Here is a 144,179-nt window from a genome sequence, read left to right as displayed (position 1 = left end):
GGAAAATGGAACCTTGGCATCAACACAACAATTATGCAACCCCAACAACAATGGCTTTTTGGTGTTTTCTTGTGGTTGTTTTTATGAGTTCTGTTGCAATTGAATATAGCCATGAACCACCATAACATTCACAAAATTTGATGAAGAGGCCGTGATATCGATCCTACCTGTTGATTTGAGGGGCTTCACAGGCAACTGGAGGCAATTTGGCATGGTTTTGGGCCTTTTTGGGTGTGCGTCGCGCTCCAAACCCCAGTGCACCACGGCCGTTATGTGTGCCGCGCCCATATAGATTTTACACTGTGGGGTGGCTCTCTGTGAGTTGTGCTCTGTGTGTGCACCGCGGCCCTCTGTGTGTGCACCGCGCTCCTGAAAACGACTCTCACTCACTCTTAAACCCATGCTTTGCTCTCATAATCACTTTGCAACGTCTCTCTATGACATTGATTTGCACAATGACCCTGTTTTCTTGTGGGAACTTGTATATAAAGACCTTGGAGTCATGGGTCTAATTTTTTCTTTTTCAAAATCCATTTTGATAATGTTTCGTTTTGGCTTTTTTCATTGATTTAATGTAACACTGAATTTCAATTTTCCCTTTGAATTTTTAGCTCAAATGATGAAATTTTTCAGCACTCTTTGCAGGGATTGCATGATAGGGCATTTGGCCACGAAAACCATGACTGCAGCCGGATAAATCAACTGACGACTTTTTTGAAAATTTTATCACAAATGACACTATTTGACTTTTCTTCAAAACAGAGTTTTGAAGAACAGTCGAAATTTGTCCACATAATGATGAAACTCTCTGAATCATAACTTTGTAAGGGCCTCACTCTGGCCTGCATGGATTTATTGGACATGGTTGAAGACCAAATTGATTAATCCCTAGACCTAATTATCGAAAATAACTTTTGTCCACTAAAGGACCAGACCTTGATTGTCATGGACTTTAGTGATCATTGACAAAAGACCTAAGCCAACACGAGCCAGAAATGAGGAGAGATGACTAACATGACCTTTTCTGTCAGATTATGGCATGCTCCTAGCAGAATGCAGTTGGGTGAATGGAGCGGGACTCCTAAAAATGAAATGCATAAAGAGTTTTGATCTCTCACGGAGGACTGACCAGACTGACTCTAACATTGGCTCCAATGGGGGATGGTAGCTCCTTGGAGGTGCCAAGAACAATAGATCTCTGGAAGAGCTAGACAGTGCCTTTATTCATTGGGCTATGAAGTCATTTTTTCGACAAACAACATGAGACTCTGACTCATTTATGAAACTAAAATGACAAAAAAATTGACTCAAACTTGACGTTGAAATGACTTGAAGAGTAACTTGAAAAACTCAAACCAAACTGAAATAAAATGGTATTTACAGTGACAGTGGAAGCAGCGTTAATAACTCAGAAATGGAACTGCTTGAGCAGCCGACCATTGATCGGACCTCCTGGACAATCTTCCCCGTTCACTTCCTTCAGAAGAAAGGCATTCTGACCCCGATATGTTGCAATCTTGAAATGACCTTTCCAAATATTCTCGAACTTACCGTGCTTACCTTTCTCCTCATTCTTTGCATCCCACTTCAGCACCACATCATCCAACTGAAATTTATCCGCCTTTGCTTTTCTGTCATAAATTTTCTTGATCTTCTCCTACAATTTCGATGTGTTCTTGAAAACTTCTTCTCTGGTCTGCTATAAGTGGACCATTTGATTCAACCTTGTCTGCATGGGATCTTATTCATTGCCGGCCCCCTGAAGAAGTTTGACTAGTGGGGCAGCGAGAGAGGTAGGAAATACTGTATCAACTCCATAAACAAGCTCAAATGGTGACGTACCAACGGATTTCTTCTGACTGACCCGATCTGCCCAAAGTGCATTGACCAACCTCTTATGCCAGCTCTTCTTATTTATTTCCAGCAGTTCCTTGATGATGTTTATGAATGATTTGTTCGAGGACTCCACAAATCCATTGCCTTGTGGATGATAGGCAGTTGAGTGACCCAAAATGATGCGATATTTATGACAAAACTCTACCATCCTTTTTGATTTGAAAGCTGCTGCGTTATGAGTGATTAACTTATTTGGGCAACCAAAGCGAGATAAGATGTTATTTTCAAGGAATGAAATGATTACCACATCAGTAGCTTGTCTGGTGGGAATTTCCTTGATCCATTTCGTGAAATAATCTGTCACTATGAGGATCCATCTATGCTGACCAAAAGAAGCGGGATGAATTTCACCAATGAAATCCAAGCCCCATTGCTGGAAAGGAGCACTCAACTTAATACACTTAAGTGGAAAAGGCTGTAACTTCTGCTTTCCTTCGAAAATATGACACTTATGACAACGCTTGACCATCTTATATACATCAACGAACAATGTTGGTCAATAGTACCCTACTCTCAGAATTTTATTTGCTGTTGACTTCGAAAAAAGGTGACCACCACAATCTCCTTGGTGGCAGTCCTCCATGACCTTCTTTGCTTCCTTTTCCACCAAGCAATTTAACAGAACGCCACCGGGATCTTTCTAATACAGTGCAAAATTAAGAATGGGATCTTTCAAACCAGGATTGTTATGTGCTATTAGGGTTTCTCTTCAACTAATGCGTTTAATTCTAAACAGCTAGTGCACATGCTTATGGGTTTTGGTGTCAAATCCTTTGTAGACACGTACCCCTTACCGAGGTAACAATGACCTAAATGATAAAGCTCCCTTCGTATGAATAGTGGGGATGGTGTTTCACTTTATTGAAGATCATAACCATTTACCCAAACCCTAATACTATTCTTGTGAATGGCTTCAGGTCTAATTGCCACTTTGGCAAAGCTACTTATCCCGCATGTAATATTGTGTTCAGCCATGCAGGTGGCAGCTGGCCATGGTTGAAAGTATAACTTGTCCTTGGACCTTATATCAATGATAAGATATAATTCCAACATCAGTATTGTCATTGTAGGGTTATCCCTATAATGTTTGCAACTCTCTCATTTGTAGTTAATTATTTGTTCATTTGTACTGCATCCATAACCCAAGGTTCATTACAGTTTGCTAATTGATAATGTGATTTTTGGGTCTCGCTACTACAAGTCAAAATACTACAGCGATGTTCTCCCTGCCAATCCTCTGCATACATGCCTTCCCTGGGGTCAATGGTTCATCTCATCTCATTTCCTATAGCTTCACATAACACACAAATTTTTATGGTTGTAGCTTATTCCTAGTCATTTTCCCATCATAGGCATTAATATACATTCTCAGATATGATTTGTGGCTTCTTTTCTCTTGTTTTCTCAAGCTATCTTTTCCGTTGTCTTAGTTTGCACATATTTTCCATGGATTACGAGCTCTGTTCTTTTGGCAAAGCTCTGCATTCTTGCTAGCTCAGACAACAAATGTTAGGAACATGACTCCTCGAACCATTGGCCTCATTTTCTGGAGTCAAATGCAAAATACCACAAGTAATTTCCAGCATCCTTTGTTCTTGGTTTGGCTCTGTATTAAATTTTGTAACATTTCGTGGGGTTCAACGCATATAGTTTTTTCTTCCTTTCATATCATTCCTCTGTCGTAAAGTGAGATGAAGCCTAGAGTTTTTGTCCTCACCTATTACCTTTTAAGGTATCACTATCTGGAGGTGTATTTAGTTTGATGTAACCCCTTCCACCTCCATCCCCTTTACAAGTAGGGATAGACTCGTTAATCTCTATTTTCTTAAATTTTTTTCCTCATCTAGCAATTTCGTAATCTAAATGGGCTCTTTAAGATTTATCTTCCTTCTGTGTTATGCTCTTAACCTGCAAAATGATACCCAAATACAGAATATGCGAAGAAAAGATACCCAGAACACATAATAGCAATGATTTTATTATTCAGAGAGTAATGTTCATGTTTAGTCAATTTAGTGTTGTCTAAATTGCTATCATAAATTGTCAACCAGGAGCTCGTAAGCTGATGAAGTGAAGGTGTACTATATGTACTTAAGCAACCTCTTAGATCTTTTTGTCGTTTGGGGGTGTTGTTTGTGGTTAAGTTTAACTTCCTAAGATGGAGTGATGATTTTATAAACAGATGAGTGATAGTGTGTGTAAGGTGATTTCTAAATGAGTGAGTGTGTGTTACTGGTGGTTTCTAACTACCTTCTAAATTTGCAAAGAAAATGATTGAAATAAATAAATAACTTGAAATGAACTGAAAGCAAAGAACCACTTTCTAATGGCACTAGACACTATTCATGCTGCTGCAAATAAAAAAGAAAACCACTTTAAAAACCAATGATAATGTTTATCTCTTCCTAACTCTCTGCTTCCAACATATGGTACTATGTAAAACACGATTAGGAAGTAGTTAGAGATGAGTTTAAAAAGTGATAAAGCTCTAAATGACGAATTATAACACCACTGTGCCTTTCTCCAGCATTCTGCTTCCAACATACATTGTTATGTGTAACAAGCAAAGAAAGAGTTAGTGATATAAGCCAAAAGCTACTCAAAGCAAGCTGTAATTTATTAGTAATATGATCTCTTAAAGATGAACAATTTATGATAAGGAGACCATCAATGTGTTAGCATACAGCTTGAGGAACTAAGCTAGAAGTAAGCTAGAAAATCAAAGTAAAGGCAGCAACTACGAATATGTCAACTGAAAATACCATCAGATATAAAGCAAATACACAAAGACAAAAACAATCCCGGGTTAAAAACCTGCAAAAGAACAATACTGATCAGTTTAAAATAAATGCTGGAAATGAAATGACATGAGATCAAATGGTACACTATTATACATGATGAAAGAAATAGAAATTGCTGAAAGCAGGAAAATGAAATCAGACACTATGTACACGGGCTGTCATAGATGGGGGTCCTCCATCCACGCAACCAACTTAAAAGATCAGCGACGAAAAGGTGAACAGAACATTCTTCTTTTTATAAAACCAGCATGTCAAAATACAGTGAAAAGTGCTGTAGGAACAGCCTTCGAAAAAAGAGTTTTTATAACAGAATCAGCGCAACAATTACAATATTCAAAAAGCTAATCTATAAGCGTTGGCACACGCTTTATTTATAAGCATAGAGGCAACTACCCTCTGCGTGAACTAAGCAACTACAACCTAACTTATTAACTACGCAGCAACACGCAGTCTTAACTAATTAACTTGTGCAGCAAACACGCAGGCAACTCCGTGCACTTTTGAGGGAAACGGTCATCATGGGAGACAAATCTATGTTTGGATCCGGTCTTTAGCTGTCTTCGTGGCGTGGAGGAGGTGCCAGCTATAGTTCCGTGTCCCAACTGCTCACGGCTCCCGTGCCACCGTTTAGAACTTGACCGTTTGACCGAGGGAATACCTGCGTTGACCAAGGGCATACGTGACTGGTTTGGCTCAACCAATAGCATATGATCCATGTGTACATCCAACCCAACATTCCCATGTGGCTCGTTCCTTGAGAAGACACGTGGAGTATATCAAACAACAAAAAGGCTGCGGAATCTCTGAACAACTGCGGAATTGCTGAACAGCTGCGGAATTGCTGAATAGCTGTGGAAACTCTGTTTATATGTCAAAAATCTAAACCAACAGTAAAACATAAGCAATGTTAACCAACTATGCTTAAAGACATCAAATGTAATGATCTGGGTAAGTTTATGCGGAAAATAGAGCAAAAGAGAGGGATAAGTGAGGAAAAGCTGTAGGTAATGATGGATAATCAAGTGCAAGTTAGAGGCTCTACAGTTCACTTGCCTCTTCGAGGGGGCAACCTCCAATAGAGCAGAGCTCGATTACAAAATAAGAAACGATGCTCCTCACATGGAGTCTCTATCCTTTATATATGACTCATACATAGAATACCACGGGCCAATACTGTGGATTTTGTTAATACCATCTATCTAATACTACAACCCATTTGCAACTAACTGTGGCTCCGTCATTAATTGCAGATTAACCACTTACAATTATTAATATGGGCTTTATTGACTCTTGACTATGATGTGATCCCATTACATAAATAAGGGGGTTAGGGTGGGACCCTAACATGCCCTCCCCCTTAAGACTAGCCTTGTCCTCAAGGCTGAAGCTGCGGAAACTGCTGAAGAATAGTGGCTGGTTCCCAAGTTGCATCTTCTGGAGAGGTGTCTTTCCATTTGACGAGGACTTCCTTAATCATGCGGCCACACAGTTGCTTGTTTTGTGTGTCTAGGACCTGTTCGGGTTGAAGCGAGATGGACCCTTCTTCATCCAATTCAGGTACATTGGTCTGAATTCTGAAATTGTTCCCAATCACTTTCTTGAGGCATGAGACATGGAAAACTGGATGGATTTTTGCAGTAGGTGGCAAGGCAAACTTGTAGAACACTTCTCCAATGTGCTGAAGTACTTGATATGGTCCGTAGAATTTGGGAGAGAGTTTCTGACACCGCTTGTCTTTGAGTGATGTTTGCTTATATGGTTGGAGACGTAAAAAGACCTAATCCCCTTCTTGAAATTGGCGCTCTGAGCGATGTTGGTCTACCTGTTGCTTCATGCGGTTCTGAGCTTGATGAAGATTCTCTGGAATATGGGTGAGCATGGTTGCGCGGTGTTGTAGGAGTTGATCCACTGCTTATACTTTTGAGCATCCCTTGAGATACGAAGTAGGTGAAGGCGGGAGTTGACCATATACTGCTTCATAGGGAGTCATTTTGGTGGTGGCATGATAGTTGGTGTTATACCACCATTCAGCGAGAGGTAGCAACTGTACCCAAAGGTGTTGCTTTTCTGAAGTGAAACAGCTAAGGTAGGTTTCTAGACATTTTTTGATGGCTTCGATTTGACCATCTGTTTGCGGATGATAGGAAGTACTGAGTTTTAGTTGAGTGCCTTGTATTCTAAAGAGTTCCTGCCAAAAGTTACTGGTGAATATCGGGTCACGGTCGGACACAATAGAAGTGGGCATGCCATGCAATTTGAAGATATGATCCATGAAAGATTGAGCAACCAAAGTTGGTGTAAACGGGTGGGGTAGGGCGCAGAAATGAGCATACTTCGACAGTCGGTCCACAACCACCATGATGACTGACTTGTTCCCTGACTTTGGAAGACCTGTAATGAAATCCATAGAAACCTCCGTCCAAATTGATGTCGGAATGGGCAATGGTTGTAATGTGCCTGGTGTGTTGACGGTTTCCCCTTTGTGGCATTGAAAGACATCACATTCTGCTACGAAATTAAGGGTGTCCTTTTTCATGCCTTTCCAAAAAAATGATCTTCTAGTGCGAGCATATGTCTTCTGAAAGCCCGAATGTCCTGCAATGGGAGATGAGTGCAATTCTGCCAAAATACGACTTTTGAGGGTGGATGTTGGTGATATTATGACTCTGTCCTTGTAGCGAAGAATATCATCCTGCCATGAGTAGCCCTTGGTGGAATTTGGATCTACCTGCAATTGAGAAATGAGTTGGGAGAGCCCGGGGTGTGAAAGCCATTCCCTGCGAGCCTCTTCAATCCATTCTGGAATGGGGAGGGAAATTGCTAGCAGAGTACTTTCTGCCTCAAATTGGCGAGATAATGCATCTGCTACACTATTGTCTTTCCATTTCTTGTAAATGATCTCATAATCATATCCCAGCATTTTGGCTAGCCATTTATTTTGTTGTGGAGAGGATAGGCGTTGCTCCAAAAAATATTTAAGACTGTGATGATCTATGCGGATTTGGAAACGTCGCCCCAATAAGTAAGGTCACCAGGTCTCGACTCCATGTAAGATGGCCATCATTTCCTTCTCGTAGGTAGATTGGCCCAGATTCCTCCCACTGAGTTGTTGGCTTGTGAAGGCCAACGGTCGCCCTTCCTGCGTTAAGACCGCCCCAATACCTGTACCCGAAGCATCACATTCAATAGAGAAAGATTTGGTGAAGTGAGGTAGTGCTAAGATTGGAGTGGAACACATGGCATCTTTTAGAGCTTTAAAGGCCTGTTGTGCTTCCTCATTCAAGAAGAATGAATTTTTCTTTAGGAGTTGGGTGAGGGGCTTCGCTATGCGACCATAGTTGCGGACAAATTTACGATAATAGCCTGTGAGACCCAAAAATTCTCTCAAGCTCTTCAAGGTCTTAGGTTGAGGCCATTCCTGCATTGCCTGGATCTTTTTGGGGTCCACCTTGACACCTTCACACCCCACAATGTGGCCCAAATACTCTACCTCTGCCATGCCAAACAAACACTTGGACATCTTGACAAATAATTTATGTTTGCATAGCAGTTGCAAGAGTAGATCTACATGCTGAAGATGTGCGGCCCAAGTGCAACTATAGATGAGGATGCCATCGAAGAAGACAAGGACAAATTTCTTGAGATATGGTTTGAGAATGTGGTTCATAAGGCTCTGAAGAGTAGAGGGGGCATTACAAAGACCAAATGGCATGACTAGGAATTCATAATGGCCTTCATGAGTTCGGAAAGTAGTCTTGGGGATGTCGACTTCCTTCATGCGAATTTCGTGGTAGCCTGAGCGAAGATCCAACTTAGAGAAGAATTGAGCCCCATTGAGTTCACCCAGCAAATCATCACCCACCGGGATGGGAAATTTATCTTTGACTGTCAACTTATTGAGGGCCTTGAAGTTGGGACACGTCCGCCACTCCCCATCTTTCTTGAGCACCATGACCACTGGGGATGAATAAGGACTAATGCTGGGACGAATGACACCTGCTTCCAAAATTTCCTTGATTTTTTCTATTTCATTCTTTTGGGTGAACGGATATCTGTATGGGCACACATTTGGGGATTGGGCCCCTGGAACCAAGGTGATTCTATGATCATGTTCCCCTCGCGAGGGTGGAAGCTCCTGAGGCTTGTCAAAGACAAGTAGATGGTTATTTTAAATTTGTTGCATCTCAGGATGAATTGGCAGAGGCTTGGTTTCGACTGCCTAGATGGCATTAAATTGAGCTACAACTCCATGATTGCCCTTTTTGAACAATTTTTCCATCCTATGCGAGCTGATGATAGAGGGGGCTCCCGCCTAGAGTCCATGGAGGGTATGTGTGTAGTTGTTCTGCTTAAAACTCATATATAACTCCTGGAAATCCATTGTGATTGGCCCAAGGGTGCGGAGTCATTCAGCGTTGAGGACAATGGCCCAACCCCCCATGTGTATGGCAAACATGTGAGTTTCCAACTGACAATCCCCCATTTGAAGTTTGACATTTTCACAACGGCCTTCACATTTCATTGTACCTCCATCCGCAATTTAAACTTGGAAGTTAGAAACTGCTCATACAAAACAATGCACTGCCTCTGCGACTTTTTGATGGATGAAATTATGTGTACTTCCACTATCAATCAAGACTACTACTGGGAGATGTTTAATAAAACCTCTGATTTTGAGAGTTTGAGGGGAAGAAATCCCTGCCAAAGCATGCAACGAAATAACTAGTTCGTCGGAGGCATTGTCCTTTTGGTTGTCTTCTTCTAGCGGCTCATGTTCCTCGAGTGGTGGATCTTCCTCTGTTGAGCTATAGTGAGTGGCATCAATTTGAAAAAAATTGGGCTCCTTGTGTTTATGACCTGGGGAGTATTTTTCATCACAGTAGTAACATAGGCCTTGCTTTCTTCTTTCGGTCATTTTCGCAGGTGACACCTTTTGGACCTTAAGTGTTTGAGTCATGTTGTGAGCCTGTGGGGGGCAACCTTTAGCGGAGAAATTTGGGCGACTGTATTGGGCTGCTAATGCACGTTCTACGTTACGAGCTACCTTGCAAGCCTCCGTCCATGTGGGAGGGTGGTGCAGTAGGAATTGGGCTTTGATAGCTTCTTTAAGACCGCTGATAAAAAATTCTGTGTACAACACATCTGAGAGACCCCAAGTGCGGAAGGCTAAGGCTTCAAAAGCTGTAATATATTTTTCCACTGTACCAGTTTGTCGGAGCTTAGTAAGACGACCCAAAAAGATGATTCCTGGTCAAAGCGGTCTTGAAGAGCTTTGGTGAATTTGGTCCAAGTCTTAAAAGGTCCAGTGCAACGTTGATTCCATTCCCACCATTGCCACCTTTCATTGTCCAAGTACATGCTCCCCAACATAAGCTGAGTCTCATCATCGAAGATGCGATTTAGTTTGAAATACTACTCCATTTGTGCTATCCATGCCGACGAGTGAGAACCATAAAATTTATGCATATCCAACTTGGGAGGTCACTGACTGGGTTGTGGTGGGTGTGCCAGACGTGAGGAGAGTGGCTAGACTCACCCTCATTGTGTTCATTGCCATTATACGCCTCCTCGTGGGCTTGCTCCTTGCCCTTCGGGCCTATTTTCTCGACCATGCTACATAGTCCGGTAAGCTGAATGTGGAGGTTTTGCAATGATTCTTCAAGTTTGTCCATCCTTTCATTGGCCATCGTTTGAGCTCTAGTTTCTACCATACACCAACCAGATTTTTTTAAAATTGGGACCGCCTAATTTTTTTTTTCACTAATAAGTGAATGGTATCACCGTGCTCAGCTTGTTGTCCTGATTCTGATGGGCTAGATCACCAATAAGCGCCCCAAAATATCTGACTTTTTTTTTTTTTTTTTTTTTTTTTTACTGAAAACTCCTAACAGAGTTTTACTCCTTCCTTATCAATACTACAGTGGCCAAATCCTCAAAATGTGAATGCGGCCAAAAGTCCTGCAAAAATTATACCCCGGTATAGGAACCCTTCACAACGACTCCGATCTGGTGGATCTGAGAGATCTGAATGGTGGATCTGATAGCTCTGGGCGGCAGAACAGACTGCTTCTGCAGATCTGATGGATCTAATAGATCGGAATGGATTATCTGCGAACTCGTGACTACGGAACTGATGTCTGCTGCTGCTGCACCCCTTTGCACAAGCGGATCTGGAAGAGATGATGTGTGATCCCCCGATAGAAAAGGGAACTATGGTCTTGAGGAGTGTCAGGTTCTACAGATTGCAATATACATAAGGGTCTCGCAGTAGTACTCGGCCCAATGTTTCAAGGCTCTAACTAAGGAGGATCGACCGTACCCTTAGCCGTACAACCCGACTACCCTATCGTACGGGCGAGTAATCTCTCCGAGTGCTGTTCTCGGTGTACTGTAGCCGCGAGACGGCCGATGGTTTATCTATGGTTAGGTTTCAAGGGAGCCTAGGGGGCTTCTGATATACCCAGAGGGTACGTGGAAGACAGTCTGTGCATGGTTCTGTCTAATGCACTACTACTCAAAGGGGTACCCACAGGGGTTACAAGGGAGTCCAACATACATGACCACCTCTTGTATTTCTTGCGTGCATGCCTCCCCAAATCCACAAGTTTATGCGCTCAACGACAGATCTCGTGGTTTAAAGACGCCGGAACACGTCTCTAGCCAAAAAAAAAAATTGCTAAGAAATGGAGATCCCACCGGCCCTGGAAAGTGCTCTGATACCACTTGTTATGCTCTTAACCTGCAAAATGATACCCAAATACAGAATATGCGAAGAAAAGATACCCAAAACACAGAATAGAAATGATTTTATTATTCAGAGAGTAATGTTCACTTGCCTCTTCGAGGGGGAAACCTCCAATAGAGCAGAGCTCGATTACAAAATAAGACACAATGCTCCTCGTAGGGAGTCTCTATCCTTTATATATGACTCATACATGCAATACCACGGGCCAATACCGTGGGTTGTATTAATACCATCTATCTAATACTACAACCCATTTGCAACTAACTGTGGTTTCGTCATTAATTGCGGATTAACCACTTACAATTATTAATATGGGCTTTATTGACTCTTGACTATGACGTGATCCCATTACATAAATAAGGGGGTTAGGGTGGGACCCTAACATTCGGCATTGCTAATGTTGAACCCTCTGATGTTATAGGCACGTTTTAACCCTCTTACTAGAGTTTGTCTTCACTCTCAACCTACAGGTCTCTTTTAATGCTTATATGCCTACTTTGTGCTTCGAAGTTGGTTTAATTTCCTCACAACTTTCATCATTATTGCATACTAATGGGGTGTGTTTTTGTGCATGGATGCTTTGGGTGAATTACTCATCCATGCTTCCCTCATGTGTACAACTTGGAAATGAATTTTATTTAGTTACTGAGTCCTCTATTGGTGTCAATCTCTTTGCTGGAGACTAAGAGTTCTATTTTAATTACACCCAACTCTTATTTTATTCTTGTTTCTTCAGGATGGCTTTACGAATGACACTAAATAGGTATGGCACATTTTGTTTTTACTTCAGCATCCTGTCGCATGGGTTTCTATACCTATCAAAAAGCCTTATAGGGTGTATATCATTTTTATATTTATAATCACTATGATATGGTAATGGCCTGCTACAAGCATTTAAATTCCTCTTGTTCAGAAAGGTTGTGATGTAATATTTCCTCTATGGTTTTTACATATATTATGTAATCGTATCGTGTTTTTGGTTCCTCTCCTTGTATTTTACCTCCCCATTCGATACATATTAATGAGGATATTTGTGCTGAAGCTCTAAATTATTTCATGGAAACTTCTATATATGCATGTTCGTTTTGATCGTCAAGTAATAAGAAAAACTTACTCGTTTTCTATCATGGTTTTTGATAAACCTATCATGACTTCTCTCATTATTTCCTAATAAGGCTAGTTGGTTTATATATTCTTTCAATTAGCGTGTCTGTACATGAATGGCTACATATTATAATTTTTCTGGCTTTGTGGTCAAATTATGTTATTAATGACAATTCTCTTCATGTAGAGCTATAGATGTTCCCCTAATTCTGTTGAGCAATACATCTATGTTAAGTACTAGATTATTGACTCGGGTGATAATCTATTGTATATTTAATAAAGAGATTAATTTTAGTAGAGTTCCTATATAGCATTACTCTACTCCTCTCCTCTCTAATAATATATCCAATTCTTGGCCTCTCGCACCATAGTAGTTATATGCTACAAGAATTACGTCTTCTCGGTGTTCAAAGGAAACATTAATTGATGATGCATGTATCTAGACCTCATATTTTCTTTTCAATTTTCCTTATCCAATTCCTTATTGGTCTCATCCTATATGTGATCCTTTTTTGCACACTAACACCATCATTTTTATACCTTTTTGATCCACTTTGATACAATGATTTAACTACCAAAATGATAAAGTATTACATATATATATTTTTAAAGTTTTATCTTATTCTATATTTTTAATTCCCTTTTCTTGATAAGTGAAAAAATATGTTATTAACAATTAAACCTAGCCAATAAGATAACACCATACATATTTATACCATTTATCGTGAGTGAATGATCATTACTAATAGTATAAAGAAACATTACAAGTACCACAAAAAGGAACATTATCAAATGGAGATGATATTATGAGGTTGTGCAATGTGATCCAAGTGACAACGAGTTTACTCGCCATGGCTTTGTGAATGATAATAGCCTAAGGGAACTTGATTCACAGTTAGAAAATTACCTTGTACTTTCACTAGTATTCGTGACATTTTTTGGCTTTGAATGAGAATAAATAGTGCTACCAACCAAAAATAGAGATCTTATCATCATTAAAAGTTATGCTTATATTAAAGAGTAGATTAATTTTGCTTTTGAGCCCTTTTTATATTGAGAATTTAATAACTTTGTAGAATTTTAATTTTATTTCAATTATTAATTATTATAAAGATGGTAGGGTTTTTTATTATAAAGAAAGGAAAATGACTCTATTAGTACATTACATTTGCAGGTGCTCCAGGGAATGAGGCAAGGCAAGTGATAATGAAAAAATAGTAAGAGTGCACACATTTCTATTTCAGTTACTCATTATATTTATTTTATTTTATTTAAGTAGCCCTCTTGGAAATGGTTGAGAAATGGTATAAAACTTACCTTACACGAATTTATTATTTTATTCTTAACATGAAGAAGGATGGGTGGTTTGGTGTGCCTCCAAGAAACATTAACCGCCGAGAAAAAATGTAGTGATGGAGACTGCTCTACACCTTCAACCTATGAAGTGGATCATAATAGTTCATTACTTAAATTAGATTCATTGGATATGAAGCCTCCACAGGAACTAGATCACCACCAATTTGGATACCCATTATAGCAATTCTAGGGCTGCAAATAGGAGATGGAGCCAACTCGAATTGTGAAAGCTAGTAGTAGAGAAGATAATTTTGCAGGTCACCAATAGATTGAGAATTGGCCTATATCATGATGTCACGAACTGAGTCAATTTTCCATCTTTTGTAAAAACTTCATGAAGACAAAATTTCCAATCAATTGTATATATAAACGTATATACATTATTACAATTCTTTGCTATCAACGAAGCCAATTCCAATTATACAAGGGTCTTGAAATTGTGCTTTAACAACTCGATATGAATTTAATCTACACCATTTGAAGCTTTGAATTTATATGTTAGAGTGTAAATCCTCTTGTAGGATGGAGAAATCTAGAACATTTTTCTTTTGCCTCATACTATGTATTAAAATGAAGTTCCAACTCAGGATGCTGCATGTTAAAATGACATGAGTGCATTTTCAGAAAATATTAGTCTCTTACCTTATTATTTTCAATGTTTCTTTGGAGAATTGTTTTTTCATCTATATTTAAAATTACTTTGTCATTAGCTTTAGAAATAATGGATTTACTTATTTTTTATTCTGTTGGTATCCATAAAAAACAGAGATTTAAGGTAATTAAAATCACTATTTTGGAACTTTAAATGTTGAAGCCACCATAAAAGAACATTTAAAATGACTTTATTTATTTATTTTTTAAATAATTTTTTATATTGTCTCTAAAGAGACAAAAATGAAAATGTCTCTACAAAGACAAATGAAATTGTCTCTAGATAGACAGATAAAATTATCTGTTAATAGACAATCATTCTTGTCTTTATGGAGACAATAATAATATGTGTTCTATGTTGTCTTTATAGATACAATTTTTTAAGACAATAGTTTTGAGACACACCCACTTAAAGAAATATTTAAGACAATACACAAGTTTCTTTTTGTCTTAAGCTAATGCAATTGATTGAAATATTGTCTTAAACCCCGCCACATGTAGTAGTGCAAGCCTATTGTGGCACCTCCAAGAGATTGAGAATAGGAAGGAAGCTAACAAACAATTAAGAAATTGTAAGACAACTTAAATGAAGATTTAACATTGATGGAGTAACTAATTTGTTTAGTGAGATTTTTCAAGTGATTCAGCAAAACCTTATTTATTCTACAAAGAGTTTCACCAACACAAAACAATAGAGATGGTTACGATTACTATAAAACAAAATATAACATGGATAATTGAAAATGACTTGATTAACATGCAAGCTAGACTAGAATAACTAACAAAAATAATCAATAGGAAGGAACTCTTTATTTTACTATCAATAGACAAAATATTAAGTGATCTTTAAAAGATAGAAAAAAGAAGATAAGGTTCAGCAAAGTAAGCCTTCTCCAACCCTTTAGAGAAGGGTCCCTCTTGGTTTTTTTTGTTATTTCTTTCCAAGTCAAGAAGTTCACAAGATCCTTCAATGGTGAAAATCATTGGAGAGTTAGGAGAACTCTTACCAAAAGGTAGGCAAAGACAACAATCCTCTTACTTCTCTCACCCAATGCTAACCCATGATATTGTATTTTTAGATTCTTTTGTAGCTTCATTAAATCTATCTCCAAGTGTGAATGAAGCTTAAACTTGTAGATAACTCCCATGTATAAAGGGACCTTTGTGGTACCAATGGACTACCTATTAATCTTCTTGGGCTCTAAATTCCCTAATTCAAGTTTCACCTTGAATCTAGATGAGATTTGGACATTTATTACACAAAACATTGGTGAGATCTCATTTCAGTTCCATATGTGCAACTATTGAAGGAATGTTCATGATGAAAACATCATGCAAAATCCTCACTGTGAGTTTGCATAAATGATGCAAGATCCACTTTTGTATAATTTTTCCATTCCTTTTAATGTGCTAATTTAATTTCCATAAATAGCTTTTGTCATGCTATGATAATGAGGTTCTTGAAAATTACTTGTGTCACATTATGATAGATTTTCAAGTGATAATAAACATCAATAAAATCTATCATCATTTAAACAAAATAATTTTCCTTGCAATAGTTATTATGTCATTTTATTATTTTTTACCAAAAATACAATCTCTCACTCTTATTATTTGTTTCTTTTTTCATATAATTTTATTAATTTTGTTACTACAGTAAACGTCCATAATTATTTATACTCTCATATTTTCATACCCCTAATGAATAAAATTATTACTCTAAATTATCTCTCATTTAGTTTCATCCCCACTGGACCTTCCATTCTCTGATCAAGCTACAATGCTAAGAACCTAAAGTGTCTCTCAACATTGGTACATGCTATATGTGTGAGCAAACATGATCACAAAGGCGTCGAGGTTCTACCACTTATTCAAACTATCAAAAATGTTGTAACACTAATGCCATAATCAAGGTTTGACAAAAATGTAACATTAAACGCATTATAGATGAAAAATTAAGGAGGTCAAAAATTGCATTAATAACGTAACATGTCAGACTTTTTAATTTCATTGGAGTTCTCTGCATCATGTGACACCAATGGAATATGTAAATCTCCACATTTTATAAAAGGCCCACAAAAGAGTATGATATGCATGGTATATACCCTTCTATGTTTCTTTATTAATTAAAAAAAAGGAATTTGCCTAATGATTAAATTGAAATGACTTATCACCGTTCTGCTGTACTGGCCGTTGATATTGAATTCATAAACATTATTTTTATCGCAGGTGTTTATAATGCGATTTTTTTGAGATTTCAGTGACGGAATCGAGGTTAAATCTTGATTTGTTGCATTTAAAATGGTTTTTTAACTGCATATTTGGATTTAGCACGCTTTTATTGTGCAGAAACTAACTATCAAACTTGTCATTCCAATAAATTCCTGCCGACCCCAAAAACCCCAAAAAAAAAAAACTTTAAAAAATAAGGTTATAGATAACTGCATTTTTATCTCATTTAAAATTAAATTTTATTATCAAAAAAACCTATCATAAATCGGCTCTCCACATCAATGAATGACACAGCGCGACTTTCCGGAATTGTACTTTTAGCAATACTATGAATATTCACTGGGATGAAAATATTGCTATCTAATTTAGTCAGTTCTACCCAAGATTTGAATGCAACATCTGGTGATTGTCAGCGGAGTCACACATATTTTTCTGAACAAATCTAAATCCTGTTCCAATTAAATGGCACTCCGCGAAGTATCAGATATTGTGTATGATCCAGTCCGTTTGCATCCAAACGGAGCCTTGTTCGATCGTATTGACCTGGAAGACATATTGGACAGTGATAACGATAACAGACCTGGATATAACCTAGAGACTGGCTGGCCTTTCCACACACACGATATTCAACCCCAACCCGAAATAAGAATGCAAATGCGACAACGTGTGGCCGTTGGCGAAGAGACTTTTGTACGTCAAAACATGTTATTAGCTTCGTCCGTGATAGAAGACTACCCTTTTGAGATATTGGACGACAGCCATATGACTGATTACCTCAATTCATTGTGTCACTGGATTGATAACTGTATTAGATTACCGCGAGATTTGAAAATTCTGTGGAAAAATTTAAATCTCCTTCGTCTGAATTGCCAGTATAGCGACGCAAACAGAAGACTGTTTCGTTCTGTGAAAGGATTCGTCAAATTGATTCATACGCTATTATGGCATTTCCCTAGAGCTGAACTGCTGAGCACAGATGCTGGAAGGGAACACAGGGATACCGTGAACATCTGTAGGGAGATACTTAAGCTTGCGGAGATTACAGACTTCAGTGAAGAGGACGGGATTTCTATTACGGCCATTCGGTCGTCCGCCGAGAGGTTGTGTGACGTAATGTTGACTGTTTTGAAAGCCGGACGTACCATTTATTTTGTCGGCCAATACAAGAAAGACGTGCGTAGAACAGTGCGCATCATGGAAGCCATGGTTAAAAATCCACAGTTTTATAATTATCCACAGTTACATAATTATCCACAGTTACCTCGCTTCGACGTTTTCTTAGATAGTTCGATATATTACATCTTGAATGATCCAACCACGCCTAGTGTCGACCTCATCCGCTGTGCAGATATTGTCTATACGTATTGTAGCGAGGCATTTGATCCGTTGGGTGCTGGCCCTGCATTGTGCAAAGCATTGAAAGTTCTGATTGACCGTTTCTTGGATAGTAATAGTAATCGGTATGGGGTTATTGTTGATGAAGAATACAGTGATCGATCAGCCGCGCTAGAAAAGGTTTTGAAGATTTTGTGTCAGCTCTGTGCCAAATATGGTGCCCAGTTTGTTAGCATTATAGTGTGGCCGTGCTACCGAACGGTGGTACTCTGTTCGAATCTAATTCTGAACTATGCACTCTTGCATCCAGAAGAGGGGGAGGGTTCATTCAGTGGCAAACACATGCTGTATGCTATGATTATGAATAAATACATCTTTGAAAGCACTGCCGCGCAGGGTGGTGGTGTGTCGATCGACGACATCAAGGTTGTGTTCGATTTTGCTATGAGCTCTTTGCCTGGTCGTTACCTCTTCAACGGCCGTCCAAGGCTGAAGGAGTTGACAGACCAAGTGGTCAAGAGCATGCTAAATTTCCAACCCTGTCAATTCCTGCTTCAATTCTGGAATGAGAGGTACTCTAGTCTCTTTTAGATTTCGAACCCTTTTGAACCTGGTCACCTCACGATGAAAAGCATACTCTTAACCATAAAGTTTATTCAAATTATAAATAACACAAATAAATGTTTGTATTTTATCTGAAAATGTTTTCTTGATTCTTTCTTTACGCAAGTTTCTTACAATTTATTTGATTGTTGATAATTATTTATTAATGCAAAAATGTTTAGTTTTGAGAAACAAATAGTTATATTTCTTTTTTTTTGTAAGCTGGGGGACTCATACATGGTACTCGCCTGCCTCGGCAGGATTTGAACCTGGGTGGGGGTGCTACAGCGCACCGCCCTCACCATTACATCGTACACCGAAGTGCAACAAATAGTTATATTTCAGAATTATTGTACAAATTATTTTCCAAATATTTCAGTTGAGCCTAACTTGAAGATCTTGGACCATTTTTTCTATTTTTCCTTTTTTGGAGGCCACTACAATATTTATGTCTGTCTATCTTATATATTTCATTTCAAGACAATGAAAAGATTTTGGACTATTTTCTCAATTGTTTTAGGTAATTACAATATTTATGTATTTATGTAGGTACATTTTCTATAAAATTTAATCATGAAAAACTAATTAAAATAAACATGATACTCAATATGTGTTGATGTTCCATTCCACATCATCATATAGAATGTAATGATGTATTCTCAAGAAAATGAGAAAATGTAAAGTGTGAATGTCCAAAAGCAATATATGGAATATAAAAAGTCATTTAGTATTTAGTTATATATGGACAAAATGTTTTTAGGAAAAGTCCAAAGGTGATTTAGAACTAAGGGCATATTAAAAGTCCAAAAACTGTAATATAATTATTTAATGATACACATAATAATTAAAAATATATAGTTAAAATATAACGAAAATAAAATTACTAGAATAAAATCTATTTATAAAAATGTTTTATTTTATGAAAATACTTTAATAAATATGTTTATTTAAATGTAGTCACTTTTAATTGTAGAATGAAAATAAAATTATAATTTTATATTATATTTAATAAGAATTATATAAAATTAATTAAATAAGTATTGATTTATTTTAGTTCATATCATTTAAGTGGAAATTATATTTTAATAAAAATTGCAAACTGATATGGAAAATAGAAATTGTGATCTAGGAGTAAGACTTTCATAGGGTAGGGTGCACATTTACATTTTTTCTCCTACTTATTAAAGCAACATAGAACACATCAATAATGGTTTGCATTTTGATAAATATATTTATTTCCATGGTGTTCCTCTCCAATTTTATACTTATTTACAGTGTTAGGATCCATTATTCTTTTTTTTTTGCCAATATTTGCTTAATGATAATGTGAAATAAATATGTTATTTATGCTAGTATTGAGCTATTTTGAAAGATTTTTATTTTGATTGGTTTTCCTATAAAGCTTAACAATGAAAATCACTTCACAAATATACAAAATTGATGGACATAAATATTGCAACTCCATTTTGTGTGTGGAGGAAATGGCCCAAAAAGTATAATAAAAATTTCAAATTATATTGACAACTCGCTCCAATTTTTTTGTGTCAAGAAAATAACCCCAAAACACAATAAAGCCTTCAAATTATATTCAAATAATTTTTACATTAGTCATTAATTATCAACAAAATTGAGAGAATATTTTTTACAATAATTTTAAAATACAATCTATTTTTCCAAACTAAACATTATTGTATTAGTCAATAATTATCAACAATCAAATGAATTGGGAGAACATCGGGGACCAATCAAATATTTTCAAATAATACAAACATTTATTAGAGTGGGCTCTCTCTCTCCGCACATGTTTTGGTTTATGTAGATATATCTAGTAATGTTGAGAATCTTGTGCTCTTCTTTAATAATTATGCCTATCAGTGTTTTAGAATTTGTTAATAGTAAGTAGATGCTAATTTTAACGTTAAAATAATATTTTAAATTTTTTTTATTAATATTTTTAAATTAAGAAATTAGTCTGTTATATAAAACAATGTAATACATAGTGAGTTATAGTTTATTACTTTTGTCATATTTGTCATTGATAAGTGATAAAAATATATTTAATTTTTTTTTTATTTGTAAATTAAAAATGTTGAAACCCTTTAGAAGATTTAGGAGGAAGATCTTGTTATTTAACATTATATTTAGTAAATAATATAATATTTATAATGATAAAGTAAAAAAATTATGTTTATTAAACTATAGGGAAATAACCCCCAACTACCAACATGTAATGATCTACACCATTCCATCTAGACCATTGAAAAATTTAAGGCCCTTGGATTAATAGTTAAGGAAAAAAACCCTAATAGTTAAGTTATAATGGTTATTCTCTATTGCAATTTAGACATTCAACTTCAATTTGAGACATTCAACTTCAATTTGAGGATGCAGGGTAAGGAAAGCCAAATCCTTCATTCGTGCAATATTTTCTCCTTATGTGCGGATGCTTTGCAACTTCTACAATGCTTAACAAGGCACTGGGGGGAGATTTGGTTGTTTCTCATTACACTAATTTTGCTCTAGCTGCAAAATTTTTCAATGAAGATTCACAAAGCCAATATCACCAATGGAATTTCTGCTTGCACTGCATAGTGGCAGACCTTACCAGCAAAGGAGGAGAACTTGCCAAATTGCACCTGTGTAACTCCAGGTTGGTTTATGAACCTGTTTTGGAAACAACTTTCTTTGTTTGCCCTTCTGGGCCTATTGGGGTTTGCTAAACTCGAAAATGGTTTTCTTCTGCATTAAGCATTATGGGTTCTTTTTCGTTGGGGTTTGCTAAACTCGAAAATGGTTTTCTTCTGCATTAAGCATTATGGGTTCTTTTTAGTTGCATGCTGGTAATGCAACCTTGAGGGATTTTAAGGAAATGGCCACTACCTTCCTCCATCTGAGTCTTTTTTCCTTTATTTTTCTTTTCATTATAGTTCTTTTCATTACGGTCACACAATGCGTTAAAGGTTTGCGCCATCATGCTACAGATGGGAAGAACAACTACGGGAAAGGGCTTCCTTAATTTCTTAACCTTCTACTATTTATACTATTTATGCAGCTGGCTCTTTGTGAGGTTTTAGAATTTATGATGTTTCGCAGTTATTGCTTGTTTTGTTTTTAGGGTGGCTATACATAAACTTGGCTACAATTTTTTTCCTTATTTTCAAATGTGTTCCAACCACGAACCTTCTCGTTGTCTACTTTTAATTGGGATGTACTAAGCCATGGGGAAGAATGAACCCTTTTTTGTTATCCAAATTATAATGGAAGGACTAACCCCTCTCGAGGGTTTTTGATAAGTTATTCCGCTTAATGTACAGGGACTCGGGGGCGAATTGGGTGTTTTTTATTGCATTTGGTTTTCTGTGCTGGGATGCAAAATTCTTCAAAGAATGTTCACAAAGGGAATCTCACTAATGGAATCTCTGCTTGTAGGTTGAGCAACTGCATAGCAAGAGACCTTGCCAGCGAAGGAGGAGAACTTGCCAAATTGACAACCCGTCCCGCTGTAGGTTGGTTTTCAAACATTCAACTTTAGTTTGAGGATGCACCGTAAGGAAATCCAAATCTTTGTTCATACAATATTATTTCCTTATGCGCAATGGTTTTCAACTTCTGCAACACTTAACATGGGCTCGGGGGCAATTTTGGCTGTTTTTCATTGCATTGATTTTGCTCGCCAGGGTGCAAAATTCTTCGAAGGAGATTCACAAAGGGAATCTCAGCAATGGAATTTCAGCTTGTATGCTGAGTGATTTCATAGCAACAAACCTTACCAACGAAGGAGGAGAACTTGCCAAATTGACAACCAGTGTAGCTCCACATTGGTTTCTGAACCTATTTTGAAAAAAACTTGCTTTGTTTGCCCTTCTGGTCTTGTTGGAGTTTTCTAGTCTTGAAGAGGGTTCTCTTATGCATCAATTATTATGGGTTCTTTTTCTTTGCATGCTGACTTTCTTGTACTGTAGTCTTGAGGGCTTTCAAGGAAATGTCCACAACCTTCCTCCATTTGAGTCCTTTTTCCTTTATTCTTATTTTCATTACAGTCACACAGTGCTTTAAAACTTTGCACTGTCCTACTGAAAATGGGAAGAACAGTTATGGGAAAGGGCTTCCTTAATTTCTGGACCTTCTATTGTTTATATTGTTTATGCAGCTTGATCTTTCTAAGATTTAGAATTTATGAAGTTTGGAAATTACTTCTAGTTTTGTTTTTCCACCGGCTGTACATAAACTGGGCCACCTAAATTATAATGGAAAGAATAACCCCTTTCTAGGCTTTTTGATGAGTTATTCAGCTTAATGTAGAAGCACTCTGCCAGAATTTGGGTGTTTTTCATTGCATTGTAGAGGCACTCACCATAAATTTTGTTTCCTCAAATCTGCGCAGAAATAACTTGTAGAGTAATTATTACACATAAACTCCACTACAACTTTTTTTTCCCTCTTTTAAGTTGTGTTCCAACTATATAAAATTCAGCTAACTTTAATTTGTGACTCCTCGTAGTTAATGATGAAATTATGTAAGAGAAAAAAATGACTTCTGCTTCTTTCACTTAAAGTGCATTCATAAATCTGCAATGATCCAGAACTACTCTCTTTCTTTTTAATGTAACTTAACATATTTAGCTGTGAGCTTCTATTATTGTTTCAGACTTTTAACTTGTAAATTAATTTGTTGTTTATTATAGTGAGTAAAATGTTACCTCTTTCCATAAGTTTTGTTTCCTTAGATATGTACGAAAATAACTTGTAGAGTAATTATTATTGTTTTTCCTCATTCTCTACTCTTCATATGAATCAATTAAAATGGGTGGACGTCGTAAAGGCTTACAGCCAATGCACACAACTGAAATCTGCAATGCGTTATACTGGCCATCGATGAAATTAACATAAACTTAATCTTAACTCAAGATTTGACATATGTGTCTTGCTGTGCTTGCAAGCTAGGAGGGTTTTTCTGGAAAGGTCTTAAATAAGCTAGTTATACAGTGTCTTGAGAAATCTTAATCGAGCTCTGTTTTAGAGCAAAAGAGACCATACTTCAATGACAAAAATGTGTCACCTGTGAGATAGTCTTATACCAAATTTATTTTAAATTAATATAAATTTATTTTAAAATAATATAAATTATGTTAGTGGGTTGGTTCAAAATATATGTTAGTCTTGTTGACACCTAATCCGAAACGAATGAGGTGAAGCTGGACAGTCATCTAGAAGATGAACTGATCCGTTGTGTATATGTATAAATAAATAATTGTCTAATGAATAAGTCAGTCATTTCTGTCTTGTGCTCATTAATTGTTGGAGTTACCTTGGCCTGACATGGTATCAGAGCTCAGGTCCCAGTCCCTTAAATTAGCTGTAACTCCTGCCTCTGCCTCTGCGCTCTATGGCCTGAATACGCTGCCTCTGTCATGCGTTTCATTCAGCCAATTCGCTGCCCCTCTCTGCGCTGCCTCTGACATACCTGCTCTGACATATCTGCCCCTCTCTGCGCTGCCTCTGATAATGCATCTGTGCATCCCATTCATTCTGAAACAGACCAAGCATTCCAGGAATACTGGCAGCTTGTAATGGCCTCGGCTTTACTGCCTTTGGTGTATTTACAGGAACCAAGTCATCTGTTGAAAGTGATTCTCCAGTGACAGGACATGTACCATATTCCGTAATGTGTTTTTCCACCAGCCTTTTCTCGAACAGCCACCCCGAACGCTTTGAAACCACGGGTTCTTCCGGCGTCGCTGAGGAAATTGCACAAAACATGGCTGGTGCGATATGTGTCTAGAGCTTGTCCGAAGTCCCTGAGAGTCAATTCTTTAGACTCCTGAACCTGTGTCTGGCATCCCTCTCGGCCACTCAGCCCCTTGCTTCAACTATTTTCTAGAAGATGAACTCTGCGTTCCATATACATTTCTTTTTACATTGTCAACTCTACATATTTCTGAATATTTAATGGCTTCAACGCAATACAGTGGCATGTAAATTGACTTCCATACACAAAATAGGAAAAGTTTCTTGAGAGGTGTACAAATCTCGGAGGTGCCTGGAAAGAGGCTTGAAGCAAGTGGAAAAGTTATGGAATTGAGCGTCTTCATAGAATGTGGGTTGTGTTATTGCAGAAGTGAGGAAAGTTAAAAACTGAGTGTATTTTACAGTATTTTTGAATGCGCTGTTTTTTATTACGCTCCTATTCAAGCCATCTGAGTTTTTGAATGCGCTGTTTTTTATTACGCTCCTATTCAAGTCATTTTCTTGTGTCACCGTGGAACTGCTTTTGTAATATAAAGAGAACCCGGTAACGCTCATGTCGAGAATCTGTGGAGGTTGAAGGAACGGCAGAAGCTTAAGCTTGTAATGGTGACTACTTTTTTTTTGATATTGAAGACTGAAGACTGCATCTTATTGCTACTGCGTTTTTTATTGTATTGAAGACTGCTTTCTATTAATGACTGCGTTTTTTTTGGAACTGCTCCTATACAAGCCATTTTCCATTAAAGACTGACATCAAAGACTGTGTATGGTGGTTCGATGAGCGTGGATTATTTCTGCATTAAAAAAAATGAGATCATGTTAGTTATGCTATATTAATTGTGTTTTCAAGGGGTTATATAAGCAGTTTTCGAAAGAATTCAGAGCAGAACATTTGCACAGTTTGTTTTATGCTGTATTGAAGCACAAAGTGTTATAATATTTCAATAAAATTCTGATGCCTTCTGTCACACATTAGAGGGATTTGTAGCAGAAGTCTTGTTGTGGCATAAGATTTTTTCCAGCAGAAGTTTTTTATCAACAGAAGTTTTTTTTTTAGCAGAGATATTTTTACAGAATGCATTCAATCATTTCTATGGTCGGAATAGTTCTCACTGGAAAGGAGAACTATTCTGAATAGTCCCGGATGGTAAAACACACCCTTATCTACAATGAGCTGTGGAAAGGAGTGTGTGTCGGAGAAGAAGACAAAGACCCTGTGCAGCCCACATCAGACAAAGAACTCGCCATTTGGGAAAACAAGAACAACAAAGCCTTTGCATTGATCGTAGCATCTGTAAATGAGGATGTAAGTCGTCATATTTCATCCTATTCCACTGCCTTTGAAGCTTTAAAAAAGCTGAAAGAACTCTATGATACACATTCTGCACTTGAAGTTGTTCAGCTCATGATTAAACTCTTCACTCTTGAACTAAAAAATAATGATCCTCTTACTCTTGCATCTGAAATAAAGTCTATAGTGCATGATATTAAATCCACTAAGGTTGAGCTGGATATCTCTCTTATTGCCTTTCTCAAAGCACTCTATCCTAGCTACTCTAACTATCTTGAGTCTTTACAAGCAAATGAAAATCTTGAAGATATAACCTTTGACACTCTTGTGAAAAAGTTTGCTGAAAGAGAGAAAGCCTTTGGAAAGAAAGCAATCCCTGAATCTTCTGAAGAGACTGTTTGCCTTGCTCATAAAGAAAAGCATCCTGCTCAAGATTCTACAAGAGGAAGAGGTGGACGAAGAGGAAGAGGAAGATACTTCAGAGGCAGGGGTGCAGACATCCTCAAGCAGAAAAGGCAGATCTGCATTGCATTCGCTGCAAACGAAATGGATCACATGATGCTTCTACATGCAAGCTACCATGGGACAAGGTTGAGCAGAGAAGAAATCAGCAGAAAGGTAAAACTGATGACACAGACAAAGGTAAAGCACCTGAATCCGCTCACTATATTGAGGCACAATGTAACATTGGAGTAAATGAAGGTCTGTTTAATGCTTCACTTGCTTCTTCAAAAAATGACTGGTTGCTTGATTCAGGAGCAACCTGTCATATGACTCATAGGAAAGATTTCTTTGAAGATTTCACTGACAATGTTGATGGAGCAGTATACTTTGCAGATCAGTCAAAAATCAAGCCATCAGGGCTTGGCACAATCAGGCTTAAACTGCCTGGTCTTCCAGACTTTCTTCTGGATCATGTTCTATATCTCCCACAGCTGAAGAGAAACTTGTTGTCCCTGGTCCACATCCGCCAGCAAGGTCACTCCATTCACATGTTTGATGGCAAGCTTGAGGTAAGAAAGGCATCTGACCACTCACTTGTCATGAGGGGTATAGAAGAAGAAAGACTTCTTAAACTGCAAGGAACCTCTGCTCATGCACAACATTTCTCATATATTTCTCATCATGAAGAAGGTGCACTTCCATCAAGTTTATTATGGCATGCTAGATTTGGACATTTAAACTATGATAGTCTCTGCTTATTGAAGAAAAATGGTGTTGCTGGTTTGTCTACAATTCCTAGAAAACATAAACAATGTGATGCTTGCATTCTAGGAAAGCATAGCAAACATTCTTTTCATGATTCACATTCAAGAGCACATAGGAAGCTTGAACTTATTCATTCAGATTTATGTGGTCCAATGCCTGTTCCTTCTGCAAATGGAAATAAATATATCATGACATTTATTGATGATTACACCAGAATGTGTTGGGTTTACTTATTGAAGAACAAATCTGATGCTTTTCAAACATTCAAGAATTTTCATAAGTGGATTGAAAATGATGCACAATCTCATATTGGGTCTATTCGCACTGATAATGGAAAAGAATATACATCAAATGAATTTGAACACTATCTTCGCCAACATGGGATTAAACATCAAACAACTGTGCCTTATAATCCTCAACAGAATGGTGTAGCTGAAAGAATTAACAAAACAATTTTGAATATAGTACAATCCATGCTTTTCTTCAAAAATGTAGAGACAATGTTTTGGGCTGATGCTGTTCTATGTGCTGCATATATAAAGAATAGATTTCCATCTAGTGCTATAAGAAACAAGACTCCTTATGAATTGTGGTATGGACATGTTCCTTCGGTAAAACATCTCAGGATATTTGGTTCCACCTGTTATGCTTTCATACCAAAGGTACATAGAAACAAACTTGGTGCTAGAAGTCGTAAGTGTATCTTCCTGGCGTATTCAAACACATCTAAAGCATACCGCCTTTATGATGAAGTAAATAAAAAGTTTGTTTTATCTAGAGATGTCATTTTTCTTGAATCATCCAAATCTGACAGTGTTGTTGAGCGGCAACTTGATCGCTTGGATAGATTCACAAAACCGAAATCATTTCAAGAGTTTGATAATCAGATTCCACATCTTGAAGGGGGGATTCCTATACTAGATCAACATGTGGAATCTCCTTCTGAAGAACAATCTCCCCTGCATGACACTCCAACAACGGATGATGCTTTAAGTGATGTAATTGATAGAATTGGGAGACTTAATCTTGATTCAGTCCCAACTCAATCAACAAAACAGCCTGGACCATCTCAGAAAGGTCCTCCAAAGTGGCTGACAAAGACACTTAAAAGTGTTCATCCTGATGAAATTGGAAAAACAGGAACCAGAAATACAAACCGACAAGATGGAGGTGATGTAGATAACTCTAATTCACCTGTTGATATGGATATTACTTATGATTGTGAATTGAACTTATCTACAGATTTTGAACCAACTTCCTTCAAAGAAGCTGCTTCTCATGATGAATGGAAAGAAGCGATGCAGAAGGAGTATGATGCCCTCATAAAGAATGGCACTTGGAAGCTGGTTGATCCTCCATTTGGAACCAAACCAATTGGCTGCAAGTGGGTCTACAAGAACAAGTACAAAGCTGATGGCTCACTTGACAAGCACAAAGCTAGGCTTGTGGAAAAAGGTTTTGCACATAAGGAAGGGGTCGATTATGAGGAAACTTTTGCTCCCACAGCAAAATGGGCCACCATCCGGACACTCTTTGCACTAGCTGCTCAGAACGGTTGGAAAGTCCATCAAATGGATGTAAAAACTGCATTCTTGAATGGAGATCTAAAAGAGAATGTTTTTATGTCACAGCCTGAAGGATTTGCTGTGAAAGGACATGAACACAAAGTATGCAAACTTGTGAAGTCCTTGTATGGCCTCAAACAAGCACCACGAGCCTGGTATGAAAAACTAACTGAGCATCTTCTGAAACTCAACTTCAATCATTTTGATCTTGATGATGCAACTTTATTTGTCAAGAAAGCTGGCAAAACAGTTGTATATCTTGTGGTATATGTAGATGATGTTTTAATGACAGGGAACAATGAAAGTTATATTGCATCCATAAAGAAAGAATTAGGAATTTTTTTTGAAATGACTGATTTGGGCTATGTTCATTACTATCTCGGCATTAAAGTAACCCAACATCCAAAGTCCATATTTCTTTCTCAAAAGAAATACATTGGAGATTTGTTATACAGATTTGGCATGACAGAGTGCAATCCCCTTTCTACTCCAATGGAACAAAACTTGAAGCTCACATCTACTGAAGGAATGGAATTTGAGGATGCAACAAAGTATAGACAACTTGTAGGAAGTCTCATCTACCTCACTACTACCAGACCAGACATTTCATTTGCTGTTGGAATCCTCTCCAAGTTTATGCAAAAGCCTTGTGAGGGACATTGGTCTGCTGCAAAAAGAGTTCTAAGGTACTTGAAGGGAACTCAAGACCTTGGAATCAAGTATACAGAGGTGGACGACTTCAACTTGATTGGATACTCTGATTCAGACTTTGATGGAGACAAAGAAACTGGGGTATCTACTTTAGGATATGCTATGAGTCTTGGATCGGGAGCTGTCTCCTGGAGATCACGCAAACAATCAGTACCAGCAGATTCCACAACAGAAGAAGAATATGTGGCAGCAGCTGAAGCAACGAAAGAAATTGTGTGGCTCAGGAAAATTCTTGAAGATTTGCAGGTAAAACAAATACAATCAACTCCACTCATGATTGATAACACCTCTGCAATAAAATTGGCCAAGAACCCAAAGTTCCATGATCGTACTAAGCACATAAACACTAAATATCATCTGATCCGACATCATGTTGAGGCCAAAACAATCCATCTCCGTCATTGTTCCACAAACGAGCAAATTGTAGACATCTTCACCAAAGCGCTTGGAAGAGAAAAGCTTGAAAGATTCAGAACAATGCTTGGACTCACCAACATCCCTTCAGATTAAGGGGGGGAATGTTGACACCTAATCCGAAACAGATGAGGTGAAGCTGGACAGTCATCTAGAAGATGAACTGATCCGTTGTGTATATGTATAAATAAATAATTGTCTAATGAATAAGTCAGTCATTTCTGTCTTGCGCTCATTAATTGCTGGAGTTACCCTAGCCTGACAAGTCTATTGGTTCTTTAGAGGGCATATCCAGAAGCAATTCCATGGTGAAACAATTGAATCCAAATCTGTTATTTTGCCACCTAAATTGTAACATAATTTGTGGTTTGGGCAAATCTGGGCAGGCGAGAGGCCACAATGTGTGTCGATAAGGCAAACAAATGTTCTTTAAATGAAATATTTGAATATTTATTTTGTAACCTAAGAAGAAAAGGCTGAGTAAAATTTATTTATTTTGTAATGTATAAAAAGAAACATTTGATGATGGAACTTGATAGAGGTTTAAAAAAAAGTTTATCTTAATATTTATATGTTACTTTTTAAAATATTTTTGCTTAAAAATACATGAGTTAAATCACAATATTCAGCTACCATGAAATCTTGCTGCCCAAAACCTTGATCAATAAATTAAAATAGACCCACCTATATGCCTAATGAATTGTCTTTTGCACAATTAAACTAAATTCAACTAAAAGTGCACAGGTAACATAGCCAGTTAACTCTTCGAGTAGATTCATAGAGTTTAGTGTGTTTAGCACTTTCAACACCTAACATGTCTTGTACCTGTATCTGCATATATTCAGAGTGTCTTGAATATCTCATCATGGCTGCAAAATTATGGTATGAAAATATATAAATCTGAAGAAGTTTGTTTTCTCTTTTCAATTGTTCTTGAAGCAATAGCTTTTAAAAAATTGTTTTTCCTAGACTCTGGAAATTGCAAAATTCAATATTATTCTTTCATATTTGGTATTCCAATCGAAATCTATTACCCATTGAGGCGATTTGTTTATTGAGTTTTACTTGATCATCATTTTAATTGAACAAGATATGTGACCTTGGATTTTATATCTATCTTTCTGTCAGAAACCCGTTTGGAGATTACAAGGGAACTTTCTACGAGGGCATGGTGGGGTCTAGCTGCACAGATAAAGTCAACATGTTCCAAGGATCTATCAATTTTTTATCTTGTTTTTTTTTTCACTTGAAATAATTAATTCTATTTTTATTTACTAGAAATTATAAAAACTATATATTTTCTACCAGGGAATGATTAGTATTTCTTTCTTGGTCTTGTGGGCTACACAATAATCTTGATGGACCTGCATTTTTGATAACATCATTAATAATGAAAAATTGTTAGACTGTATACACTAAAAGGACAAGAAAAACGAGCCAATAAGCTAAATTTCGTTTTTGTTTAAGTTATTATATTCATGAGTTTGCAATGAAGAAGAACTATTCTATTCCTTTTTAATGCAAGTTAACATGATTTAGCTATCAGTGTCTAATATTGAGTGAGGGGAAGGGGTCCGAAAGGGTAAAACACACGCCTAGCCTAGAAAATTGTCAAGTTGTATCAAGAAACTAAGTTTTGTGTGAAAATGAGGAATTTGGGGGATTTGAGTGATGGGAAGTGTTTAATAAGTTACATTAAGGATAGGGGAAGGTGTCTGAACATTAGTATACAAGTTTTGATAATGATTTGATCATCCAAGAGAAATTACCTTCAAAACCCTAGGAGAGGGAAATGAACCTTACCTAGGCACAACTGAAGCATGAAAAAGGTGTAAAATGACCCATTAGACTCTGACATGATGATGGAAACCCTTTGAATGATGGTACACTCAACTGAATGGTGACATGGACCAACATTTGGACAACTTTGAAAGGAGCGAAAACAAACCCTAGACCTAATACCTAGTGACCAAATTTTGCTTTGGGACTCACTCAAATGATGAAATTTGACCTTGACACTTTTAAATCATTTTGTAAGATCATGTTTGATCACTAGAGGAAGGCTGCAAAGACTCACACTAACATTGGCTCCAATGGAGATGTTAGCTCCTTGGAGGTACCAAGAACGACAGATCTTTGGGAGAGCAGACAAGTGCCTTCATCCATTAGGCAATGGAGTAAAAAACCCAAGCTGAAATGCATGACTGAAAACTGACTACTTAATGACACAAACTAACCCTCACTCAACTAAAAACTGACTCAATACTTAAACACAACCAACAAGCTGGAAATGATGCTCAAAGTAGAGCTTATTTATCAAAACATACTCTAACAGTTTCATTCATCACCTCATCAACTGAAATAAAACAACCAATTCAACCAAGTAAATATTCCTACTGTTGTTTGAATTCTCTACAAGTGCTTGCTTATGAACAACAAGAGAGAACTGCTAAAAGGAAAATATCATGAAAACTTGTGAATAGATCCATTGAATACTATGGATTCTCTATCCGCCTCCAAAAACACTATATAAGGATCTTGAAGTTCATGCACACTAGGACTTAGCTCATCCAATGGATTACTTCTCTTCTCCTCATACCATGAATGCAAACTTTGATCTAAGCTTTGTAACGAGAATCCTGCTGAAAATGACAAAGAAATTGGCTGCCATATCAAGTTTGTATCAATACTTTTGTTAAGCTCACAGACAGGAGAAGGACTTTGACTCAGATATCATCCAACACATGAGCTATTGGATTGTGAAAAACTTGAAAAGATTGTTGCAACCCATTTTCTATTATTTCTAATGAGATTACATGATTTCCTATAGGATGCTCATTTGAAGATATACTATGCAGTTTTCCCTTCAGAAACTAAAATGATTCAAAATAAAATTGTACAGAACCATCTTGCATCATTTGATCAGATGTTCTAGCTTCCAAGTCTTCATTTGCAACTTGACAATCAATGGCATTCGAGGGCTGCGAATCTGGATATGAGAAGTCTTGAATAAGGTTTTCATTGCCCTCAAGATGATCCAAACCAAGACTTGTTGATAGTTGATTTTTGATTGCATGAATGTTTTCTCTAATGAACTGAAATGAAGCAAAACAAAAAGGCAAAGATCCTTCACTTACTTCAAAATTTGATACACTTTCCTCATCATTTCGATATCTAATATGTGATGGCTGAACATTGTATTAGAGCTACTAAAAAGTGATCTTCTTCCTCCCACAAACTAGATGCTTATTTGTCTGCAAGATTAGCTTCTATTTGGGGAACATACTCATCATCATACTGATTAAACTAAGGAAAATCATGTGTATAAAAGACATCATCAAGCATACATGTCATACCAACAGATCTCTCTTCTCCAAGATGATCTATAAAACAATAATTATCAGATATATGACATCTAGGATAAGAAAGAAAATGTTTTGGAGTAGCCATTTTTTCTTCTTCAATCAGCGAGCGATGGGCTTGAACGTTATACTCATTCCTTGTGGTGATCCTTTACATCATCTCTTGGACTGCACTTGCCAAAATGTCAAGCTTTATCTCTAGAGATTTCGATTACTCAGGATCTATGTTTTTCATCTCTTCTTCCTTCAAATTTGCCCTTCAGATCAAAAAATGATCCTCTACATCTACTGCACAAGTTTGTATCTCTTCAAGTGTTGCAAGATTCTTTTCTCTTAGTTGAAACTCAATTTTCGGATAAAAGGCACCCGAGTAGTGCAAGAGAGTGCATCCAGGAGGAAGTCTTATATTAACTGGCATTGAAAAATAGACTTGATTAAATCTAGAAAAAAACTATTGTACTGTCTCCCCTGGCCATCTTTTCAGCTGGTTATACTCTTCTATAATCAAGAAAGGGTTCTGTATAGGTATGTGTGCAGAAGATATTGATTAAATTTGATGATGTTTTGTTGGCTCAAATGGAAAGGGCAGATTTGGGTTCGGGGAATGAGGCTTAGTTTTGCAGAGATCTCTATGGGGCAAGGTAGGCAAATGATTTGGTACTTCAAATTGAGTGAGATGGAGAGCTTTAGATAGGCGCAGAGCTGAATAGAGAAAGAAAGTCTCATGGATCATCTTCAAACAGCTGAAAACATAAATAACTAAACAAACCTTAGGTAGAGCACTGCAATTTCAATGTATTCTACCTTTATCCTTGTTTGATTTAGTTAAGATGAATAGAGAGAGATGATGACATACATAAAGCACATGTAAACATTCAATTACAGAAGGAAACACAATACGAAATCAATTTGCCACAAGAATCCCATAAAGTGCTGCAAACCCTCGTCTATTCCTTTGCCAAACTGCTGAAATGAGTATACAATAGAGCTCCAAGCTTTCCCAAAAGTCCAACCTTTGCTAATAACTGAAAAACAAGTAGATATAGGCAATAAACAAATCATCCTAGCCTTTAGGGGTCAATCTCATAAGTTTAGGAGCTATTCCAACAAAATCTAAACTGAGAACTAAAATTTAGGCAGTGGAACACCTTACCTCTAAAAACTAGGGAACTGATTCATTTAGTTGCAAACTACCTTTATATGGATGAATCTACCTCTATGAGTGAAAATTTAGCATAATTACATCAGAATTTATCAAGTCACATTAAATTACATCATGAATTTGGCTATTAGAAAGATAAAAGTCGAACTGTGAAGAAAGTAGGCGAAAAACAGAGTTTTTTAGCCAAAATGAGCAAATTTCCTCCTATGCGTCGCAGTGATTTTCCTATGCATAGCACCTTTTTGAAGCTGATTTTGGAGGCTTTCCCTTGCACCAAATTTTCTCCAAGTGGGCTTGTTGGAAAGTTATGCCTGTCTACTTTCCAGAACAAGTGGAAATTTTGAATGTGGCCTCCATTTTCCCCTCCAATATTGATTTCTCCCTAAATTGCTTCCCGTGTGTCCAAGAAGGGGTAGAAAGGTCATTTTTGAGGTGCTTTCGACCTTTTTGGAAGTTCAAAACTTGACAAAATTTCTTGCCCATTTGTGGGCATTCATATTTTTCAATGCCAAATCCAAAAATAATGATTTTTCCTCAAAAGGAGGTCTCTATCAAAAGCGCGTGCCAAGTGGCGCGACGAATCAGGCGGAAAACCCTGTTTTTCAAGCCAAAAATTTCAAATTTGTAAAAAGTGTCCCAAATTTCTTGAAATTTGGGCTGAGTGTCCTGCATTAAGTGCTGCATTGGGCCGAGCAAGCCTCAGATAGGATCTGAGGTCTATCTTCCTCTTTTCGCTTCCTCGATGCTTTCTTCAACTTGGAATTCAAAACCGTGATTCTTGCTTTGCACACCTTGTTTCTTGCCAAGTAGTGGTAGGCCATTTTCCTCAACATATTTTTCTCTCTGTTGGCCTTCTCCAACATCTTTTCCAATTGCATGTTTATCACCTCGAGCCAAGATTCACGATCAACTTGAATTTCCCTTTCAAGTGTTGTCAATTTGGTTTTCCTCCTCTTGGCACATTGCTAGTTTTTCTTTATGTTTTTGAGCTGCATGGATGAGTGGGATTGGTGGGGGGAGGATTTGATGCTAGCTATAGTTTTTTTTTGAGAATGAAAGGGTTTAGGGAATAACATTTAGGGGTTAGGGATACTTTATTAGGGTTTGGGATAGTGGGATTAAGGATTTAGGGTTGGTAGTTTAGGGATATGGGGAATAGGGAGTGGGTAGATGAGAATGTAAAGAGAGGGAGAAAATCAATGAGGGAATGAAGGAGTGAGGGAGTGAGAAATTTCTAGGAGTAGGATTAGCAACAAGAAATACAATTTATATATCCTACGCAATTGTTTTTGACAAGAAATGCAAGGAGGTAGGGTTTTGATGTTTTCTCATTAAATCACCACAAACACCAAGGTAAACTCATTCACTGGCCATGGAGAAATGTTAAATTACTTGAATCAATGAGGATGCCACAAACCCAATGCACCACGACCTCCCAATGTGTTTCACCTGTTCACAATTTACACTGCAGAGCATTGCCCAATGCGTCGTGGCCTTTCAATGCGCCGCGCCCCAAACCCAATGCGTTGAGATTTTTGCAGGGGACTTCTGGAGGCCTTACATGTGTCCAAATTGGGCATGGGATAGCTTGTTGGAAATATTATTAAATCCACTTTCCAATGAAACTATAATTTTTCAATTTGGAGTTCATTTATCCTGTCAAAAATGAAATCTCACGAGACTCATAAAAATGTACAAAATGAGGCTTCCTAAAGGCAGAGTGGTGTTGCAGTTAATGTTTGTAGGTCTTCCTTAACCCCAAATTGAGCTCATGATAGCTCATTGGAAATATATTTGTGTCTAGTTATTATTTGATGCATCAAGAAAGTCATTAGGCCAACCGATCTAGGCGAGATCTTTATTTTCCCAAGGTCACTTCACAAGTGCATCAATTCTCCTGAGGCAACTGTATTTTTGACATTTCTGTAAAACCATGACACCAGTGTAAAAAGAGAAGGAGGTTTGTATTCCTTAGTATATTGTGGAAAAAAATTCTCTCAGTTTTCTGAAATTCATCTTTTCTTGCTTAGAAACATCATTGGAGTAAAACCTATCATGATGTGTGGAATAGGGGATTTGTCGAAATGAAGTGAGATGAAGGGGATAAGGGCCTTCTAAATTCTTGAGAAAATTTTGGGAAGTAGGGAGGGATGCTAGGAAGTAGGAGAAAGTGGAATTTCAAAGATTGAGTAAGGGGAAGGGGTGCAAAGGGGAAAAACACGGGCCTAGGCTAGAAAATTATCATGTTGTAGCATGAAACTAGGGTTTGTGCGAAAATGAGGAATTTGGGGGATATCATTGATGAGAAGCATTTAATAAGGTACATTAAGGATATGGGAAGGTGTATGAACATCAGGATACAATTTTTGCTGATGATTTGACCATCCAAGAGATATTACCTTCAAAACCCTAGGAGAGGGAAATGAACCTTACCTCGGCACAACTAAAGCATGAACAAGGTGTAAAATGACCTATTGGAACCTGACATGATGATGAAAACCCTTTGAATGATGGTGCACTCAGCTGAATGGTGACATGGACCGACATTTGGACAACTTTGAAAGGAGTGAAAACAAACCCTAGACCTAATATCTAGTGAACAAATTTTGCTTGAAGACTCACTGAAATGATGAAATTTGACCTTCAAACCTTAAAATCATTTTGTAAGAACATGTTTGATCACTAGAGGAAGGCTACAAAGACTGACACTAACATTGTCTCCAATGGGGATGGTAGCTCCTTGGAGGTGCAAAGAACAACAAATCTTTGGGAGAGAAGACAAGTGCCTTCATCCATTGGGAAATGGAGTCAAAAAATCAAGCTGAAATGCATGACTGAAAACTGACAACTTGATGACACAAACTGACTCTCACTTAACTAAAAACTGATGTGATACTTAAACACAACTGACAAGCTTGAAATGACACTCAAAGTAGAGCTTATTCATCAAAACCTACTCTAACAGTTCCATTCATCACCTGATCAAGTGAAATGAAACAACTAATGCAACCAAGTAAGTATTCTCGCTGCTGTTTGAATTCTCTGTAAGTGCTTGCTTATGAACAACAAGAGGGAACTACTGAAAGGAAACTCCCATGAAAACTTGTGAATAGATCTGTTGAATACTATGGATTATCTATTCGCCTCCAAAAACACTATATAAGGATATTGAAGTTCATGCACACTTGGACTTAGCTCATCTAAATGGATTAATTATCTTCTCCTCATACCATGAATGCAAACTTTGATTTGAGCTTTGTGACGAGACTCCTCCTGAAGATTACAAAGACACCGGCTGCCAGATCAAGTTTGTATCAATACTTTTGTCAAGCTCATAGATAGGAGAAGGACTTTAACTGTAGACGTCATCCAACACATCAACTATTGGATTGTGAAAAATTTAAAAAGATTGCTACAACCCATTTTCTATTGTTTCCGATGAGATTACATGATTTCCTACAGGATGCTCACTTAAAGATATACTATGCATTTTTCCGTTCAAAAACTGAAATGATTTAAAACAAAATGGTACGAAATCATCTTGTATCATTCTATCATATGTTCCAGCTTCCAAGTCTTCATTTGCAACTTGAAAATCAATGGCATTTAGGGGTTGCAAATTTGGATATGAGAAGTCTTGAACAAGGTTTTCATTGCCCTGAATATGGTCCAAATCAAGATTTGTCGATAGTTGATTTCTACTTTTATGAATGTTGTCTTTGATGAACTGAAAAGAAGCAAAAAAAAGGCAAATATCCTTCACTTACTTCAAAATTTGCTACACTTTCCTTGTAATTTCCATAGCTTATATGTGATGGCTAAGCATTGTATTTGAGCTGTTGAAAGTGAACTTCTTCCTCCCACAAACTAGCTACTGATTTGTCTGCAAGATTAGCTTCTATTTGGAGAACATAATCATCATCATACTCATCAAACTGAGGCAAATCATTAGTATAAAAGACATCATCAAGCATACATGTCATATCAAAAAATCTCTCTTCTCCAAGATGATTTATAAAAAATCATTATCATATCTATGACATCTGGGATAAGAAAGAAAATATTTTGGAGCAACCATCTGTTCTTCTTCAATCAGCGAGCGATGGCCTTGAACACTATACTCATTCCTTGTGGTGATCCTTTGCATCATCTCTTCCACTGTACTTAACAAAATGTCAAGCTTTACCTCTAGAGATGTCGATTCCTCTGGATCTATGTTTTTCATCTCTTCTTCCTTTAACTTTGGCCTTTAGATCAACAAATGAGCCTCTACATCTACTACACTCTTTTGCATCTCTTCAAGGGTTGCAAGATTCTTTTCTCTTAGCTGAAACTCCATTTCCAAGGTAGTGCAAGAGAGCGGATCAAGGAGGAGGTCTTATATTAACCCGCATTTAAAAGTAGATTTAATTAAATCTGCAAGAAAATTGTTGTACTGTCTCCCTTGACTGTCTTTTCAGCTGGTTATACTATTCTATAATCAATAAATGGTTCTATCTAACCACCCACCTATCGAGGAAAATTTTGACGAACTGCTGGAAATCTGAGATGCTTGCATCAGGTAGGGTTTTGAACCAACTCTTGACTTTGCCTTTCAAAGAAAGAGCAAAACTCTTTATACTGACATCTTCTTCATCAGCTTTAAAAAGGTCAAGGAAATACTTAAAATTTATTACATGTCTCTCAGTAGTGATGTTGTCGTGTTCACCATTAAATATTGGTAGATATAGGTCATGATTTTTAGGGAAAGCATGGGATATAGGAGGTAAAATTAGAGGTTTTTATTGATCTGGAATTTTACAAGGTATAGGAGTATGCATAAAAGGTGTACAATCAGTCTTAGTCTCTTGAGGCTCATTAGTTTGAAGATGGTCATCACAAGCTTCAGAAAAATGGTATTAATCAAGCTCAAAGGCATGAAATTCCTTGGTATTCACAGGCTTCAAAGAGAAGCAATGAAATGTAGGCTGAGGATATTTTCTCAAATACAATATACTTTGCAAAATCTTCTTGATGTTTTTAGAAAAGGAGAAGAAATAATTTACAACAAATAAAAAAATGCCTTGGATGGAATTCCTTTCATGTTTCTACTCGTCAGGTTCATCCTCTAGTGGATTCTTTGGATCTGATCTCGAAAATGATTTGGAATTGCTAGGTGAATTATTTCAACCTTTTCGATATCTGATCATTTTTCACCATCAACAATCAGATCTAACTTGATATGTATTGGGGAAATTTGCAAGTTATATGTGCAACTTATAAGACTAGACTGGAGATTGACTGAAGCAACTTTTATCTACTTTTGCACTCGCAAAGCAATGTGAAGTTTTAAGGATACCCGGATAACTTCAGGCTCCGTATGTAGTCTATAAAACAATGAACACTAACAAACAAATAAGCTTTGTCCCTAGTATGGTTTCCATTATGTTAGCACCTAAATATACCTCAAGTTGAGAAAGGCAAAATCTAGGGTAACATCAAACCACGCTTAATGTGGTAGCTAGCCCTACCAGGTCGAGAGAGGGCTCTCTCCTTGTCAATCTCAAAAAAATATGATCAATAGAGGTTGAGATGACTAATGTGAAGACTGATTTTAGGCTAGGTATGTGTGTAGAAGAGTTTGATTAAATTTGATGATGTTTTGTTGGCTTGAATGGAAAGGGCAAATTTGGGTTTGGGGAATGAGGTTCAGTTTTGCAGAGATCTCTATGGGGCAAAGTAGGAAAATGATTTTCTACTTAAAATTGAGTGAGATGGAGAGCTTTCGACTGGTGAGGAGTTGAAGAGGGCAAAAGAGACTCAGGGATACTCTTCAAACAGATGAAAACATAAATAACTAAATAAACCCTAGGTAGAGCAGTGCAATTTCAATGTATTCTACCTTTATCCTTGTTTGATTTAGTTAAGATGAATAGAGAGAGATGATGACATACATAAAACACATGTAGACTTGAAATTATAGAATAAAACACATACCAAATCAATTTGCCATACGAATCCCATAAAGTGCTTCAAACCTTGGTCTATTCCTTTGCCAAACTGCTGAAATGAGTATACACTAGAGCTCCAAGCTTTCCCAAAAGTCCAACCTTTGCTAATGACTTAAAAACAAGTATATATAGGAAATAAAAAAATCATCCTAGCCTTTAGGGGTTGAGCTCATAGTTTTAGGAGCTATTCCAACAAAGTCTAAACTGAGAATTAAAAAGTAGGTAGTGGTACAACTTGCCTCTAAAAACTAGGGAACTAATTCATTCAGTTGCAAACTATCTTTTCATGGATGAATCTACCTCTATGAGTGAAAATTTAGCAGAATTACATCAAAATCCATCAATTCACATTAAATTACATCATTATTTTGGCTATTAGAAAGAGAAAAGTCAAACTGTGAAGAAACTAGGTGAAAAACATAGTTTTTTGACCAAAATGAGAAAATTTCCTCTTATGCGTTGCGCTGATTTCCCTATGCGTAGCGCCTTTTTGTAGCTGATTTTGGAGGCCTTCGCATGAACCCAATTTTATGCAAGTGGGCTTGTTGGAAAGGATTACCTATCTACTTTCCAGAACAAGTGGAATTTCTAAATTTTACCTCCATTTGCCTCTCCAAAGCCGAGTTCCCCCAAAATTGCTTCATGTGCGTCCAAAAAGGGGCAGAAAGGTCATTTTTGAGGTGTTTTTGACCTTTTTGGAAGCTCAAAACTTGACAAAATTTCTTGGCCATTTGTGGGTGTTCATATTTTTCCATGAAAAATCCAAAAATTCTAAGCTTTCCTCAAAAGGAGGTCTCTAGCAAAAGTGCACGCCAATTGACATGGCGCATTAGGTAGAAAAACCTGTTCTTCAAGCCAAAAATTTCAAAATTGCAAAAAGTGTCCCAAATTTCTTGAAATTTGGTCTAAGTGTCCTCCATTAAGTTCTATGTTGGGCCAAGTAAGCCTCAGCCAAGATCTGAAGTCTATCTTTCTCTTTTCTCTTCCTAGATGCTTTCTTCAACTTGGCCTTCAAAACCCTGATTCTTTCTTTGCACACCTTGTTTCTTAGCAAGTATTGTTAGGCCATGTGGCTCAACATCTTTTTCTCTTTGTTGGCCTTCTCAAGAATCTTTTCCAAGTGCATGTTTGTCACCTCAAGCCAAGATTCACGATCAGCTTGAATTTCCCTTTCATGTGTTGTCAATTTGGTTTTCCTCCTCTTGGCAGCTTGCTGGTTTTTCTTTATGTTTTTGAGTTCCATGGATGAGTGGGACTGATGAGCGGAGGATTTGATGCTAGCTATAGGTTTTTGGGGAATGAAAGGGTTTAGGTAATAACATTTATGTATTAGGGATATTTGATTAGGTTGTGGCATAGTGGGATTAAGGATTTAGGGTTGGTAGTTTAGGGATATGGGGAATAGGGAGTGGGTAGATGAGAATGTAAAGAGAGGGAGAAAATGAATGAGGGAATGAAGGAGTGGGGGAGCACGAAATGGCTAGGAGTGGGATTAGTAGCACGAAATACAATTTATAATCCCTATGCAATTATTTTTAACAAGAAATGCAAGGAGGTAGGGTTTTGATTTTTTCTCATTAAATCACCATAAGCACCAAGGTAAACTCATTCGCTAGCCATGGAGAACTGTTAACTTACTTGAATCAATGAGGATTGAGCAAATTTATCAGTTTGGGAGGTGGATGTGGATGTAATCAGGCTTGAAGCCCTTTGCGCTAGGCCACAAACCCAATGCACCACACCCTCTCAATACGTCGCACCCGTTCAAAATTTACACTGCAGAGCGCTGCCCAATGCACCGCGCCCTTTCAATGTGCCGTGCCCCAAACTCAATGCGTCATGCTTCTTTCAGGAGACTTTTGGAGGCCTTCCTAGTGTCCAAAGTGGGTGCGGGATAGCTTGTTAGAAAGCTTATTGAGTCTGATTTCCAATTGAACTAAATTTTTTCAATTTTGGAATTCATTTTCTCTATCAAAAATCAATTCTCGCAAGACTGGTAAAAATGTGCAAAAGTAAATAAAATATTATATTTAAAAGTAAATAAAATAATATTTACATTGATAAATTAAAAAATTATGCTTATTTTAAACCAATGTATTACATTGTGTGTTATAGTTTTCAAAATTTTTTCATATGTGACATTGAGAAGTCATAAAAATATCTTTACGTATTAAGAAGATACAAATTTATTTGTAAATTAACTCTCTAAAAAAGTTTGGAGGGAGATGTTGTTATTTAATATTATATATAAAAGGAAATAAAATTATGTTTATTTTACAAAACATATTTCAATTTTCATTTTAATTTTACATTAATTGGAAATAGATAACAAGTATTATAAAAAATATGTAATTGTTTTAGTATCTAATATTGAGTTGAAATATAACATGTAAAAGTGATATTTTTTATATTAAATAATATTATGTAATTTATTTAGATTTAACTCAAAAAAAAAATTAAAGTTAAAAATATTTTAATAAATAAAATATTTCAATTTCTATATTAAATAACATAGTTTTATATAAAAAATAAATTATTCATTTTTGTTATAACTCTACAATTCTTTTCCCTATACTTGTACATATTTATCATACTGATTTGATATATATAAATTATTCAATTTTACTGACATGACTAGGATACGGGGGACTTTTAGCATTATTAATCCAATCTTCACCTATGTTCCATCACTTAATTGCACTATGTATTTAACCTTTTATCATATTAGATAACTAATCATTTGGTCATATATATATATCCCCTTGTATTCTTTAGGGTGGAATCCCCATGTGAATGTTAACTTGAGTGTGATGATATAACTTTATCATATACATGCCCACCCGCTTCCACCATTCCAACAAGGATTGTTATGTAGTATTAGGATTTCCCTTCATCTAATGCAATTAATTCTAAATAGCTCGTGCACATGCTTCTGGGTTTTGGTGTCAAATCCTTTGTAGGCACGTACCCCTTACCGAGGTGACAATCACCTGAACGATAAGGCTCCCTTCATATGAACAGTGGCATGGAGTTTCACTTCATTAACGATCATAACCATTTAACCAAACCCTAATACTATTCTTCTGAAAGGCTTCAGGTCTATTCTCCACTTTGGCAAAGCTACTTATACCGCATGTAGTATTGTGTTCAACTACGTAGGTGGCAGCTGGCCATGTATGAAACTATAAGTCATCCTTGGGACGTTATAGCAATGGTAAGATATACTTCCAACATCGGTATTTTCATTGCAGGGTTTTCCCTATATTGTTCGCAACTCTCTCATTTGTAGTTAATTGTTTCCTATTTTGTACTGTGTCAATAACCCCAAGGTTCGTTACAGTTTACTAACTGATAATGTGGTTTATGGATCTCACTACTACAAGCCAAAATACTACACGCACGTTCTGCCTACCAATCCTCTACATACATGGCTTACCTGGGGTTAAAGGTTCACCTCATCTCATTTCCTATAGTTTCACGTAACACACAAATTGTTATGGTTGTAGCTTCTTGCTGGACGTTTTCCTATCATATGCACCAATATACATTCTAAGTTATGATTTGTTGCTTCTTTTCTCTTGAGATTAATTTTAATAAAGTTCCTATATAGCATTATTTTGCTCTTCTCCTCTCTAATCATATATCCAATTCTTGGCCTCTCGCACCATAGTAGCTATACGCTATGGGAATTACATCTTCTCGGTGTTCAGAGGAAACGTTAATCGGTGATCCATATATCTAGACCTCATATTTTTTTTCCTTATCCCATTCGTTATTGGTCTCATCCTATATGTGATACCTTTTTGCACATTCACACCATCATTTGTATCATGTATCAAAGTGATGTACAAGATCATATGCCACTTGACGATAAAATAAATGGAAGATCCACACAACAGTGAGTATGACGCTCAACATTCTAGGTTAAAACTTATGTTCCTAATAGTTTTTCTCTTGTAATAGTAGAAACTACTATTATTCAGTTACCTATACTATAGTTTTATGTTCCCATATCATACCACTAAATCGCCATTAACAAATAACATGCACTCTCATAAAATAGTAATTTTTAGTGTTCAATCTAAATCTCAATTCCAATGAATAGATACCCATAGTTTCATATTACAAAATCAAGATTCGGTTCGTTTAATACTTCTAAGTACACCAACTTCCTAAATATTTATCATATAACAATACTAAAACAGCATTGGAATCGAGTGAACCAAAATGAGTTAAGTTCCACAGTAATAGTAATCTAACTAGGATAAGAGTAATCCAACCAGAATTACTACTTCTAAGTACACCAACTTCTAAATATTTCTCATATAACAATACTAAAACAACATTGGAATCAAGTGAACCAAAATGAATTAAGTTCCATAGTAATAGTAATCTAACTAGAGTAAGAGTAATCCAACGAGAATTACTGAAAGGACAACACTTGTGAGTACCAATATTTTTGCTGCCCAACTTTGAACTGCAATCTCCCAGTTCCCGTGAGTTTATCTCTTCAATAGGTGATCCCTTCAACAGGTATTTAATATTTTTCTTTCATGATAAAATTTCTTTTAGCAGTTTCCCCCTTTTCTGGACTTTTCTATCCACTTGGTCGGCATTTTCCATAAAATTTAGTCTTTCTATCCCACAATGATTTTACTTTTTATCCGAGTTTAACATATTTCTCCAACTAAGCAACTTAATGGATTTTTTTTCTAACCGGTCCATTAAATTTATCTAGAATTTTGTATAGAATTATTATTATGAAAGGATATTTCAATTTCATTTTCTAATGAGATATTTGTTTATACTTCTTTGGCAAGAATATCATTTTCCGCGCGCCTCATTCACAATACCTACATTCCATTAATTAATATAATAAAATATTCATTTACATATGTATTCTCATATTTTTCATAGATTCTCTACCATACTTCTATCATAGCTCAGTCTAACCAAAACAAGATTACAACAATTGTTATGAAACCAGCTCACAAAAGGATAGAAAAGATTGATCAACGACTTAGAATTGAGCCTCTTCGAGGGGGAAACATCCTTTACATTACATAAATAAACAATTATTAGATGATTCAAATGAAAAAACTCCTTTATATATATAGGAGTCTAAGGAGTCACAATATAACCTAGCCAACCTAACAATAATAACATAAAGCCACAAAAATAACAATAGAGTGATTCTATGGGGCATAGTAATAACAATATGGGGAAAATAGGGGCACAACAATATTAATAAGGGATAAAAATACAATAGTAATGGGGTAATCACTAGTATTATAGGGACCCAACATGCCCTTTTCCTTCAAAAAAGTGTTGTCCTCAACGCTTGAGTAGTTCTGATGCTTCTGTATAAAATTCTCATCCTCCCATCTCGAATCTTCAGCGGATAAGTTCTTCCACTTGATAGGATACTCCGAAATTGATCGATTTTGTAGCTGTCGAGTTCTTTTTTCTCTGACTGCTTCCTGTTCCAATATATTTTTTCCTTCCTCATAAAATTTTGGCAATAATGTTTTAACTAGGAACTTGTCGCCTATAACCTTCTTTAAACATGAAACATGGAAAATTGGGTGCAACCGAGAAGCTATGGGAAGCTCCAATTTGTATGCCACAGTACCAATCTTTTGCAACACCTTGTAAAAAACATAATACTTTGGTGATAATTCATTATCCTTCTTAGCTTTCTTGAGGGACATTTGCTTATATGGTTGTAGCCGTAGGAATACCCAATCACCTACATCAAAACTTCTTTCGCTGCGATGTTGATCTACCTATTGTTTCATTCTATTCTGTGCCAACACGAGGTTATCCTTTAAGAGTTGGAGGACTTGTTTTTGATGTTCAATGTGATCTTCCATTGCTTGAACCTTAGAATTTTCTCTTAAATATGATGTGATGGATGATGGCTGATATCTATAAAGTGCCTTAAATGGGGTCATTTTTGTTGTTGTCTGGAAGGAATACCACCATTTAGCTAGAGGCAACAATTTGACCCATTGTGTTTGTTTATTAGATACGAAGCAATGAAGATATCCTTCCAAAAATTTGTTTACTATCTCAGTTTGCCCATCAGATTGAGGATGATAAGATGAGGTGTGAGCTAACTGAGTACCAAGGCAAGAAAATAATTCTATCCAAAAATTTCCAGTGAAAATGGGATCTCTGTCGCTTATAATAATCTTTGGGTTTTCATGTAGCTTTTGAATTGTTTCCATAAATGTAGTAGAAACTGTACTGGCTTTAAATGGATGTGATAATGCACAAAAGTGTGCATACTTGGTAAGTTTGTCAACTACCACCATGATGACACTCTTTCCCTCAGACTCCGCTAAATCTATGATAGAATCCATTGAAACCTCCTCCCAACGTTGGCTTGGAATGGATAAAGGTTGTAATAGACCTGATGTCTTAATCGTTTCAACTTTATTTTGTTGGAAAACCAAACAGTCCACCTCAAACTTTTGAATATATGATTTAAGGCCATCCCAAAAAAATTCCTTCTTAACCCTATGGTAAGTTTTTAAAAATCCTGAGTGCCCTCCTAAGGGAGAAGTGTGCAATTCCATGAGAATCTTTTGTTTTAGTTGGGAATTATTACAAAGGTATAAGTAATCTTTGTACCATAATGAATCATTTTGCTAGCTAAATGTATCAGATATACTGAAATATTGTTGTAACCTTCCAATAAGTGCCCACACTTCTTCATCATTCTTCCATTCCTCCCTTGCTTTGTTTATCCAATCTGGTTGGATAATAGAAATGGCACACAACAATGCTTCCACATCCTCATCCTTTTTTGAGAGTGCATCTGCCACCTCATTTTGCTTCCCTTTTTTGTATATGATTTCAAAGTCATAACCCAACATCTTTGTGACCCACATTTGTTGCTCTTCAGAGGATAATTTTTGTTCTAAAAGGTATTTAAGGCTATCATGATTTGTTTTTACCTTGAAGTGTCTTCCCATTAGGTAGGGTCACCGTTTCTTAAGTGCATGGAGTATTGCCAAGCATGTGAGTTTTCAACTGACAATCGCCCATTTGAAGTTTGAAATTTTCACAGCGGCCTTCACATTTCATTGTACCTCCATCCTCAATTTAAACTTGGAAGTTAGAAACTGCTCGTACAAAACAATGCACTGCCTCTGCGACTTTTCGATGGATGAAATTATGTGTACTTCCACTATCAATCAACACTACTACTGGGCGATGTTTAATAAAACCTCTGATTTTGAGAGTTTGAGGGGAAGAAATCCCTGGCAAAGCATGCAACGAAATAACTGGTTCGTCAGAGAAATTGTCTTTTTGGTTGTCTTCTTCTAGTGGCTCATGTTCCTCCAGTGGTGGATCTTCCTCTGTTGAGCTGTAGTCAGTGGCATCAGTTTGAAAAAATTTGGGCTCCTTGCATTTATGACCTGGGGAGTATTTTTCATCACAGTAGTAACATAGGCCTTTCTTTCTTCTTTCGGCCATTTTCGCAGGTGACACCTTTTCGACCTTAAGTGTTTGAGTCGTGTTGTGAGCCCGTGGGGGGCGAACTTTAGCGAAGAAATTTGGCCGACTGTATTGGGCTGCTAATGCGCGTTCCACGTTATGAGCTACCTTACAAGCCTCCGTCCATGTGGGAGGGTGGTGCAGTAGGACTTGGGCTTTGATAGCTTCTTTAAGACTGCTGATAAAACATTCTATGTAGAACACATCTAAGAGACCCCAAGTGCGGAAGGCTAAGGCTTCAAAAGCTGTAATATATTCATGCACTGTACCAGTTTGTCGGAGCTTAGTAAGATGACACAAAAAAGATGATTCCTGGTCAAAGCGGTCTTGAAGAGATTTGGTGAATTTGGTCCAAGTCTTAAAAGGTCAAGTGCAACGTTGATGCCATTCCCACCATTGCCACCTTTCATTTTCCAAGTACATGCTCCCCAACATAAGCTGAGTCTAATCATCGAAGATGCGATTCAGTTTGAAATACTACTCCATTTGTGTTATCCATGTCGACGAGTGAGCACCGTCAAATTTATGCATATCCAACTTGGCAGGTCACTGACTGGGTTGTGGGTGGGTGTGCCAGATGTGAGGAGAGTGGCTAGACTCACCCTCATTGTGTTCATTTCCATTATATGCCTCCTCGTGGGCTTGCTCCTTGCCCTTCGGGCCTATTTCCTTGACCATGCTACATAGTCTGGTAAGCTGAATGTGGAGGTTTTGCAATGATTCTTCAATTTTTTCCATCCTTTCATTGGCCATCACTTGAGCTCTAGTTTCTACCATACACCAACCAGATTTTTTTAAAATTGGGACCGCCTAAAAAAAAATTCACTAAGAAGTGAATGGTACCACCGTGCTCAGCTCGTTGTCCTGATTCTGATGGGCTAGATCACCAATAAGCGCCTCGAAAGATCTCCTAACTCCTAACGAAGTTTTACTCCTTCCTTTTCAATACTGCAGTGGCCAAATCCTCAAAATGTCAATGCGGCCAAAAGTCCTGCGAAAATTATACCCTGGTATAGGAACCCTTCACAACGACTCCGATCTGGTGGATCTGAGGGATATGAATGGTGGATCTGATAGCTCTGGGCGGCGGAACAGACTGCTTCTACGGATCTGATGGATCTAATAGATTGGAATGGCTGATTTGCGAACTCGTGACTGCGGGACTGATGTCTATTGCTGCTGCACCCCTTTGCACAAGCGGATCTGGAAGAGATGATGTGTGATCCCCCGATAGAAATGGGAACTATGGTCTTGAGGAGTGTCAGGTGCTACAGATCGCAATATACATAAGGGTCTGGGAGTAGTACTCGGTCAAATGTTTCAGGGCTCTAACTAAGGAGGATCGACTGTACCCTTAGCCGTACAACTCGACTACCCTATCGTACGGGCAAGTAATCTCTCCAAGTGTTGTTCTCGGTGTACTGTAGCCACGAGACGGCCGACGATTTATCTATGGCGAGGTTTCAAGGGAGCCTGGGGGGCTTCCGATATACCCAAAGGGTACGTAGAAGACAGTCCGTGCACGGTTCTGTCTAATGCGCTACTACTCGAAGGGGTACCCACAGGGGTTACAAGGGAGTCCAACAGATGTGACCACCTCTTGTATTTCCTGCGTGCATGCCTCCCCAAATCCATAGGTTTATGCGCTGAACGACAGATCCCGTGGTTTAAAGTCACCGGAACACGTCTCTAGCCAATTTTTTTTTTTTTGCTAAGAAATGGAGATCCCACCGGCCCTGGAAAGTGCTCTGATACCACTTGTTATTCTCTTAACCTACAAAATGATACCCAAATACAGAATATGCGAAGAAAAGATACCCAGAACGCAGAATAGCAATGATTTTATTATTCAGAGAGTAATGTTCAGTTGCCTCTTCGAGGGGGCAACCTCCAATAGAGCAGAGCTCGATTACAAAATAAGACACGATGCTCCTCGTAGGGAGTCTCTATCCTTTATATATGACTCATACATGCAATACCACGGGCCAATACTGTGGGTTTTATTAATACCATCTATCTAATACTATATCCCATTTGCAACTAACTGTGGTTCCGTCATTAATTGCAGATTAACCACTTACAATTATTAATATGGGCTTTATTGACTCTTGACTATGACGTGATCCCATTACATAAATAAGGGGGTTAGGGTGGGACCCTAACATTCTGCATTGCTAATATTGAACCCTCTGATGTTATAGGCACGTTTTAACCCTCTTACTAGAGTTTGTCTTCACTCTCAACCTACAGGTCTCTTTTAATGCTTATATGCATACTTTGTGCTTCGAGATTGGTCTAATTTCCTCACAGCTTTCATCATTATTGCATACTAATGGGGTGTGTTTTTGTGCGTGGATGCTTTGGGTGAATGTTATAGACATTTTTGTGCCTTACAACTCCAAGCATGAAATGTCCATAAACCAAGGGCTCCTATGTCCCTAAAAGTGTTGTTATAACCCCTAATGGAACAAGGTCAACAAATTACAGCTTCTCCCAGAAGTTCTCCACCAGAAACTGCTCAAAATAAGTCAAAACAGGATCATTTCAGCTACTCCACTAGCTAAGTGCGTTGCATAGCACCTAAATCCACTCGCTAGGTGCATTGCAACGCACCTAAATTCACTATGAGAGTGCGTTGGGCAAGAAATGACAAATGGCAGTGTCATTCCGCAAGGTGGAGAGAGAATGGAAGCTTCCAAAATCTTCTCCTATGACACTTGCCTCAGTGAATTTGACCAAGGATGAGTAAGAGGCCTTCAGTCTCCAAGTGGAAGCAAGAACTGACAGAGAGAAGACACTAATCAAATCACAAGCTGACTCATCCTCCTTACACACATCTATATATGGATCCCTCATCTCAGAGATCCATAGGCTGGAATTTTGCACATTGTAAGGAATTGTTGTTGGTTTTGAGACAAACATCAGAGAATTGGGTGATCTATGCTTTGTTGGAGGTGAAGAGGGGCTTCTTTGCTGGGAGGTTGATGCTGCGTCAGGAATCATCAGTTGTAACTCCTCCTGGATCTTCTTGTTTATCAATAAAAACTATTTGAGTTTCTCCTCCATGCTTTTGTATCATTGATGCTTGTTACATTTGTATGGTTAACTTAAATCTGATCCTAAGTTGTTTATGAATATAGATCCATGTCTTTGTATAGTTTTCTTTTTCTGTGATCTTACAGGTACTTGGTGAAGCTGGGCAAGTAAGAGAGCAGGTAGCTGGAAGCTGTCAAAGAAGAGAGGAATTGAATCAAAGGATTAGCGCAAGACACAGGTCAGTCCTTTCTACTCCTCTCTATCTATAGTTCATAAAGGAAATACAAAAGTAGTTTTCTCTGTTTGTTTCTAAGGCAGCTGTCACACCTTAGTGGGATAGAGCAGTTCTAAATAGACACTTTTCCCGGTAACAAAATGGCGACTCCGCTGGGGAGATTGTCAAATTAGTTTGTTTGTGTATCTCTTGTTCTTTGTTTCATAAACTTATAAGTAGCATTCGAACTGCATTTGCCATAACAAATGCAAAGTAGACATCTGTTGCTTTAATCCATTCACTGGATCTGTTTATGATTTGAACAACTGATTCACAAACTATTTGATTGCCCTTGTGATAGCTCTTAGACCCTCTTTAGATCTACCCCTGATTGTGCATTACTGATTACTTTTACTCGGCCAAAACCCAAAGACTAAACTGCGAACTGTGACCTAGAACTCGGAGAGATTCTCGTTTCTGGCCCAGCGCAGGTACTGTGAAGAGATCCTGCGTTTCAACGCACTTCCTGAAAGGGAAATGTGTGCTGCAATGCAGTTTCTCTGTGTTACAGGTGTGCTGATCAGACAAGCCCTATGCAGTTGAGGTTCTTGAGCTTCATTCTTTCCAGTATTGTCTCTGAATTTTGCAGCCTGTGATCAGTATATGTCTGTTTAAAAACCCTTTTCCTTACTGATATTCCGCCTCATTTGTACAAAAGAATTATAGATGTTTTTGTGTGTTTGTTGAGTCGTTTACAGTTTTCCATTGCAAAAGTAGAATAATCGTATTGTCGTCCTTTGATTTAGATCTGTCGCAAGTGTCGATTTCGATCATAGGATAAAGTTTGATTGCTGTTGATGGTCGATTATACTTTTACTATTGCCTTTGGTCTGAATTTGTGAATTTCTAGTGTCGAAACGAGTATTCATTTCAAAAATCATAAAGTGTCGTAATCATCTCTATCTTTTGATTTCGAAAAGAAGCTTGTTTGTGTTTGTCGCTTGAAAGCAAATTCAGATTTGTACATCAACTTTCTTTTTAGCATCAACACTAAGAAAGTGGAAAACAAATACATGCATGTGAATTTGCATATAGACAGTCTGTTTGGCTTGATTTAGGAGAGTGCATTTACAGTGTGCTCTTTGCTCTTTGTGAAAAGATTGTGTCTTTCTTTTCCCCTAGTAGCTAGGATTTTCATTGCAGAAAAGAGATAAAAGTTTGTTTATCATCTTTAGATTTCATTTTAGGAATTACATCTACATCTCATGGTGAACCCAAAAGGCAAACTTCATAAGCAAGATCAACTTAAAATAAATTCAATGAATCTAACAACGCTTTGGAACTTAACGCACAACATTTAGAGGTCTAGGCTAGAGACGTATTCTGGCGTCGTAAAGCCTGGCAACTATTGTCCTCACTGATGGTTGGATGATTCCTCCACTTTGAGATGATAAGTGCCAGTACGGACTTGTGCTCCCACGTACCGTCGAGTATATTTTGGGAGACCCCTATAGGCTTAAATCCTTTATCCATAGGAAGCCGTGTCTGCTGCCTTATCAATCGCAATGCACTGAACACAACATTCGGGAAGATTGACTGCCGTACCGTAAAAAGTATTCTGCAGTTTTACAATTGGTTTGGTACTCCCTCTACCTAGACCTCCATATCAGTCCCTTTCATTCCTTTTCAGACTCCTTAATGGAAAAGGTCCATCTGAGCACTTGTCACTTCAGGCTCATTAAAAATCGAAGGAGACTAGAGTCATCTTTTGTTTTTTCTCGACTCTTAAAAACTGAAAAAACAAGTTGTGTCAAAGCATATAAAAGTTTATTTTAAACGGAATATTCATACCCCTTTCCTACGTTGATCTTGGGTTGAGAAAATGGAGTCTACCAACCAAGGAATTCCCCTTGGTGGAAATCCTAGTCCCTTCTCCTCTTGGGGAGATGTTGGTGCACTCCATATGGCCACATTGTCACTTCCAGGGCTGGCAATTGGTTTGCCGGTATGGCTCTTCTCAACCTGTGTCGTTCAGAACACCACTATTCCTGAACAATCGAATCAGCAACTAGACGAATCCAGAGTTACCCACCAGCCTTCTACTTCCTCTAATTCTTCCTCTCCTCCTTCCTCTTCGCTTGATGGGGCTGGTAAAGCCAAAGGTCAAGTTCCTAAGGAGAAGAAGGAAAAGAAGAACAAGAAGGAGCCAAAGGCGAATGGGGGAAAACGAGTGTCGTCTAACGAAAATCCACACATTGGACTGACCAGTCCTAAATCGCCATGTGTCATTTGCAAAGGAGACCACTTTCACAGAGATTTTCCTTGCATCCCTCGAATATTAAGGGACTGGTCTCCTCGTTTGCACAACCCGGTGTCGTCAACCTCTCATGATCATGTTGAAAGCACACCGTCGACTAGTGAAAGTGAAGCCCCAGGACAAAAAGGAAAATATAGATTTCCTTGTAAACTGTGTGAAGGCGATCATGCCGTTCACCATTGTTCCTTCTTAGATGAAGCTAAAAGAGTTTTGGATGATCGTCCGATTTCACCATTACGACTTCCTCCTGGATATAAAAAACTCTTGCCAAGTCCGTCACTAGTCGAAAATCCGGCTGACCCGCTCAGGTGGTCGGCTGAAGCACCTATCATTGAAGATAAACCATCTGGATCCATACCAAATGAAATTCAAAAGGTCGAGGCAGCAGTTGACCCGATCTTGTCTTCAGAGGTTTCATCTTCAGATGATACAATCACTTAAGAGAACAAGGATGACACCGTCCAAATTATTTTCATAAGCACAGACTTCAGCGAACATGGGGGCAGTTTACCCGTTCCTTTACCGCAGGAAGGAAGTTCGTCAGAGTCGTACTCGACCGTCTATTCGGTCCCACCTCCAAGCAACCTAGTTGTCTCCTTCGACTGGAATCAACTAGGCAGACCCCGCTTACCAGGAAGCGTACCATTCCGAATTATCGTTCAAATATATAGAATGGTTATGGTTGGTATCATCATAGATGAGGGGTCTTCTGTCAGTATCCTTTCCTCAACTGCTTGGAAATCGCTTGGTTCGCCATCGCTTTTGCCTGAGATGAGAAATCTGACAGGATTTGATAAAGGAACCAGTTGACTGTTAGGGATCCTTCCCGCTGTGCCCATAACATTGAGAAGGAAAATTGTTCACATGAACATAATGGTAGTTCAAGGACCCATAGATTACAATCTACTCCTTGGACGAGACTATATTTATTACATGAGATCCATTGTCTCATCACTCTTTAGAGTGATGTGTTTTCCGCACGAAGGAAGAGTGGTCAAGCTCGTGGACCAACTTTCATTTCCCGGATCACGGATAGCAAATAGTCATATACCATCCCTGAATGGTCTTTTCGCACAAGAAATGTCTCAATCTCTAGTTCATCCTCCCGATGAGCGCGAGTAATTCGGAGGGATATGACTGAAACCCAGGGGGCATGCACCCTGGTCTGCTTCGGCAGGAAAACTTAGGGTATAGAGTAGGTTTCCACGGGAGAATATGACTAGTCTGTACCCCCATCCGTGATTGGAAGAGGGGGTTATTCTAGAACAAGATTCTCTTGTCAAAGTTATATCAGGGATGGTCTCACTATATCATTCGTTCACCTTTGTTTATCTTGGTAGACATCGCCGAAGGAGTGTTTTGTTTGTGCCGTGAATAGAACAATCTTTGGATAACCTGTAAGAGGTAGGCCTCTCTCGGTAAAACAAATGTTTTGGCGGAAGGAAGTAGGGGTAACCTTGAAACTCTGTTTTATACCTGGGGGCACGCAAGCCTTTTGCCATGCAAGCGAAGAATGACTATTTATTTTTTAAATTTTTAGGACCTCTAACCCTTTAAACCCGTAGGATTGGTCATTTCCTAACTTGCATAAAGAAAGGATGTGGGGCAAAAATCTAAAAGTTGTCGTTTTTATATGAGACATTCTTATCATACGACTGGTTTAATTGAGCAGTGTTACCACAAGGTTCAAGCTCGTTAAAAAATAAACCCGCACCGAGCAAATGTTTCCACCCGCGTTTAAGCTCGTTAAAAAATGAACTATTCCCTGGTAAATAACCACCGTGAGTGTAGTACTTCAACCATTAAAGCCTTGGTCGTGTTTGCACCATCACCTTCACTTTTTCATTGGCCGATCATTCACCTCCATTTGATTGTTTACCCATTTTGAGGAATAGCTGCGAAGAGTGATTTCACTAGCCATCCTTGTGACACTGCCGTGATTGGAAAATTCCAAACCTTACCTGGAATCAGATGCTACCCATTTTATCACTAGTTCCTCAAAAGACGAGTCTTCTTTAATCTCTTTTCAGCTGACTCGTAAAATATGAAAAGATTGCCGAGCCATTGGCCTCTCCAGCTCGTTAAAGGGACAGGAAGTGTTATCCCTCCTCTAGATTTTAATCTTTTTGGACCTGAGGGATTATTGCACCAAAAGATCGAGCACTTGTTTTGTTCGGCTCGTTAAAACTATCGAAAATTCATCCCTTCTGTATTGTTTTATAATTTTTCGGACTTAAGGGATTAGATGACGAAAAAGGAATTTTGGAGTTACCTTTACGTACCTTTTTAGACTCTCTAAAAATGAAAAGGACCGAGTTATCTTTGTCGTTGAACTCGTTAAAAGGATTAATAGCGACAAACTTGTCTTTAGACGAGAACGAGTTTCACTATCGCTAGGCTCGTTAAAACATAGCGATGGGTTTGCCCGAAGGGAAAATTATAGAACAAGCATATGTTATCCTCCTCAAGCTTGACAAAAATAAATAGGTATTGGTGAGCATGATTGGGGAAAAATTGGGAAGAAAACTCAAAGAATCTTTATTGGTAGCAAGTTGCTCTTGAACATGACACTTCCATTCCGTGTGCGAGTCGGGTTGGGTTGTTTCATTCACCGGTCACATCGCCATCGTCACACCATACCATGCACATTTGGGGTTAATGCTACCAATCCATCACATCAGTGTCGCCGACATGTTCAAGAGAAGTCATCCAGAAAGGCCACCTGTGTCCCACCCATTACCATACATTATACTCCATTCTTTCATGATCGCCACCCTGAATCGTATATCATCAGATCGTTTTCACCTCCATCAAAATCATTTGCTCCGTTCCGTGTCATTGATGTGTGATTCATTAAGGCCCTCCTATGACGGATCACTTCTTGTCGACATCAGCTCATTATCCAAGAAGTTGGTCTAGGAACACCCCATTCAGTACTTTGAAGCCTGCATGCCTCAATGGCAAGTTTCTCACTTCCGGTGACAGGTTCACATCAATGACCTTCGAGCGAAAGATTTTGCGTGGTGTTCGACGCCAAGTCCTTTATTCATACCACGTGAATTGTACTACAGTACCTTGAGGATCATTGTCATTATCGGTGATTCCTCTCGCGCTTGTTAACAGTTTACATCATTGACTGGTAATCAAGCGATGTCTTTCCATGTTCGACTCCAGAACATTTCTCACATGGATCAACTTGTACTTCGAGTGAAGATCGGACGAGATTGAAGACCCCGAATCTAGTTTCATCCATCCGGGCTGCGATATATATTCAGGGAAATAAAGACATTAAAATGTACAGCATTGCAGCACAGATGATCATCCTACCAAAAGGATGATGGCTCTATCAGAATCATCAGTCTACAATCAGACGATTGTCTATCCTATGTACATGAAAATGAATTTATAAAGCTGAGCATGGGAATGCCCGCCTCAGCTAGATCATGAAAACAATATGAAGATAATGTATTGTATTGTATCTTATTACACGTCTCCTCCCAGCATTGAAAGAACTTCAGATCCTCATAATAAATCATTTCACCCGATTAACGGCCTCATACTTTACGGGGCAACTGTTATAGACATTTTTTTGCCTTACAACTCCAAGCATGAAATGTCCATAAAACAAGGGCTCCTAAGTCCCTAAAAGTGTTATTCTAACCCCTAAAGGAACAAGGTCAACAAATTACAGCTTCTCCCAGAAGTTCTCCACCAGAAACTACTCAAAATAAATCAAAACAGGATCATTTCAGCTGCTCCACTAGCTAAGTGCGTTGCATAGCACCTAAATCCACTGGCTAGGTCTATTGGAACGCACCTAAATGCACTGTGAGAGTGCGTTGGGCGAGAAATGACAAATGGCAGTGTCATTCTGCGAGGTGGAGAGACAATGGAAGCTTCCAGAATCTTCTCCTATGGCACTTGCCTCACTGAATTCGACCAAGGATGAGTAAGAGGCCTTCAGTCTCCAAGTGGAAGCAAGAACTGACAGAGAGAAGGCACTAATCAAATCACAAGCTCACTCATCCTCCTTACACACATCTATATATGGATCCCTCATCTCAGAGATCCAGAGGCTGGAATTTTGCACATTGTAAGGAATTGTTGTTGGTTTTGAGACAAACATCAGAGAATTGGGTGATCTATGCTTTGTTGGAGGTGAATAGGGGCTTCTTTGCTGGGAGGTTGATGATGGGTCAGGAATCATGGGTTGTAACTCCTCCTGGATCTTCTTGTTTATCAATAAAAACTATTTGAGTTTCTCCTCCATGCTTTTGTATCATTGATGCTTGTTACATTTGTATGGTTAACTTAAATCTGATCCTAAGTTGTTTATGAATATAGATCCATGTCTTTGTATAGTTTTCTTCTTCTGTGATCCTAGAGGTACTTGGTGAAGCTGGGCAAGTAAGAGAGCAGGTAGCTGGAAGCTGTCAAAGAAGAGAGGGATTGAATCAAAGGATTAGCGCAAGACACAGGTCGGTCCTTTCTATTCCTCTCTATCTATAGTTCATAAAGGAAATACAAAAGTAGTTTTCTCTGTTTGTTTCTAAGGCAACTGTCACGCCTTAGTGGGATAGAGCAGTTCTAAACAGACACTTTTCCCGGTAACAGTGAATTACTCATCCATGCTCCCCTCATGTGTACAACTTGGAAATGAATTTTATTTAGTTACCGAGTCCTCTATTGGTGTCAATCTATTTGCTGGAGACTAAGGGTTCTATTTCAGTTACACCCAACTTTTATTTTATTCTTGTTTCTTCAGGATGGCTTTACGAGTGACACTAAATAGGTATGGCACATTTTGTTTTTACTTCAGCATCCTCTCGCATGGGTTTCTATACCTATCAAAAAGCCTTATAGGGTGTATATCATTTTTATATTTATAATCACTATGATATGGTAATGGCCTCCTACAAGCATTTTAATTCCTCTTGTTCAGAAAGGCTGTGATGTAATATTTCCTCCATGGTTTTTACCTATATTATGTAATCGTATCGTGTTTTTGGTTCCTCTCCTTGTATTTTACCTCCCCATTCGATACATATTAATGAGGATATTTGTGCTGAAGCTCTGAATTATTACATGGAAACTTCTATATATGCATGTTCGTTTTGATCGTCAAGTAATAAGGAAAACTTACTCATTTTCTATCATGGTTTTTGATAAACCTATCATGAATTCTCTCATTATTTCCTAATAAGGCTAGTTGATTTATATATTCTTTCAATTAGCATGTCTATACATGAATGGCTACATATTATAATTTTCCTCGCTTTGTGGTCAAATTATGTTATTAATGACAATTCTCTTCATGTAGAGCTATAGATGTTCCCCTAATTTTGTTGAGCAATACATCTATGTTAAGTACTAGATTATTGACTCGGGTGATAATCTATTGTATATTTAATAAAGAGATTAATTTTAGTAGAGTTCCTATATAGCATTATTCTCGTCCTCTCCTCTCTAATAATATATCCAATTCTTGGCCTCTCGCACCATAGTAGTTATATGCTACAAGAATTACGTCTTCTTGGTGTTCAAAGGAAACATTAATTGATGATTCATGTATCTAGACCGCATATTTTTATTTTAATTTTCCTTATCCAATTCCTTATTGGTATCATCCTATATGTGATCCTGTTTTGCACACTAACACCATCATTTTTACCCCTTTTTGATCCACTTCGATACAGTGATTTAACTACCAAAATGATAAAGTAATATATATATATATATATATATTTTAATGTTTTATCCTATTCTATATTTTTAATTCCCTTTTCTTGATAAGTGAAAAAATATGTTCTTAACAATTAAACCTAGCCAATAAGCTAACACCATACATATTTATACCATTTATTGTGAGTGAATGATCATTACTAATAGCATAAAGAAACATTACAAGTACCACAAAAAGGAACATTATCAAATGGAGATGATATTATGAGGTTGTGCAATGTGATCCAAGTGACAACGAGTTTACTCGCCATGGCTATGTGAATGATAATAGCCTAAGGGAACTTGATTCACGGTTTGAAACTTACCTTGTACTTTCACTAGTATTTGTGACATTTTTTGGCTTTGAATGAGAATAAATAGTGCTACCAACCAAAAATAGAGATGGTATCATCATTAAAAGTTATGCTTATATTAAAGAGTAGATTGATTTTTCTTTTGAGCCATTTTTATATGGAGAATTTAATAACTTTGTAGAATTTTAATTTTATTTCAATTATTGACTATTACAAAGATGGTAGGGGTTTTTATTATAAAGAAAGGAAAATGACTCTACTATTACATTTGCAGGTGCTCCAGGGAATCAGGCAGGGCAAGGCAAGTGATAATGAAAAAATAGTAAGAGTGCACACATTTCTATTTCAGTTATGCACTATATTTATTTTATTTTATTTAAGTAAGTAGCTCTCTTGGAAATGGTATAAAACTTGCCTTACACAAATTTATTATTTTATTCTTAACATGAAGAAGGATGGGTGGTTTGGTGTGCCTCCAAGAAACAATTAACGACCGAGAAAAAATGTAGTGATAGAGACTGCTCTGCAACTTCAGCTTATGAAGTGGATCATAATAGTTCATTACTTAAATTAGATTCATTGGATATGAAGCTTCCACAGGAACTAGATCACCACCAATTTGGATACCCATTATAGCAATTCTAGGGCTGCAAATAGGAGATGGAGCCAACTCGAATTGTGAAAGCGAGTAGTAGAGAAGATAATTTTGTAGGTCACCAATAGATTGAGAATTGGCCTATATCATGATGCCACGAACTGTGTCAATTTCCATCTTTTGTAAAACCTTCATGAAGACAAAATTTCCAATCAATTGTATATATAAACGCATATACATTATTACAATTATTTGCTATCAACAAAGCCAATTCCAATTATACAAGGGTCTTGAAATTGTGCTTTAACAACTCGATATGAATTTAATCTACACCATTTAATTTGATTGAAGCTTTGAATTTATATGTTAGAGTGTAAATCCTCTTGTAGGATGGAGAAATCTAGAACATTTTTCTTTTGCCTCATACTATGTATTAAAATGAAGTTCCAACTGAGGATCCTGCATGTTCAAATGACATGAGTGCATTTTCATAAAATATTAGTCTCTTACCTTATTATTTTCAATGTTGCTTTCGAGAATTGTTTTTTCATCTATATTTAAAATTACTTTGTCATTAGCTTTAAAAATAATGGATTTACTTATTTTTTATTCTGTTGGTATCCATAAAAAACAGAGATTTAAGTTAATTAAAATCACTATTTTGGAACTTTAAATGTTGAAACCACCATAAAAGAACATTTAAAATGAATTTATTTATTTATTTTTTAAATAATTTTTTGTATTGCCTCTAAAGAGACAATAGTTTGAATTATGGACATATAGTCTCTATAGAGACAACATGTTTTTAATCTCAACTATTTTCTTTGAAAAGACAAAAATGTAATTGTCTCTAAAGAGACAAAAATGAAAATGTCTCTACAAAGACAAATGAAATTGTCTCTAGATAGACAAATGAAATTGTCTCTAGATAGACAAATAAAATTGTCTCTTAATAGACAATCATTCTTGTCTTTATGGAGACAATAATAATATGTGTTCTATATTGTCTTTATAGATACAATTTTTTAAGACAATAGTTTTGAGACATTAAATTTTGACACACCCACTTAAAGAAATATTTAAGACAATACACAAGTTTCTTTTTGTCTTAAGTTAATGCAATTGATTGAAATATTGTCTTAAACCCCCCCACATGTAGTAGTGCAAGCCTGTTGTGGCACCTCCAAGAGATTGAGAATAGAAAGGAAGCTAACAAACAATTAAGAAATTGTAAGACAACCTAAATGAAGATTTAACATTGATGCAGTAACTAATTTGTTGAGTGAGATTTTTCAAGTGATTCAGCAAAATCTTATTTATTCTACAAAGAGTTTCACCAACAAAAAACAATAGAGATGGTTAAGATTACTATAAAACAAAATATAACATGGATAATTGAAAATGACTTGATTAACATGCAAGGTAGACTAGAATAACTAACAAAAATAATCAATAGGAAGGAACTCTTTATTTTACTATCAATAGACAAAATCTTAAGTGATCTTTAAAAGATAGACAAAAGAAGATAAGGTTAAGCAAAGTAAGCCTTCTCCAACCCTTTAGAGAAGGGTCCCTCTTGGTTTTTTTTTGTTATTTCTTTCCAAGTCAAGAAATTCACAAGATCCTTCAATGGTGAAAATCATTGGAGAGTTAGGAGAACTCTTACCAAAAGGTAGGCAAAGACAACAATCCTCTTACTTCTCTCAACCAATGTTAACCCATGATATTGTATTTTTAGATTCTTTTGTAGCTTCATTAAAACTATCTCCAAGTGTGAATGAAGCTTAAACTTGTAGATAACTCCCATGTATAAAGGGACCTTTGTGGTACCAATGGACTACCTATTAATCTTCTTGGGCTCTAAATTCCCTAATTCAAGTTTCACCTTGAATCTAGATGAGATTTGCACATTTATTACACAAAACATTGGTGAGATCTCATTTCAGTTGGATATGTGCAACTATTGAAGGAATGGTCATGATGAAAACATCATGCAATATCCTCACTATGAGTTTGCATAAATGACGCAAGATCCACTTTTATATAATTTTTCCATTCCTTTTAATGTGCTAATTTAATTTCCATAAGTAACTTTTGTCATGCTATGATAATGACATTCTTGAAAATTACTTGTGTCGCATTATGATAGATTTTCAATAGTTATTATGTCATTTTATTATTTTTTACCAAAATTACAATCTCTCACTATTATTATTTGTTTCTTTTTTCATATAATTTTGTTACTCGCTCAGCAAATCAGTTTTCTACAATAAACGTCCATAATTATTTATACTCTACCTTCCATACTCTGATCAAGCTACAATGCTAAGAACCTAAAGTGTCTCTCAACATTGCTACATGCTATATGTGTGAGCAAACATGATCACAAAGGCGTCGAGGTTCTACCACTTATTCAAACTATCAAAATAATTCTTTACTATACCCATGATTAGATGTGTAATGTTGTAACACTAATGCCATAATCAAGGTTTGGCAAAAATGTAACATTAAACGCATTATAGATGAAAAATTAAGGAGGTCAAAAATTGCATTAATAACGTAACATGTCAGACTTTTTAATTTCATTGGAGTTCTCTGCATCATGTGAGACCAATGGAATATGTAAATCTCCACATTTTATAAAAGGCCCACAAAAGAGTATGATATGCATGGTATATGCCCTTCTATGTTTCTTTATTAATTAAAAAGAAAGGAATTTGCCTATCCCCATTGTGGATATAATATAATGATTAAACTGAAATGTCTTATCACCGTTCTGCCGTACTGGCTGTTGATATTGAATTCATAAACATTATTTTTATTAGTCTTTTTATTAGAGTTGTCTATAATGCGATTTTTTTTTGGAGATTTCAGTGATGGAATCCGGGGAAGAAATTGAGGTTAAATCTTGATTTGTTGCAGTTAAAATGGTTTTTTAACTACATATTTGGATTCAGCACCCTCGAAAACCTTGGGATGGTTTCATTGTGCAGAAACTCATTGTGCAGAAACTAGCTATCAAAATTAAGATTCCAATAAATTACTGCAAACCCTAAAAACCCCGAAAAGCTTTAAAAAGTCCGACAACTGCATTTTTATCTCATTTAAAAATAAATTTTATTATCAAAAAAACCTATCATAAATCGGCTCTCCACATCAATGAATGACACAGCGCGACTTTCCGGAATTGTACTTTTAGCAATACTATGAATATTCACTGGGATGAAAATATTGCTATCTAATTTAGTCAGTTCTACCCAAGATTTGAATGCAACATCTGGTGATTGTCAGCGGAGTCATACATATTTTTCTGAACAAATCTAAATCCTGTTCCAATTAAATGGCACTCCACGAAGTATCAGATATTGTGTATGATCCAGTCCGTTTGCATCCAAACGGAACCTTGTTCGATCGTATTGACCTGGAAGACATATTGGACAGTGATAACGATAACAGACCTGGATATAACCTAGAGACTGGCTGGCCTTTCCACACACACGATATTCAACCCCAACCCGAAATAAGAATGCAAATGCGACAACGTGTGGCCGTTGGCGAAGAGACTTTTGTACGTCAAAATATGTTATTAGCTTCGTCCGTGATAGAAGACTACCCTTTTGAGATATTGGACGACAGCCATATGACTGATTACCTCAATTCATTGTGTCACTGGATTGATAACTGTATCAGATTACCGCGAGATTTGAAAATTCTGTGGAAAAATTTAAATCTCCTTCGTCTGAATTGCCAGTATAGCGACGCAAACCAAAGACTGTTTCGTTCTGTGAAAGGATTCGTCAAATTGATTCATACGCTATTATGGCATTTCCCTAGAGCTGAACTGCTGAGCACAGATGCTGGAAGGGAACACAGGGATACTGTGAAAATCTGTAGGGAGATACTTAAGCTTGCGGAGATTACAGACTTCAGTGAAGAGGACGGGTTTTCTATTACGGCCATTCGGTCGTCCGCCGAGAGGTTGTGTGACGTAATGTTGACTGTTTTGAAAGCCGGACGTACCATTTATTTTGTGGGCCAATACAAGAAAGACGTGCGTAGAATAGTGCGCATCATGGAAGCCATGGTTAAAAATCCACAGTTTTATAATTATCCACAGTTACATAATTATCCACAGTTACCTCGCTTCGACATTTTCTTAGATAGTTCGATATATTACATCTTGAATGATCCAACCACGCCTAGTGTCGACCTCATCCGCTGTGCAGATATTGTCTATACGTATTGTAGCGAGGCATTTGATCCGTTGGGTGCTGGCCCCGCATTGTGCAAAGCATTGAAAGTTCTGATTGACCGTTTCTTGGATAGTAATAGTAATCGGTATGGGGTTATTGTTGATGAAGAATACAGTGATCGATCAGCCGCGCTAGAGAAGGTTTTGAAGATTTTGTGTCAGCTCTGTGCCAAATATGGTGCCCAGTTTGTTAGCATTATAGTGTGGCCGTGCTACCGAACGGTGGTACTCTGTTCGAATCTAATTCTGAACTATGCACTCTTGCATCCAGAAGAGGGGGAGGGTTCATTCAGTGGCAAACACATGCTGTATGCTATGATTATGAATAAATACATCTTTGAAAGCACTGCTGCGCAGGGTGTTGGTGTGTCGATAGACGACATCAAGGTTGTGTTCGATTTTGCTATGAGCTCTTTGCCTGGTCGTTACCTCTTCAACGGCCGTCCAAGGCTGAAGGAGTTGACAGACCAAGTGGTCAACAGCATGCTAAATTTCCCACCCTGTCAATTCCTGCTTCAATTCTGGAATGAGAGGTACTCTAGTCTCCTTTAGATTTCGAACCCTTTTGAACCTGGTCACCTCACGATGAAAAGCATACTCTTAACCATAAAGTTTATTCAAATTATAAATAACACACATAAATGTTTGTATTTTATCTGAAAATGTTTTCTTGATTCTTGCTTAAGGCAAGTTTCTTGCAATTTATTTGATTGTTGATAATTATTTATTAATGCAAAAATGTTTAGTTTTGAGAAACAAATAGTTATATTCAAAATTATTGTACAAATTATCTTCCAAATATTTCAGCTGAGCATAACTTGAACATCTTGGACGATTTTAATATCTTTCCTTTTTTTTTTGGAGGCCACTAGATTCCTTCACGATAATTGGAAGATTTTGGACTATTTTCTTAATTTTTTTTTAGGTAATTACAATATTTATGTATTTATGTTGGTATATTTTCTATAAAATTTAATTATGAAAAACCAATTAAAATAAACATGATACTCAATATGTCTAGATGTTTCATTCTACATCATGATATAGAATGTAATGATGTATTCTCAAGAAAATGAGAAAATGTATGTGTAGATGTTTCATTCTACATCATGATATAGAATGTAATGATGTATTCTCAAGAAAATGAGAAAATGTAATGTGTGAAAGTCCAAGAGCAATATATGGAATATAAAAGGTCATTTAGTTATATATGGACAAAATGCCTTTAAGAAAAGTCCAAAGGTGATTTAGAACTAAAGGCATATTAAAAGTCCAAAAACTGTAATATATTTATTTAATCATACACATAATAATTAAAAATATATAATTAAAATATAACAAAAATAAAATTACTAGAATAAAATCTATTTATAAAAATGTTTTATTTTATGAAAATACTTTAATAAATATGTTTATTTAAATGTAGTCACTTTTAATTGTAGAATGAAAATAAAATTATAAGTTTATATTATACTTAATAAGAATTATATAAAATTAATTAAATATAATTATTTACATGGTGTTCCTATCCAATTTTATACTTATTTACAGTGTTACCATCCATTATCTTTTTTTTTTTTTTGCCAATATTTGCTTAGTTATAATGTGAAATAAATATGTTATTTATGCTGGTATTGAGCTATTTTGAAAGATTTTTATTTTGATTGGTTTTCCTATAAAACTTAATAATAAAAATCACTTCACAAATATACAAAATTGATGGGCATAAATATTGCAACTCCATTATTTGTGTGGAGGAAATGGCCCAAAAAGTATAATAAAACTTTCAAATTATATTGACAACTCCCTCCCATTTTTTTGTGTTTCTCAGTATATTAATTTTGCTCTGGCTGCAAAATTTTTCAATGAAGATTCACAAAACCAATATCACCAATGGAATTTCGGCTTGCAGGCTGAGGGACTGCATAGTGGCAGACCTTACCAGCAAAGGAGGAGAACTTGCAAAATTGCACTTGTGTAACTCCAGGTTGGTTTCTGAACCTGTTTTGGAAACAACTTGCTTTGTTTGCCCTTCTGGGCCTGTTGGGGTTTGCTCAACTCTAAGATGGTTTTCTTCTACATTAATCATTATGGGTTCTTTTTGGTTGCATGTTGAGTTTCTGGTAATGTAAACTTGAGGGATTTGAAGGAAATGGCCACGACCTTCCTTCATCTGAGTCTTTTTTCCTCTATTCTTCTTTTCATTATACTTCTTTTCATTACAGTCACAGAATGGGTTAAACGTTTCCACCATCCTGCTAAAGATGGGAAGAACAACTACATGAAAGGGCTTACTTAATTTCTTAACCTTCTACTATTTATACTGTTTATGCAGCTCGCTCTTTGTGAGGTTTTAGAATTTATGATGTTTTGCAATTACTGCTTGTTTTGTTTTTCACCTGGCTATACATAAACTTGGCTACAATTTTTTTCCTTATTTTCAAATGTGTTCCAACCAGGAACCTTCGGGTTGTCTACTTTTAATTCCGATGTACTAAGCCATGGGGAAGAATGAACCCCTTTTTAGTTATCCAAATTATAATGGAAGGACTAACCCCTCTCGAGGGTTTTTGATAAGTTATTAGGCTTAATGTACAGGGACTAGGGGGCGATTTGGGTTTTTTTCATTGCATTTATTTTTCTCTGCTCGGTTGCAAAATTCTTCAAAGAATGTTCACAAAGGGAATCTCACTAATGGAATCTCTGCTTGTAGGTTGAGCCACTGAGGAGAACTTGCCAAATTGTCAACCGGTGCCGCTGTAGGTTGGTTCGGTAAGGAAATCCAAATCCTTTGTTCATACAATATTATTTCCTTATGCGCAATGGTTTTCAACTTCTGCAACACTTAACATGCGCTCGTGGGTAATTTGGCTGTTTTTCATTACATTGATTTGGCTCTGCCATGCTGCAAAATTCTTCAAAGAAGATTCACAAAGGGAATCTCAGCAATGGAATTTCAGCTTGTAGGCTGAGTGATTTCATAGTGACAAACCTTACCAACGAAGGAGGAGAACTTGCCAAATTGAAAACCATTGTAGCTCCACATTGGTTTCTGAACCTATTTTGAAAAAAACTTGCTTTGTTTGCCCTTCTGGTCTTGTTGGAGTTTTCTAGTCTTGAAGAGGGTTCTCTTATGCATCAATTATTATGGGTTTTTTTTTTGCACGCTGAGTTTCTTGTACTGCAGTCTTGAGGGCTTTCAAGGAAATGGCCACAACCTTCCTCCATTTGAGTCCTTTTTCCTTTATTCTTCTTTTCATTACAGTCACACAGTGCGTTAAAAGTTTGCACTGTCCTGCTACAAATGGGAAAAACAGTTATGGGAAAGGGCTTCCTTAATTTCTCGACCTTCTATTGTTTATGCAGCTTGATCTTTCTAAGATTTAGAATTTATGAAGTTTGGCAATTACTTCTAGTTTTGCTTTTCGCCAGGCTCTACATAAACTTGGCTACATTTTTATTTCCCTCTTTTCAAATGTGTTCTAGCCAAGAAGCTTCTCTGGCTGGGGGTTATATTGTCTTCCTTTAATTCACATCTACTAAGCCATGGGGAAGAATGAACCCATTTTTCTTGTTGTGACCTAAATTATAATGGAAGGACTAACCCCTCTCCAGGGTTTTTGATCAGTTATTCAGCTTAATGTAGAGGCACTCAGCCAGAATTTTGGTGTTTTTCATTGCATTGTAGAGGCACTCACCATAAGTTTTGTTTCCACAAATCTGTGCAGAAATAACTTGTAGAGTAATTATTACACAAACTCTACTACAACTTTTTTTTCCCTCTTTTAAGTTGTGTTCCAACTATAAGATTCAGCTAACTGTAATTTGTGACTCCTCCTCGTAGTTAGTGATGAAATCATGTAAGAGAAAAAATGACTTTTGCTTGTTTCACTTAAAGTACATTCATAACTACTCTCTTTCTTTTTAATGTAACTTAACATATTTAGCTGTGACCTTCTATTCTTGTTTTAGACTTTTAACTTGTAAATTAATTTGTTGTTTATTATAGTGAGTAAAATGTTACCTCTTTCCATAAGCTTTGTTTCCTTAGATCTGTATGAAAATAACTTGTAGAATAATTATTATTGTTTTTCCTCATTCTCTACTCTTCATATGAATCAATTAAAGTGGGTGGACGTCGTAAAGGCTTACAGCCAATGCACAAAACTGAAATCTGCAATGCGTTATACTGGCCATCTTTGAAATTAACATAAACTTCATCTTAACTCAAGATTTGACATTTGTGTCTTGATGTGCTTGCAAGCTAGGAGGGTTGTTCTCGAAAGGTCTTAAATAAGCTAGTTATACAGTGTCTTGAAAAATCTTAAAATCTTAATCGATCTCTGTTTTAGAGCAAAATTGTGTCACCTGTGAGATAGTTTTATACCAAATCTATTTTAAATTAATATAAATCTATTTTAAAATAATATAAATTATGTTAGTGTGTTGGTTCAAAATATATGTCAGTCTATTGGTTCTTTAGAAGGCATATCCAGAAGCAATTCCATGGTGAAACAATTGAATCGAAATCGGTTAATTTTGCCACCTAAATTGTAACATAATTCGTAGTTCGGGCGAATCTGGGCGGGCCGAGAGGCCACAATGTGTGTCGATACGGCAAACAAATGGTCTTTAAATTAAACATTTGAATATTTATTTTGTAACCTAAGAAGAAAAGGCTGAGTCAAATTTATTTATTTTGTAATGTATAAAAAGAAACATTTGATGGTGAAACTTTGATAGAGGTTCAAAAAAGTTTATCTTAATATTTATATGTTATTTTTTAAAATATTTTTGCATACATGAGTTAAATCACAATATTCAGCTACATGAAATCTTGCTGCCCAAAACCTTGATCAATAAATTAAAATAGACCCACCTATATGCCTAATGAATTGTCTTTTGCACAATTAAACTAAATTCAACTAAAACTGCACAGGTAACATAGCGAGTTAACTGTTCGGATAGATTCATAGAGTGTAGTGCGTTTGGCACTTTCAGCACCTAACATGTATTTACCTGTATCTGCATATATTCAGACCTGAATATCTCATCCTGGCTGCAAAATTATGGTAGGAAACATATAACTCTGAAGAAGTTTGTTTTCTCTTTGCATTCTAATGCTTATTTTCAATTGTTCTTGAAGCAATCGCTTTTAAAAAATTGTTTTTCCTAGATTCTGGAGATCGCAAAATTCAATATTATTCTTTCATATCTGGTATTCCAATCAAAATCTCTTACGCGTTGACCCGATTTGTTTATTGAGTTTTACTTAATCATCATTTTAATTGAACCAGATATGTGACCTTGGATTTTATATCTATCTTTATGTCAGAAACCCCTTTGGAGATGACAAGGCAACCTTCTACGAGGGCATGGTAGGGAGGGCATGGTGGAGTGGAGCTGCACAAAAAAGGAAAGTGAGGGAAATTTTTTCAGTAACTTTTTTGGCTCCACTAAAGTCAACCTGTTCCAAGGATGTCTCAATTTTTTATCTTGGTTTTTTTCACTTGAAATAATTAATTCTATTTTTATTTATTAAAAATTATAAAAATTATATATTCTCTACCACTGAATGATTAATATATCTCTCTTGGTCTGGTGGGCTACACAATAATCTTGACGGACCTGCATTTTTGATAACATCATTCATAATGAAAAATTGTTGGATTGTATACACTAAAAGGGTGTAAAATGACCCATTGGACTGTGACATGATGATGTAAATCCTTTGAATGATGGTACACTCAACCGAATGGTGACATGGACCAAAATTTGGACAACTTTGAAAGGAGCGAAAACAAACCCTAGACCTAATACCTAGTGACCAAATTTTGCTTGGGGACTCAATGAAATGACGAAATTTGACATTGACACTTTTAAATCATTTTGTAAGATCATGTTTGATCACTAGAGGAAGGCTGCAAAGACTGAAACTAACATTGGCTGCAATGAGGATGGTAGCTCATTGGAGGTACCAAGAACAACAGATCTTTAGGAGAGCAGACAAGTGCCTTCATCCATTGGGCAATGGAGTCAAAAACTCATGCTGAAGTGCATGACTAAAAATTGACGACTTGATGACACAAACTAACTCTCACTCAACTAAAAACTAACTCGATACTTAAACACAACCAAGAAGCTGGAAATGATGCTCAAAGTAGAGCTTATTTATCAAAACCTACTCTAACAGTTTCATTCATCCCTGATCAACTGAATTGAAACAACCAATTCAACCAAGTAAATATTCATACTGCTGTTTGAATTCTCCACAAGTGCTTTCTTATGAACAATAAGAGAGAACTACTAAAATGCAAATCCCATGAAAACTTGTGAATAGATCCATTGAATACTATGGATTCTTTATCCGCCTCCAAAAACACTATATAAGGATCTTGAAGTTCATGCACACTAGGACTTAGCTCATCCAATGGATTACTTCTCTTCTCCTCATACCATGAATGCAAACTTTGATCTAAGCTTTGTGATGAGACTCCTGCTGAAAATGAAAAAGAAACCGGCTGCCAGATCAAGTTTGTATCAATACTTTTGTCAAGCTCACAGATAGGTGAAGGACTTTGACTACAAATATCATTCAACACATCAGCTATTGGATTGTGAAAAACTCGAAAAGATTGCTACAACCCATTTTCTATTGTTTCCAATGAGATTACATGATTTCCTATAGGATGCTCATTTGAAGATATACTATGTAGTTTTCCCTTCAGAAACTAAAATGATTCAAAACAAAATGGTACGGAACCATCTTGCATCATTTGATCATATGTTCTAGCTTCCAAGTCTTCATTTTCAACTTGACAATCAATGGCATTCGGGGGCTGCAAATCTAGATATGAGAAGTATTGAATAAGGTTTTCATTGCCCTCAAGGCGATCCAAATCAAGACTTGTTGATAGTTGATTTTTGATTGCATGAATGTTGTCTCTGATGAACTGAAATGAAGCAAAACAAAAAGGCAAAGATCCTTCACTTACCTCAAAATTTGCTACACTTTCCTCATCATTTCCATAACTAATATGTGATGGCTAAACATTGTATTAGAGCTACTAAAAGTGATCTTCTTCCTCCCACAAACTAACTGCTTATTTGTCTGCAAGATTAGCTTCTGTTTGGGGAACATAATCATCATCATACTGATTAAACTAAGGCAAATCATTAGTATAAAAGACATCATCAAGCATACATGTCATATCAACAGATCTCTCTTCTCCAAGATGATCTATAAAACAATAATTATCAGATCTATGACATCTAGGATAAGAAAGAAAATGTTTTGGAGTAGCCATTTTTTCTTCTTAAATCAGCGAACGATGGGATTGAACGTTATACTCATTCCTTGTGGTGATCCTTTATATCATCTCTTTGACTGCACTTGCCAAAATGTCAAGCTTTATCTCTAGAGATGTCAATTCCTCTCGATCTATGCTTTTCATTGCTTCTTCCTTCAACTTTGCCCTTCAGATCAAAAAATGAGCCTCTACATCTACTGCACTATTTTGCATCTCTTCAAGTGTTGCAAGATTCTTTTCTCTCAGTTGAAACTCCATTTTCGAATAAAAGGCACCCGTGTAGTGTAAGAGAGTGGATCCAGGAGGAGGTCTTATATTAACTCGCATTGAAAAGTAGACTTGATTAAATCTAGAAAAAACTGTTGTACTGTCTCCCTTGGCTATCTTTTTAGCTGGTTATACTCTTCTATAATCAAGAAAGGGTTTTGTCTAGGTATGTGTGCAGAAGAGTTTGATTAAATTTGATGACATTTTGTTTGCTCAAATTGAAAGGATAGATTTGGGTTTGGGGAATGAGGCTTAGTTTTGCAGAGATCTATATGGGGCAAGGTAGGCAAATGATTTGGTACTTCAAATTGAGTGAGATGGAGAGCTTTAGATAGGCGAGGAGCTGAAGAGAGAAAGAAAGTCTCATGGATCCTCTTCAAACAGCTGAAAACATAAATAACTAAACAAACCCTAGGTAGAGCACTGCAATTTCAATGTATTCTAGTTTTATCCTTGTTTGATTTAGTTAAGATGAATAGAGAGAGATGATGGCATACATAAAACACATGTAAACTTGCAATTACAGAAGGAAACACAATAATAAATCAAGTTGCCACAAGAATCCCATTAAGTGCTGCAAACCCTGGTCTATTCCTTTGCCAAACTGCTAAAATGAGTATACAATAGAGCTCCAAGCTTTCCCAAAAGTCCAACCTTTGCTAATGACTGAAAAACAAGTAGATATAGGCAATAAACAAATCATCCTAGCCTTTAGGGGTCAATCTCATAAGTTTAGGAGCTATTCCAACAAAATCTAAACTGAGAACTAAAATGTAGGTAGTCGAACAACTTACCTCTAAAAACTAGGGAACTGATTCATTTAGTTGCAAACTACCTTTTCATGGATGAATCTACCTCTATGAGTGAAAATTTAACATAATTACATCAGAATCTATCAAGTCACAGTAAATTACATCATGAATTTGGCTATTAGAAAGATAAAAGTCAAACTGTGAAGAAACTAGGTGAAAAACAGAGTTTTTTGGCCAAAATGAGAAAATTTCCTCCTGTGCGTCGCGCTGATTTCCCTATGCGTAGCACCTTTTTGCAGCTGATTTTGGAGGTTTTCCCTTGCACCAAATTTTCTCCAAGTGGGCTTGTTGGAAATTTATGCCTGTCTACTTTCCAGAACAAGTGGAAGTTTTGAATGTGGCATCCATTTTCCCCTCCAATACGGAATTCTCCCCAAATTGCTTCCCGTGTGTCCAAGAAGGGGCAGAAAGGTCATTTTTGAGGTGCTTTTGACCTTTTTGGAAGTTCAAAACTTGACAAAATTTCTTGCCCATTTGTGGGCATTCATATTTTTCGATTCCAAATCCAAAAATAATGAGTCCTCCTCAAAAGGAGGTCTTTATCAAAAGCGCGTGCCAAGTGGCGCGACGCATCAGGCTGAAAACCCTGTTTTTGAAGCCAAAATTTTCAAATTTGTAAAAAGTGTTCCAAATTTCTTGAAATTTGCACTGAGTGTCCTACATAAAGTGCTACATTGGGCTGAGGAAGCCTCAGACAAGATCTGAGGTCTATCTTTCTCTTTTCGCTTCCTCAATGCTTTCTTCAACTTGGAATTCAAAACCTTGTTTCTTGCTTTGCACACCTTGTTTCTCGCCAAGTAGTGGTAGGCCATTTTCCTCAACATATTTTTCTATCTGTTGGCCTTCTCCAACATCTTTTCCAAGTGCATGTTTATCACCTTGAGCCAAAATTCACGATCAGCTTGAATTTCCCTTTCAAGTGTTTTCAATTTGGTTTTCCTCCTCTTGGCACATTGCTAGTTTTTCTTTATGTTTTTGAGCTCCATGGATGAGTGGGACTGATGAGGGGAGGATTTGATGCTAGCTATAGGTTTTTGGAGAATGAAAGGGTTTAGGGAATAACATTTAGGGATTAGGGATATTTTATTAGGGTTTGGGATAGTGGGATTAAGGATTTAGGGTTGGTAGTTCTGGGATATGGGGAATAGGGTGGATAGATGAGAATGTAAAGAGAGGGAGAAAGTCAATGAGGGAATGAAGGAGTGAGGGAGTGAGAAATTGCTAGGAGTAGGATTAGCAATAAGAAATACAATTTATATACCCTATGCAATTGCTTTTGACAAGAAATGCAAGGAGTTAGGGCTTTGATGTTTTCTCATTAAATCACCACAAACACCAAGGTAAACTCATTCACTAGCCATGGAGAAATGTTAAATTACTTGAATCAATGAGGATGCCACAAACCCAATGCACCATGGCCTCCCAATGTGTTGCACCTGTTCAAAATTTACACTGCAAAGCACTGCCCAATGCGCCGTGGCCTTTCAATGCGCCGCACCCCAAACCCAATGCATTGAGCTTTTTGCAGGAGACTTTTGGAGGCCTTACATGTTCCAAAATTGGGCATGGGATAGCTTGTTGGAACTATTATTAAATCCACTTTCCAATGAAACTATAATTTTTCAATTTGGAGTTCATTTATCCTTTCAAAAATGAAATCTCTCGAGACTGATCAAAATGTACGAAATGAGGCTGCCTAAAGGCAGAGTGCTGTTGCAGTCAACATTTGTAGGTCTTCCTTAACCCCAAATTGAGCTCATGATAGCTCATTGGAAATATATTTGTGTATAGTTATCATTTGATGGATCATGCAAGTCATTAGGCCAAACAATCTAGGTGAGATCTTGATTTTCCGAAGGTCACTTCAGAGGTGCATCAATTCTCCTGAGGCAACTGTATTTTTCACATTTCTGTAAAACAATGACACCAGTGTAAAAAGAGAAGGAGTTTTGTCTTCCTTAGTCTATTGCGGAAAAAACATCTCTCAGTTTTCCGAAATTCATCTTTTCTTGCTCAGAAACATCATTGGAGTAAAACCTATCCTGATGTGTGGAATAGGGGATTTGTCAAAATGAAGTGAAATGAAGGGGATAAGGGCCTTCTAAATTCTTGAGAAAATTTTGGGAAGTAGGGAGGGATGCTAGGAAGTAGGGGAAAGTGGAATTTCAAAGATTGAGTAAGGGGAAGGGGTGCAATGGGGAAAAACATGGGCCTAGCCTAGAAAATTATCATGTTGTAGCATGAAACTAGGGTTTGTGCGAAAATGAGGAATTTGGGGGATATCAGTGATGAGAAGCATTTAATAAGGTACATTAAGGATATGGAAAGGTGTATGAACATCAGGATACTATTTTTCCTGATGATTTGACCATTCAAGAGATATTACCTTCAAACCCCTAGGAGAGCGAAATGAACCTTACCTAGGCACAACTAAAGCATGAACAAGGTGTAAAATGACCTATTGGAACCTGACATGATGATGAAAACCCTTTGAATGATGGTGCACTCAGCTGAATGGTGACATGGACCGACATTTGGACAACTTTGAAAGGAGTGAAAACAAACCTTAGAACTAATACCTAGTGACCAAATTTTGCTTGAAGACTTGCTGAAATGATGAAATTTGACCTTGAAACCCTAAAATCATTTTGTAAGAGCAGGTTTTATCGCTAGAGGAAGGCTAAAAAGACTGACACTAACATTGTCTCCAATGGGGATGGTAGCTCCTTGGAGGTGCAAGGAACAACAGATCTTTGGGAGAGCAGACAAGTGCCTTCATCCATTGGGCAATGGAGTCAAAAACTCAAGCTGAAATGCATGACTGAAAACTGACAACTTAACGACACAAACCGACTCTCACTCAACAAAAAACTGACGCGATACTTAAACACAACTGACAACCTTGAAATGACACTCAAAGTAGAGCTTATTCATCAAAACCTACTCTAACAGTTTCATTCATCACCTGATCAAGCGAAATGAAACAACTAATGCAACCAAGTAAGTATTCTCGCTGCTGTTTGAATTCTCTATAAGTGCTTGCTTATGAACAACAAGAGGGAACTACTGAAAGGCAACTCCCATGAAAACTTGTGAATAGATCCGTTGAATACTATGGATTCTCTATTTGCCTCCAAAAACACTATATAAGGATCTTGAAGTTCATGCACACTAGGACTTAGTTCATCTAAATGGATTACTTTTCTTCTCCTCATACCATGAATGCAAACTTTGATTTGAGCTTTGTGACGAGACTCGTCCTGAAGATTACAAAGACACCGACTGCCAGATCAAGTTTGTATCAATACTTTTGTCAAGCTCATAGATAGGAGAAGGACTTTAACTGTAGACGTCATCCAACACATCAACTCTTGGATTGTGAAAATTAAAAAGATTGCTACAACCCATTTACTATTTTTTCCGATGAAATTACATGATTTCCTACAGGATGATCATTTAAAGATATACTATGCATTTTTCTGTTCAAAAACTGAAATGATTTAAAAAAAATGGTACGGAATCATCTTCCATCATTCTATCATATGTTCTAGCTTCCAAGTCTTCATTTGCAACTTGAAAATCAATGGCATTTAGGGGCTGCAAATTTGGATATGAGAATTCTTGAACAAGGTTTTCATTTCCCTGAAGTGGTACCAATGGACTACCTATTAATCTTCTTGGGCTCTAAATTCCTTAATTCAAGTTTCACCTTGAATCTAGATGAGATTTGGACATTTATTACACAAAACATTGGTGAGATCTCATTTCAGTTGGATATGTGCAACTATTGAAGGAATGATCATGATGAAAACATCATGCAATATCCTCACTGTGAGTTTGCATAAATGACGCAAGATCCACTTTTATATAATTTTTCCATTCCTTTTAATGTGCTAATTTAATTTCCATAAATAGCTTTTGTCATGCTATGATAATGACATTCTTGAAAATTACTTGTGTAGCATTATGATAGATTTTCAAGTGATAATAAACATCGATAAAATCTATCATCATTTAAACAAAATAATTTTCCTGGCAATAGTTATTATGTCATTTTATTATTTTTTACCAAAATTACAATTTCTCACTATTATTATTTGTTTCTTTTTTCAGATAATTTTATTAATTTTGTTACTCCGTCAGCAAATCAGTTTTCTACAATAAACGTCCATAATTATTTATACTCTCACATTTTCATATCCCTAATGAATAAAATTATTACTCTAAATTATCTCTCATTTAGTTTCATCCCCACTGGACCTTCCATACTCTGATCAAGCTACAATGCTAAGAACCTAAAGTGTCTCTCAACATTGGTACATGCTATATGTGTGAGCAAACATGATCACAAAGGCGTCGAGGTTCTACCACTTATTCAAACTATCAAAACAATGCTTTACTATACCCATGATTAGATGTGTAATGTTGTAACACTAATGCCATAATCAAGGTTTGACAAAAATGTAACATTAAACGCATTATAGATGAAAAATTAAGGAGGTCAAAAATTGCATTAATAACGTAACCTGTCAGACTTTTTAATTTCTTTGGAGTTCTCTGCATTATGTGACACCAATGGAATATGTAAATCTCCACATTTTATAAAAGGCCCACAAAAGAGTATGATATGCATGGTATATACCCTTCTATGCTTCTTTATTAATTAAAAAGAAAGGAATTTGCCTATCCCCATTGTGCATATAATATAATGATTAAACTGAAATGTCTTATCACCGTTCTGCCGTACTGGCCGTTGATATTGAATTCATTTTATTAGTCTTTTTATTAGAGTTGTCTATAATGCGATTTTTTTGGAGATTTCAGTGATGGAATCCGGGGAAGAAATTGAGGTTAAATCTTGATTTGTTGCAGTTAAAATGGTTTTTTAACTACATATTTGGATTCAGCACCCTCGAAAACCTTGGGATGGTTTCATTGTGCAGAAACTCATTGTGCAGAAACTAGCTATCAAAATTAAGATTCCAATAAATTACTGCAAACCCTAAAAACCCCGAAAAGCTTTAAAAAGTCCACTTATAGACAACTGCATTTTTATCTCATTTAAAAATAAATTTTATTATCAAAAAAACCTATCATAAATCGGCTCTCCACATCAATGAATGACACAGCGCGACTTTCCGGAATTGTACTTTTAGCAATACTATGAATATTCACTGGGATGAAAATATTGCTATCTAATTTAGTCAGTTCTACCCAAGATTTGAATGCAACATCTGGTGATTGTCAGCGGAGTCATACATATTTTTCTGAACAAATCTAAATCCTGTTCCAATTAAATGGCACTCCACGAAGTATCAGATATTGTGTATGATCCAGTCCGTTTGCATCCAAACGGAACCTTGTTCGATCGTATTGACCTGGAAGACATATTGGACAGTGATAACGATAACAGACCTGGATATAACCTAGAGACTGGCTGGCCTTTCCACACACACGATATTCAACCCCAACCCGAAATAAGAATGCAAATGCGGCAACGTGTGGCCGTTGGCGAAGAGACTTTTGTACGTCAAAATATGTTATTAGCTTCGTCCGTGATAGAAGACTACCCTTTTGAGACATTGGACGACAGCCATATGACTGATTACCTCAATTCATTGTGTCACTGGATTGATAACTGTATCAGATTACCGCGAGATTTGAAAATTCTGTGGAAGAATTTAAATCTCCTTCGTCTGAATTGCCAGTATAGCGACGCAAACAGAAGACTGTTTCGTTCTGTGAAAGGATTCGTCAAATTGATTCATACGCTATTATGGCATTTCCCTAGAGCTGAACTGCTGAGCACAGATGCTGGAAGGGATCACAGGGATACTGTGAACATCTGTAGGGAGATACTTAATCTTGCGGAGATTACAGACTTCAGTGAAGAGGACGGGATTTCTATTACGGCCATTCGGTCGTCCGCCGAGAGGTTGTGTGACGTAATGTTGACTGTTTTGAAAGCCGGACGTACCATTTATTTTGTCGGCCAATACAAGAAAGACGTGCGTAGAATAGTGCGCATCATGGAAGCCATGGTTAAAAATCCACAGTTTTATAATTATCCACAGTTACCTCGCTTCGACATTTTCTTAGATAGTTCGATATATTACATCTTGAATGATCCAACCACGCCTAGTGTCGACCTCATCCGCTGTGCAGATATTGTCTATACGTATTGTAGCGAGGCATTTGATCCGTTGGGTGCTGGCCCCGCATTGTGCAAAGCATTGAAAGTTCTGATTGACCGCTTCTTGGATAGTAATAGTAATCGGTATGGGGCTAGGGTTGATGAAGAATACAGTGATCGATCAGCCGCGCTAGAGAAGGTTTTGAAGATTTTGTGTCAGCTCTGTGCCAAATATGGTGCCCAGTTTGTTAGCATTATAGTGTGGCCGTGCTACCGAACGGTGGTACTCTGTTCGAATCTAATTCTGAACTATGCACTCTTGCATCCAGAAGAGGGGGAGGGTTCATTCAGTGGCAAACACTTGCTGTATGCTATGATTATGAATAAATACATCTTTGAAACCACAGCCGCGCAGGGTGTTGGTGTGTCGATCGAGGACATCAAGGTTGTGTTCGATTTTGCTATGAGCTCTTTGCCTGGTCGTTACCTCTTCAACGGCCGTCCAAGGCTGAAGGAGTTGACAGACCAAGTGGTCAACAGCATGCTAAATTTCCCACCCTGTCAATTCCTGCTTCAATTCTGGAATGAGAGGTACTCTAGTCTCTTTTAGATTTCGAACCCTTTTGAACCTGGTCACCTCACGATGGAAAGCATACTCTTAACCATAAAGTTTTTTCAAATTATAAATAACACAAATAAATGTTTGTATTTTATCTGAAAATGTTTTCTTGATTCTTGCTTAAGGTAAGTTTCTTGCAATTTATTTGATTGTTGATAATTATTTATTAATGCAAAAATGTTTAGTTTTGAGAAACAAATAGTTATATTTCAAAATTATTGTACAAATTATTTTCCAAATATTTCAGCTCAGCATAACTTGAACATCTTGGACGATTTTTAATATCTTTCTTTTTTTTGGGAGGCCACTACAATATTTATGTCTGTCTATTTTATATATATCATTTCAAGATAATTGGAAGATTTTGGACTAGCTTCAATTTCATTTCAAGATAATTGGAAGATTTTGGACTAGGTTGTAGTTGAAGCTGAAAATTTTGGATGTTGAGCAACAATATTCCAATCATTGTAATTCATCATGTAATTGAAGTTATTTCTAGTAAGACGTTAGTTAGGTGTTTGAAAAAATAAGGCCTATTTCTAGTAAGAGGATGCTTAAGTATGTGAAACCTACTCAAAAAATAAATTATTTTGTGCATGCAACAATCTTCACCATGAGGACCACACCAAAGAGGTAATCATCTTGTGAAGTCTCTAATATGTCCAAATTGATGATATTTTAGGAAAAGAGGTTTTTGTAGAAAGTGAATCCATACCATTTTTAACTTCATGTTAGTGTTAATTGTACCATTTTCAACTTCATGTCATTGTTAAATGTATATCATTGATCATATTCATAACATTGTGCATAAACACTCATTTATATGGGAGTAATCCAAAATATGTGCTTTCAGTGAATCTTTAAGCAACCTCCTCCATTTGTCACTTAGAATTCATGTAATTATTCAACTTGGTATTTTATGACTTTATATGTACTGACATGTTCTTAATATTTTTTTATATTGAACTATGTAGTAATATATTTTTAAAGTAACTTATTTTGTTTATCTTGAGTTATATGTTGTTATTTTAATTTGTAAATGATGAATATATTTTAAATGGTTGGTTCCATTTGTGATTTCCAACAATCAATCTCGATACTCAACCTCAACTAAGGTATATTTTTTAGTTAGATCATAAATAGATTGGAGTTTTTGGTATTTTTTTTTGTTAGATCGAAAATAGATTGGAGTTTTTGCTTCACATTTACATTTGATTGGTTGGGGTAACATAAGGCTTTTTTTTGGGAAGAGAATATTTGTGTATCTAAAACCTTCCTGATAACTAAATTTCTTTGTGCATACAACTATCTTCCGCATGACAATAACACCAAAGAGGTAACCATTACAAAATATGAAAATAAATTGTTGAAAAAGTCTAACCTTGCCTTATATTTGTTCTATTAAAACACAATGTAAATATAAATAATAATAATGGAATGATAAAAATTAACATTATACTAACAAAATTTGGAAATTTAGATTACTAATTTATAAAAAAAAAAAGGTATTGCCTACTTTCTTTACAAACACAAATAATATGTAGATATAACTTCTAATCTCTTTTCTTAGTTTTGAAGAGATATTTCAATATTGAAAATGACATATTATTGTATAACCCATACACAAATAATCCACTACAAACTTATTAGTTGAGTAGTTTACTAATTTTTAGTAGGCTAAAAGGATTAATTTTTAGTAGGCTAAAAGGATTAATTAGTGCGAGGGGCCGGAATCCGAGCTTTCTCGGCAGTCGTAATACCCCTGGTTCTCTTTCAATGGACACATTACCGCTCTCGGGGCGGTATATGGTATATCGCATGCATTTTAAGTGGGAAGCAGTTTTGCCGAAATGGGAGCGATTCCATTCATCAAGCTACACGTGGCCAAGGGGAGGGACTGAATACCACCCTCATCGCACGCTAATGTTCGGTGCTTTAGACCCGTGCGATATGAGCCTAGGCCGTCGGATTAAACAAGGTGGATCTATGGTCAGGAATGATCGTGCATGTAGGTGGGTCCAGGGGGTTAAGTGTCGCGCTTCTAGGTACCACGATATCTTCCACTGTCGTTGGATCGGGAGAGGAGATTGGATGGTTGAGATTAAAGATGCAAGTCTGGACGAGGAATATATCCCGTACTTGTTTCGTTTCATGGCGGGAATCGATGACTTGAGCACGTTCAACAGGTTCATGGGTTATTTCCCCAGGTGGACCCGATATCCTTTCAGATTGGTACCCTTTTTCTCTTCGGGCCCGATATTAAATGTAAAGTGGGTGCTTGGCACCAGCCCGAATTGAATCTCATCCATTGGATTTCGGTGGGATGATCGAACGGTCTTAACATTTTCTGTCTTTTGAAAGTTCTGAGGTTTTGTAGGTAGGGTTCGAGGTTTCGGCCTTTAGCTTGATGCCCTTGGCCCACAGTTCCTCATGGGCTCTTGTATTTTATGTAATTTATTTTCCTTATTAATGAAATAGAAGGTACGACTCTTGCTTGAACAAAAAAAAAAATTGACCTCAAACTCCAGTCACTATACTGTGAAGGGGGGTATTTTTTTAATGATTTATAGAACATGAAAAGATGGTATTATTTGTAATGTTTTATTTTTAGGTTAATTATTTAACATATATTATATATTAAAAAGTATAATTATATTAATTTAATAAATTTTTCAAGAAAATTTAAAAAACAAAAATATTTTAGAAATTTTAATAATTTTAACTAATGTTTAATATAAAAAATCTAAAATATGATATTGTAAAATATTCAAATTATCTTTGAGATTTATATTATATTTTACGTGAAAAGATGATATTTTTTTAATGCTTTATAGAACATGAAAAGATGGTATTGTTATAAAAAATCTAAAATATGATATTGGAAAATATTCCAATTATCTTTAAGATTTATATTTGATATTTTTTTAATGCTTTATAGAACATGAAAAGATGGTATTGTTATAAAAAATCTAAAATATGATGTTGGAAAATATTCAAATTATCTTTAAGATTTATATATCACCTGTGATAATAGTAATTCTCTAGTGGGCATGAAAGATTATATATTTTTAATGCTTTATAGAACATGAAAAGATGGTATTGTTTGTAATGTTTTATTTTTACGTTAAATATTTTATATATATTATATATTGAAAAATGTAATTATACTAATTTAATATTAATTTAATAAAAAATTCAGAGTTTTTTTAAAAAGAGAAATATTTCTTAAATTTTAGAAAATTTAATAAATCTTACTAATGTCTAATATAATAACTATATATTGCAAAATATTCAAATTACCTCTCAAAATTATATCCCATTAGATTTATATTTCACCTGCTTCCAATGAAAACATAAGATAACGACTACTTAAAAATTTAATAAAACTTACTAAGGTAACCAATACTTAAAAATTTAATAAATCTTAGTAATGTCTAATATAAAATTTCTATATTGCAAAATATTCAAATTACCCCTTATATTTCACCTACCACTTACTTCTGTAACTTAAAAAATTAATAAATATTACTGATGTCTAATATAAAAATTCTATATTGCAAAATATTCAAATTACCTCTCAGAATTATATCTCCTTAGATTTAGATATTACAAAATATTCAAATTACCTCTAATTATATCTCCTTAGATTTAGATTTAGATTTATATTTCTATCATAGGCATGAAACAATGGTATTTTTTAATACTTTATAAAACATGAAAATATCGATATTGTTTGTAATGTTTAATTTTATGTTAATTATATATCATATAATGAAAAATGTAATTATATTAATTTAATAAAATTTCATGAAAATTTTAAAATTAATTTTTTTCTAAATTTTAGAAATTTTAATAAATCTTCCTAGTATAAAAACTTTAAAATATGATATTGCAAAATATTCAAATTAACCCTCAGACTTATAACTGCTAAGAGAAAAAATGGTATTTTTTAATACTTTATAAAACATGAAAATATGGTATTGTTTGTAATGTTTAATTTTATGTTAATTATATATCATATATTGAAAAGTGTAATTATATTAATTTAATAAAAAATTCATGAAAATTTTTAAAAATTCTTTTTTTTTTTTTAATTTTAGAAATTTTAATAAATCTTACTCATATAAAAATTTTAAAATATTCAAATTAACCCTCACTTATAACTACTATAAAAACTTTAAAATATGATATTTTAAAATATTCAAATTAACCGTCACTTATAACTACTTAAGAAAATACTGCGGCTAAAAGATTCATATACCCCTCACATTTATGAAAAGGGACTGCTAGAAGATTCATATACCCCCTCAGATTTATGAAAAAGACTCTTACATTAAAGGAAATATTGTGGCAAGATGTTTTATTAACCGTTCTTAGAAATATTGTGGCTGTTTTATTAACCATTTTTAGAAATATTGTGGCAAGATGTTTTATTCACCGTTCTTAAAAATATTGTGGCAAGATGTTTTATTAACCGGGTTTCCAATGAAAAGGATTGTTCCAGTAAAGGCAATATTGTGGCAAGATGTTTTATTCACCGTTCTTAAAAATATCGTGACAAGATGTTTTATTAACCGTTCTTAGAAATATTGTGGCTGTTTTATTAACCATTTTTAGAAATATTGTGGCAAGATGTTTTATTCACCGTTCTTAAAAATATTGTGGCAAGATGTTTTATTAACCGGATTTCCAATGAAAAGGACTGTTCCAGTAAAGGCAATATTGTGGCAAGATGTTTTATTAACCGTTCTTAGAAATATTGTGGCTGTTTTATTAACCATTTTTAGAAAGATTGTGGCAAGATGTTTTATTCACCGTTCTTAAAAATATTGTGGCAAGATGTTTTATTAACCGGGTTTCCAATGAAAAGGACTGTTCCAGTAAAGGCAATATTGTGGCAAGATGTTTTATTCACCGTTATTAAAAATATTGTGGCAAGATGTTTTATTAACCGAGCTTCCAATGAAAAGGCCTGTTACAGTTAAGGAAATATTGTGGCAAGATGTTACTGTATCCTGTATTGTGATTTTGATCTGAAAATATGTAATTCGTTGATAAGCACTTTTTCGATTTTACATTGAATATCTAGATAATTATTTGTTTAATTCATATCTATTTAACTAATTTATATAATGTTTTTGCTTCTTAAAATTTTGGTTAAAATTCTGTTAAATTTTTATAAAATAACAAATATAAATTATTAAATTGGTATTAGTTTTTTACAACAAAAGAGAGATTTATAATATAATCAAACAGAAATTTAAATGAATTTGTTTCTTGCTCGTGAAAGGAGATTTTTTAAATGCATAATCAATACTAAAACCTTTATGCATCCAAACTTAATACAAAAACATAGTACTCACTTAAAAAAACCACCTCTCACATTACAAGCTATGGAAAATTTAGTAAAGACTTTCTGAAGCCTGTTTCAGATGAACAGATTTAAAAAAAAAATAAAGCTTGTGCTGAACTGTGTTGCGGTTATTTGTCTTGTAGTAACTTTTTATATTTACTATACCTCTGGACTTAACAATAAATTGCAACATTTCTGGGTTGCTCTAATTAAAAAATGAAATAGTAGATAAGAATAGGAATACGTGCATACCCCTGAAAAAGTATATTATCCATATGGGCAATAACTCTATTGCTTTTCCATTTGTCCAGCACAGAATTCTTGAATTTACCAAAATGCTACCAGACGCTTCAAAAGAAATGTTGTTCTCATCAAAATCAATAATCTAGCTACTCAGCATAAAGCTTCAAAAGAAATGTTGTTCTCATCAAAATCAATAATCATTTCTTCTCATCAAAATCAATAATCTAGTTACTCAGCATAAAGCTGCCCCCTGTAGACTGAACTAAAAGGCTAGACATACACCCTGGAACTCGTGTATTTCCATTTTATCTGTACCAGGCTTCATCCTTATTCAAATATACTTGTATTACTACACACACTTACACACACTTAGCCTAAGGTCATCCTAATCAAACCAACAGAGAACATAGAAACCTTCATGTCATGAGCCAAAGGATCAAGGGGATAAAAATAGGTGTCTCTATCAAAAGAAATTTGAGATATTTTAAATAAGGACAATATTATAGGCATACCCAACGTTAAGGAGGAAATTGAGAACCTGTAGAAACATTTTTTCCCTCAACAAATTAACACTTAACACCTTTAGCATGGAGTCTAATAAAATGAGCAAAGGTGATTGACTTTTCCCTAATCAGGAAATTGAGAACGTGTAGAAACATTTTTTTCCTCAACAAATTAACACTTAACACCTTTAGCATGGAGTCTAATAAAATGAGCAAAGGTGATTGACTTTTCCCTTATCATTATGTTTGTAGCGTGTAAGGAACAATGGAATAATTTTCAGAGTAACAATGGCAATTTCTAGCCAACAATACCACTGGATGCTAAAACTTGTTGTAGAGTTTGTGCTGAACTGTGTTGCGGTTATTTGTCTTGTAGTAACTTTTTATATTTACTATACCTCTAGACTTAACAATAAATTACAATATTTCTGGGTTGCTCTGATTAAAAAATGAAATAGTAGCTAAGAATAGGAATACCTACATACCCCTAAAAAAGTATATTATCCATATGGGCAATAACTCTATTGCTTTTCATTTTTCGAGCACAGAATTCTTGAATTTACCAAAATGCTAATAGACGCTTCAAAAGAAATGTTGTTCTCATCAAAATCAATAATCTAGCTATATTTCTGGGTTGCTCTGATTAAAAAATGAAATAGTAGCTAAGAATAGGAATACCTACATACCCCTGAAAAATTATATTATCCATATGGGCAATAACTCTATTGCTTTTCATTTTTCGAGCAAAGAATTCTTGAATTTACCAAAATGCTAATAGACGCTTCAAAAGAAATGTTGTTCTCATCAAAATCAATAATCTAGCTACTCAGCATAAAGCTGCACCCTGTAGACTGAACTAAAAGGCTAGCCATACACCCTGGAACTTGTGTATTTCCATCTTTTAATTGTACCAGGCTTCATCCTTATTCAAATTTACTTGTATTACTATACACACTTAGCCTAAGGTCATCTGAATCAAACCAACAGATAACATAGAAACCTGCATGTCATGAGACAAATGATCAAGGGTTTAAGAATATGTGTCTCTATCAAAAGAAATTTGAGATATTGTAAATAAGGACAATATTATAAGCATACCAAACTTTAAGGAGGAAATTATGCAAGAGAATGTGTAGAAACATATTTTTCCTCAGCAAATTAACACCTTTAGCATGGATTCTAATCAAATGAGCAAAGCTGATTGACTTTTACCTGATCATTATGTTTGTAGCATTCAAGGAATAATGGAATAATTTTCAGCGTAACAATGGGAATTTCTCCCCCAACAATACCAGTGGATGCTAAAACTTGTTGTAGACTCCTATCAAGCCTGCTGTAGTAGAAAACTTAATCAAACCGTAAAGAGCTTTCGGTAAAATTGTAGAAGTCAATGAACATTTTTGGAGACTTGGGTAGGTTGAATAGAAATCATATAATGAAAATGTTTACCATGGTAGGCATTAGAGTTTGAACAAATGTATTCAAGTTCACAATTTATCCTGATTTTCTTTATGGAATTCATATCTGATGTGCTAGCTGTTGAAAAGGTACATGTTTAGAACCATGTGGAGTCATGATTCTTCTTGTTTGTTCAGCAAATTTTTCCAGCATATCACACTTGTCTAATAATAAATGGAACCAAATGCATCAATATGGAGTCATTGAGGATAGATGATTAATATAATTAGCTGAAACCTTTTCATTCACCATGCTCTAATGGCTAATTGATCCTTTGAAAGGAAGCGGACATTGATTTTAGCTGATTTTTTGCAGTCATAATGGTATAGTAAGACACAGTGTAAGGCACTGGATAAAATTCTTACATAAATTTTGGGAGTTATGAAGAGAATTTTGGGTTCGTGGCAGAAGCTCTTCTACATGGAATTTTTCACTTGAACTGATGAAATCTTTCTTTAAGTTGCTTTTGTTGAGCATGTCCACCTCCACCATGAAAACAGAATAAACAGGTCGATGATCAAAGAGTTTTGATTCTCCTCAGCCATAAGAAATCTGCTTTAATCCTTTACCATACCAAGTATACGATCACACCTACATGACACATCGTGATGAAAATAAAATGTTAAAAAATTATTTAGAATACAAAATGAGATGCTAAAATGAGTAGCTACATGTTTTTGGAGGAAATATATCTTCAAATATGTTTTAAAAAAGGTAAAGCTAGAGTCAAGTACAACTTATATAAACAGTGTTATAAAACCAATATCACAATAAAACTATAATCCTCTAAGAGGCCATGAGAATTCCAACTCCCATTTTTTAGTTGGCACTGGGAACTGCAATGGAGATACTACAGTGGCAGGCAATCTTCCAAGTGATAGATTGCAAGTGTTGACTTCAAGCTCATATGTTTTACTAGCTTAAACTCACTTTCCATCTGATGTGACTTTCTATCCAAAGAGTTTAAATTTTATACATGAAAAAATAATTTCCTCGTCTTAAAATCCAAATAAAACATGTATAACCTTACCTTTCCATATTGCAGACTTGAACCATCACGATAAAATTCTGGATCAGTTTCTTTCATCTTTGTATATTCATCCGCATTCAAAGGGATGTTTTTGGTGTGTTTTTTGTAGGCATTATATAGGGACTTCTGGTTGAACACTGAATTGTACAATTAGAAAGCCAGTAAGACATCAATTCCAAGACAGTTACTCACATGTAAGGATAAACAGAGTCTCGAAGCAATTACAACAGTCAATAATAAAGTGAAAGACGTATATGTGTGATTTACATATCTATATTAAGACTCCTTACAGTGTCCTTTTAAAGGTTAAGAATAATTTATCAACACTTTAATTAAGTCGTTTGTAAACAGAAATCTATCCTTGACTTTTTCTCTGAGAAGAAACCCACTGACTTATTATTCAAAATTCTTGATTGAGCTTGTCTCGTAGATTATCTTAATTCAAAAAAGACCATAATTGGTTTTCTAATCTAATACAAAAAAAACCTTTACTAGTTCTTCCTGGAGGGAGAAGAAGAGGGAGGAATTTAGCTTTCCATTCCATTAAAGAAATAAACAGACAAGGCATGACATGATAATAACCAGTAAGATATCATTACAAGCGAGCTTGTCTGAAACACCCTTCTATCCCAAGTCAGTCATTCATACATACAACTTAAATAACTCCAAACATAAGTTTGTCTGATAATCTTGCATGCCAGTATAAGATACAAAGCGAATGAAGCAACACTGGGTTCGAAAGTGGCCATGGGATCAAGTTCAGCAAACAAGGAGTAGAAGCATTAGTGGTAGTAAGCATTCTGCCATTGAGATTCAGAACTTGATCATACGAAAATTGTATGAGAGACGGTCAAGATGGGCCTTGAATAAACTAACCAAAGAAAATCTGAATTTCAATCCGGAATCGACTGGGAGAGAGTTAGCAATGTCACCTGGCATATTCTTAACCTGCAGAAACACGGTATGGCCAATTTCTCTCCTCATAGCTTCGACTACCTTCATATCAATATTCATGGCAAGATTTCCTGAATAAGCATCCTTGACATAGAATACATTGATCGCTTTATCCCCTATGGTTGTCACATATGCTCTTGTCACTGAGAGACCATTTTCACGGAACATGCGAGTGACATCCGAAAGAAGGCCTACTCTATCGCTTGCACACAGCTCAAGACTCAGGCCCTGTTCAGCAGGAGCTAGAGGTTATTAGATTCAGTAGCAGAAGCAGAGATTCAGATCTTCAGATCAACATCTCAGTGAGCAATTAGTTGGATAAAACTTAAAAGATTTAGAATATGGAAGGAAAAATCCACTGACCTCAGTCGCCCTGCGTTCTATTGCAGCCTCCAAGCACTTGACAACTCTGTGTTTCTCATCTTCTGTGTCTAGGGTACAACCATCCATATGTCGAATGTAATATTCCTGTAGGTGCAATTTTTTTTATTTAATTAGAATTTATTTTTTTGGGTTAAGACAGATGAGAAGATGAGTTTTGAACTAGTAACCTTAATATTAAGAAATGCCTTAACAACACACCTAATCACAATATATACAAATCACAGTATATACCCACTAGCCCAATCAGAAAGACTGAACACATTATTGACACACATTAATTAAGGACATGTTTATGTGTTCAGTTCTTGAGGGAAAACAATTTAATAATTTATCAACACTTAAATTAAGCCGTTTGTAAACAGAAATCTATCCTTGACTTTTTCTCTGAGAAGAAACCCATTGACTTATTATTCAAAATTCTTGATTGATCTTGTCTCGTAGATTATCTTAATTCAAAAGAGACCATAATTGGTTTTCTAATCTAATACAAAAAAAACCTTTACTAGCGTTCTTCCTGGAGGGAGAAGAAGAGGGAGGAATTTAGCTTTTCATTCCATTAAAGAAATAAATAGACAAGGCATGGCATGATAATAACCAGTAAGATATCATTACAAGCGAGCTTGTGTGAAACACCCTTCTATCCCAAGTCAGTCATTCATACATACAGGTTAAATAACTCCAAACATAAGTTTGTCTCATAATCTTGCATGCCAGTATAAGATACAAAGCGAATGAAGCAGCACTGGGTTCGAAAGTGGCCATGGGATCAAGTTCAGGAAACAAGGAGTAGAAGCATTAGTGTTAGTAAGCATTCTGCCATTGAGATTCAGAACTTGATCATACAAAAATTGTATGAGAGACGGTCAAGCTGGGCCTTGAATAAAATAACGAAAGAAAATATGAATTTCAATCCAGAATCGACTGGGAGGGAGTTAGCAATGTCACCTGGCATATTATTAACCTGCAGAAACACGGTATGGCCAATTTCTCTCGTCATAGCTTAGACTACCTTCATATCGATATTCATGGCAAGATTTCCTGAATAAGCATCCCTGACATAGAATACATTGATCACTTTATCCCCTATGGTTGTCACATCTGCTCTTGTCACTGAGAAACCATTTTCACGGAACATGCGAGTGACATCCGAAAGAAGGTCTACTCTATCGATTGCACACAACTCAAGACTCAGGTCCTGTTTAGCAGGAGTTAGAGGTTATTAGATTCAGCAACAGAAGCAGAGATTCAGATCTTCAGATCAACATCTCAGTGAGCAATTAGTTGGATAAAACTTGAAAGATTTAGAATATGGAAGGAAAAATCCACTGACCTCAGTTGCCCTGCATTCTATTGCAGCCTCCAAGCACTTGACAATTCTGTGTTTCTCATCTTCTGTGTCTAGGGTACAACCATCCATATTCCAAATGTAATATTCTTGTAAGTGCAATTTTTTTTATTTAATTAGAATTTATTTTTTTGGGTTAAGAGAGATGAGAAAATGAGTTTTGAACTAGTAACCTTAATATTAAGAAATGCCTTAACAACACACCTAATCACAATATATACAAATCACAGTATATACCCACTAGCCCAATCAGAAAGACTGAACACATTATTGACACACATTAATTAAGGACATGTTTATGTGTTCAGTTCTTGAGGGAAAACAATTTTGGGAGGGTCAAACACCTTCCCTCACATACAAAGGGAAACTAAGATTTGAATCTGAACAGTTTGCATGCTGGCTCCCATCTCAATCACTAAGCCACAGCCGGATGGAAGAAAATGCATATATTTTTACCTCTTTAAATTACCTGCAATGCATAAGGTAAATTGCAAGTGATTGAAGCATGAAAGACAACATACTGCATGTCTGTCAGAGTACAAACTGTATCAAACAGCAACTTTGGCTTGTCTCTACACTGGATATTAGCCATAGAATAGCCTTTTTCATTGCAGTTCTCGATGGTAATGACAGGCTTCTTGTTTTCATCCAACAAAGTGAGGTCTGGGGAATCAGAAGAACACTCATAGTCCCTGTCAGCAAACATCAGCTGGTGCGGACGCCTCTCTCGGTGAGTTAAGCCCGTGGAAGAATCTGTCTGGACTCCTTTGGTGCTATTGTCATTCCCTTTAAGCACGTTTGAAAGTCGTTCCTTAATGGTAGACAGAAGAACTTCATCCTCTATAGGCCGGTTTGATAATTCATCAGTTACATATACAACACATGCTACTCTCATATTATGGGTCCAAGATTCTGCTGCTACTACATTGCAACCAAAGCTTGTAAGCACTGCAGAAATTTCTGAAAGAAGACCAGGGTGATCTGTTCCAGTCAATTCTATTGCTGTGTATTCTCCAATGGATTGTACACCTAAAATCCTACCTAAACAAGTCTTCACCTCTCTACTGGAAATGACACGTTTTGGTCCCAAGGACTGCAGCAAGAAAATCAACAAATATTAATGAGTAAATTCTCATAAACAATTCCAACAAATCCAATATACCAACAATCTGCACAACATCCTCTTGTTAAAATAATTTTATTTCCAACGTCAAGCTAAAGCTACCTGCTGTATGTATTCAATGATGCTTTCATCTGTAAGTTTATCCCCTAGCTGGTTTGTCACATGAAACACTGTAACACAAAAGTAAAACTTGTATCATTCAATCAAACAATTGGCTGAGTCCCCTGCAATTTCCACACAGTAGCATTTGCAGAGATGAAAAAGGAAATGTTCAATGATAGATCTAAAGGAGCGAGCTTACCATCCATAAACCATCCACCATCTGAGGAAATATATGCTTTCGAAATGGTTAGATCTAGATATGTCAAAATTTGGACCACTTCAAGAAGTATGCCATGCTTGTTCCTACTATCCACCTGCACACAGATCATCCACAACCCCAACTACTGAGAGAGAAGCACATCATCATGACAAAATTACTAACAGCCTGCAGTTGCACAAGATTTTCTTCAGCCTTGGGCTGAAGCCAACAATATTTCCATCCCCATGAGGACAAGAATAGGTGGGAGGGGTTTCTTACCATGATTGGGAATAGCCATTGTAACGCTAGCAATGCCTTGCCATGGCAATGGCCTCCATGATCTAGTTAACCAGCGCAATAATGAACTTGAAAGAAATTTCAAATGTGAAGATCAGACGGAAACCCAAATAGAAGGAAATTTCAAATGTGAATATCAGGCATAAACCCCAATAAAGAAGAAACATTTTTTGAAGTTTAAAAAAAGAAGAAGGAAACTCACCCGTAAACCTACAAATGGAAGGCCCTGGAGAAGCAATGAAAAATCCTTCATTGAAAAGGGGATCTCTTTCAAAACCAATTTATCAATAAGAATGAGAGGAAACCCTCACGATCGTTATTACCTCTACTGAACTACCATAATCTCCATTGTTGGATTAATCAAGGGACGAATGTACCATGGAGATAGAATGAGTGCAAAGATTTTTACAAGATCTGGATTTCATTCTAAAAAGGTGCGCAAATGGTGGTGTTTTCGCTGCTTCCCGTGGGTCGTTACCCTAACCATGCCTCAACAATCCTCAGTCGTCATCTTGTAGCAAATAAGGGATTCCCTCACTCCCATCTGCGGCCCTCCTCATCCTGCAGCAAAAAAAAGGTATTCCCTCCCTTCCCTCCGCGGCCCTTCTCATACTCCTGCGGCAAAGAAAAACACGATGGACGACGCTGGTAGGTAACATAATTATTAGTTAAATTTTTAATTAACCAATTTTATTTTAAAAGTTTTTTAATGTTTTTTAATTAAATTGGATGGCTTCCCATTGTTAAATCGTCTAACAATGCATCTGACGGTTACGATTAGGACAGAAAGGCAATTAGGGGAGTTGATTCCAGAGGGAAACGCCTTACGACGTAATTATGTTAGTGGGTTGGTTCAAAATATATGTCATTCTATTGGTCCTTTAGAAGGCATATCGAGAAGCAATTCCATGGTGAAACAATTGAATCGAAATCGGTTAATTTTGCCACCTAAATTGTAACATAATTCGTAGTTTGGGCGAATCTGGGCGGGCCGAGAGGCCACAATGTGTGTCGATACGGCAAACAAATGGTCTTTAAATTAAACATTTGAATATTTATTTTGTAACCTAAGAAGAAAAGACTGAGTCAAATTTATTTATTTTGTAATGTATAAAAAGAAACATTTGATGGTGAAACTTTGATAGAGGTTCAAAAAAGTTTATATTAATATTTATATGTTACTTTTTAAAATATTTTTGCATACATGAGTTAAATCACAATATTCAGCTACATGAAATCTTGCTGCCCAAAACCTTGATCAATAAATTAAAATAGACCCACCTATATGCCTAATGAATTATCTTTTGCATAATTAAACTAAATTCAACTAAAACTGCACACGTAACATAGCCAGTTAACTGTTCGGATAGATTCATAGAGTGTAGTGCGTTTAGCACTTTCAGCACCTAACATGTATTGTACCTGTATCTACATATATTCAGACTGTCCTGAATATCTCATCCTGGCTGCAAAATTATGGTAGGAAACATATAACTCTGAAGAAGTTTGTTTTCTTTTTGCATTCTAATGCTTTATTTTCAATTGTTCTTGAAGCAATCACTTTTAAAAAATTGTTTTTCCTAGATTTTGGAGATCGCAAAATTCAATATTATTCTTTCATATCTGGTATTCCAATCGAAATCTCTTACGCGTTGACCCGATTTGTTTATTGATTTTTACTTAATCATCATTTTAATTGAACCAGATATGTGACCTTAGATTTTATATCTATCTTTATGTCAGAAACCCCTTTGGAGATGACAAGGCAACCTTCTACGAGGGCATGGTAGGGAGGGCATGGTGGAGTCGCCTGCACAAAAAAGGAAAGTGAGGGAAATTTTTTCAGTAACTTTTTTGGCTCCACTAAAGTCAATCTGTTCCAAGGATGTCTCTAGTTATCATTTGACTGATCAAGCAAGTCATTAGGCCAACCAAGCTAGGAGAAATCTTGATTTTCCCAAGGTCACTACAGAGGTGCATCAATTCTCCTAAGGCAATTGTATTTTTGACATTTCTATAAAACCATGACACCTGTGTAAAAAGTAAAGGAGGTTTTTCTTCCTTGGCCTATTTTGGACAAAAATATCTCTTAGGTTTCCCAAATTCATTTGTTCCTTCTGAGAAACATCATTGGAGTAAAAGCTATCTCGATCTCTCGAACAGGGGATTTGTCGAAATGAAGTGAAATCAAGGGGATAAGGGGTTTCTAAATTGTTTAAAAAAATTTCGAAACTAGGGAGGGATGTTAGGAAGTAGGGGAAAGTGGAATTTCAAATATTGAGTGAGCGGAAGGGGTCCGAAAGGGTAAAACACAGGCCTAGCCTAGAAAATTGTCAAGTTGTAGCAAGAAACTAAGCTTTGTGTCAAAATGAGGAATTTGGGGGATTTCCATTATGGGAAGTGTTTAATAAGGTACATTAAGGATAGGGGAAGGTGTATGAACATTAGTATACAAGTTTTGATGATGATTTGACCATCTAAGAGAAATTACATTCAAAACCCTAGGAGAGGGAAATGAACCTTACCTAGGCACAACTGAAGCATGAACAAGGTGTAAAATGACCCATTGGACTGTGACATGATGATTTAAATCCTTTGAATGATGGTACACTCAACCGAACAGTGGCATGGACCAAAATTTGGACAACTTTGAAAGGAGCGAAAACAAACCCTAGACCTAATACCTAGTGACCAAATTTTGCTTGGGGACTCAATGAAATGACGAAATTTGAAATTGACACCTTTAAATCATTTTGTAAGATCATGTTTCATCACTAGAGGAAGGTTGCAAAGACTGAAACTAACATTGGCTGCAATGGGGATGGTAGCTCATTGGAGGTACCAAGAACAACAGATCTTTGGGAGAGCAAACAAGTGCCTTCATCCATTGGGCAATGGAGTCAAAAACTCAAGCTGAAATGCATGAATAAAAATTGATGACTTGATGACACAAACTAACTCTCACTCAACTAAAAACTGACTTGATACTTAAACACAACCAACAAGCTGGAAATGATGCTCAAAGTAGAGCTTATTTATCAAAACCTACTCTAATATTTTCATTCATCACCTGATCAACTGAAATGAAACAACCAATTCAACCAAGTAAATATTCCTACTGCTGTTTGAATTCTCCACAAGTGCTTGCTTATGAACAATAAGAGAGAACTACTAAAAGGCAAATCCCATGAAAACTTGTGAATAGATCCATTGAATACTATGGATTCTTTATCCGCCTCCAAAAACACTATATAAGGATCTTGAAGTTCATGCACACTAGGAATTAGCTCATCCAATGGATTACTTCTCTTCTCCTCATACCATGAATGCAAACTTTGATCTAAGCTTTGTGACGAGACTCCTGCTGAAAATGAAAAAGAAACCGGCTGCCAGATCAAGTTTGTATCAATGCTTTTGTCAAGCTCACAGATAGGAGAAGGACTTTGACTGCAGATATCATTCAACACATCGGCTATTGGATTGCGAAAAACTTGAAAAGATTGTTGCAACCCATTTTCTATTGTTTCCAATGAGATTACATGATTTCCTATAGGATGCTCATTTGAAGATATACTATGCAGTTTTCCCTTCAGAAACTAAAATGATTCAAAACAAAATGCTACGAAACCATCTTGCATCATTTGATCATATGTTCTAGCTTCCAAGTCTTCATTTTCAACTTGACAATCAATGGCAGTGGGCACTTGGGGGCTGCAAATCTGGATATGAGAAGTCTTGAATAAGGTTTTCATTGCCCTCAAGACAATCCAAATCAAGACTTGTTGATAGTTGATTTTTGATTGCATGAATGTTGTCTCTGATGAACTGAAATCAAGAAAAACAAAAAGGCAAATATCCTTCACTTACTTCAAAATTTGCTACACTTTCCTCATCATTTCCATAACTAATATGTGATGGCTGAACATTGTATTAGAGCTATTAAAAGTGATCTTCTTCCTCCCACAAACTAACTGCTTATTTGTCTGCAAGATTAGCTTTTGTTTGGGGAACATAATCATCATCATACTGATTAAACTAAGGCAAATCATTAGTATAAAAGACATCATCAAGCAGACATGTCATATCAACAGATCTCTCTTCTCCAAGATGATCTATAAAACAATAATTATCAGATCTATGACATCTAGGATAAGAAAGAAAATGTTTTGGAGTAGCCATTTTTTCTTCTTAAATTAGCGAACGATGGGCTTGAATGTTATACTCATTCCTTGTGGTGATCCTTTATATCATCTCTTTGACTGCACTTGCCAAAATGTCAAGCTTTATCTCTAGAGATGTCAATTCCTCTCGATCTATGCTTTTCATTGCTTCTTCCTTCAACTTTGCCCTTCAGATCAAAAAATGAGCCTTTACATCTACTGCACTATTTTACATCTCTTCAAGTGTTGCAAGATTCTTTTCTCTCAGTTGAAACTCCATTTTTGAATAAAAGGCACCCGAGTAGTGTAAGAGAGTGGATCGAGGAGGAGGTCTTATATTAACTCGCATTGAGAAGTAGACTTGATTAAATCTAGAAAAAACTCTTGTACTGTCTCCCTTGGCTATCTTTTCAGCTGGTTATACTCTTCTATAATCAAGAAAGGGTTCTGTCTAGGTATGTGTGCAAAAGAGTTTGCTTAAATTTGATGATGTTTTGTTGGCTCAAATTGAAAGGATAGATTTGGGTTTGGGGAATGAGGCTTAGTTTTGCAGAGATATCTATGGGGAAAGATAGGCAAATGATTTGGTACTTCAAATTGAGTGAGATGTAGAGATAGGCGAGGAGCTGAAGAGAGAAAGAAATTCTCATGGATCCTCTTCAAACAACTGAAAACATAAATAACTAAACAAACCCTAGGTAGAGCACTGCAATTTCAATGTATTCTACCTTTATCCTTGTTTGATTTAGTTAAGATGAATAGAGAGAGATGATGGCATACATAAAACACATGTAAACTTGCAATTACAGAAGGAAACACAATAATAAACCAAGTTGCCACAAGAATCCCATTAAGTGCTGCAAACCCTGGTATATTCCTTTGCCAAACTGCTAAAATGAGTATACAATAGAGCTCCAAGCTTTCCCAAAAGTCCAACCATTGCTAATGACTGAAAAACAAGTAGATATAGGCAATAAACAAATCATCCTAGCGTTTAGGGGTCAATCTCATAAGTTTAGGAGCTATTCCAACAAAATCTAAACTGAGAACTAAAATGTAGGCAGTCAAACAACTTACCTCTAAAAACTAGGTAACTAATTCATTTAGTTGCAAACTACCTTTTCATGGATGAATCTACCTCTATGAGTGAAAATTTAGCATAATTACATCAGAATCTATCAAGTCACATTAAATTACATCATGAATTTGGCTATTAGAAAGATAAAAGTCAAACTGTGAAGAAACTAGGTGAAAAACAGAGTTTTTTGGCCAAAATGAGAAAATTTCCTCCTATGCGTCGTGCTGATTTCCCTATGCGTAGCACCTTTTTGCAGCTTATTTTGGAGGCTTTCCCTTGCACCAAATTTTCTCCAAGTGGGCTTGTTGGAAATTTATGCCTGTCTACTTTCCAGAACAAGTGGAAGTTTTGAATGTGGCCTCCATTTTCCCCTCCAATACGGAATTCTCCCCAAATTGCTTCCGTGTGTCCAAGAAGGGGTAGAACGGTCATTTTTGAGGTGCTTTTGACCTTTTTGAAAGTTCAAAACTTGACAAAATTTCTTGCCCATTTGTGGGCATTCATATTTTTCGATGCCAAATCCAAAAATAATGAGTCTTCCTCAAAATGAGGCCTCTATCAAAAGCGCGTGCCAAGTGGCATGACGCATCAGGCTGAAAACCCTGTTTTTGAAGCCAAAATTTTCAAATTTGTAAAAAGTGTCCCAAATTTCTTGAAATTTGCACTGAGTGTCCTACATTAAGTGCTACATTGGGCCGAGGAAGCCTCAGACAAGATCTGAGGTCTATCTTTCTCTTTTCGCTTCCTCGATGCTTTCTTCAACTTGGAATTCAAAACCTTGTTTCTTGCTTTGCACACCTTGTTTCTCGCCAAGTAGTGGTAGGCCATTTGCCTCAACATATTTTTCTATCTGTTGGCCTTCTCCAACATCTTTTCCAAGTGCATGTTTATCACCTTGAGCCAAGATTCACGATCAGCTTGAATTTCCCTTTCAAGTGTTTTCAATTTGGTTTTCCTCCTCTTGGCACATTGCTAGTTTTTCTTTATGTTTTTGAGCTCCATGGATGAGTGGGACTGATGAGGGGAGGATTTGATGCTAGCTATAGGTTTTTGGAGAATGAAAAGGTTTAGGGAATAACATTTAGGGATTAGGGATATTTTATTAGGGTTTGGGATAGTGGGATTAAGGATTTAGGGTTGGTAGTTTAGGGATATGGGGAATATTAGGGAGTGGATAGATGAGAATGTAAAGAGAGGGAGAAAGTCAATGAGGGAATGAATGAGTGAGGGAGTGAGAAGTTTCTAGGAGTAGGATTAGCAACAAGAAATACAATTTATATACCCTATGCAATTCTTTTTGACAAGAAATGCAAGGAGTTAGGGTTTTGATGTTTTCTTATTAAATCACCACAAACACCAAGGTAAACTCATTCACTGGCCATGGAGAAATGTTAAATTACTTGAATCAATGAGGATGCCACAAACCCAATGCACCATGGCCTCCCAATGTGTTGCACCTGTTCAAAATTTACACTGTAGAGCACTGCCCAATGCGTCGTGGCCTTTCAATGCGCCGCACCCCAAACCCAATGCATTGAGCTTTTTTTAGGAGACTTTTGGAGGCCTTACATGTTCCCAAATTGGGCATTGGATAGCTTGTTGGGACTATTATTAAATCCACTTTCCAATGAAACTATAATTTTTCAATTTGGAGTTCATTTATCCTGTCAAAAATGAAATCTCACGAGATTGATCAAAATGTACGAAATGAGGCTGCCTAAAGGCAGAGTGCTGTTGCAGTCAACATTTGTAGGTCTTCCTTAACCCCAAATTGAGCTCATGATAGCTCATTGGAAATATATTTGTGTATAGTTATCATTTGATGCATCAAGCAAGTCATTAGGCCAACCGATCTAGGTGAGATCTTGATTTTCCGAAGGTCACTTCAGAGGTGCATCAATTCTCCTGAGGCAACTGTATTTTTGACATTTCTGTAAAACCATGACAGCAGTGTAAAAAGAGAAGGAGTTTTGTCTTCCTTAGTCTATTGCGGAAAAAACATCTCTTAGTTTTCCGAAATTCATCTTTTCTTGCTCAGAAACATCATTGGAGTAAAACCTATCCTGATGTGTGGAATAGGGGATTTGTCGAAATGAAGTGAAATGAAGGGGATAAGGGCCTTATAAAATTCTTGAGAAAATTTTGGGAAGTAGGGAGGGATTCTAGGAAGTAGGGGAAAGTGGAAATTCAAAGATTGAGTAAGGGGAAGGGGTGCAAAGGGGAAAAACACGGGCCTAACCTAGAAAATTATCATGTTGTAGCATGAAACTAGGGTTTGTGTGAAAATGAGGAATTTGGGGGATATCAGTGATGAGAAGCATTTAATAAGGTACATTAAGGATATGGAAAGGTGTATGAACATCAGGATACTATTTTTCCTGATGATTTGACCATTCAAGAGATATTACCTTCAAACCCATATGAGAGCGAAATGAACCTTACCTAGGCACAACTAAAGCATGAACAAGGTGTAAAATGACCTATTGGAACCTGACATGATGATGAAAACCCTTTGAATGATGGTGCACTCAGCTGAATGGTGACATGGACCGAAATTTGGAAAACTTTGAAAGGAGTGAAAACAAACCTTAGACCTCATACCTAGTGACCAAATTTTGCTTGAAGACTCGTTGAAATGATGAAATTTGACCTTGAAACCTTAAAATCATTTTGTAAGAGCATGTTTGATCACTAGAGGAAGGCTACAAATACTGACACTAACATTGTCTCCAATGGGGATGGTAGCTCCTCGGAGGTGCAAGGAACAACAAATCTTTGGGAGAGCAGACAAGTGCCTTCATCCATTAGGCAATGGAGTCAAAAACTCAAGCTGAAATGGATGACTGAAAACTGACAACTTGACGACACAAACTGACTCTCACTCAACAAAAAAACTGACGTGATACTTAAACACAAATGACAAGCTTGAAATGACACTCAAAGTAGAGCTTATTCATCAAAACCTACTCTAATAGTTTCATTCATCACCTGATCAAGCGAAATGAAACAACTAATGCAACCAAGTAAGTATTCTCGCTGCTGTTTGAATTCTCTATAAGTGCTTGCTTATGAACAACAAGAGGGAACTACTGAAAAGCAACTCCCATGAAAACTTGTGAATAGATCCGTTGAATACTATGGATTATCTATTTGCCTCCAAAAACACTATATAAGGATCTTGAAGTTCATGCACACTAGGACTTAGTTCATCTAAATGGATTACTTTTCTTCTCCTCATACCATGAATGCAAACTTTGATTTGAGCTTTGTGACAAGACTCGTCCTGAAGATTACAAAGACACCGGCTGCCAGATCAAGTTTGTATCAATACTTTTGTCAAGCTCACAGATAGGATAAGGACTTTAACTGTAGACATCATCCAACACATCAACTCTTGGATTGTGAAAATTAAAAAGATTGCTACAACCCATTTACTATTGTTTCCGGAGAGATTACATGATTTCCTACAAGATGATCATTTAAATATATACTATGCATTTTTCTGTTCAAAAACTGAAATGATTTTTAAAAATGGTATGGAATCATCTTGCATCATTCTGTCATATGTTCTAGTTTCCAAGTCTTCATTTGCAACTTGAAAATCAATGGCATTTAGGGGCTGCAAATTTGGATATGGGAATTCTTGAACAAGGTTTTCATTTCCCTGAATATGGTCCAAATCAAGATTTGTCAATAGTTGATTTCTAATGGTATGAATGTTGTCTCTAATGAACTGAAAAGGAAGCGAAAAAAAAGGAAAAGATCCTTCACTTCAAAATTTGCTGCACTTTCCTTGTCATTTCCATCGCTGATATGTGATGGCTAAGCATTGTATTTGAGCCACTGAAAGTGAACTTCTTCCTCCCACAAACTAGCTACTGATTTTTCTGCAAGATTAACTTCTATTTGGAGAACATAATCATGATCATACTGATCAAATTGACGCAAATCATCAGTATAAAAGACATCATCAAGAATACATGTCATATCAAGAGATCTCTCTTCTCCAGGATGATTTATAAAAAATCATTATCAGATCTATGACATCTGGGATAAGAAAGAAAATATTTTGTAGCAGCCATTTGTTCTTCTTCAATCAGCGAGCAATGGGCTTGAACACTATACTCATTCCTTGTGGCAATCCTTTGCATCATCTCTTTCACTGTACATACCAAAATGTCTAACTTTACCTCTAGAGATGTCGATTCCTCTAGATCTATGTTTTTCATCTCTTATTCCTTCAACTTTGGCCTTTAGATCAGCAAATGAGCCTCTACATCTACTACACTCTTTTGCATGTCTTCAAGGGTTGCAAGATTCTTTTCTCTTAGCTGAAACTCCATTTCTAGATCAAAGGCACTCGGGTAGTGCAAGAGAGTGGATCCAGGAGGAGGTCTTATATTAACCGGTATTGAAAAGTAGATTTAATTAAATCTGGCAGAAAATTGTTGTACTATATCCCTTGGCTGTCTTTTCCGCTGGTTATACTATTCTATAATCAATAAATGATTCTATCTAACCGCCCACCTATCGAGGAAAATTTTGACGAACTGCTGGAAATCAGAGATACTTGCATCAGGTAGGGTTTTGAACCAACTCTTGACTTTGCCTTGCAAAGAAAGAGCAAAAAGCCTTATACTGACATCTTCTTCATAAAGTTTAAAAAGGTCAAGGAAAGACTCAGAATTCAGTACATGTCTCTCAGTAGTGATGTTGTCGCGTTCACCATCAAATATTGGTAGATATAGGTCATGATTTTTAGGGAAAGCATGGGATATAGGAGGTAAAATTGGAGGTTTGTATTGATATGGAATTTTACAAGGTATAGGGGTATGCATAGAAGGTGTATATTCAGTCTTAGTCTCTTGAGGCTCATCAGTTTGAAGACGGTCATCACAAGCTTCAGAAAAATGGTATTAATCAAGGTCAAAGGCATGAAATTCCTTGGTATTCACAAGCTTCAAAGAGAAGGAATCAAATGTAGACTGAGGATATTTTCTCAAATACAATATACTTTGCAAAATCTTCTTGAAATTTTTAGGAAAAGAGAAGAAATAATTTACAACAAAGGACAAAATGTCTTGGATGAAATTCCTTTCATGTTTCTACTAGTCAGGTTCATCCTCTAGTGGAGTCTTTGGATTTGATCTCGAAAATGATTTGGAATTGCCAGGTGAATGATTTCAACCTTTTCAGTATCTGATCGTTTTCCACCATCAACAATCAGATCTAGCTTGATATGTATTGGGGCAATTTGCAAGTTAGATGTTCAACTTATAAGACTAGACTGGAGATTGACTGAAGCAACTTTTATCTACTTTTGCACTCGCAAAGAAATGTGTAGTTTGAAGGCTACCCGGATAACTTCAGGCTCCGTCTGTGGTTTATAAAACAATGAACACTAACAAACAAATAAGCTTTGTCCCCAGTATGGTCGCCATTATGTTAGCGCCTAAATCTACCTAAGGTTGAGAAAGGCAAAATCTAGGGTAACATCAAACCACGCTTAACCTGGTATCTAGCCCTACCAAGCCGAGAGAGGGCTCTCTCCTTGTCAATCTCAAAAAAATATGATCAATAGAGGTTGAGATGACTAATGTGAAGACTGATTTTAAGCTATGTATGTGTGCAGAAGAGTTTGATTAAATTTGATGATGTTTTGTTGGCTCGAATGCAAAGGGAAGATTTGGGTTTGGGGAATGAGGCTCAGTTTTGAAGAGATCTCTATGGGGAAAGGTAGGAAAATGATCTGCTACTCCAAATTGAGTGAGATGGAGAGCTTTTGACAGGTGAGGAGTTGAAGAGGGCAAAAGAGTCCCAGGGATCCTCTTCAAACAGATGAAAACATAAATAACTAAACAAACCCTAGGTAGAGCACTGCAATTTCAATGTATTCTACCTTTATCCTTGTTTGATTTAGTTAAGATGAATAGAGAGAGACGTTGGCATACGTAAAACACATGTAAACTTGCAATTATAGAAGAAAACACAATACCAAATCAAGTTGCCATAAGAATCCCATAAAGTGCTTCAAACCCTGGTCTATTCCTTTACCAAACTGCTGAAATGAGTATACACTAGAGCTCCAAGCTTTCCCAAAAGTCCAACCTTTCTTAATGACTGAAAAACAACTAGATATAGGAAATAAACAACTCATCCTAGCCTTTAGGGGTCGATCTCATAATTTTAGGAGCTGTTCCAACAAAGTCTAAACTAAGAATTAAAAAGTAGGTAGTGGCACAACTTGCCTCTAAAAATTAGGGAACTAATTAATTCAGTTGCAAACTATCTTTTCATGGATGAATCTACCTCTATGAGTGAAAATTTAGCATAATTACATCAAAATCCATCAAATCACATTAAATTACATCATTATTTTGGCTATTAGAAAGAGAAAAGTCAAACTGTGAAGAAACTAGGTGAAAACAGAGTTTTTTGACCAAAATGAGCAAATTTGCTCCTATGCGTTGCGTTGATTTCCCTATGCGTAGCGCCTTTTTGTAGCTGATTTTGGAGGCCTTCGCATGCACCAAATTTTATGAAAGTGGGCTTTCTGGAAAGGAATACCTATCTACTTTCCAGAACAGGTGGAATTTCTAAATTTCACCTCCATTTTCCCATCCAAAGCTGAGTTCCCCCAAAATTTCTTCCTGTGCGTCCAAAACGGGGCAGAAAGGTCATTTTTGAGGTGTTTTTGACCTTTTTGGAAGCTCAAAACTTGATAAAATTTCTTGGCCATTTGTGGGTGTTCATATTTTTCCATGAAAAATCCAAAAATTCTGAGCTTTCCTCAAAAGGAGGTCTCTAGCAAAAGCGCACGCCAAGTGACATGGCACATTAGGTAGAAAAACCTATGCTTCAAGCCAAAAATTTCAAAATTGCAAAAAGTGTCCCAAATTTCTTGAAATTTGGTCTAAGTATCCTCCATTAAGTGCTATTTTGGGCCAAGGAAGCCTCAGCCAAGATCTGAAGTCTATCTTTCTCTTTTCTCTTCCTAGATGTTTTCTTCAACTTGGCCTTAAAAACCCTGATTCTTTCTTTGCACACCTTGTTTCTTACCAAGTAGTGTTAGGCCATGTGGCTCAGCATATTTTTCTCTTTGTTGGCCTTCTCAATCATCTTTTACAAGTTCATTTTTTTCATCTCGAGCCAAGATTCATGATCAACTTGAATTTCCCTTTCAAGTGTTGTCAATTTGGTTTTACTCCTCTTGGCAGCTTGCTGGTTTTTCATTATGTTTTTGAGTTCCATGGATGAGTGGCACTGATGAGGGGAGGATTTGATGCTAGCTATACGTTTTTGGGGAATGAAAGGGTTTGGGTAATAACATTTACAGATTAGGGATATTTGATTAGGCTGTGGGATAGTGGGATTAAGGATTTAGGGTTGGTAGTTTAGGGATATGGGGAATAGGGAGTGGGTAGATGAGAATGTAAAGAGAGGGAGAAAATGAATGAGGTAATGAAGGAGTGAGGGAGCGCGAAATGGCTAGGAGTGGGATTAGTAGAAAGAAATACAATTTATAATCCTTATGCAATTGTTTTTAACAAGAAATTAAATGAGGTAGGGTTTTGATTTCTTCTCATTAAATCACCATAAGCACCAAGGTAAACTCATTCGCTAGCCATGGAGGAATGTTAACTTACTTGAATCAATGAGGATTGAGAAAATTTATCAGTTTGGGAGGTGGATGTGGATGTAATTAGGCTTAAAGCCATTTGAAATATGCCACAAACCCAATGCACCACGCCCTCTCAATACGTCGCACCCGTTCAAAATTTACACTGCAGAGCGCTGCCCAATGCGCCGCGCCGTTTCAATGCGTCGTGCCCCAAACCCAATGCGTCACGCTTCTTTCAGGAGACTTTTGGAGGCCTTCCTAGTGTCCAAAGTGGGTGTGGGATAGCTTGTTAGAAATATTATTGAGTCTACTTTCCAACTGAACTAAAATTTTTCAATTTGGATTTCTTTTTCCCTATCAGAAATCAATTCTCCCAAGACTGGTTAAAATGTGCAAAATGAGGTTGCCTAAGGGCAGAGTGCTATTGCAGTCAACTTTTGAAGGTCTTCCTCAACCCCAAATTGAGCTCATAATAGCTCATTGGAACGATAATTGTGTCTTGTTATCATTTGACTCATCAAGCAAGTCTTTAGGCTAGCCAAGCTAGGAGAATTCTTGATTTTTCAAAGGTCACTACAGAGGTACATCAATTCTCCCGAGGCAACTGTATTTTTTACATTTCTCTAAAACCATGATACTTGTGTAGAGAGTGAAGGAGGTTTTTATTCTTTAGCCTATTTTTGACAAAATCATCTCTCAAGTTTCTCAAATTCATCTGTTATTGCTCAGAAACGTCATTGGAGTAAAACATATCCCGATGTGTGGAACAGGGGATTTGTCGAAATGAAGTGAAATGAAGGGGATAAGGGGCTTCTAAATTCTTTACAAAATTTTCCGAATTAAGGAGGGATGTTATGAAGTAGGGGAAAGTGGAATTTAAAATATTTAGTGAGGGGAAGGGGTCCAAAAGGGCAAAACGCAGGGCTAGCCTAGAAAATTGTCAAGTTGCAGCAAGAAACTACGGTTTGTGTTAAAATGAGGAATTTGGGGGATATCAGAGATGGGAAGTGCTTAATAAGGTGCATTAAGGATAGGGGAAGGTGTATGAACATCAGGATACAAGTTTTGCTAATGGTTTGACCATCCAAGAGAATTTACCTTGAAGACCCTAGGAGAGGGAAATGAACCTTACCTAGGCAGAACTGAAGCATTAACAAGGTGTCAAATGACCCATTGGAACCTAACATGATGATGACAACCCTCTGAATGATGGTACACTGAGCTGAATGGTGACATGGACCAACATTTGGACAATTTTGAAAGGAGTGAAAACAAACCGTAGACCTAATACCTAGTGACCAAATTTTTCTTGAAGACTCACTGAAATAATGAAATTTGACGTTAACACCTTAAAATCATTTTGTAAGAGCATGTTTGACCATTTTATCTTTGACATTGATAAGTCATAGAAATATATTTACATATTGAAAAGATAAAAATTTATTTGTAAATTAAAAATGTTCAAACCCTCTAGAAAATTTAGGAGAGAGATCCTATTATTTAATATTATATTTAAAAGTAAAGAAAATAATATTTATATTGATAAATTAAAAAATTATGCTTATTTTAAACCAATTTAACTTACATTGTGTGTTATAGTTTTTTAATTTTTTTCATATGTGACATTGCGAAGTCATAAAAATATGTTTATGTATTAAGAATATAAACATTTATTTGTAAATTAAAAATGTTGAAACTCTCTAGAAAATTTAGGAGGGAGATGTTGTTATTTAATATTATATTTAAAAGGAAATAAAATTATGTTTATTTTACAAAACATATCTCAATTTTCATTTTGATTTTACATTAATAACAAGTGTTATAAAAAATATGTAATTGTTTTAGTATCTAATATTGAGTTGAAATATAACATGTAAAAGTGATATTTTTGATATTAAATAATATTATGTAATCTATTTAGATTTAACTCACAAATAAAATTAAAGTTAAAAATATTTTAGTAAATAAAATATTTCAATTTCTATATTAAATAACATAATTTTATATAAAAAATAAAATCAATTATTCATTTTTGTTATAACTCTACAATTCTTTTCCCTATACTTATACGTATTTATCATACTCATTTGATATATATAAATTATTCAATTTTACCGAAATAACTAGGATACAGGGACTTTTAGCATTATTAATCCAATCTTCACCTATGTTCCATCACTTAATTGCACTATGTATTTAACATTATGATATTAAATAACTAATCATTTGGTTATATATATATATATATATATATATATATATATATATATATATATATCCCCTTGTATTCTTTAGGGTGGAATCCCCATGTGAATGGTAACTTGAGTGTGATGATATAACTTTATATATATATATCCCCTTGTATTCTTTAGGGTGGAATCCCCATGTGAATGGTAACTTGAGTGTGATGATATAACTTTATCATATACATGCCCACCCGCTTCCACCATTCCAACAAGGATTGTTATGTAGTATTAGGGTTTCCCTTCATCGAACGCACTTAATTCTAAATAGCTCGTGCACATGCTTTTGGGTTTTGGTGTCAAATCCTTTGTAGGCCCGTACCCCTTACCGAGGTGACAATCACCTGAACGATAAGGCTCCCTTCATATGAACAGTGGGATGGAGTTTCACTTCATTAACGATCATAACCATTTACCCAAACCCTAATACTATTCTTCTGAAAGGCTTCAGGTCTATTCTCCACTTTGGCAAAGCTACTTATACCACATGTAGTATTGTGTTCAGCTACGTAGGTGACAGCTGGCCATGTCTGAAACTATAAGTCATCCTTGGATGTTATAGCAATGGTAAGATATAATTCCAACATCGGTATTTTCATTGCAGGGTTTTCCCTATATTGTTTGCAACTCTCTCATTTGTAGTTAATTGTTTCCTATTTTGTACTGCGTCGATAACCCCAAGGTTCGTTACAGTTTACTAATTGATAATGTGATTTATGGATCTCACTACTACAAGCCAAAATACTACATGCACGTTCTGCCTACCAATCCTCTCCATACAGGGCTTCCCTGGGGTTAATGGTTCACCTCATCTCATTTCCTATAGTTTCACGTAACACACAAATTGTTACGGTTGTAGCTTCTTGCTGGACGTTTTCCTATCATATGCACCAATATACATTCTAAGTTACGATTTGTTGCTTCTTTTCTCTTGAGATTAATTTTAATAAAGTTCCTATATAGCATTATTTTGCTCTTCTCCTGTCTAATCATATATCCAATTCTTGGCCTCTCGTACCATAGTAGCTATATGCTACGGGAATTACATCTTCTCGGTGTTCAGAGGAAACGTTAATCGATAGATCCATATATCTAGACCTCATATTTTTTTCCTTATCCAATTCCTTATTGGTCTCATCCTATATGTGATACCTTTTTGCACATTCACACCATCATTTGTATCGTGTATCAAAGTGATGTACAAGATCATATGCCACTTGACGAGAAAATAAATGGAAGATCCACACAACAGTGAGTATGACGCTCAACATTCTAGGTTAAAACTCATGTTCCTAATAGTTTTTCTTTTGTAATAGTAGAAACTACTATTATTCAGTTACCTATACTATAGTTTTATTTTCCCATATCATACCACTAAATCGCCATTAACAAATGACATGCACTCTCATAAAATAGTAATTTTCAATGTTCAATCTAAATCTCAATTCCAATGAATACATACCCATAGTTTCATATTACAAAATCAAGATTCAGTTCATTTAATACTTCTAAGTACACCAACTTCCTAAATATTTCTCATATAACAATACTAAAACAACATTGGAATCGAGTGAACCAAAATGAGTTAAGTTCCACAGTAATAGTAATCTAACTAGAATAAGAGTAATCCAACCAGAATTACTACTTCTAAGTACACTAACTTCTAAATATTTCTCATATAACAATACTAAAACAACATTGGGATCAAGTGAACCAAAATGAATTAAGTTCCATAGTAATAGTAATCTAACTAGAGTAAGAGTAATCCAACCAGAATTACTGAAAGGACAACACTTGTGAGTACCAGTATTTTTGCTGCCCAACTTTGAACTGCAATCTGCGAGTTCCCGTGAGTTGATCTCTTCAATAGGTGATCCCTTCAAAAAGTATTTAATATTTTTCTTTCATGATAAAATTTCTTTTAGCAGTTTCCCCTTTTCTGGACTTTTCTATCCACTTGGTCTGGATTTTCCATAAAATCTAGTCTTTCTATCCCACAATGATTTTACTTTTTATCCGAGTTTAACATATTTCTCGAACTAAGCAACTTAATGGATTTTTTTCTAACCGGTCCATTAAGTTTATCTAGAATTTTGTATAGAATTATTATCATGAAATGATATTTCAATTTCATTTTCTAATGAGATATTTTTTTATACTTATTTGGCAAGAATATCATTTTCCAGGCGCCTCATTCACAATACCTACATTCCATTAATTAATTTAATAAAATATTCATTTACATATGTATTCTCATATTTTTCATAGATTCTCTACCATATTTCTATCATAGCTCAGTCTAACCAAAACAAGATTACAACAATTGTTATGAAACCAGCTCACAAAAAGATAGAAAAGATTGATCAATGACTTAGAATTTAGCCTCTTCGAGGGGGAAACATCCTTTACATTACATAAATGAACAATTATTAGATGATTCAAATGAAAAAACCTCCTTTCTATATATAGGAGTCTAAGGAGTCACAATATAACCTAGCCAACCTAACAATAATAACATAAAGCCACAAAAATAACAATAGAGTGATTCTATGGGGCATAGTAATAACAATATGGGGAAAATAGGGGCACAACAATATTAATAAGGGATAAAACTACAATAGTAATGGGGTAATCACTAGTATTATAGGGACCCAGCATGCCCTTCTCCTTCAAAAAAGTGTTGTCCTCAACGCTTGAGTAGTTCTGGATGCTTCTGTATAAAATTCTCATCCTCCCATCTGGAATCTTCAGCGGATAAGTTCGTCCACTTGATAGGATACTCCGAAATTGATCGATTTTGTAGCTGTCGAGTTCTTTTTTCTGTGACTGCTTCCTATTCCAATATATTTTTTCCTTCCTCATCAAATTTTGGCAATATTGTTTTAACTCGGAGCTTGTCACCTATAACATTCTTTAAACATGAAACATGGAAAATTGGGTGCAACCGAGAAGCTATAGGAAGCTCCAATTTGTATGCCATAGTACCAATCATTTGCAACACCTTGTACAGACCATAATACTTTGGTGATAATTTACTATCCTTCTTAGCTTTCTTGGGGGACATTTGCTTATATGGTTGTAGCCGTAGGAATACCCAATCAACTACATCAAAACTTCTTTCGTTGTGATGTTGATCTACCTATTGTTTAATTCTATTCTATGTCAACACGAGGTTATCCTTTAAGAGTTGGAGGACTTGTTTTTGATGTTCAATGTGATGTTCCATTGCTTGAACCTTAGAATTTTCTCTTATATATGATGTGATGGATGGTGGCTGATATCTATAAAGTGCCTTAAATGGGGTAATTTTTGTTGCTGTATGGAAGGAAGTGTTATACCACTATTCAGCTAGAGGCAACCATTTGACCCATTGTGTTTGTTTATCAAATACGAAGCAACAAAGATATCCTTCCAAAATTTTGTTTACTATCTCAGTTTTCCCATCAGATTGAGGATGATAAGATGAGGTATGAGCTAACTGAGTACCAAGGCAAGAAAATAATTCTATCCAAAAAATTCCAGTGAAAATGGGATCTTTGTCACTTACAATAATCTTTGGGTTTTCATGTAGCTTTTGAATTGTTTCCATAAATGTAGTAGAAACTGTACTGGCTTTAAATGGATGTGATAATGCACAAAAGTGTGCATACTTGGTAAGTTTATCAACTACCACCATGATGACACTCTTTCCCTCAGACTCGGCTAAATCTACGATAGAATCCATTGAAACCTCCTCCCAACGTTGGCTTGGAATGGATAAAGGTTGTAATAGACCTGATGTCTTAATTGTTTCAACTTTATTTTGTTGGCAAACCAAACATTCCGCCACAAACTTTTGAATATCTGATTTAAGGCCATCCCAAAAAAATTCTTTCTTAACCCTATGGTAAGTTTTTAAAAATCCTGAGTGCCCTCCTAAGGGAGAAGTGTGCAATTCCATGAGAATCTTTTGTTTTAGTTGGGAATTCTTACAAAGGTATAAGTAATCTTTGTACCATAACGAATCATTTTGCTAGCTAAATGTATCAGATGTACTGAAATATTGTTGTAACTTTCCAATAAGTGCCCACACTTCTTCATCATTCTTGCATTCCTCCCTTGCTTTGTTTATCCAATCTGGTTGGATAATAGAAATGGCGCACAACAATGCTTCCACATCCTCATCCTTTTTTGAGAGTGCATCTGCCACCTCATTTTGCTTCCCTTTTTTGTATATGATTTCAAAGTCATAACCCAACATCTTTGTGACCCACATTTATTGCTCTTCAGAGGATAATTTTTGTTCTAAAAGTTATTTAAGGCTATCATGATTTGTTTTTACCTTGAAGTGTCTTCCCATTAGGTAGGGTCACCATTTCTTAAGTGCATGGAGTATTGCCAACATTTCCTTATCATAAAAAGCTTTGTGTAAAAACTTTCCCTTGATTGGACAACTTTAAAAAGAAATGGGACTTTCATCTTGCATTAAAACAACACCAATTCCATTTCTTGAAGCATCACATTCCACAATAAAGGTTTTTGTGAGGTCTGGAGTAGATAAGACCGGTGCTTGGCACATTGCCTCTTCAAGATGTTCGAAGGCCTTCGTTGCTTATGTAGTCCATGAAAATGCATCTTTCTTCAATAATGTTGTTAGAGGTGCTACTATTCTCCCATAATTATTAACAAACTTGTGATAATACCTATCAACCCGATAAATCCTCGCAGATGCTTTATGGATGTGGGGATTTTTCATTCCTTTATGGCTTTAATTTTGCTAGGGTCTACATTAACTCCTTCATGAGATACAATATGACCCAGATATTCCACCTCTTGTACTCCAAAGAAACATTTGGATCTTTTTGCATATAATTGTTTCTCCTCCAATAGTTGTAGCACCTTTTCAACATGTTCAACATGATCCTTCCAAGACTTGCTGTAGATTAGAATATCATTAAAAAATACTAACAAAAATTTTCTAAGGAATGGTTTGAAAATGGAATTCATCAAACCTTGAAATGTTGAAGGTGCATTGGTAAGGCCAAAAGGGACGACCAAAAATTCATAATGAACCTCATGAGTTCTAAATACTGTTTTCAGAATTTATTTAGTCCTCATTCTAATTTGATGATATCCTGAACGAAGATCCAACATGGTGAAGTAAATTGATCCACGCAATTCATCCAACATTTCATCAATGATAGAAATATGAAACTTATCTTTAATAGTGAGCTTGTTGAGCTCCCTATAATCCCAACACATGCACCATGATCCATCCTTCTTGTGCACCAATACTACTAGAGTAGAGAAATAACTTTGACTCTATTGAATTATACCAACCTCTAGCATTTCTACAACCATTTTTTCAATTTCACTCTTTTGGGCATAGGGATATCTATACCGCCTGATGTTCAGAAGAACACTTTCTATAATTAGATGAATAGCATGATCATGATCACAAATAGGTGGGAGACCTTTGGGAGTGTGAAATACCTTCTAATGATTATCCAAGAATTTTTTGACATCTAGAGAAATAGATGCTTGCAATGTGGAAACATATAGTGAACATAATTGTACAATTACACCTCTTTGTTCCTTTTTTAGGAGCTTTGTCATACTGTTAGATCTAATTATCTTTCTTGGTTTCCCTGTAATACCCCTTAATTCCACTTCCTTTCCTTCCACAAAAAATTTCATAAAAAGTTCTTGAAAATTAAAAGCTATTGTACCCAAGGATTGTAGCCATTAGACTCCTAGTAAAATATTAGCACCTCCCATTGGAATAGAAAGAATTGGGCTAGTCAATACATATTCTCCCATGGATAGCTTGATATTATGGCACTTTCCAGAGCAATTTATTGTTCCTCCATTTGCAACCATCACTTGACACTCTATTCTAGATATAAGAAGCAATTCAATTCTTTTACTACCTTACAATGAATAAAATTGTGGGTACTTCCTGAATCAATCAACACTATTACCTTTTCCTTCTTGATTTGTCCTTCTATCTTGATGGTTTGAGGAGTGGTAATTCCTGCCAATGAATTACAAGATATGTTCCGATTCGTTTCTTCTTTATCTAGGCTTTTTTCCTGGAGTATATCCTCTTCTTTTGACCTTTCTTGCTCCTTTTCTTCTTCCTCTTCACAATCTATGTAGAATAATTTATTCTCAGCACACTTATGGCCTTTAATGTATTTGCTACCACAACTGTAACAAAGCCCCTTTTCTCTTTTTTCTTCCAATTGTTGTGGTGTCAACCTTATAGGTTGTGGAAGTCTAGGGGCAACAAAACTTCCATCTTTATAGTTGTGAGTGGTATGCTTCGTGGTAGCCATAATTTTGCTTTCCGTTTTTCTTGCTAACCTGAATTCCTTCTCTAATGAATTATGTTCCCAAAGGCGAACATCATGTTGGATATTATCCTCTAAAGTCCCTATGAACACATCAATACTATGCTCCTCTAGGATATTTTCTACCCTTATGTTCAATTTTTGGGACTCCTCAATGTGCTCCATTATTGAACCCTTTTGTTTGAGACTTATCAATTGGCTAAAAAAATGTTTCTTTTTGTATCCTCATAATGTGCCATCAATTCTTCCGTAAAAAGCACCCAAGTGATAATTTGTTTATGAGAGAAAAGCCATTGATACCATACAAACTGATTTGGTTCCAAATATAAAGTTTCAATACATAACTTTTGTGTGTTTTGCACATTATTGTGATCGAAAAATTGCTCCATCTGTAATATCCATGTTGCGGGATCCTTGCCATCAAACTTCCTCATATCAATTTTTGGAATATGATGGGTCTTCGATCCCACATTAGAGTCTATGAAATCATGATTAACATTTCTTTTGTTCGCATCATGAGTTTTCTTTACTACCTTTTCACCATTAGTAAGTTTTTCTTGTAGAAAATTTCTCAAATCTATCTTCAAATCTGCCATGTTTTTCTTCAAATCTGTCTTCAAATTTTCCATGTCTCTCTTCAAATATGTCTTCAAATCTATATTCAAATCGTCCATCTTAGCTTCCATTCCCTTTATCTTAGATTCCGTGCCATTTATCTTAGCTTCTGTTAGCCTTTGTGAGATTGACATTTGTTGCACTTGGTCTTATAATTTTGATATGTCATGTAGCATTTCCTCCTATTCTTCATGAGTGGTGCTAGATATTTCAGGTTGCTTACTAGGTGTTTGCATTTTTTTCCTCAAGGCATCAGTTATCGATAATAATGCTCTACTATGCCCTAATAAGCAAAAATATAAAGAAATCTACACACCTTTGTTCACTTTGTAGGAGATCGATATTGCCTCTGATGTATCTCTATAGTTTCCAATTATCTAGTTCTGAAATTGCAGTCTACAATAGCCCTCTATGTCCTCTTTCCAATGCCACTAGTTCGATCAAAATTGGATTCTCCAAGGAAGAGTTATGCGAAATCTCCCACAGTGACTTGATTATAGACTAGTTCAGTAGAGAGAACTTGTACGGCATGCCACAAGTCATTTTTTCAACCTTTGGCTCTAAAAAATATAGAAACAAGAAACTAAAATCCGTTCTCTTTCTATAACTTCTTACGAAATTTCAATCCGATGTTCATAGAGAGAGTTATGATGATTTCCCCAGGTCAGTTTTTTGGAATGTAATTCAGTAGTCTACAAAAGACCAACTTCCTTAGACCATATCTCCACAAATATAGCGTGAAAGGCTCTCAAATTGGAACCTAAGGTTCAGTGTGATGTCTTCTCAAATGGGTTTTTTTTTAGCTTATGAAACGTCACAGAAAAAAAAAGCTATAGTGAAAATTCCACGATGACCTATTTGGAGCAGCAAAACCCTAGAATCCAAAGCTCTGATACAAAATGTTATGAAACTAGCTCACAAAAAGATAGAAAACATAGATCAACGGCTTAGAATTCAGCCTCTTCAAGGGGGAAACCTCCTTTACATTATATAAATGAAAAATTCTTGGATGATTCAAATGAGAAAACCTCCTTTCTATCTATAGGAGTCTAAGGACCCACCATATAACCCAGCCGACCTAACAATAATAATATAAAGCCACAAAAATAACAATAGAGTGATTCTATGGGGCACAATGATAACAATATGGGAACAATAGGGGCACAACAATATTAATAAGGGATACAGCTACAATAGTAATGGGGTAATCACTAGTATTAGAGGGACCCAACAACAATTGAGGGATATTACACTTTAATAGATTCATTATAATTCAGGGTAGGATGAAGAATTATGATTTGTTCATTGTTCAATACAATGTTGACATGTAAAACTTAAAAAACATTAATAACAAAAATCATTCGAAACATACACACATATAAATAAGTAACATTTCTATAAATACACAGACATATATAGAGATGCTTTCTACTTGCAAATATGATAGGCGAGGTGTTAACATTTTCATGTGTAGAGTGTTCATTGTAGAATTTTGTAAAATTCTTCTACACATCAGCTAGCTCTGGTACCATCTAGAGTTTTCTCTACAAATTAGCTAGCTCACTGATATCATGTAGAACTTTTACCTGCAGATCAAACTGATATATGCAATGTACTAAAGCATAATACTAGATATACATCTACCATAAACTTTAAGGAAGCTAATCAACCATGAGCAACATCAATCATGAAATCATATAATTAATAAGAAGGAATCAATCACACATAACATAGAATATATCACTGGGGAAAGCACCATCATAAAACCCCAACACTGTATTATCAATCAAGTGGAGATCCTCAACAACATACAAAAAGAATAAGCTCAGTAGCTATCTTGCTCCCTTTGCAATCAAAAGATGAAAATCATGAACTACCTAAGCCTTAATATATAGGTTGTAAATTAGCATAATCATACCTGCTGTCACCTCAGGTCCAGCTACATAGTCATAGAAGAAAATAGATTCCTTCCTCATGCAATGAATACTTACTAGAAATATCCTAGCATCTGATAGTACATTGTCCCTTATCTGATCTCAACTGGGTCTTTGTTTGGACTGCCATGCATCAATCATTCATGAGAGAATACTCAATTATTTGAAAATAATAGTTGTCACATGCATGTAAGCATCAACAAACTATATCTCCTTAATTTAACAACTTGTTAAATTAATCTAACTGGACTGTTAAATTAAGTCAACTGATCCTCTCAATATAGAACTAAACCTTATCTCCTTCAATCAAGGGATAAATTCCTAAATCGTGAGAGAAAATAATTGGATGATCCCACAAAGACATCAACTTTAATTTTCCATAACTAATTAACTCATGGAGATTAATTAATTAATATTTTAAACTGTTGGTAAGACTAAATTCATTTTTATTTCCTATAGTTAGACCAGGGACTGTTAAAAATAGGAAGGGACCCAGAAATGCTATTTTTAGAAGCTTTTATTTTTAGTAGTTTCACCTCTCACCCAAGGTGGCTAAAATTCTTACTGGCCAAATTGCTATTTTTAGCAGATCTATTTTTAGCACTTTCTAAATTTTGCATTTCTTGTTGAACATTTTTCAACACTCCCTCTCAATAAGAAAGTCTTCCTCTTGAAACCGTTCCTGTAACTCTAGAATGTTTCGCATGTAACACATCTACCAAGTGTGGTTGCTCCAACAACACTCGGAACAAAGAAAACTCCCAACTAACCTCTCTGTTGGGCTAGAAACATACTTTGATTCTCAAGCTCTACTTGCTACTGACAAGTGCTCCCTCTCTAACCTCTATGATACTGCAACATCTCCACGCATCTCGCAGCATTGCACCCTTCTCTACGCTACCCTACATTGTGCAACACATTTGTGCCTCTCGCATTGCTGCATCGTGCATGCTCTACATTGTCTTGGGATTCCCTGCATTGTGTCTCTCTCTACCACTTCATCTGCACATGTCTCTACTCAATTAGTCAGTTCCTACTACTCCACATCGGGGCTCCCGTAGCAAGGTCTCATCTAAGAGGTTGGGTACCTCAAGGATCCTACCCCTCCACCTTGGGACAATCACTCTATATCGCCCAACCTCCTACTTAGAGGTATGGTTGCATGTGATCCCTCTGCCCACCTAGCTTGATGTTTCCCCTACTGGAGGTCTCTCCATGAGTAGATGTCTCTACTCGATCTCCTCTCAGCTTCTCCTGTTGTGGCTACTCCACTACCTCCTGAAGCTTTTGTAGCAATCATGGCTCCTCCACAATTGTCTGAGACTTCTTCTGGCACTGCATGTTCCGAGGTGATATAGCCTCCTTCTCAACCACCAAGTCTCCATCAGTTGCCTTGCTACTCAAGGATTTGCATGCATCTTGAACCTCAAGAGAATACAAGTTCTTGATCCATGAACCAATTTGCTTCACCTATCTAGTGATGATTTGACTAAGGAAAAACTTTACCTTACTGAAGACTACATCATAGGCTCTGTCTTCCAGCATCGTGATCGACACCAAGTTTCTCTTTAGTCCTGGTACATACTTGACATCGGTCAAGGTAAGGTGAGCTCCATGCTCCCTCTGAAAAATAATCGTGCCTTCACCTGAGACACTATGCTTTTCATCATTACCCATCGCTATGAGTATTTGGAGATATTTCTCCTTCAAAGTATCTGTTATGAAACCAACTTAAGAAAAGATAGAAAAGAAAGATCAACGCCTTAGAATTCAGCCTCTTCGAGGGGGCAACCTCCTTTACATTACATAAATGAACAATTCTTGGATGATACAAATGAAAATACCTCCTTTCTATATATAGGAGTCTAAGTGGTCCCAATACAATCAGAGCCTACATAACAATAATATTGTAGGGCACAATAATAACAATAGTGGGCTTCTATGTGGCACAATAGTAACAATATGGGAACTACATGGGTACATCAATATAAATAAGGGGTATAACTACAATAGTAATGGGGTAATCACTAGTATTATAGGGACCCAACATGCCCCTCTCCTTCAAAAAAGTGTTGTCCTCAACGCTTGAGTAGTTCAGGATACTTCTGCATAAAATTCTCGTCCTCCCATGTGGAATCTTCAGCGGATAATTTCTTCCACTTGATAAGGTACTCTGAAATTGATCGATTTCGTAGCTGTCGAGTTCTTGTTTCTATGACTGCTTCCGGTTCCAATATAATTTTTCCTTCTTCGTCAAGTTCTGGCAATATTGTTTGAACTGGGAGCTTGTCGCCTATAACCTTCTTTAAACATGAAACATGGAAAACTGGGTGCAATCGAGAAGCTGCAGGAAGCTCCAATTTGTATGCCATAGTACCAATCTTTTGCAACACCTTGTACGGACCATAATACTTTGGTGATAATTTATTATCCTTCTTAGCTTGCTTGAGGGACATTTGCTTATATGGTTGTAGCCGTAGGAATACCCAATCACCTACATCAAAACTTCTTTCACTGCGATGTTGATCTGCCTGTTGTTTCATTTTATTTCTGTGCCAACACAAGGTTATCCTTTAAGAGTTGGAGGACTTGTTGTTGATGTTCGATGTGATGTTCCACTGCCTGAACCTTAGAATTTTCTCTTAAATATGATGTGATGGATGGTGGTTGATACCCATAAAGTGCCATAAATGGGGTCATTTTTGTTGCTGTATGAAAGGAAGTGTTATACCACCATTCAGCCAGAGGCAACCATTTGACCCATTGTGTCTGTTTATCAGATACAAAGCAACGAAGATATCCTTCCAAACATTTGTTTACTATCTCAGTTTGCCCATCAGATTGAGGATGATAAGATGAGCTATGAGCTAACTGAGTACCAAGACAAGAAAATAATTCTGTCCAAAAATTTCCAGTGAAAATGGGATCTCTGTCACTTACAATAATCTTTGGGTTTCCATGTAGCTTTTGAACTGTTTCCATAAATGCAGTAGAAACTGTACTGGCTTTAAATGGATGTGATAATGCACAAAAGTGTGCATACTTGGTAAGTCTGTCAACTACCACCATGATGACACTCTTTCCCTCAGACTTGGGTAAACCTGTGATAAAATCCATTGAAACCTCCTCCCAACGTTGGCTTGGAATGGATAAAGGTTGTAATAGACCCGGTGTCTTAATTGTTTCAACTTTATTTTGCTGGCAAACCAAACATTCCGCCACAAACTTTTGAATATCTGATTTAAGGCCATCCCAAAAAAATTCCTTCTTAACCCTGTGGTAAGTTTTTAAAAATCCTGAGTGCCCTCCTAAGGGAGAAGTGTGCAATTCCATAAGAATCTTTTGTTTTAGCTGGGAATTCTTACAGAGGTATAAGCGATCTTTGTACCATAACGAATCATTTTTCCAGCTAAATGTATCAGAAGTACTGGAATCTTGTTGTAGCTTTCGAATAAGTGCCCACACTTCTTCGTCATTCTTCCATTCCTCCCTTGCTTCGTTTATCCAATCTGGTTGGATAATAGAAATGGCACACAACAATGCTTCCACATCCTCATCCTTTCTTGAGAGTGCATCTGCCACCACATTTTGCTTCCCTTTTTTGTAGATGATTTCAAAGTCATAACCCAACATCTTTGTGACCCACTTTTGTTGCTCTTCAGAGGATAATCTTTGTTCTAAAAAGTATTTAAGGCTATCATGATCCGTTTTTACCTTGAAGTGTCTTCCCATTAGGTAGGGTCGCCATTTCTTAAGTGCATGGAGTATTGCCAACATTTCCTTCTCATAAATAGCTTTGCTTAAAAACTTTCCCTTGATTGGACGACTTTCAAAAGCAATGGGTCTTTCATCTTGCATTAGAACAGCACCAATTCCATTTCCTGAAGCATCACATTCCACAATAAAGGTTTTTGTGAAGTCCGGTGTAGCTAAGACCGGTGCTTGGCACATTGCCTCTTTAAGATGTTCAAAGGCCTTTGTTGCTTCCGAAGTCCATGAAAATGAATCTTTCTTCAATAATGTTGTTAGAGGTGCTGCTATTCTCCCATAATTCTTAACAAACTTGCGATAATACCCTGTCAACCCAAGAAATCCTCGCAGATGCTTTATGGATGTGGGGATTTTCCATTCCTTAATGGCTTTAATTTTGCTAGGGTCTACCTTAACTCCTTCATGAGATACAATATGACCCAAATATTCCACCTCCTGGACTCCAAAGAAACATTTGGATCTTTTTGCATATAATTGTTTCTCCTCCAATAGTTGTAGCACCCTGTCAACATGTTCAACATGATCCTTCCAAGACTTGCTGTAGATTAGTATATCATCAAAAAATACTAACACAAATTTTCTAAGGAATGGTTTGAAAATTGAATTCATCAAACCTTGAAATGTTGAAGGTGCATTGGTAAGGCCAAAAGGCATGACCAAAAATTCATAATGACCCTCATGAGTTCTAAATGCTGTTTTCGGAATGTCTTCAATCTTCATTCTGATTTGATGATATCCCGAACGAAGATCCAACTTGGTGAAGTAAATTGATCCATGCAATTCATCCAGTAATTCATCAATAACAGGAATGGGGAACTTATCTTTAATAGTGAGCTTGTTGAGCTCCCTATAATCTGGACACATGCGCCATGATCCATCCTTCTTGTGCACCAATACTACTGGAGCTGAGAAAGAACTTTGACTCGGTTGAATTATACCAGCCTCTAGCATTTCTGCAACCATACGTTCAATTTCACTTTTTTGGACATATGGATATCTGTACGGCCTGATGTTTGGAGGAACACTTCCTGGAATCAGATGAATAGCATGATCATGATCACGCATAGGTGGGAGACCTTTGGGAGTCTCAAATACCTTGGAATGATTGTCCAGGACTTTTTGGAGATCTGGAGAAATAGATGATTCCAATGTGGAAACATCTAGCGAACATAATTGTGCAATTACACCTCTTTGCTCCTTTTTTAGAAGCTTTGTCATTCCATTAGAGCTGATTATCTTTCCTGGTTTTCCTGCAATACCCCTTAATTCAACTTCCTTTCCTTCCACAGAAAATTTCATGAAAAGTTCTTGAAAATTAAAAGCTATTGTACCCAAGGATTGTAGCCATTGGACTCCTAGTACAACATCAGCACCTCCCATTGGAATGGAAAGCATTGGGCTAGTCAATACATATTCTCCCATGGATAGCTTGATATTATGGCACTTTCCAGAACAATTTATTGTTCCTCCATTTGCAATCATCACTTGACACTCTGGTGCTGGATATAGGAAGCAATTCAATTCTTTTGCTACCCTACAATGAATAAAATTGTGGGTGCTTCCTGAATCAATCAACACTATTACCTTTTTCTTCTTGATTTGTCCTTCTATCTTGATGGTTTGAGGAGTGGTAATTCCCGCCAATGCATTACAAGATATGGTCGGATTTATTTGTTCTTCATCTAGGCTTTGTTCCTGGAATATATCCTCTTCTTTTGACCTTTCTTGCTCCTTTTCTTCTTCCTCTTCACAATCTATGTAGAATAATTTCTTCTCAGCACACTTATGACCTTTTGTGTATTTGCTATCACAATTGTAACAAAGCCCTTTTGCTCTTTTTTCTTCCAATTGTTGTGGTGTCAACCTTGTAGGTTGTGGAAGACTATGGGCAACAACACTTCCTTCTTTATAGTTGTGAATGGTATGCTTCCTAGTTGCCATAATTTTGCTTTCCATTTTTCTTGCTAACCTGAATGCCTTCTCTAATGAATCAGGTTCCCAAAGGCGCACATCATGTTGGATATTATCCTTTAAAGACCCTATGAACACATCAATCCTATGATCTTCTGGAATATCTTTTACCCTTATGTTCAATTTTTGGAACTCCTCAATGTGCTCCATTATTGAACCCTTTTGTTTGAGACTTATCAATTGGCTAAAAAAAGTGTTGCTTTTTGTATCCTCATAATGTGCTATTAATTCTTCCGTAAAAATGGCCCAAGTGATAAATGGTTTACGAGAACAAAGCCATTGATACCATACAAATTGATTTGGTTCCAAATATAAAGTTGCCATACGTACCTTTTGTGTGTTTTGCACATTATTGAGATCGAAAAATTGCTCCATCTGTAATATCCATGTGGCGGGATCCTTGCCATCAAACTTCCTCATATCGATTTTTGGAACATGGTGAGTCTTTGATCCAACATTAGAGTCTATGGAATCATGATTAACATTTCTTTTGTCCTCATCATGAGTTTCCTTTACTACCTTTTCACCATTAGTGACCCTTTCTTGTAGCAACTTCTTCAATTCTTCCATGTTTGTATTCAAATCTATCTTCAAATTTGCCATCGAATCCTCCATCTTAGCTTCCATGCCCTTTATCTTATATTCCACGCCATTTACCTTAGATTCCACGCCACTTATCTTAGCTTCTGTTAGCTTTTGTGAGCGTGACATTTGTTGCACTTGTTCTTGTAATTTTGATATATCATGTAGCATTTCTTCCTCTTCTTCATGAGTCATGCTAGAGCTTTCAGGTTCCTTACTAGGTGTTTTCATTTTCTTTCCTCGGGGCATCAGTTACCGATAATAATGCTTTACTATGCCCTTTGAATTCCGTTAAACCAAGCTTACACAAAAAAAAAAAAAAAAAAACTACACACCTTTTTTCACTTAATAGAAGCCTGATATTGAATCTGATGTATCTCTGTAATTTCGGCTCATCCAATTCTGAAATTGCTACCTGTAGTAGCCTTCTGCGTCCTGTTTCCAATGCCACAAGTCTGAGCCAAATTGGATTCTCCAAGGAAGAGTTATGTGAAATCTCCCACGGTGACTCGATTTTAGACTAGTTCAGTAGAGCGAAGTTGTACGACGTACCACGAGTCACTGTTTCGACCTTTGGATCTGCAAAACACCCACAAGAAACTACAGTCCGTCCTCTTTCTGTAACTTCTTACGAAACTTCAATCCGATGCTCAGAAAGAAAGTTATGACAATTTTCTCCAGGTCACCTGTTTTGAGTGTAATTCAGGAGTCATCAAAAAGACCAACTTCCTGAGATCATATCTCCGAAAATATCGCGCGAAAAGCTCTGAAATTCGGACCCAAGGTTCAGCGCGATGTCTTCTCAAATGGGTTTTTTTTGCGACTTCTGAAACGCCACAGAAAAAAAAGTTATAGCGAAAATGCCACGATGACCTGTTTTGAGCAGCGAAACCCTAGAATCCAAAGCTCTGATACCAAATGTTATGAAACCAGCTTAAGAAAAGATAGAAAAGAAAGATCAACGCCTTAGAATTCAGCCTCTTCGAGGGGGCAACCTCCTTTACATTACATAAATGAACAATTCTTGGATGATACAAATGAAAATACCTCCTTTCTATATATAGGAGTCTAAGTGGTCCCAATACAATCAGAGCCTACATAACAATAATATTGTAGGGCACAATAATAACAATAGTGGGCTTCTATGTGGCACAATAGTAACAATATGGGCACTACATGGGTACATCAATATAAATAAGGGGTATAACTACAATAGTAATGGGGTAATCACTAGTATTATAGGGACCCAACAGTATCAAACAAAATCTTGTCACTGGTTATGTTGAAAGAAGCTCCACTATCAAGAAACCAACCACTTCCCACCATGGATGAAACCATGTATGCGAAGAGTGTGAAATCCAACTCAAACTGTAAAGCAAGTGCCTCACCTTCAAATCCTTCCCTGGATCCCTTCCTAGATTTCCTCTATGGAAAATTTACAACATAATCGCCCACATCATGATAATGCAAGCATCAGTGGATTTGGAAAGAGAAACCTTCTCCTTCCCCTTATTTTCCTTACTCGCTAAGGCACAATTCTCCTCATCCTCCAAGGATGAAGAACCATCTTTGGTGCTCCATTTGATCTCCTCCTACATCAAATCTGACCATAGGCATTCCCAATCTAGCAGTTTCTCCCTTCCATTAACCGAGTCGTGGTAGCTATGCCATCTCTTAGGAAGGCCAAGGAGTGCTAGACTCACCATATCATCATCAGCTGTCACGACCCCTACACTTTCAAGATCATCCCTGCATGTGATGAGCTGGTTCAGATACATAGATATCATCTCATCCTTTTCACACTTAATTTTTTGAAGTTTTTCCTTCAGTGCCAGCTTCATCTAATCATTGTTATTCTGATATAAATATTTCAATGTTTTCCAAGTTGCAAATGGAGTCTCCTTCCCATGGAGGCTTGAGACAATGTGATCTCACACTCCCTCCAAGAGAATTCTCCTAGCTCTAGCCACACACTTCTTCCATTCCACTAGTTGAGTAGCATCAATAGGCTTAGCGACTTCTTGATCAATGAAGTCCTTAAGGCTGTTATCTTCCAATACACCCTTCATGTGATCCTTACAAGCTATATAGTTTGAGTTGCCATCAAGTGCATATTCAAGCCTCAAACCATAGAATGCCATCGGTGAAATAGATGTGATGAGAACTTGAGATCTATATCCCGAATAATAAACTTCGAATTCCTTATTCTATACTGTTCTTCCTTGATCACCTGTGTTCTGATACCATGTAGAATTTTGTAGAATTTTTCTACACATTATCTAGCTCTGATACCATGTAGAATTTTCTCTACAAATCAGATATTTCACTGATATCATGTAGAAATTTCACCTGCAGATCAAACTAATATATGCAATGTACTGAAGCATAATACTAGATATACATCTACCATAAAGCTTGTGGAAGCTAATCAACCATGAGAAACATCAAGCATGAACACATATAACTGATAAGAAGGAATCAATCACGCATAACATAGAATATATCACTCGAGAAAGCACTAGCATAAAACCCCAACATTGTATTATAAATCAAGTGGAGATCAAAAACAATGTACGAAAAGAATTAGCTCAATAGCTATCATGCTCTCTCTGTAACCAGAAGATGAAAATCATGGACTACCTAGGTGTCAATATATAGGCTATAAATTGGCCTAATCATACCTACTGCCACTTCAGGTCCAATTACGTAGTCATAGAAGAAAATAGATTCCTCCCTCATGCAAACAATACTTAATAGAAATATCCTAGCTTCTGATAGTACACTGTCCCTAATCTGATCTCAACTGGGTCTTTATTTGAAATTCCATGCAAGAATCAACAAACTATATCTCATTAATTTAACAACTTGTTAAATTAATATAACTACACTTGACTAAGGTAAACTAAGTCAACTGATCCTCTCAATATAGAACTAAACCTTATCTCCTTTAAGGGATAAATTCCTAAATCAAGAGAGAAAATAATTGCATTATCTCACAAAGACTTCAAGTTTAATTTTCCATAACTAATTAACTCATGGAGATTAATTAATTAATATTTTAAATTGCTCGTAAGACCAAATTCGTTTTTACTTCCTATAGTTAGACCAGGGACTGCTAAAAATAGGAAGGGACCCATAAATGTTATTTTTAGCAGATCAATTTTTAGCACTTTCTAAATTTAGCATTTCTTGTTGCACATTTCCAACATGAATAAAAAAGATATAGTTAACATATTTGATTTATGTGTTTTCAAAACCAATATAAGTCCATCTTAACTCTCGATTTACTAAGATCTAAGAATAACCTAACCTTTTAAGGTGCAAACGTTTCATTAAATGTCACACTGAGAAAGGGGTTTCCATCTTGAGAGGTTTCATCCCATTGGATGTTTGCTGGATCTGAAGATAAGATGGATCTATGTTGGTCATAATAGAATCAAAATGAATGTCACATATATATATATATGTGTATATGTATATGTATATGTATATATACATATACATACACACACACACACACACACACACACACATATATATACATACATATATATATATATATATATATATATATATATATATATATATATATATATATATATATATATATATATATATAGATATATATATATATATATATATATATATATATACATGTTTGACATGCTAGTTATAATAATAATAAATATATAAATTGGTTATTTTTATGAATTTTTTTTAATTTAGGAAGTAACATGTATCATAAAGAAAATGATTTGACGCTTATTTATGTTTATCTTCATTTAGAATCCTATAATTTGTACTCAGAAATTGCCTTTAGAAGTAAAAAATGTAAGGGATTACAGTGTTCACTTATATTTTAGGTGAAAACATTTTAAAAATTTTCACTCGAAAAGAATTTTTCACCTCAAGAGATTTGACCCCTCTTAATGCTTGCTAGATCCATGGTTAAGATGGTTTTATACTAGTAAATATATTTTAAAGTTTATATTTTAAATTATATTAATGATTTTTAATTTATATCCAATATTATTGTTTTTGTGTGTCTGTCTAGAACACAATGAAACATATCCTCCAAAAAAATGTTCTTTGTTATAACATTTGACATACTATAGAAAGATTCACAATGAAACTTATCTTAGGAAAAAGTTTCTATGGCATGCCATAACATTTGACTTCCTCATAGAATTTTCTCTCAAAGGTTATATAATGCATTGTTGTGAATTTATCTTTTTTATGACAAAAGAGGACATACAATATTTTGTCCAAAATTTTTCTGAAAGGCTCATGTTATGCATCACCCAAATTTTTTATCTTGAGTTATCTATATCACACTCAATTATATTTTCTTGCAAACTCACATGCTTCCCAAAATATTGTACTCACAACTTTTTTGTTTTGTTTTGTTTTTGTTTTTGTTTTTGTTTTTGTTTTTGTTTTATAGAAGTGATTTTCACTTTGATGTGATATATCACATGAAGAATATTTTTATTAAGATTTGACAAAATTTCCTCTCAAAGGATATAATGCATTGTTTTGAATTTGTCTTTTCCATTAAAAAAAAACCAATATGAAAGGCTCATGTTATGTATCACCAAAAAGTTTTATGTTGTGTTATATATCAGACTCAAAGACGTTTTCTTGATAAAAGGACATGCTTCCCAAAATATTATAGTTACAACTATATTTTCTTTATAGAAATGATTTTCTTAAAAGCTTTTCTTTTCATGGCAATAAAGGAAGATTTAGAATTTTTTTCCAAATTTTCTAAAAGATCGTGTTTCCCATTTGAACCAAAAAGTTTTATCGTGTGTGATATATCACACTCAAGTACCTTTTTCTACAAAATGATGCATCACACAATTTGTTTTATCACACAACACAAACATTTCATCCTTGTTGAAATATCATATCTTTCCAAATATACTTTATAAGTGATATATTATAGAAAATATCATTTTCAAGCAATAACCATGTTTCCTCCCATCTCGTGTTTTTCACCCCCAATTTTTTGGCTTGTGAAGCAATATGTATAGCTATAACTTGGAGAGTGGTAAAATACAAAGTGTATTTCAATCATTCAGAGAGAGATTTGGCATAATTGAATTTCCATAATTTGAAGAAAATTATATTAAACAATGTTGAGTAGATAAATTGGACTCAAACATATCTGTAGTTGTCATTAGTGCGAATTTTTCAAAGTTCTTATGGTGGGTTTTTCCGGTCAAGTTTCTCTAAAATCTGATAGGAATTTATTGAAATCTCAAACTCGATGGGTAATCATGTGCAATTGAAGTGCCCTATGGGTTTTCTAGGATGTTAAATCCATATATATAGTCAAAAAACTAGTTTAAATAACACAAATCGAGATTTCCCCTCAAATTGTTTCACCAGATTCCAACACCAGAAAGTCCAAAAATTCACACTAAAGACAACTCAAAATTATTTTAGTGTGCTAACACATTACACAATGTTTAACTATTGTTGATATTACTTGATCATGGTTTATTATAATTGACCATGACTCGATATGTTTCACCATAGCTAACCATGATTGGACATGTTTTGATAAGGTTGACAATGTTTGATTATGTTTGTCTATGGTTGAGAATAGGTTACCATGTTCACTTATAGTTCATTACATTGAATATGGTTGACCATATTTCACCATGGTTGATTACATTTAATAATATTTGAGTAAGGTTGGGCATGGTTCTCTATGGTTGATATCATTTATCATCATACAAAATCTGCATTCGATGCAATACATAAAGGAAAATGTATTCTTTTGTCATAACATAGTGCTTATTTCAATATTAGTGACATGTGGTTCTAACCATATTAAAGGATTATCTTGTTCATCTAAAGGATGTATATAGACTATTGTAGAAAATATATGTCTACTCATTCATTCCTATGATGTGATATAGCTTGTCAAGTTCTCCTCTTTGTTAATCATTTAAATTCAACTTAATGGTGAAATCATGAAATTGATGAAAATATATAGACCATGTACTATGGATATTTTAAGATATTAGGTGTTACTTTATAGTTCCTAGCTCAGGACTTAAGAGAAGATTCTCTCCATTATATTTTTAACATGTTCTAGATACATCAAATTTGGATGTCCCTTAGTTGCAATAGTAGTATTTTACAAACTAAAGAAAACTTAAAAGGAGATTAAAGATAAAATATTAAGTCTCACAAGCCTTTTGTGTTATGTTTCTACTATAAATTGTATGATGTATTGTAGAATTATTTTCATAGGCAAGTTTATTTCCTTGGTGGATCAAGGTACTTTATTTACATAACCTTCAACTCTTTTTGATATGATAAGTCACTTCAAATTAACCATTTTATTATATCTGTAATAGGGATAGGGAAATTCCTTTATTTTTAATTAATAAGAAAACATATTATGTTATATAAAAGGCATATTATATCCTCTTTTGTTCCCTTGTATACAGTGTCAAAATTTATGTCACATGATACATAGAGAACTTCAATGAAATTAAAAGTATGGCATGCTGCACTATTAATGAAACTTTTGACATCCATGATTTTCATCTATCATGTATTTAATGCTACATTTTTGTTAAACCTTGATTATGGCATTATTGTTACAATATTACACATCATAAATGAAACTAGACATGACATACATTACATATAAATCTAATCATGGTATAGTAAAAAATGCTTTTGATAATTTGAATGTCATAGATGCATGAGGCCTTTGTGATCATGTTTGATCACACATAGCATGTACCAATGTTGGGAGACACTTTAGGTTCTTAGCTTTGTAGCCTAATTTAGTAGTGAAGGTCTAAATACTATGTGGCTAAACTAAGTGAGAGAAAATGTGTGTGTGTTCAGGCTGAGACTAAGTAAAAGTACCAATTTGGCATAACTACCTCATTGGTTAGGGACATGTTTGTGCTAGGGATGTGAAAATGTCATTTTAGTTAATAATGTACATTCATTGCACACATAAAAGTGATTTGGTGAGTGAGTAACAAAATTAATAAAAGAGTAAATGAAATAACACAAATAAAGAAAGAAATTTGTAAGAGTGAGAGATTGCAATTTTGGAAATAAATAATAAAATAGGATAAGAAGAAATTATTTCTTTTGGATGAAAATATTTTTTTTTGATGCCTATATAACTTAAAAATTACTCATGGCAGGCCAAAATCTATCATATTCATAGTAGGACAAAAGATATCGATGGAAATTAAATTAGAACGTCAAAAGAAATGGAAAAACTATAAGAAATGGAGCTTAATCCATCTATGAAAACTCACAATGAGGATTTTACATCATGACCATTCCTTCAATAGTTGCACATATCCATGAAATGAGATGTCACCAATTTTTTGTGCAATAAATGTCAAAATCCCATCAAGATTCAAGGTGAAACTTGAATTAGGCCATTTAGATCCCAAGACCGTTAATAGGTGGTCCTTTGGTAGCACAAAGATCCCTTTATGCATGGGATTCGCCTATGGGATTGAGATTCATTTACACTTGGAGATATATTTTGTTGTAGTCCTCAGAGATAGTCTTCGATTGCTTACAAGACCAGTGCCTGAGCACATCTAATCTAAATGGAAAATGGCATCAACCCATGGTATTCATCCACCCATGGAATTTACCCATGGTATTGTAAGTGGCATCCACCCATGGTATTGATGCACACATGGTATTGTAAGTGACATCCACCCATGATATTCATTCACCCATGGTATTTTCCCATGGTATTCATTCACCCATGGAATTGACCTATGGTATTGTGACATCCACCCATGGTATTCATTCACCCATGGAAGTTTCCCATGGTATTGTAACTGAAAAATACTATAATTAACAATTCGCATTTTGTAATAAGAAAATTTTTCTACCACAACATAACTCTTACAGTCATTCTCCATTTTAATAAAAAAAACTATGTTGTTCTCTTTATTGGGCATTCTCCTCTTTTTATTCTGGCATTTCAATCTTTCAGATCTTGGGGCACCTCTCCCCCAAAATACATTTCAATCTTTTAGATCTTCGGGGGTCTCCCCGAAGATCTGAAAGATTGAAACGGATTTTGGGGGAGAGGTACCCCAATATGAAAAATTGAAATGCCATAATAAAAAAAGGAGAATGCCCAATAAAGAAAACCACAAAGAATTTTTTTATTAAAATGGACAATAACTTTAAGATCTACATTTTGGTAGACAAAATGTCCTTTTACAGAAAGAAACTTGTTACTTATAGTATCTTTCAGTTACAATACCATGGGACAATTCAATGGGTGGATGTCACAATACCATGGGTCAATTCCATGGGTGAATGAGTACCATGGGTGGATGTCATAAAAGCATGTGAAAATACCAACGGTGAATGAATATCATGGGTGGATAAATACTATGGGTGGATGCCACTTACAATACCATGGGTGGATGAATAACATGGGTGGACGAAGACCATGGGTTGATTTCATTTTCCATTTTGATCAACATCTAAATTTGTGTGTCTCAAATGATTTATAGGAAAATGCAGATATTATATATATATATATATATATATATATATAGGAAATGTGTTGGTTTATTTATATAAAGGAAAAAAACATGAATTTATGGTACCTCCTGACAATTTCTGATCTCAAAAATATGAATGAAAATAGCGGAGGTTGATTAATTCAAGGGCTTACAACTTAATAAGATTTTGCAGAGCATAAAATTGTTTACATAAAAAATCTTTGCACTAATTATCTATAACAATGCTATCAATAAACAACTAGAATATATAGTAACTTGAATGTTGACTGGTAGTTCGCGCAGGCCTCTGAAGAGCGATGACAGGATTGAAACCCTGTAGAACCCTGAACTCGGCTCAGCAAGCTAGCCTGCAACACCAACCATTACAAGGCACATCTGTAACGGAGCTCTCACCTGACTCACTCCATGCACAACTCTGGGTGGGGGGTTCGACCCCCCTTCTTTTACACCTTTCATTTTCGGCAACATCCCAATGGAAACCCCCAACTTCCCTACCAGCTCCAGATATGAGGGAATCAGCCACGAATCAGAGCCAAAAGGAAATGCATCAGTGGGGCACAACCCCAATCGACAGAGCGAGCAAGAATCGTCCCAATGCAAGCCCATCGCGAAGGAAATACCAAGACTAATCATTGAATATCCATGGATAGACGAATATAGAGACGACATGAGAAAACATGCCATGATCTGCAGATTCATGGGGGTTCGACTGAACGAAAAGGCTCTATGCTGGTGGATAAACCAGAAATGGAAACCCAAAGGAGATTTCGAGCTTCAGCTGGGATCAAGAAGCTTTTTAACTGTCATCTTCGCCCACAGGGATGACTGAGATCGTATCTTCGAAGGAGGACCATATTTCTACAACTCTGTCGGACTATACATCACGTACTGGAGGCCAAACTTCGCTCCAGAACAGGAGGATTTCAAAAAGATTCCAGTATGGATTCACCTTCACTCTTTGGCTATGGATTATTGGAACAAGAGAATATTGGAGGCCATAGGAAACCAGCTGGGAGTCTTCATCAAAGCCTCAGATCTAACAATACAAGGTAAGTACACTGCTTGTGCTAGAATCTATGTTTACCTGGATATTTCAGGATGCCTCCTAGTCCATATGGAGCTAATCCATAGAGGAGTGCACTGGAAGCAGACCATTGATTATGAAAATATCCCATTCAAATGTTGAACCTACCGCTAGCATGGACATCTCGGCCACGGATGCCCTGTCAATCAACCACAGCCCAAAGCACAACAGGAACAAGTGGATACTCGAGCAACTGGCTTCACCCCCGCTTCAAGAAAGAATACATGGAAGAGAAGAAAAAAGGCTCCAAAACAATCCACCAATACTACCCCCACTAATAATACCTCCACCCAGCAAAATAGCTTTGAAATTCTGGGCAATCTTGACTCGTCGGAGCACCCATCAGCTCCTCAGGCCCCCACTAATCATAATCTAACAGATTCAAGCCAACCCACACCTACCACTAATGCCCTAAGCTCAACCTCTGACCCAACCCATTCCTAGGCACCGCAACACCAACAAGACTCCTCTTCCCTTCAGAATATCACATTCCAAACCTCAACTCAAACCCAGCAACGCATAGAAATGCATTTAGATCAGCCCTCCACAACCCCCTCAATCAATCCTGTGGAGGAGATCCTTGGTGATATAGATCTTCAAAAGGTCAACAAGCAATGGTCCAAATTAGGAGTCGATGCCATTCCTCAAGACCATTTGCAGAAGATAGAAATGACCTACTTCTAGTTGGAATACATCAACCAGAATGTACCCAAAAGGCAATGGGGAAATAGTAGCCAAACCAGTATACAGGCCAACATGGATCTGGATCAATATAAACCATAGGGACTAGGAAGAAAAAGAGGGCGCAAATCCACAAAACAGCAGATACAAGAGCTGGGCATATGCCTAATCAATGAGGGGAAAATCAGGGCATTGGTCCTTTCTACTCCAAATACTGCTCAATGAAAATCACAACCTAGAACATCAGGGGGCTCAACGACACCTCCAAACGAAGGATCTTGAAAACTGCCTATTCTCGTAGCACCCAAACATCGTCCTACTAGAAGAATCCAAATTCTCTTCCAAGAGCATGGAAACCCTCAAAAAACTTGTTTCCAACAGTCATCAATGCATCAGCATAGATGAAATGGGGCAAGCAGGAGGGTTGATCACATTTTGGAACAAAAGCAAATTCATAGTACAAAATGCTCTGTCCACCAAGCACTCTCTATCGGTGATTTTTAACATGCCAGATTCAGGGCAATCGATCTGCGTTACCAATGTATATGGACCCCAAGGACTTCAGGAAAAGCTGGAGATGCTGCTAGACCTGGATGAAGTTAGACAACACCATGGGGCAGATCACTGGATTTTAGGAGGAGACTATAATATGATTACCAATCTAGCAGAGAAAAATGGAGGCCTAGGAAGAGTGGATAAGGACTCAGAAGCATTCAACACTTTTATTGCTGCTTTCAAACTCATTGACATCCCCACCATCAATGGTCTACATACCTGGAACAATAAGCAAGGAGGAAACCGACAGATAGCTTCAAGGCTTGACAGATTCCTCATGTCGGAATCCATTCTGTTGCAAAACATAGACATGGAGGCCAACATTCTGCCCATAGGAGGATCTAATCACTGGCCAATGTAGATCCACTTCACCAATTTGGATAAACCCCAGAACAGATCTTTCAGATTTGAGGCCTTTTGGAAAGAGCACCCATAATTCATGAAGAACATACAAAACTGGTGGACTGAAGCCACCATAAGGAGTGAAAACATCATGTACATAATCCAACAGAAGCTCAAAACCATAAAGACCAACCTCAAACAATGGAACAAAGATACCTTTGGCGACATAATTCAAGCCAAAAGAGAACTTGAGGTAAAAATGGCGAACCTCCAGCAAACATTGATCACAGAAGGGCCCAATGAGGAGCAAAACACTCAAGAATCGATTCTGCAAAGGCAATGGGAAGAAAGACTAAAATAGGAAGAGCTACTGTGGAGACAAAAATCGAGAGTGTGATGGTTAAAACAGGGCGAGCGCAATACCATCTTCTTTCACAAGTCTACCATCTAGAATAGAGCTTTTAATCGCATCCTATCCCTCAAGACTACAGATGGCGATCAAGTCTTCTCAAGGGATCACATCGGATCTGAAGTCAACTCCTACTTCACCTCTCTTCTAAGTGAACCCTTTCAAGATCGATCCCAAGCCATAAAGGAAATTTTGGGGGCCATACCTAGCTTAGTTATAGAGGATCAAAATGCCCTGCTTCTAAGAGAGTTTACTGAGCAGGAGATTGAAGAAACTGTCTTCTCCATGGCCACGAACAAGGCCCCCAGACCTGACGGATTTACAATTGAATTCTTCAAGGAGTGCTGGCCCATTATTAAAGCTGACCTTCTTATTCTTGTAAGAAGCTTTCACAGAACCAAGAAATTCCTACCTGCCATCAATGCCACTTTCCTCACCTTAATTTCCAAATCGAACCAGGCTGACTCCCCTGATAAGTTCCGCCCCATAGCCCTTCGCAATGTCCTCTATAAAATCCTTTCCAAATTGATGGCTGAAAAACTTAAATCCATCCTCCCCTCAATCATCTCTCAAGAGCAAACTGGCTATGTCGAAGGAAGGCAGAACACTGACAGCATAATCCTCACCCAAGAAGTATTTCACTCTCTCAAAACAAACATATCTCCAAGCATGTTAATCCAGCTTGATCTGTCCAAAGCCTTTGACAAAATCAGCTAGCAATACATGAAAGCAATCCTTTAAGCTTTTGGATTCAGTCAGCTATGGACAAACTGGATAATGGAACTGGTTTCAGGTGCCTTCTTCTCTATTCTGCTAAATGGAGGACCCCCACAACCCTTCAGTCCATCCATAGGTATAAGACAAGGAGACCCCCTGTCCCATTTTCTCTTCATCATAATGGCAAAAGGACTAGGAAGATCCTTAACCAAGGCAAAGTAGCAGAACCAACTCAAAGGCATCAAACCGGTAAACCAAGGACCCACTATAGCGCATCAGCGATTTGTTGATGATACCATGCTCATGGGCGTCCCCATAGTATAGGAAGCTCGCACCATCGACAAGGTGTTAAAAACCTTCTCAGAAGCCTCAGGTATGGAAATCAATCTTACCAAATCCAAACTTTTTTTCTTCAACACATCCATTCCTGTGCAGAGAAATCTTAGCAGAATTCTGAATATTCAAAAGAACTCCCTTCCAACCAAATACCTTGGTATACCGCTTTCGGAACATGCCTACATATCGAGCAAGTGGGAAGCCCTTCTCACAAAACGAGAGCTAGGCTAAGCAGCTGGACCCACCGGGCACTAAACATGGCCAGCAGACTAATATTGATAAAATCCATCCTTCAAACCATGCCAGCCTACATGTTCTTAGCACTTGCAGCCCCTAAGGTGGCTTACAAGACCATCCGAAACATTCAGCACTCCTTTCTCTCGAATGGACCCTCTAATAAATCCAAATGGGCCCTCCTCAAATGGACAAACATCTGCAAACCAAAAATGGAGGGAGGTTTGGGCCTCCGAGACCCTGAGATATTAAGCAAGGCCACAACAGCAAAAATCTGGTGGAGATGGGTTGAAAATACTGACTCCCTCTGGGGCGCCCTGTAGAGAGCGAAGTATACAACCCAAATCAGGGACAAAGACCTCATTCGGCTTACAGGCACCACTCAAGGATCCCCAATATGGAACACAACCTGGGAAAATAGACATATTGTTCAGTATCATAGCTTCTGGGAAGTACACCAAGGCAACACAGCCCTATTTTGGGAAGATGCCTGGCAACAGCTTCCAACCTTGGAACACCCAGACTAGAACACTCTTAAAAGAGCCATGCAGGAGGAAGGCATGATTACGGTAGAAAACTACTGGCAACCGAAAAGCGAAGCAACCATATGGCAGAACTAGATTTCCAGATAACAATGGCATACCCCAACAGGCCCAAGGAATGTATACCATTTTCTACAAGACTTGGACAAAAGAAGAATCCTCAGATCCAACAAAGAGGACATCCTAAGATGGGGAAGTAACCCCAAAGGCACATTCAATCTCAAAGAAGCTTATAAGCTCTTGGTGTCCTCCTCGGATCAGCAATCAGACCACAAATGGTAAACCCTGTGGAGTAGAGTAACTTGGCCAAAAATCACACTCTTCTCTTGGCTAGTCCTGCATAACAAGGCTCTCACATGGGACAACGTTCAGAAACAAGGTTTTGTAGGCCCTTCTCAATGTATGCTCTATGAGAATGGTTCGGAAATGCTCAATCACCTGCTCAATACCTGTCCCACGGCTTGCTATCTATGGGATGACATGGCCATGGTCTTCAGACAATCAGATAGAGATAGAAACTCCATCCAAATTTCACTAAGCGAGTGGACATCTTCCATATCCTCCAACCCCCTGGTCAACAGTGCTTGGAATCTAGTTCCGGGCGCATTAGTTTAGATCCTATGGAAAGAGCAAAACACAAGAATATTCAAAAACTTAGCCACAAGAGTACACATGCTGATAAGGAAAGTTTGACTGCTCATCACAGGAACAGTCAACGCCATTGGCATATAGAAGATAGAGGGCAACGCATCTCCAAACGAGGCAAGAATAATATAGATCCTGCATCTTCAATCAAGGACCAACTCTGCTGGAAGGAACCAAACCTCAACAGTAATGACATAGGACAAATGGACCCTGCCACCCATTAACACATTCAAACTCAATTTCGACGGGGCTTCAAGACAAAACCCGGGCATGGCAGGCTATGCAGGAGTAGTTTGGGATCACACAGGAGCAATTCACCTAATCTATCACGGAAATCTCAGAGTGAACACCAATAATGCTGCAGAACTGATTGCTCTCCTCTAAGGCCTCACTCTGGTTGATCAATACAAACTCCTACCTCTGATAGTGGAGGGTGATTCAGAGATAATAATAAGGCTGATCAGGAAACTCCAGATGGGTGCACAAGTGCACAAAGTAACCCCAAGCTGGAGGCTGTCAGCAATACTAAAAGATCTCCAAGGCCAACTTTGCAACATGAAAGGGATCACCTTCCAATCTGTTCGAAGGAAAGCAAACAAGCTAGCTGATGCATTGGCAAATGAAGGGATCGACTCCAATCTCACAGAGTACCACAGCCTTTGGCAGAATCAGGAGGTGGGAGAACTCAAAGCCAACTGCCACAATATCCAACAATCGGATATGCAAGCAGAAGCCTATGCCACAAGAGGTCCTCGTTACAAGAAACCATGGCAAGCTCAAACAATGCGCGATCAATTATGAGCAAGTCACGCCCAAGGGAGAACACAGCGAACAAGATCGGGCAAAATCAAGCAGCATCCCGTCATACCGGTCTTTGGAAACGAAAATCCACTTTGCAGAATGCTAAATCACAATCTCCAGACAATGCAGCTCTATGCTGACCGGACTTTTTGGGTGTGCCAGAGCGTATTGAGCTACAAGGATAGTTCTACTGACCAAGCGACCTTAATCTTCAGTGAATATATCCATTGGAAGCAATATCTCCGGGAGGTCACATTGACTCCCAAGAATCTATGTATTTTTATACAACTAACTAATATAATCTGCATAACTTAAAAAAAAAAAAGATTTTGCAGAGCATATGATAGAGGACAAAGAGAAGGACCAAATCATCACATAGAGCATAAGGCTTCAAACATTCTACACTTAACACATAGGGATTTATGCTTTAAGGATTTCTATACTTATTTGAGTTACAAGTAGTAATAAAGGGTGAAGGAGGGGCAGAATGCTATGATTCATGTGTTGCAGATTTAAAGATATGATTTCAACAACCCACATAGGTATATGCATCAACAATATTGGGAAAATTGAATCTTTGATATAATTACAAGCACTTGCATTCACATATCAATACAAATAAATCTATGAGGATGCTTGAAACATTTCTAGCAGCTATAATTTGCATGAATATAGAGAGGAAATATGAACATAAAATTAGATTTAACAGAATGAACACATACTATAATCCTTGAAGGGGGAATCAACGCCATATACTTCATATTCAGAAAAAAAATATCTGAGTTACAAAGAAAAGTAGTTTGAAAATGGCATGTAGTATTTTTTATAGAATTTCTAAACCTCTTCTAAGTCTTGCTTTCCCCTATTTATATAGAGAGGGGAGAAAGAACATTCATTACAACAAAATATCTCTATCCTAGTCTTTGTTAGGATATTTCGACATATAGGAAATAGTTAAGTATAACTTGGTCTAGTGTAGAGTTAGGTAAAATGTGTTTCTTTACTCTAAACTTTCGTAATTTATAATCCGATGGTGAGTATATGTTCTAAACATTGAGTAATTTGATGGTTCATTCTCTCCTCAATATTACCGACACTCAATCCGTAACTTAACACCTAATTGGTCCATGACCGCTATTTAAAGAGCATGGAGAGTGACTGTTCATGCGAGAAGCTTATCTAATTTTCTTTCTTTTGTTAATAAATTTCCTGAAGTGGCTGCATTGGCTCAGGCCATTGAATCTCTCCATCTTTGAGGGTCCACGTCAAGAATATTGGTGTATTAATCTGTGATCTATTTGTGAGCAGTGTCCTTTAGTGTTCTATCTGAGGAACTTACCTTGTAAATTCCTACATGCTATCAGAGCTATTTGAGGGCCGCATCCATTGGTAATCCAAATCAGATGCCGATACAACTACATCTGACTCTCATTTCCTATATCTACTATTTTTGACTACTTTCAAGTCACGAGTAATGCTCTGTTGTGTTAGGAGAATCTGTTCTAGTGAATAACCCTTTTCGTTTCATGTGAAAAGGTTGCTAGTAGCCCTAGCTACATAATTTTTTAGGTCTAGAAGTATACAATCTTTATTTGTAGTTTTAGTTTATTGATCTCCCTTTTTTATATTACCAGATCTATACCTTTCATTTCTATGTATGCCCTTTTTGCCCTGAGACTCTGTGCGATCTGGGCAAACCAGAAACAAAAAGGAAGGATTTTTCTTATGCGTATGCTCTTTTCCATCGTGCCTTAGTGTGATCTTGGAAAATTAGAAACATTGAGGAAAATATTCAGTTTCAGGTGAAATATAACTTCAAGCCATAAGGTTTGGTTTTTTTATGTCTATGTTGGGTTGTGTGGTTGTTTTTTTTGTAGGCAAAAAGGGATTTCTCATGTAAGCACACACCCCACAGCTTTAACGACTAAAAATAAAAATAAAAATAAAAAAATAAAATAAAAATTGTTCTAAAGTTACTTATGTTTTGTAGTTATGTTCTATAGAACATGTACCTAATGTTTTATATCTAATTTATGTAAAAGTGTTCTCACCCATTATAGAAAGTGAGTCACTTATAATTCCAAAGTCTCTTTATCTTTTATTTAAGCTACAATTTAGTGTGTAGCAAATAAATTACGATTGTAAAAGTGACTTCCACTTATTTATAAAAGTGAGTCACATAATATTTTTTTTTCAAAGTGAGCTAATTAGATTAAGTTTGGAAAGGGGGGGGGGGATTTTTTTAAATATAACATTATCATTCACTTCCGCACATTCACGCACTTTTTCAGCATCTTCAACAACTTTTCTTCTAAACACCATAACTTCTTTATCCGAAAGCCACTTTCAGAGGAATATTTTTTTTAACCGATCGATTTTTTCGAGATATTTCCATTCGAACACTTAGTTTTAGCATCTACAACTTCAACTTCTATTAAAATGGAAAGTCCATTGTAAATTATTCTTGACAGTACCAACTACTTCCAATGCTAGTCCTACATTGTGGATTTACTTAGAAGTAAAGGGCTTTACAAAATAGCCTTAGGCAAAGAAACTAAACCTAAAGATGAAGATAAGATAACTAAATGGAAAAATAGGAAATGTCAAGAACATGGATTGATAGCAATGTCTATTTCTTTGAACCTTAGATTCCATATCGAAGAAATTGCCACCCCTAATGAAGCAATGAAACAAATCACTAATTTTTTTGGAATTAAAAATGAAATTAGAGCCCATCAACTTGAAAATGAGTTTCTTACCTTGGATCCCAATAATTTTTCTTCCATTGAAGATTTTTCGTCCAAGTTTACGACCCTTAGACTTCTCTTGGAAGGTGTTAAGGTTAGGAAAGAAGATGGTAGCCTTATCTATTCATTGTTACTAATTTGGGACCAACCTACTCTATGTTTGTTTCTGCATTCCATTCTACAATAGAAACCTTTATTTCTCCAGGACAACACTACAAGTCACCTTCTTTTGATGCCTTTTCAGTTTTGTTTGGTTGTTTTGCAGCAAATGAGCAGTGCCTCCTTACTGAAACATACTTGAATAACTTAGATAAGCCTCATTTACATTAGTATTAGTGAATGTTTTTTGTGTTTTTGTTCATCATTTACAATCCATTGTTGAAAAGTTGTTTAAATCGATTTGTTTCTTTGGTACAAAAAGTTTCGTAATTGTCATTTTTTGTCGAAAAGAGAAGTGTCATAAATTCTTCCTTCCCTTGATAATCGATTGAACTTTTCTTCATGTACTTGGTTTGATTTGTTTATATTCGAAGTATCGAAAGCATTTTTATTCAAAATTGAAAGTGTCGTTTAGACTCTTCCTTTCTCTTTTGAAAACAATGTAAACTTTGAAACGGGAACTATAAACTCAAAATGGGAACTCTGGCCAAAAAACCCCAAAAAACATCAAAAACAATGCTAAAAACGAAAAGTGTGCATACTCGAACGATGTTTTTTTTTAGGTGTGAATTTTGAACGTGTTTTAAAAATGGCGGTGACTACGAAATTTACTACGAAATTTTCATGCAAAATATAGCTTCAAAACGAAAGTGATGCTACTGGAATAACGTTTTTTTTTTTAGGGTCAATTTTCAAACTTTTTAAAAAATGCTAATAAAACCAATTTTTTATGTCTCAAACAAAGTTAATTTTTAAGGAAAAAACACATTAATGTTTCTGGTAGAATATCATTTTTCTTTCCCAAGTATAAATTTAACATGTTTTCAACCACACCATGCTAGATACAAAAGAAATTGAAATTTTTTCAACTATAAAATTAAAAAACCATGACATTATGAACAAAGTATATCATTGAATGAAATCAAAAGTCTTTATTTGTATATTGAATAAAACAGACATTATATCTCTAATTTGATATTGCATTGTAGATATTTAAACAATAAAATTTATCATACTTAAGACATAATCCAACAACATAAAAATGCTTCATTAAATATGGTTAAGGATGAACACATCTAAAGCTTTCGAAATCAGAACCCTCACAACTCTGTTCCATATACATTTCAATTCTTAAACCCTAGTCAAATAAATGCATGTCGAATATGCATAATAACTATGAAAATTACCACATATTCACACAAAGAGTAACATGGAAGCTTAAGCTTTAGGATTAAAATGTATTATAGGAAACCATGACTTCTAGAGGTTACAAAAGACTACAACCTCAGCCAAAGATACTGAGAATTAGATTTTTGAGCATAAATAGAGAAAAACAACACTCATTTTAGCTAAATATCAACCAGAGAGAAAAAGTTGATCTGTGAAGGCTCAATACTTTTGAATTGACAACTCAAACATGTATTAAAATATGTTCTGAGGTTCAACGCAATAAACAAACAAAAAAATCATAAGTTCATCACCTCTGGACATAAAAAGTCTAAGTAAAATTATACGCTCTTTAGAAATAAGAGTCTATAGCAGTCAACCATAGATCTTACATGTAAATAAATGTTACATAAAGTTCAAACTATGCCTCTATTTCGAAACCCCTATTACACAGAGCAATGGCCTAAATACGCCCAAATTTACAAAGCGATGGGTCGAAGCCACATAAGGCAACCCTAGATATAGATGTTTAAGTTATAAAAATTGCTTCACCATAGCTCCAAACGATGGACAAACCCTACAAGAAATTAATCTCTACAATTTAGAAACTCTAACACTTTGGCTGCAAAACCTTCTTTAGAACTAAAAGAAAAAGGAGTAAGTACTCAGTGCAAGGTAGGATCAGCCATAATCGAAGCCGGATTGAGAGTTTCTCCACAGCGCAGCAGAAACCCCTGAACCTGTAAAGGAAATCTACCACGGAGGATGGAAACAACATTAGAAACCCTCGTACGAACAAAATTGTAGTCATTTGTAAGAATAGAAAGACCAAAAATGATTTCAGAAGTACTTATCCTCGCAAAGCATGGTGAGAACCCCATTGCTGAGGAATGGAACTCTGACAACATTAAGAAGAATCAAATGCTTTATGTTCGACCAACCCAGACAAAACCATAGCGATGGAAGACGAAGAGGATAAGCAAACATAATACATCCATGGTCGAACAAACCAGAAGGCACTGAGCACAACCATGAAACCCTGAATAGAGTTGGTCTCGCTCTGGAATGACACAAAGACTTGACAGAGATGCTATTCCCAGGAAATGTAGAAACAACTTCACCAGCAGCCGCCCGATGCAGCAAGTAGCCAAGAGTCGTTGATGAGAATACGGATCCCGAGGGCAGTGCAGGAAGTGACAACCTGGAGCACGAAGAACTGGCACCTAAGCCAAAAGGCCAGAATCATTAAATTTGGCGCTGGTTTTCAAGACTAAGGTCGAGCTTCTCATTAAATATAAAGTCCAACATAGCACTGGCATATAAATGTAAATTTTTTAAAAGAAATCCAAAGTAAATTTTGAGAACACATATAATCGATGTGGATATCAATCAAATCCCAGTTGTTATGAATTATTAAGGCACTTACTGTCGCTTGTGTTAATAATAAACTCATTATTTTGATTTATAATCATCAATGATATAAGTATGCCAAAAGGAGTTAAAGAGACAAAATTAGGATTGGAGATGTAAACAAATTTTTATTTTATTTATATAATGTTGTGTTTAATATATGGACATGTGACACCATTCAACTCTTAACACATCGTAAGTTGGGGGGCTTTAACAATAGGTACACTGAGTCCAAATTTTTCTCACCAAAATCGAGGTAATGATTACGAGGACCAGCCTGCCGATATAGACGACATTGAGTTTTTGAACGGTTCAAGAAGCATGATTGGACAGGTGTCTATTAGAATTTGGAGGCTGTATTTATAATTTAATTTATAGTTAAAAGGTTTATTTTAAATAAATTGAATAGGAATTGATTAAGATATGTTGTTTTTTTTAATATTTGAAACATTCTGAAATATTAGAATTTGGAGGCTGTATTAGTTGAGGTTTTTTTTTAAATTAAAGTGAATAAAAATCAGTACACGGATACTTTTTCTTTTATATAAATATAAGTTTTATATATTTTAGATTTCATATTTAGTTAATATGTGATTTTAAATTCAATTATTATTAGTATAATAAAATTTTATTCTGAAATATGTATTAATTCAAAAAAACATGGTTTTATAATAATATTTTTTTTGTTATGCATAAATATTTTAGGAAAGAAGTTATGAATGTCATCTTATATTTTGTAAGATAAGTTTTATTAATTTCTAATTATATTGTTTAATTTAATTTTTTTGGCTTTGAGTAAAGATATATATAAGGAAAATAGTTCTAAATTTTTACAAATTCAACTCATATAGATAATCAAAATATAAATATCAATACCATAAGATATATATATATATATATATATATATATATATATATATATATATATATATATATATATATATATATATATATATATATATATATATATGATGATGTGGTGATACTATTTATTTATGATTTGAACTTAATAGAAATTCTTCAAAACTTAAGATGTCAAGAAAAATTACATTGTACATTGTTTCTCAGACTTAGAAATTTGGTAGAACAAAAAGCAACATTTTCCTTTTATAAAATAGGTATGCAAAAGAGTAATTTTAGAGGCTTGATATATAGATTGTAAGTTGTTGGAATTTGGTTTACCTAACCAACAAAACAACTTACTAGATGTAATCCCCATTAAGCATTCATAA

The 144,179-nt window shown here is 36.2% G+C and overlaps 1 protein-coding gene across 1 annotated transcript; it reads right to left on the bottom strand.

Moving 5' to 3' along the window:
* Nucleotides 1-88,500: 88,500 nt before the first annotated feature.
* On the bottom strand, nt 88,501-131,574 carry LOC149215075 (ACT domain-containing protein ACR3-like). Its single transcript, XM_089389612.1, has 6 exons — nt 131,512-131,574; nt 91,966-92,080; nt 91,767-91,834; nt 91,011-91,634; nt 89,176-89,280; nt 88,501-89,040 (listed from the first exon to the last, which is right to left on the bottom strand). Exons 1-6 carry the CDS (start codon nt 131,572-131,574, stop codon nt 88,672-88,674), a joined length of 1,344 nt encoding a protein of 447 aa, XP_089245738.1. The 3' UTR covers nt 88,501-88,671.
* Nucleotides 131,575-144,179: the final 12,605 nt, after the last annotated feature.

This window comes from Pinus tabuliformis, chromosome 1_1 (assembly GCF_031772625.1).
Source record: "Pinus tabuliformis cultivar Carrire ecotype Pingquan chromosome 1_1, CPIR1, whole genome shotgun sequence".
NCBI lineage: Eukaryota > Viridiplantae > Streptophyta > Pinopsida > Pinales > Pinaceae > Pinus > Pinus tabuliformis.
This window is presented reverse-complemented; position numbering and strand designations above follow the sequence as displayed.

Coding starts and splice junctions, on each gene's coding strand:
- LOC149215075 (XM_089389612.1), bottom strand. CDS start 131,574: ATGAAAGGTGTAAAAGAAGGGGGGTCGAACCCCCCACCCAGAGTTGTG. Junction 92,081..131,511: donor TTGTGCATGGAGTGAGTCAG/GTGAGAGCTCCG, acceptor ATCTGTGTGCAG/GTGGATAGTAGGAACAAGCA. Junction 91,835..91,965: donor TGGTGGATGGTTTATGGATG/GTAAGCTCGCTC, acceptor TTTGTGTTACAG/TGTTTCATGTGACAAACCAG.